Source organism: Suncus etruscus, chromosome 10, assembly GCF_024139225.1.
Source record: "Suncus etruscus isolate mSunEtr1 chromosome 10, mSunEtr1.pri.cur, whole genome shotgun sequence".
Classification (NCBI taxonomy): domain Eukaryota; kingdom Metazoa; phylum Chordata; class Mammalia; order Eulipotyphla; family Soricidae; genus Suncus; species Suncus etruscus.
This window is the reverse complement of record NC_064857.1, coordinates 1,605,732-1,748,876: the sequence shown is the minus strand read 5'-3', so window position 1 is coordinate 1,748,876 and position 143,145 is coordinate 1,605,732. Positions and strand designations below refer to the sequence as shown.

The 143,145-nt window shown below is 44.7% G+C and overlaps 4 protein-coding genes, 1 non-coding gene and 1 pseudogene across 5 annotated transcripts in view; 4 read left to right on the top strand and 2 right to left on the bottom strand.

The window, feature by feature from the left end:
- Positions 1–25,684: 25,684 nt before the first annotated feature.
- Positions 25,685–38,098, bottom strand: MRPL15 (mitochondrial ribosomal protein L15). The gene is made up of 5 exons (XM_049781929.1): positions 37,979–38,098; positions 35,858–36,012; positions 33,381–33,546; positions 28,524–28,647; positions 25,685–26,053 (listed from the first exon to the last, which is right to left on the bottom strand). The coding sequence occupies exons 1-5, from the start codon at positions 38,084–38,086 to the stop codon at positions 25,716–25,718; spliced, it is 891 nt and encodes a 296-aa protein (XP_049637886.1). The 5' UTR covers positions 38,087–38,098; the 3' UTR covers positions 25,685–25,715.
- A 3,481-nt stretch (positions 38,099–41,579) lies between these two features.
- LYPLA1 (lysophospholipase 1) lies at positions 41,580–69,378 on the top strand. The gene is made up of 9 exons (XM_049781931.1): positions 41,580–41,672; positions 42,800–42,831; positions 52,587–52,652; positions 55,776–55,823; positions 59,139–59,209; positions 62,865–62,938; positions 64,874–64,975; positions 66,909–67,085; positions 69,025–69,378. Exons 1-9 carry the CDS (start codon positions 41,619–41,621, stop codon positions 69,076–69,078), a joined length of 678 nt encoding a protein of 225 aa, XP_049637888.1. The 5' UTR covers positions 41,580–41,618; the 3' UTR covers positions 69,079–69,378.
- A 7,863-nt stretch (positions 69,379–77,241) lies between these two features.
- TCEA1 (transcription elongation factor A1) lies at positions 77,242–116,032 on the top strand. The gene is made up of 10 exons (XM_049781936.1): positions 77,242–77,314; positions 89,850–89,912; positions 98,652–98,757; positions 101,808–101,895; positions 104,594–104,739; positions 106,493–106,549; positions 108,928–109,082; positions 111,881–112,027; positions 113,118–113,189; positions 115,491–116,032. The coding sequence occupies exons 1-10, from the start codon at positions 77,252–77,254 to the stop codon at positions 115,497–115,499; spliced, it is 906 nt and encodes a 301-aa protein (XP_049637893.1). The 5' UTR covers positions 77,242–77,251; the 3' UTR covers positions 115,500–116,032.
- Positions 88,382–88,497, top strand: LOC126021355 (uncharacterized; annotated as a pseudogene).
- On the top strand, positions 97,689–97,819 carry LOC126021187 (small nucleolar RNA SNORA51). The gene has a single exon (XR_007499792.1). It is a non-coding gene; the product is annotated as a small nucleolar RNA SNORA51 (small nucleolar RNA).
- A 12,308-nt stretch (positions 116,033–128,340) lies between the features above and the next one.
- Positions 128,341–143,145, bottom strand: part of RGS20 (regulator of G protein signaling 20) — a 60,510-nt gene continuing 45,705 nt past the window's right edge. Inside the window, exons 3-5 of the mRNA XM_049782406.1 lie at positions 135,890–135,973; positions 134,041–134,275; positions 128,341–129,043 (exon numbers count right to left, since the gene is read on the bottom strand). Of these exons, the coding sequence (XP_049638363.1) occupies positions 128,855–129,043; positions 134,041–134,275; positions 135,890–135,973 (508 nt within the window). The 3' untranslated portion in view covers positions 128,341–128,854. The remainder of the gene's footprint in view (positions 129,044–134,040; positions 134,276–135,889; positions 135,974–143,145) is intronic.

Below are 143,145 nucleotides of genomic sequence, written 5' to 3'. Positions count from 1 at the left end.
CTAGGCCTCTTTCTTCCATTTCTCTTTTCAGGTCTAGTATATTCTCAGTGGTTGACCTATCCAGTGTTGACAATGCCATGTTGAGGTCTACCACAATTATTGTGTTGTTATTAATATTATTTTTCAGATTCATCAACAATTGTATTAAATATTTTGCTGGCCCCTCATTCGGTGCATATATGTTTAGGAGAGTGATTTCTTCCTGCTGTACATATCCCTTGATTAATACAAAATGTCCATCTTTGTCCCTTACAACTTTCCTGAGTATAAAGTTTGCATCATCTGATATTAGTATGGCCACTCCAGCTTTTTTTTATGGGTGTTGTTTGCTTAGATGATTTTCCTCCAGCCTTTTATTTTGAGTCTATGTTTGTTCTGACTATTCAGGTGCATTTCTTGTAGGCAGCAGAAGGTTGGATTGAGTTTTTTGATCCATTTAGCCACTCTGTGTCTCTTAACTGGTGTATTTAGTCCATTGACATTGAGAGAAAGAATTGTCCTGGGATTTAGTGCCATCTTTATATCAAAGTTTGGTGTGTCTGTTGGTCAGTCTTGTCTTAAAGTACGTCTTTCAGTTTTTCATTTAAAACTGGTTTTGAGTCTGTGAAGTTTCTGAGCTGTTGTTTGTCTGTGAAACCATGTATTGTTCCTTCAAACCTGAAAGTGAGTTTTGCTGGGTGCAGTAGTCTAGGCAAAGCATTTATTTCATTGAGTTTTGTCACTATATCCCACCACTGCCTTCTGGCCGTGTTTCAGGTGACAGGTCTGCAGTAAATCTCAAGGATGTTCCCTTGAATGTAATTTCTCTTTTTGATCTTGCTGCTTTCAGAATTCTGTCTCTATTTGTGGGATTCGTCATTTTGACTAGGATGTGTCTCGAGGTGTTTTTTCTGAGGTCTCTTTTAATTGGTACTCTTAAGGCATGCAGGATTTGATCTCATGTATTCTTTAGCACTAGTAGTTTCTCTTTAATGATGTTCCTGACTGTTGATACTTCCTGGAGATTTTCTTCCTGGGTCTCTGTGTCTCCAATGATTCTTAAGTTGTTTCTGTTGAGCTTATCATAGACTTCTATTTTCATCTGTTCCCATTTTTTGAGTAATTTTTCCATTGTTTGATCATTTGCTTTAAGGCTTTTTTTCCAATCTCTTCTGCTGTATGGAGTTGTTATTCATCTCATCTTCCAGTGTACTAGTTCTATCCTCAGCTGCTGTTAACCCGTGGGAAAACTCATCCATGTTTTTCTTCAATTCATCTACTGAGTTTTTCAGACATGTTATTTGACCTGAAGTTTCAGTTTGGAGTTTTCTCATTTCTATCTTCATATTCTCTTGATTCTTATTAGTGTTCTCTTCTATACTTCCTTTTTTTTTTTAGAGAAGGGAGAGGGGGAGAGAAGGGAGAGAGAGAAGAGAGTGGAAAGGGAGAGAGAGGAGAGAAGGGAGAGAGAAGAAAGAGGGGAGAGAGAGGAGGGGAGGGAGAGAGAAGAGAAGGGAGAGGGGGAGTGAAGGGAGAGAGAGAAGAGAGGGGAAAGAGAGAGGAGAGAAGGGAGGGAGAAGAAATAGGGAAGAGAGAGGAGGGGAGGGAGAGGGGGAGAGAATGGAGAGAGAGAAGAGAGGGGAAAGGGAGAGAGAGGAGAGAAGGGAGAGAGAAGAAAGAGTCTTCTATACTTTCTTTGAGTTCTTTGAGCATCTTCCATATTTTGACTCTAAACTCCTTATCTGAGAGACTGACTAGTTGGTTGGCCATATTCTGGTCATCTGAGTTGCTGTCTTCATTCTCTATGTCTGGCACTGGCCTGCATTGTTTCCCCATTGTCACACTTGTATAGTGGGTTTTTCTACATGTTGTGGTTGTATTCATTGGCTAAATGATTCTGGCTCCTCCCTCTCTGTGTGTATCAACTCACCTCCAGGGAAGGCTAACCGTGCGCAGATAAAGCCACACACAGGATGAAATCAGGCCAAGAATGCAGCACAGCACAGGAGACAATCAGAGATAGGTGTTTGCATCTGAGTTCCAACAGAGTTCAGCGGCTTCCCCCTTTCCGGGCATATCAACTCACCTCCAGGGAAGGCTAGCCATGTGCAGATGAAGCCACACACTGGATAAAATCAGGCTCTAGGGAAGGCTAGCCGTGTTCAGATGAAGCCACACACTAGATGAAATCAGGCCAAGAATGCAGCACAGCACAGGAGACAGTAAGAGATAGGTCCTGGCATCTGAGTTCCAGCAGAGGTCAGCGGCTCATCGTACTATGTTTTTATGCATATGAATGTGATCATCCTGTCCCTTTCCCTCTGACTCAAATTTCATTATACTTGCCCTCTACATCTACATGTAAGAAAATTTCATGACTTGGGTTTTTTGCTTAGTTGATTAGTTATATTATTGATTATTATTAATTATTAATTGATTGCAATTATAAAACATAAAATTAATTATATACTAATGATGGTTTCCTATGTATGTGATTCTAACCCCACATGCATCACCAGTGTGCCTACCTACCTCCCCCAAGGACCTCAGCACCACTCATTGCTTTTCAACTCTCTCCCCTACCCACTCCATTGTGTGGGTCTGTTCTGTTGTGTTTCCATTAGTCCTCTATTGCTACCTTGATGCGCATCTTTGAGCCCCAATTATAAGGGATTATTTTATATCTTTAACTTTCCTTTAGACCTCTCAGAATGATATCATCTGGTTCTATCCATGTTGTAATAAATGGCAAGATTTTGTTCTTTCTGAGAACTGCATAGTATTCTATCAGGTATATATACCCAACCCCTTGATCATTTCATCTATATAAAACCCAACTTTAAAGCTCCAAAGAAGGCTAATGTAGAGAATGGTCAGTAGCCAGAGCACCTATCTTGCAAGCCTAAGACCAGAAATTTGAACCCTAAAGGTGCCCACATGTGCAAAGTTTGAGCCCTAGGTTCTGCTAGCTGATCTGGATCACCATAGCCAGGAGAATGTAAATAGTGTGACAGACACACCCCAGTGAAGATAAGTGAAAGCACCACCCCCCAGGTGTGAACCCCAACAAGCCTATATCCAAGTCTGTGTGTCATCCCAGTCATCAACAACAGTAGCAGAAATCATGAGAGAGTGAAGAGAGGAAGGAGACTGTAGAAATTGGTGTACAGTAGGTTTTTTTCTTTTTTTTGGTAATAATATCTTTATTTAAACACAGTGATTACAAACATGACTATAGTTGGGTTTCAGTCACAAAAAGAACACCCCACCTTCACCAGTGCAACATTCCCACCATCAATGTCCCCCATCACCCTCCTCCCACACTCCCTGCTTGTATTCAGGACAGGCATTCTACTTCTCTCATTAATGAGTTCTTTTTTCTTTTCTTGGGAACCAAAAGCAGCCTGAGGTTATATGGATTTCTTCGCAAGAACCTCAACAAGTAGAAGGAAGGAATGGGGGAGAATGTCTCCCCTTTTAACAGCCCAGCTGAATAAAGCTTTCTGTTTCCCTATGACTACTAGCATGTGGAGAGGCCGGGGTGTGATTCCTATTATTGAGATATAATTCACATGCAGCAATCACCTAGGAACACTGGGTTGACCCCTACTCTGGACATCCTCACAAATATGTACAACCATGCCATGACTGGAGTTTAATACAATCATGCAACACTACATGTAAACACCAATTCTCTGCCCCCAAGCCCCCATAGTTGGCTTTCTGTCTCCATAAATGTTCCTGTTCAGGAGTCATGAACTGTACAGTATACTGGAGTCATGGTACATGTGTCTTCCTTGGATGCAACACAGAGCTTTCAAGGGTCACAGGATGTCATGGATATCTATCTTCCTTCACTCAGCATCATGCCTGAATGGTTCCATCATATAAACACACCAGTTATGTTTCTTCACTGATCAATTGACTTTTGGTTAGCTTTGTCTTTGGGCTCTTCTGCAAAACAAGCTGTAACATTTTATGGCACATTTATGTATAAACTTACACATTCCATATTCTGGAGTGTAGACCAACCATGTAGTGAATCGTGAATTTTTCTACCATACCATGTTGTGGGTTTTTTTTTTCACTTTTAAACTATTTAAAACACAAAAGGTTAAGAGTGGGATATAGTCTTTAATTTAAAAAAAATTTTTTTTGTTTTTAGGGCCACACCCATTTGATGCTCAGGGATTTCTCCTGGCTAAGCGCTCAGAAATTGCACCTGGCTTGAGGGGACCATATGGAACGCTGGGGGATCAAACCGCGGTCCTTTCCTTGGCTAGCACTTGCAAGGCAGACACCTTACCTCTAGTGCCACCTCGCTGACCCCGGGATATAGTCTTAATTCTCCTTTGATGTAACCATTGGCCAATCATAGATTACAGAAACTTACTTCTAAATTTCTTCTTAAAATGGAAATATTTTGGAGCCAGAGAGATAGCATGGAGGTAAGGTGTTTGCCTTTCATGCAGAAGGATGGTGGTTCAAATCCCGGCATACCATATGGTCCCCTGTGCCTGCCAGGGGCAATTTCTGAGCATAGAGCCAGAAGTAACCCCTGAGTGCTGCCGGGTGTGACCCAAAACCAAACAAAAAATGGAAATATTTTAATGTTTACATTTAAGTCTGAGATTCATTTTGAATTCATTTGTATATGATACAAGGATTCTGTTTCATTCTTTGAGGAGAATTGTTTTAGGGCGACACTCAACAGTGCTCAATGCTCATTGCTGGCTCCGTGCTCAGGTATTGTTCCTGGTGGGCTCAGAAAACCCTATGTGGTGTCAGAGATCAAATCCAGGTTGGCTGCAAGCAAGGCAAGTGCCTCTATCCTTGTGTCAGGGCTCCACCCCTGTTTCATTCTTTTTTCATGTGGATAGCCACTATTTCAGTATCATCTGTTGGAAAGATGATTTTTATTCCCAAAGAATTCAATGTCATATTTTACAAAACAAAAAATCACTTTTTCTGGCATCAACATTTCAGCAGAGGGCATAAACCTTCAGTTTGCTCACACTGCAAAATGACTAGGAATTGGTATTTTGTGTGGCCCTCCAACTCCAGACACAGTTAACAAATGTGAGAACTGTGCTTAACCTTGCCGAACCACCTAAGAACTGGAACCACTTCTGTTTGCTATAAATACCCTGTGCTGAGAAGCAAGCTGCTGGTTTCTATTGAAACTCAATCCCGGAGCTTCAATTTGTCTGGGAAGCCAGGGAACTGATTTTCCTGTTTTACCCATGACCTCTCCCAATAAATGCATTTATTAATTTCCATGAATTGTTGTGGCTGGTGGGAGGTGTGCGGCTGCCGCCAGTTGTACAGCTAGAGAATGCAAGCTGCCAACACACAGTCACAAAGGGAACTGAGTCACTCGTTCGACTTCATCTTGCCCATCTGGAGAATTTACACCACTCCAAACCAAACAGGACAGTGAGGATGTGAAAGGTTTGCTGGCTCCGTCCTATGCTGACCCAACACACCACTTGAGATTTGTGCCTTCGAGGTGGATTAACTCAAGCAGCCAACTTAGTTGGTGATAACACCCAAACGACAGACACTTCAGATATTGACATTTTCATACAAAGCCTCTGTCTATTGCAAGAGAAGAAAGAAGCTGTCTGCAAAGCACGCAGAATCATGCTCCAAGAAAGGGCTATGAGAAACTCAGACATAAGTTGCAAGCACTATACTAGAATTACTATTTTGGGTCTCTCCCATAATCATGGTGTGCCTGTGAGAGTAGAATACTTGCACCACCCAGAGAAACGGAACCATCACCTCACTCCTCAATGTAAAAATGTTTCCCAGCCCACCCAGGAGAGCCTGAGAGTCTCCAGGCATTCTCAATGGGTAGAAGCACTTCAGAATATTGCAGCATTGTTCACAACAGGCCAGACCTGGAAACAAGGGCACTTGACATTTGATCAGATAAAGACATGATCTAGATTCTAGATCTAACAATGGATGGAGAAAAGAAAGAAGTAAAGAGAGAGAGAGAGAGAGAGAGAGAAAGAAAGAAAGAAAGAAAGAAAGAAAGAAAGAAAGAAAGAAAGACAGAAAGAAAGAAAGAAAGAAAGAAAGAAAGAAAGAAAGAAAGAAAGAAAGAAAGAAAGTAAGAAAGAAAGAAAGAAAGAAAGAAAGAAAGAAAGAAAGAAAGAAAGAAGAAAGAAAGAAAGAAAGAAAGAGACGATCTAACTTGCCTGGAGCCTAGACTTGGTCTTGTGCCAGGAAACTTCAGGGGTCTGGTCTCTTTGTACTTAGGCCAAGGTTATTTCTTTCCATGTCCCTCATATTTTGGTGGGCCTATGCAAACAACAATTGCCACTCTAACACCACTTTTACTGTGCTCCTTTGACTCTAATCCTTAAAAAGAACTCACTTAAAATTTGAGGTTAACTTAAGCTAATATGCATGTATATGGAAATGTAAGAAAATACTATGCCTGTAATGTTTAAGGAGTTACGTAAGTTTTATGGCTTTAGATTGCCTTGTGTACTTTTAAGAAATATTATAATGTGTTACAATCTGGGTACTTGAGGGACAAAGTATTTGTACATGGATTCTGTCTTATTTATCTTAATGTTCTTTGGCTGAAATTTCAAAGTTAAGATATCAGCAAGGGGACTTCTGAGAATTATGTTATGGGTGATTGTCCTTCCACTGTAACTTTACCTTGTCCTCTTTCTTTGCACCCTTGTTCTCATAATAAAAAAAAAGAAAGAAAGAAAGAAGGAAAGAAGGAAGGAAGAAAGGAAGGAAGAAGAAAGAAAGAGAGAGAGAAAGAAAGAAAGAAAGAAAGAAAGAAAGAAAGAAAGAAAGAAAGAAAGAAAGAAAGAAAGAAAGAAAGAAAGAGAAAAGAAAGAAAGAAAAGAAAGAAAGAAAGAAAGAAAGAGAAAGAAGAGGAAGAAAGGAAGAGAGAAGAAAGAAAGAGAGAGAGAAAGAAAGAAAGAAGAAAGAAAGAAAGAGAAGAGAAAAAGAAAGAAAGAAAGAAAGACAGAAAGAAAGAAAGAAGAAACAAAGAAAAAAGAAAGAAAGAGAAAGAAAGAAAGAAGAAAGAAAGGAGAAGAAAAGAAAGAGAAAGAAAGAAAGGAAGAAAGAAAGAAGAAAAGAAAGAAGAAGAAAGAAAAAAGAAAGAAAGAAAGAAAGAAAGAAAGAAAAAAGAAAGAAGAAAGAAAGAAAGAAAGAAGAAGAAGAAGAAGAAGAAAAGAAAGAAGAAGAAAGGAAGAAAGAAAGAAAGAAAGAGAAGGAAAGAGAGAAAGAGAAGAAAGAAAGAAAGAAAAGAAAAGAAAGAAGAGAAGAGAAGAGAAGAGAAAAGAAAGAAAGAAAAAGAAAGAAAGAAAGAAAAGAAAGAGAAAGAAAGAAAGAAAGAAAGAAAGAAAGAAAGAAAGAAAGAAAGAAAGAGAGAGAAAGAGAGAGAAGAGGAAGGAAGAGGGCAGAGGGAGAAAAAAGGAAGAAGGAAAGAAGAAGATTTGGTTTCTAGCTCATATAGAAATTTAAGTATCTACAAATGTTTGTGGTGTGTAACTTTTCTAAGTGAATTACTGTTGTCTACTGCATCAAAGAAGGTTTTTCCTTTATGTGTAGCTGAATTGGGTTCAATGGTCTCCCTGAGTGCAGAGCCAGGAGTAAGCCCTGAACACCACTGAGTGTGTCTCCCCCCTAAAAGAAAGGAATAAAAATAAATCATTACTGTGAAAGTTTTTTTATTAACTCCAGCCCTGTTTTTTTTTTAACTTTTTATTGAGACCATTATGAATTACAAGTCCTTCATAGCTGGATTTGAGGCGTACAGTGACAGTGACTCAGGGCCATTCCCCGCAGCAGTGTTGACTTTCCTCCACCAAAGTGCAACAGTGGGCATCCTATACCTTCACCCTTAGCTCCCTGGCCTGCCAGTGGAGCAGGTCCATTTTAAGCTTAGAGTCTCTTAATTTTATTGTTGTTGACTAAATACATTTTGCTCTTTTCTTTCTCTCTACCAATGCGCCTGAAACCACTTGGCCCCTGGACCCTATCCTCTTTTTTTTTTTTCTTTTCTAAAATTGTAGGAAGACAGAAATACGAGGTAAAACAAACTAATTCATGTTCCAAGCTTCTTTGAATAAAGCTGGAGTCCCTATCCAGAAGATACAAATAAAAAATTTTTATAAAGAGGGGTGGCAGCAGTGTGTGTGTGTGTGTGTGTGTGTGTGTGTGTGTGTGTATGTGTTTTGCATAAGCACAGCAAATGTTGAGGAAATACCCTTGGCCTAAAAACTAGGGTGTCCCCACCATGAAGCATCCTGTCATAAGGTAGACTAGAGGCTCTAGGCATGCTAACTGTCAAACCTCAAGGTCTTCATGGGCCCAGAAAAATATCTCCTCAACCATGGTTGTCACAGTCAGGTTTATGTCCTTAGAAATCTCGGGTTTTGCACACACAACTATGTTGAAACCAGGCTGTCATGGAACATCTTCTGATCCCATCTCACTATAAGGTGGCGAGGCAGGGAAACCTGCCCTGAAAGCAAGTTACTGCTGTTTCCTCGTCATCAGGGTTGTCATAGGAACCCACTGTGGAGCAAGTTGGTGCCAGGGCAGCCTTAGGGCTCCCCAGGTGGAAGTTTGATTCCTGGTGCTAGTGCAGAAAACTGTGCTGCTTCCAAGGATGGGATCCAGGGTTCGGGGTTGGACAAATGTCTGGTCATCTGAGGCCTAAATGACAAATGTTCAGGGTGAAAGGCACCTCTGAACTATCAAATTTATGATTTTCTGGGGCCGGAGATATAGCGTGGAGGTAGGACACTTGCCTTGCATGCAGAAGGATGGTGGTTCAAATCCTATGGCATCCCATAGGGTTCCCCGATCTTGCCAGAAGCGATTTCTGAGCGTAGAGCCTAGAGTAACGTCTGAGCACTGCTGGGTATGACCCAAAAACCAAAAAAATAAAATTTATGATTTTCTGTCCTTATTAGACAAGAACTTTCTATAAGTAAGATTTCTCCATTTTGATGTGCCTATGAAAAAAGAAACAATGCCACGTGATACTACTGGTGCATCTGCGGGTAAAATGAACAAGTTAAACAAGCTCTATAACCTGGTTCTAACCTGAACTCAAGATTCCAAGAGAGACCTTTTTCTACAATTTTCTACTAAGCAGATCCAAAAAAGGGATGGGAAAAGCTACCTCTACCTATGGAAATATACACTAAGAATAATATCTATTAAGGAAATGCGTCTAAACAAATATACAAAAATATAGACATCCCCTTTAAGTCTTTTGAGATAGTATGTGGGAGAGCTAAAATCCAGAGAAGTTTCATCCTGTGCCGAGCTCTTGTGGACTCTGAGAAATGGTTCGCAGGAGTCAGGGATCAGGTGGTCTCCTTGAGAATCAGCAGGAACAGTGGCAGCAGCTTCTTCCTGCACCTCGACAAGGCATAAATCTAACCCCTATTTTTGCCCAAACTTTTAAATGGATGTTTTTATGACTGAAACCCAACTACAAACATGTTTGTAATCATGGTGCTTAAATATATTACTTTAAGAAAATAAATAAATTGATGCTTTGATAACTAACACCAAGCATGATATCACAGATACTAACTACAGCTCCCAAGAAACCAAATCTAACCTCTTCTACCTGTGGAGACACCAAACACACCCACCGCTCTTTCTTCTCTGCATTAGGTGCAGGACAAGGAGAGTCCAGTCAACCTGTTTCTCTGGGCTGTCCTGGCATTGTTTATGGAACTTGGGGCTTGGGGCTCAGAGCTCAGGTCTCTGCTCCCCTGTGTTGGCCTGGTCCCCGCCCTGTTGTCAAATAAAGACTTTATTTTGTCTCTGTCTCTACCTCTGTCACTGTCTTTTTGTCTCTGCTTCTCTCTCTCTCTCTCTCTCTCTCTCTCTCTCTCTCTCTTTGTGTACATGTGTGTCTCTATCTCTGACTCTCTGTCTTTCTGTGTCTGTCTCTCTCTCTCTCTCTCTCTCTGCAGCTGCACTCTGAAGAGTGCTTTTGTGGGCCACCAGGAATTTCCTCCCATAGAATATCAAAAAGTCTCTGTGGCTCCGAGGAGGTGATTTCACAGGACTCAAGTTCCCTGTGTATAATGAGCATTCTCAGTGTGGCCTCAGCACACACACAAACACACACACACACACACACACACACGCACACACACACACACACACACACACCATCTGGACTCTGAAGAACCAAGAGAGAAAGACTCAGAACCATGTGGACAGAATCAGCTCTTCTTTTTCTCTCTCTTTTCTTTTTTATTTTCCCCCCTATTTGTTTTATTTTGTTTGGGGCCCATATCAGACTATACACAGGGGTTATTCCTGGCTCTGTGCTCAGGGATTACTCCTAGTGGTGCTTGGAGGACCATATGAGGTGCCAGGGATGGGGTCAATGATAGGCAAAACAGGTGCCCTACCAACTGTACTATCTTTTCTGCCCCAGAATTGGCCTTTCTGAAAGTAAATGACCCTAGATTCTGATTCTAACATCATCCTGGGGATGAGTGAAGGCAACACTCAACCCCCAGACCATTTTGTAGGTGCCGCCTTCAGCCCTGTTGATTCTGTTCTGAATCCAGACAAGCATCACACGGATCAGAAACACACCAAATGCCCTGGGAGAGGCTGGAGGAGGGTCTTCAAGAGAGGGTCCCCGAGAGAGGGTCCCAGGCTGGGAGGCAAGGGTGACTTTTGACAGCAAAATCCTGCATTAGAGATGTCCCTGCTCTGCCTGCCTGGAGGTAGAGTTTTCTAATAACCTAAATACAGGAAGACCTTATTCCTGCATAGAAACCAGGATCTCGAACTACAGAGACCTGATAGCAACAACAGCATTGTGTGAAAAACTTTTAATGGGACCACAGAGAATGACTCAGAAATTGGACAACCTACTATGCCGGGAGCCCAGAACTGGTCTCATGCCAGAATACTTCAGGGGTAAGGGTTTTTCTTTCTATTTCCCCCATATTTTGTTGGGCCTATGGCAACAACAACTGCCACACACACACGTTTTTTACTTTATTTTGTTATCTCTTATCTTAAAAAAAGAAAGAAAAAAAGAAGAGCTTACTAAACTGCTATAGCTTTGAGTTCATTGGTGATACAATAATTTTCATAAATATACTTGCTACTGAACTTTTTCTATTTTTTCTTCCATTTTTTTAGTTTTTCTTTCTATTTTCTTTGTTTGTTTGCTTGTTTTGGGTCACCCAGCAACACTCAGAGGTTCCTCCTGGCTGTACACTCAGAAATCACTCCTGGCAGGCTCAGGGGACCATATGGAATTCCCGAATTAGAACCACCATCCTTCTATATGCAAGGCAAATGTCCTACCTCCATACTATCTCTCTGGCCCCTCTTTCTAATTTTTTAAATAACTTTGTTTTCTGTCATCTTGAAACAAATGTATTATGGTCAGCTATGTCAATTATATAATGCATTTTCTTTAAATAAATTTTTATAAAAAGCATAAAAGAAAACTTTGTGTAAGGAGGGCTGGAGTAATAGCACAGCAGTTGTTTGCCTTGCATGTGGCCAACTCGGGTTCCATCCCCAACACTCCATATGGTCCCCAAGCCTACCAGGAGTAAGTAATTTCTAAGTGCAGAACCAAAAGTAACCCCTGGGCACTGCCAGATGTGGCCCCAAAACAAACAAACAAAATTTTCTGTAGGGGCCAGAGCCATAGTTGGGAGGTCAGTGGCCCTGCACTCAGCTTACCTGGGTTTGATTCCCACACCACATATGGCCTGTTGAGCCCCTCCAGAACTGATTGTAAGTGCAGAGTACAGAGTACAGAGCCAGGAGAAAGACCTGGCTGGAGTAGCCCAAAGACAAAATGAGAGAGAGAGAGAGAGAGAGAGAGAGAGAGAGAGAGAGAGAGAGAGAGAGAGAGAAAGAATTTGTGTAGGGGGTTGGAGTGATAGTACAGCAGGTAGAGGTAGGGCATTTGTCTTGCATGCAGCTCACCAGGAGTGATTCCTGAGTGCAGAGCCAGTAATAACTACTGAGTGCTGCTGGGTATGGCCCAAACCATCAGAAAATGAGTTTGTGTCTGTTCTGCTATCCTGGCAGGAAGCATGCGATAGCACAGGAGTGGAAACCTGCCACCTGCCAGCAGGTGAGGCCAAACGTGCCCTCCTAGTTCTGATGCTCCTGGAAGTAAACCCCGGGGGGTGGGGGGGTCCGCTCACATGCTTAAGCTCATTCCCAGAAAGAAATGAGCCTCAGCAACTTGCGCACAACAAACTACCCTAGAACTGTCATGCGTGGGGGCTACTTTGGATTTTTTGATGGGAATGGAAGTGCTCAGGATTCATTTCTGGCTCAGTGCTCAGGACTCACTCCTGGTGGGTTAGGATACCATATAGGATGATAGGGATTAAACCCACATTGGCCTCATCAACGCAAGCGCTCTCTCCACTATATTGTGGCTCTAGCCCACATGTGAGGTTGAGCTGAGATCAGACAAAGGCCTGCTGACTACAAGAACTTTTCTTGCCCCTGACTCATCTAGAAGAATGAACATTTGGGAATATTAACCAGAAACATGATTTTTTTTTTTGGTTTTTGGTTTTTGGGTCACACCCAGCATCACTCAGGGGTTACTCCTGGCTCTATGCTCTATGCTCAGAAATCGCTCCTGGCAGACTTGGGGGACCATGTGGGATGCCTGGATTTGAACCACCGTCCTTCTGCCTGCAAGGCAAACACACTACCTCCATGCTACCTCTCCAGCCCCCAGAAACAAGATTTTTTTAACCAGAAATGAGAAACCTCTCTAAGTATAGAACATGTAATCTCCTTTCCGAGTCACCCTGGACCCTCCTGCAGATCTAGAGTACCCCTACCCAGTGCCGTTCCCTAGCACAGGATAATTAACCTCACTGGCCTTGGAACGTCATCCATAGGGAGGCCCTGTACATAGGTGATTAAATGGTTCTCTCTTCCTCCTGACTAGTCAGATGCTAATTTGATTTCACAGAAAGCCAGAGAAATTTTCCCACCCTTCAGGAAAAATTTCAGACCTCGGCCTGAAGGGTGTTGCCAAGTAACTCGGATCAGTCCTGAATTTCTGCTTTTGCAGAGTTAAGGCAACTGACAGTGACTTGTAGATCTGTACCACACACAGTCCCTTCATTTTGGACACTGAGAAAAAGACCATGAAGGCAGGCTAAAATGCATGCCACTATTGGGACAGAGGCAATAATACGGTAGGTAGGGTATTTGCCTTGCACACAGCCAATATGAGTTGGATCTCTGGTATCCCATGTGGTCCCTAAGCCAATCAAGCAATTCTGAGTGCAGAGCCAGTAGCAACACCCCTGAGCACAACCCTGTGTGGCAAAAAAAGAAGAAAGAAAAAAAAGAAAGGAAGGAAGAAAGGAAGAAGGAAGGAAGGAAGGAAGGAAGGAAGGAAGGAAGGAAGGAAGGAAGGAAGGAAGGAAGGAAGGAAGGAAGGAAGGACGGAAGGAAGGAAGGAAGGAAAGAAAGAAAGAAAGAAAGAAAGAAACAGAAAGAAAGAAAGAACAAAAAGAAAGTAAGAGAGAAGAAAGAAAGAAAGAAAGAAAGAAAGAAAGAAAGAAAGAAAGAAAGAAAGAAAGAAAGAAAGAAAAAGAAGAAAAGAAAGAAAGAAAAGAAAAGAAAAAAAGAATCAAACTGATTAACCTGTGGCCTGGGGACACAGGCCAGCAAGGAGAACTCAGTCACGGCTTTTGTGTTTTAAACCTGCCTTCTCCTGGCAATTAAACACACATTCCGATGGCCCAGCGCAAGCATATATGTAAGTTCCCCCTACTTTTTCCATCTCTAATCATCTCAACTTAGCTCAACTATTATATAGTAACTTGAAAACCAGAGCGACCCTGCTGGTTTTCCTTTGTGTTGTGATGGGGTGGAGAACACTGAAGTCACTCTCTGGTGGGGTCGCTGACTGAACTCATGGGAGTGACCCTGGACTCTCGCCAGGACACTCTCCCCGTTCTACCTGTGTGAATGAATAATCACAGAGAAGGCAGGAGGTGGTCCAGTTCACTGGCTCCAGAAGATTTATGCCACAAGATCCAAAAATATGTAAGATATTTTAACCCTGACTCCATCAGTCTCTTCCTCCTGCATTTTCCTGTGGTACAATTCCTATCGCCAAACCCTTGACTTGGCACTTCATTATCTCCAAAGGCCAAGGACTGTTCTCATTGGTGGTGGTGGTGATGGTTGTTGTGTGTATGTGTTGTTTGGAAACCACACTTGACAGTGCTCAGGATTAATTCTGGTTTTGTGCTCAGGGATCATTCCTGGTGGCATTCCGGGGAGCCTAAGCCATGCCAGTGATTAAACTGGACTCAGTTGTAAACTATCTTTGATTTTATCTACAAGCTAAGAACATATACCATAGGACCATAGGCCCAGGTGGCAAACAAATGCAATTTGGGGTACTTTTCATCACTCTGCATTTGTAGGCCAATTTGTCAGGCTTCTAAAGGTTAGAACTCCACACCAAGCTTAGAGCATGGCTACAAGTCAACCAGAACCCCCACCCCTTTTTTTTTTTTAACATGTCAGGCCATCAATAGCTATACCAAAATAAGGCCAGAGTGATAACATAGCAGGGAAGGCACTTGCCTTATGCCTGGCTTCCCTGGTTCTATTCCTGGCACTACTATATACCCTAAGCACCTTCAGGAGTGATCCCTGATGCAGAGCCAAGGACTAGCCCTTGAACACTGCTGGGTATGGCTCCCCATCCCCCAAGAAAAACCAAATAGACCCAACAATGGTACCAAAGAGCAGCCAGGCATATGCATTCTATTAAACGTGAGCAATTCTTTATTATTTTGTTCTGGATGGGACTGTGTCCATTTGGAGCCCTCGGGAAAGAACTCCACATTTCTGGCTTCTTCCTTTCACATACACCAGACTGAGAGGTGAATTTCCCAGCTAACCAGTAGCGAACAACAGAAAAGATTTCCTTTATTCCCAGGGACAGCGAGGCTTCACATGGCCAGGACCTTCTGTCCAAGGAACCATCTCCCCAAAGCTGGAGGCGGGCCAGGCCAGGAGCTTCCACGGCCTGAGAAAAGAAGTGGAGAGACCCACACCGACCGCACTCGGGCAGGCACCAGCTGTGATTCTCCTTTGTCTCCAGTTCAGCCTCACACTTCCCTACTGTCGCTGAAAGCCCCAAGTCTCAATTTATAGATTTCTTTGTTTGTTCTAAAGGAAAAAAGCAGGAAGTCCATTTTTCCCCAGTGACCTTGGCTGGTTGAATTTGATGGTGATGCTTAAGGGTTAAAAGTTCAGTATAATTTATTTACATCGTTGTAGCATGAGGAGCTCCTTGTGTTTTTTTTTCACATGTCTTGAGTGAATGTAAAATAGATCACAGCCACACACATCCATGGTTCGCAGTGGAAGTTTTGCCACTTGGAAAGCATTTCTTTGAATAAACCAAGAGTTAGAGCTCCACCCCAATATACAGTACAAAGAATCACTTAGCATTTTCAAATATTTATTTTCAATAAACAATTGCAGACCAAGTGTTGTTCTGAACCTTTCTAAAAGATTCTTCTAATGTTGGAGACAATATTCAACTATTTCTTCCCAATAGACATTTAGTAAGTTCAACTTATGCGGTGCACGTAATACTGTGTATGGCTCGCCTCCTCTTCCTTTAAAGCAGGGGTCCTCCAACTTTTTAAACAGGGGGCCAGTTCACTGTCCCTCAGACCATTGGAGGGTCTGACTAGTAAAAACAAAACTTATGAACCAATTCTTATGGACACTGCGTATATCTTATTTTTCAATGAAGAAACAAAACAGATACAAATACAATATGTGGCCCTCGGGCCATTTTCCAGTGGAGGGGCTGCGGGGGAAGACGACTTTACCCAAACAAACAAACAAACAAAACAAAACAAAACCAAAAAACCCATCAAACCTGCCTGAAGGATTCGCAAGTCAATTTAAATTCAAGAAATCTGAGGAAACAGCCCCGTCTAGTGTTCGGCCCCTGGTACTGCAGAGATACCTACCATAACCTTCTCAGGCCACAACAAATCTGACCACCTGACTTTCAAGGATCTCATTAAGATGAAGATTCTTATTTAAAAACCGGGGGGGGGGGGGCACCAATTGCACTGCTATCAAGATATCAGTTGAATTCCCATGTTGTTGCCGGCTCATGGAATTTTAATGTTTGATACCAAGCTTAGATCTAAACAGAATTACAAAATTGTGGTTCCATGTAAAGATCCTTGGTGCTAAAAATGTCTGTCAAATTGATGTTTATCCTCCTCTACAAGGGGTGATATATTCTTTTGGGGGGTCACATTCGGTGGCACTCAGGGTGGCACTCCTGGCTCTGCGTTCAGAAATTGCTTCTGGCAGCCTCAGGGGACCACAGAAAATGCAGGGACTCGAACTACCGGTCTCTCCTGGATCAGCTGGCGCAAGGCAAACGCCCTACCACTGCACTATCTCTCCAGTCCCAATATATTCATTTAAATAAATTAGTGATCCTTAGTTACTAATTTCCCATAGTAAAATTTTTGGGGGGAGAGGTGTTGAGTCACACCTGGAGTGCTCAGGGCTTACTCCTGGTTCTGTGCTCAGGGATCACTCCTGGTGGGCTTGAGGGACCAGATGGGATGCTGGGAATCCAATCTGGGTTGGCCACATGCAAGGCAAGCTCTCCAACTCGGTACCATTTCTGTCCCCAAAGTGAATTATTTTTCATGCTCACTCCTCACTTGAACATGCCCTGCTAGGAACATGCCCTGCCTCGCTCTTTCCCAGGGCCATGCTAGTCAAGCAGATGCGTGAGCTGAATGACAATGGACCAGCCTGCCAGTTTAAGGACACACATTTTCTAGGTGGGAGAACTCTAAGCAAGTGGGTACAAAATGACTTTTCTCTGTCCTCTAAGAAGTGCAGGGAGGGACAGGAGCGATAACACCGTGGGATACTGCATTTGTTTTGCACGTGGCCAACCTGGATCAACCCCATCATCCCATATGGTTCCTGGGCACCACCAGGAAAGACAAACAAACAAATAGGGAGGGGGCCCATAGTGATAGCACAGCCAGGAGCTTCTTTTGGTTTGGTTCTGTTCTTTCTTTCTGTTCTTTCCTTCCTTTTCTACTTCCTTTCTTTCCTTCCATCTTTATTCCTTTCTTTTTTCCTTCTTTTCTTTCCTTCTTAATTTTTTTTTTTTGATCATCAAACATATCCAATGAATTTGCCTTTCAGACTATTTCTGATCTCTTTTAAATTAACTGTGGTAACAATATGAATTAAGTTTGTGCCGCTAAGAGTGCAGGTTTGGGGTTGGGAGGGAAACTGGAGACACTGGTGGAAGGAAAGTGACACTTTGGTGGGGATTCATGTTGAAATGTTGAATTACGAACAACTTGATCAATCATGGGGTGACAAATTTTCAAATTTAATTAAAATAAAAATACATTAAAAGGGGCCAGGGAGATTGCATGGAGGTAGGGCATTTGCCTTGCATGCAGAAGGATGGTGGTTAGAATCCCAGCATCCCATATGGTCTCCCGAGCCTGCCAGGAACAATTTCTGAATGTAGAGCCAGGAGTAACCCTTGAGCGCTGCTGGGTGTGACTCCTCCTCCCCAAACCTCCCAAAATAAAATTAACTGTGGGATATGACTCAATTGATAAAAGTATAATCTTCATTTTGGGGTTCTGGTGGAAGGGGAGCTTGGGAGCCACCCCCAGTGGTGCTCAAGGTGCTCATATGGTACCAGGGTCTGAAGGTACAAGGCCCCGGGTTCAATCCCCAGAAAGTATGGCCCTCCCCGTGGCTCAAGAATCTCCAAATGTGGGGCCGGGCGGTGGCACTAAAGGTAAGGTGCCTGCCTTGCCTGCACTAGCCTTGGACGGACTGCGGTTCGATCCCCCGGTGTCCCATATGGTCCCCCAAGCCAGGAGCGACTTCTGAGCGCATAGCCAGGAGTAACCCCTGAGCGTTACCGGGTGTGGCCCAAAACCAAAAAAAAAAAAAAAAAAAAAGAATCTCCAAATGTAACCCCCATACAATAATGACGTATTATCCAAAGCACTAAGAGCATACACCAGGGCAGCCACTGCCCTAAACACGCTTGTCCACTTGAGGCCTCTGGGCCCTTCTTAACCTATGCACGCCCATGAATCTGGAAGGTTCGTTCTAATTTCAGACGACAATACCTCACACTGGGTATATTGCATGTCGACTTCATCACTGTTGATTATGCAGCCCCATGGATAGGCAGGAATGTGAATTAAGTCCCAAGATGAAAGCAGGAGATTCTAAGAAGTGTTTGCTTTTGGTCACAAGACGGCAGTCTGGCCTAACTTCCCGACTCCTTGGTCTGGTGGGGGAGTGAACATTTCTGGCCCCCAGAAGAAAGTATTGACGACTCTTGGGCGTCATTTGTTCCCAACATCTGTAGGTGCCTCCCTCTAGCTCATCAGAAGGTCAATATTTAACTTGTAGTGGCTACTGACAGCCAAGAAACATAATTCCTAGGCCCTTAGATAGAAGTTATGGCTCTGGTTATCTGAGAGGGGGCTTTAGTTTAAAAAAAAAAATAGGTTGGGGCCGGAGAGATAGCATGGAGGTAAGGCGTTTGCCTTTCATGCAGAAGGTTGGTGGTTCGAATCCAGGCATTCCATATGATCACCTGAGCCTGCCAGGAGCAATTTCTGAACATAGAGCCAGGAGTAACCCCTGAGCTCTGCCTGGTGTGACAGGAAAAAAAAAAAGCAAAACAAAAAACACCATTTTGGGGCCAGAGAGATAGCATGGAGGTAAGGCGTTTGCCTTTCATGCAGAAGGTCATTGGTTTGAATCCTGGCACCCCATATGTGCCTGCCAGGAGTGATTTCTGAGAGTAGAGCCAGGAGTAGCCCCTGAGCACTACCCAACCTCCCCCCAAATAGGTGGGGGCCAGAGAGATAGAATAGCGGTAGGATGTTTGCCTTGCACACAGCCGATCTAGGATGTACGGTGGTGGTGCGAATCCCGGCATTCCATATGGTCTACCAAGCCAGGAGTGATTTCTGAGCCCAGAGCCAGGAGTAACCCCTGAGCGTCACCGGGTATGGCCCAAAAACCAAAAAATAAAAATAAATTAAAAATTAAAATGGGGCCAGAGATATCGCATGGAGGTAAGGCAGTTGCCTTGCATGCAGGACAGTGGTTCAAATCTCGGCATCCCATATGGTCTCCCAAGCCAGGAGCAATTTCTGAGCGCAGACCCAGGAGTAACCCCTGAGTATCACCAGGTGTGTCCCCGCCCCCCCAAAAAATAGGATAGCAAAATGAGTCCTTAGCCAACACTGGGGCTGCTGGGATGCACTGTGGCCCACAGCTACACACACACACACACACACACACACACACACACACACACACACACAGTTTTGATAACCCCCCAAAACCATAGACCACAACAATGCTTTGACAGCAGGAACTGGGTTGGCATAAAAAGTAAAGAAACATCTGTTTGTCCAACACACACATACACATACACACACACACACACACACACACACACACACACAGAGTTTTGATAACCCCCCAAAACCATAGACCACAACAATGCTTTGACAGAAGGAACTGGGTTGGCATAAAAAGTAAAGAAACATCTGTTTGTCCAAATGCAGATACTAAACACCACCTTGGGAATTCACTTATCTCCAGCAAATGCAAGGAAATGAAATGATGGAGATTCTGACCAGGCAGGACCAGTAAGGGGCAAGCAGAGTGACAAGTTTGATTTGTTTGGGATCCACACCTGGTGGGGCCCAGGGATGGCTCCTGGTAGAGCTGGATCACATGTGGTACAGATGTGGGGGTGTCAAACCAAGGTCAGCCTAGTACAAGCCCCTTGCCTGCTGTCCTATGTCCCTGCCCAGTAGAATGACTCCTGAGCCTCTTCTAATGAAGCACAGAAGAGGGAGCAGGGGGACTCTGACAGAGAGCCAGGGGAACTGCAGGTCAGGAAAGCCTGAAAAAAGCAGACTGGCATGTGAATAACTCACCTATCCTGGCACCCAGGCTGGTATAGCAGCTGGCAGTGCCCAGCTCAAAGAAGAGGAGGCGCAGAGCCACACTTCACAAACCTGAGCTGTAGTCATCAGCAGGTACTCAGTGATGACCTCGCAGGACCATGCAGCACAGCACAGGTGACAACTGCCCAAAGCCACTCGCCTACAGGCAGACCTCGAAGGCCCATCTGGAGGGCAGTTGAGCTATCTGGGGCTTAAATATAGCTCTCCAAGTGTGGCCCCCCTAACAGAGGCCTAGCCCACCTCCTGCTAGTTTCCACCTACCTGCTGTATTTTTCCCTCTATAAGACACACCTTGTTACCCTTCCCCAACAACTTCCTGCCTATCTCACTTGGATGGTGAGACCCTCCCACACCTGGGAGGGGTCTGTGGTTGGTAATTTAGGGGCTGTCTGGGGGGAGGGAAAAGAGGTGACACAGCAAGGAGAGAGATCAGACATAGGATGGGTGCGGAACAGCATGAAAGAGGCTGCTGATGGGGGCCGGAGAGGTAGCATGGAGGTAAGCCTTGTGTGCATAAGGACAGTGGTTCGAATCCCAGCATCCCATCTGGTCCCCCAAGCCTGCCAGGAGCGATTTCTGAGCCTAGAGCCAGGAGTGACCCCCTGAGCGCTCCCAGGTGTGGCCCAAAAACCAAACCAAAACAAACAAAAAAGAAAGAAGCTGCTTAGCTTAGAGGCCATGTGAGAAAAGCACATGGCCATTAGGGCCTTGCAATAAAGCTGGATGTCTCCTGAAACTTCACCTGACTTCCTGTGGATCATTTCTTCACCATCACCCTGCACCTTCAAACCCGTGGTTGGTCCAAAGGGGCTGTAGGCGCTGGGCTGAGCCAAGAAAGGCCTCACCAACCGTGCACACCATTAGGCCTCTATATTTAATAATTAACAGAACATCTGATCATAAGACGCACATCGTTTTTAGATGGCCCCCTCCTCTGCACTTATGCTTCAACGTCAGGTAGCATTCGCTCCACAAGACATACTTTTGGAGGGAAAACAAGTATATCTTATGGTATGAAAATATGATAAGTAAAACCCCACCCCTCTTGCAGTGAGCAAGTGGGTCTCCTGCGCACTCCCGGGAGCACGGGGCCATCCAGACTCATCTCCTGTGCGGTCCTGAGAGTGCCTCCATCTTGACTCTTTCCAAATCTGTCCTGGAGATGCTTCCACAGACACTGAGTAGGTCTGCGTGCCCAAACCTCAGCAGTCCCCAGCACAAGGCAGCCACTGGCCTCAGCAGCGGTCCTCCCCACCGCCAGCCTCAAAGCCACCTGATCTGGGCACCATGGCCGTCATCTGACAGGTTACAGACCTGTCAGAGTCCCCAGGCCCATGAGATCACCTCAGCTCAGCTTCTGTCAGACACAGACTGAAGCTCCTCCCGGCACCCAACCCTCTCGACTTCAGAGGTCAAAGGCTGTCAGGCAATTACAACCTGTTTCTCAGTGCCACCTCATACAGCACCATCGATACTTTCAAGCACCTGCAATGGCAGATCGCCACTGTCTCCAAGCTCCATTCCATCATGGTCCCACCAGCCTAAAAGAGCAGCGGATCTAAAAAGGGGAGTGCCCCCCCCCTGTTGCATTAAATAATTAACGATGGGGCTGGATGGCAATGGATGGCGATGGATTTCTCTTTGCCATCCCAGGCCACGTGGCTCTGCAACCCCCATCCAGCCGGCGGGTCCCAGGCCCAGGTGAAAGGCGAAATCACTCACTCACAGGCAGGCATCAGGAAGCATCAGCTTTATTCATGCCCTATTCACCACATGTGTGGCCAATATCATAACCAATTAAGCATTCAGCCATTCTAGGCTACCCTGCATCTTAATTCCTTTCAGCCATCTTCCCTTTGGCCTCCATCCTGGTCAAAGACCAAAAGAGACAACGACCCAAAAGCCAGAGCGCGCAGCAGGGCAGACCCCTAATCCCCTGGCTCAAGGGTTTATCTACCTATTCCAAGACCCCTCCCAGGAATGGGCGGGGTCTTGCAGGTAAGGTCACACCTAATATTCAGTTCCCAAGACCCCTCCCAGAAATGGGCGGGTCTCAGATAGGTACACCTAAATCCAGGGTGGAGTTACACACCCCCACAAAAATCAATTAATTAATTAAAGCTACATCCGATACAGTGGTCTATCTCTCTAACCCTGCTAAGTGGCTTCACGGTGAAATGCCACAGAATCCAATGGTCTTATGTAACTAAATACGTCTCCTGCCACTCGACTAGAAGACTGCCTTTGTAAGGCAGACTGCATGGCCCTGTGGAACATGTCTATGTTGACGTTGAATGGGATGAGGAATTCTCCACACTGGTGCCATTCAGACCCAGGATACAGCTGCCCGTGACTAAGCCCAGACTCCCCACTTGGGCCCCGTGAGAACAGCCCACATCCCCACCATCTGCTTCCTGTTTTCCCTCTTCCGCTCCTCACTCGATCCTAGCTTCCTTTCACCTGTAGGCCACCAACAAGTCACAGATAAGAAAGTCTGCCGTTGGCCTGTCCCCTTCTCCATCTGTAAGCGCCATTCGGTAGCTTAGTCACCCTCAGAGGGAGGGGAGCGGGGGCCTCCGATATCCCAGACTCAGGCCTGTTGTCCTGTTACTAGGCATCCATGATTTCCTCCTGTCCTTCCTCCGAATCACGACTCTTCCTGTCAGGGTGACACCACCGGCTCTGCCAGGAGCACAACTGTTGACTCAGAAGGAAAACCACTGGCGTGAGTGTCTTGCAAGAATAGCATGCCTCAAGTGATGCCACAGAGAGCTTCTCACAAACACACTCGTTCTTTTGGGATCAGGTCCATACAGGGCAGGATATGCTGAAATTAAGGAAGCTCCTTTTTGTGTCACAAGGCTGATGCCAAAGTTCTCCTCATCCCAAAGCAACTGAGATTCAAGAGGTCACATGGCATAACTCCTACATTCTACTGTGTCCCTGTACTTTTTTTTTTTTGTTATTTTGGTCTTGGGCCACACCTGGCAGTCATCAGGAAAATGCCTTAACTGTTATACTATTGTGCCAACCTCATCAGTGATTTTTTAAAAAGAAAATGTATTCTACTTTGAATCTGGGTGATGTCACTCTTAATAAAACCACTTTTTGGTGTATTTTTCTTTGCAACCCAGTATAGCAGGTACGGTATTTGCCTTGCACACAATCAATCAACTCAGGTTCAATGCCAAGCATCCCATATGGCCCCCTGAGCACCGCCAGGAATTCTTGAGTGCAGAGTCAGGAGTAAACTCTAAGCACTAATGGGTGTGGCCCCGCAAAAAGGGGAGAAAAAGCAGGCACAGAAAACAGTAAAGGAATCTTCAGGGATGGTTTCCAGTTCTTGTTAGCATGCCCTTTCAGAAACATTTTGTTTACAATGATTGTGTCTTATAATTTATTGAACTCAGTAGGGGCTGGAGAGATAGCATGGAGGTAGTGCGTTTGCCTTGCATGCAGGAAGGTGGTTCGAATCCCGGCATCCCATAGTCTCCAGAGCCTGCTAGGAGTGATTTCTCAGCGTAATCCCTGAGCGCTGCTGGGTGTGACCCAAAAACCAAAAAAAAAAAAAAAAAAAAAAAAAAAGATTTACTGAATTCAGTCATCCAGAGTGGTAGATAATAATTACACACAAGTAATTCTATACTTTTTTCTTTTCTATATTTGTCTAAGTTAATTAACCTCAGGGTTGGGGCCTGAACAATAGTACAGCAGAGAGAACTGGCAATGCCCTACTCAGGTAACTACCCTCGAATACCACCTGATAAGACCCACAAGCAAAACACAAAAAAATTGACTTAAAATGGGGGGGGGGCTTTGGGGGCTGGAGCGATAACACAGTGGTAAGCCATTTGTCTTGCCAACACAGAATGAACCCCGGTTTGAATCCCAGCATCCCATGTGGTCCCCTGAGCCTGCCAGGAGTGACTTCTGAGTGCACAGCCAAAAAAAAAAAAAAAAAAAAAAAACCAGGGGCCATGCCATGGGCTAGAAAAGTCACAGAAAGCCCAGGATCCAGCCCCACAAATTTTGTTTTGTTTTGTTTTTCTTGTTTTGGGGCCACACCCGGCGGTGCTCAGGGGTTACTCCTGGCTGTCTGCTCAGAAATAGCTCCTGGCAGGCACGGAGGACCATATGGGACACTGGGATTCGAACCAACCACCTTAGGTCCTGAATCGGATGCTTGCAAGGCAAACACCGCTGTGCTATCTCTCCGGGCCCTTTTCTTTTTCTTTTTTTTTTTTTTTTTTGGCCCCCACAAAATTTTAATCATACTCAATTCTATCACTTGGGCTTCTGAAAAGTAAAAATATGCATCTTTTTTGTGGGTATTTGTGTCTGCCTTCTAAAACTCACAGGCAGGCAACTATCATCTAAGATGGTCCTGCTAGTCCTAAAGTTCTGGATACTAACAGATGGTTTAACACTATGCCAACTGATAGGAATTCTGGACAAAAACTGAAACAGTAGATAAACTGAGTGTCATGCCAGCAATATATGAAGCAGATATTTTGTGTTGTGCGTGTCTATAATTACAGGTGACATGGTTAACACTGCAATATTTTAAAATTTTTGGTTCGGACAACACCCAGGAGTATGCAGGGGGCTACTCCCAGGGGTGTTCAGAAAACATCTGGTCAAAGGGATTGAACCTGAACCTTTTACATGCAAGCCATGTGCTCCAGCCCTTTTGAACTACCTCCCCAGCACCAAATTTTAACTTTTATTTTTAAAAATAAATGTTCTGGAGATGTAGCTGGGAGACAAGAGAAATGAAAGAAGTCAAAGAAAAAGTCAGGATTTGGTTTTATTTCTGCTGTGGAAGAACTGTACACATAACTCTAGATTCAACTGCACAAAGGTAAATTAGGAATACATTTGGTTTAAATACAACACATCTTGAAACAATCAGAATAAACCACTCAATCTCTCGTATTGTTCACATTACCGATTGTTCTTGTGACATGTCATCAGAGTACAGTTTTTTTCCCAAGTCAATTAAATGACCAAAAGACAAAATTCCTCAGCTATCTATGAATAAGAATTTACCAGTTAGATTTAGAATGTTTCCCTTCTTTAGAAAACAAAATAGTAAATGGCTTGATCATTATTCCCTGCCCTGATAAGAACTTTGGAAATGAAAGCAAGAGGGGTTTGTTACTTTGCCACTGCCCTTTGCAGCTGCTCCCCAGTCTTCCTCCTGACACTCTAGCCCCACGTCCTTGCAATCACTCAGACTCGTTCCTTGGTGACACTGGCGGGAGAAAGCTGCACCCCAGCCACTAGCTAGGAGGCACCACCAGCTAGTCCGTTATCAAGTATTCAAACTCTGAAGGGGCAGGCCTCTATGCCAGTCTGTTCTACGTGCATGTTCACCCTGACTTGCAGAAGTGATAAGGCCTAGTTTTTAAAAATTGACTACAAATAGTCTCAAAGTTTTCATCTTCCTTGGACAGCCCAAGAAAGTTTGCATCTTTACTGTGAAACCCACCCAGATTCAGTTCGTCTAGGAAGTCCCTTACTTACTGCACTCTAATTTTGATTTCAGAAAAGTTGAAAAGGGAAAGGAAAAACCATTACAGAGAAAACCAATGACCAACACATCAGGAGAATGACAATGGAGACGCTATCAACGGGGCTCTCCCAGAAGGGGATTCATGAGCTGTAGTACTTGATGAGCTTCTCGTCTGTAGGTTTTAGGATTTTCTTATCTGCCATATTCACCACCCAGCCAGGAGCAAGACCGAAGAAAATCTGCCGGGGGTCCTTCCGCGTGCTAAGCATCTTGAAGAGTTCATCTTTTGTGATGTCGGGTAAAACATAACCATACTTCCTGGCGAGTTCGAGTCTTGCTTCGGGAAAGTTGGCAGGATCCGCCAGGTAGCCCCTATTCTTGGCATCGGTATAATATGGGACCAGGGTTTCGGGGGGCAGCATCCGTTTGGGAATGGGCTGTCCACGCAGGAAGAATGGCACAGGCTTGCACAGAATTTCTTTATAAATGAAAAAAGATTTTAAATAAAGAGATGTCACTTTGACTACACAATTCACGAGGAATACTTCAAAATCGAACTTAAATTGACCGACTTTCTTGTACGGCCAGTACAAGTAGTGGGGCATGTGCCCAAGATGAGTATCAGCAACTCACAGCTCCTGAGCACTGTTGGGCACAGTCTAGAGGTCCAGGCTCTGCCAGGTCAACCTTGGTGTTTCTCAGCACCACAGGACCAGGTGGCAGCCCACCCTTTGGCCCAGATGGCTGCACCCCACACCAGAAGTGGGTCTTGGAACCCCAGCCCAGCTGGAGACCTCCTCATCCTCTTCCCTCAAAGATCCTGTCATGGAATAGAGTTGTCTTAACAACCCTAACTCATAGCTTTCTTCCCTTATCCAAATGCCTCTTCTTCTTTCTTTCTTTTTTTTTTTTGGTTTTTGGTTTTGGGTCCCACCTGGCAGCGCTCAGAGGTTACTCCTGGCCCCACGCTCAGAAATTGCTCCTGGCAGGCTCGGGGGACCATATGGGATGCCGGGGATTCAAACCAATGACCTTCTGCATGAAAGGCAAATGCCTTACCTCCATGCTATCTCTCCGGTCCCTCTTCTTTTTTTCTTTTCTTTTTTTTTTTTTTACAATAAATTAAGACAGTTTAAAGAGACCCTGTAACTAAAAGGAGAGCGCCAATAATGGTATGTAAAAGTCGAATTTCAGGGCCATATTTCACTGGAGCAATAAACCAGTGAATAGGATTCTTGCCATGCACACAGCTGACCCAGGTCTGACCCCTGACATCCCTTATTAAGCCCTGAGCACCACCAGGTCTGGCCCCAAAACAAACAAAATAAAAAATAGAATTTCATGAATGAGTGGCCGGAGTGATAGCACAGTGGTAAGGCATTTGCCTTGCATGCGGCTGACCCAGGTCGGAACTGGGTTCGATCCCTGGCATCCCATATGCCCCCACCCCAAGCTAGAAGCGATTTCTGAGCACATAGCCAAGAGTAACCTCTGAGCATCACTGGGTGTGCCCAAAAAGCAAAAAAAAAAAAAAAAAAAAAATTCATGAATGAATGCAAAACCATGAAGCATTTATCTGGCATGATCTGAATGGACATGTTTAAGAATGATATTTTAGGGGCCAAAGAGAGAGTACAGCAGGTAAGGTACTTGCCTGGAACATGTTAAACCCAGGTTGAACCCTGGAACCCCACAAAGTCCTCTAAATCTTGGGAGTAAGTGTTGAGCACCAACAGGTGTGACTCAAACACCAGAACAACACAAGGAATGTTGCTTCTCAATGCACCTAGGACCATGTCTTGTGTGCATCAAGTCCAGGCTCAATCTCTGGCTTTGTACACAGCCAAGTACCACAGGGAGCTGCCAGAGCCAAGAGTAGCCACCAACAACCACCACCCCGAAAATGTGTCGGGCACAACCACGGCCCAAGAGGACACAGAGAAAATGCAGTGGGCAAGGCACTTGCCCTGCATGTGGCCAACCCAGGTTCATTCCTCGGCATTCGTTATGGCTGGTTCCCCCAAGCAACACTGGAAGTGGCTCCTGAGTACAGAGCCAGAAAAGAGTTCTGAGCCTCATGTGCCCCACCCACTCAGAAAAGTCTTTGTTTCGGAGGCCCGAAGCCAGCGCGCAGAGGTAGGGCATTTGCCTTGCACACAGCTGACCCAGGACAGACCAGGGTCCAATATCCGGCATCCCATGTAATTCTCCCAAGCCTGCCAGGAGCGACTTCTGAGCGCTGAGCATCACCGGGTGTGGCCCCCCAAAAGTCTTTGTTTTCAATCTAGAAAATAAAATAAAATACAGTAGCTTGGCAGAAAGAGTGTCCCCAGGGCAAGCATGGCTACACGGCTCAGCACCATCTGGTCTAGTCAGTCAGAGAGGTTCCCCCAGGATCACCTGATACAAAACAAAAACAGAATCTTAAAAGTAGGGGCCAGAGCAATAGGACAGCAGGTAGGGCCCTTGCCTTGAATGTGGCCACCTTGGTTTGAACCCAGCACCGTCTCCTTAGCACCGCCAGGAGTGATTCCTAGTGCAGAGAAAAGAGTAACCCCCAAGCACTGCTGGGAGTGACTCAAAGACCAAAAGAAAACATTTTTTTAAACTTAAAATTAACTTCCCCTTGTCGTCCATGAATAAATAAATGCCTGAGGAGGTCAGCCTCGATTCATTGCAGAAAACACTTCATTTCCCCAAATGGGTGTCCTAAAAGTCAAAGAGACTTCTAGATCTCCTAGTGAACTGATTTCTAAGCATGGCTCAAGCGTGAGATCCAAAGATCAGATTTGAAAATGCCTGACAGACAGGCTGGAGAAATGGACCAGAGAGATAGGAAAGCCTAGGGCAGAAAACGGAGGGGTCCAAACTGCACGCCCCAACACCAAAGAGCCTTGTGGGAATGTGGGCACAGCAGCTGGCAGACAAGGCACCCGGGAACAGCTTACCGAGGCTCCGAGGGTCGTAGAAGGCCGTGGTGACGACGCCCCCATTCTTCTCGATGGCAGCAATGGCGAGCTCCGAGGCCAGCTGCACCTCGATGTTGACCTTGGCCGTAAAGCTGTCAGCACCCTGGAGTAGTTCACAACCGTCCATGTTAGTTTTGGATGACATAAGAGTCACTTCACAGGGACAAGCTGCTCTCAAGGTGTCCCTGCCCACGGGAAGCCAAGGTCCAATTTCGGCCACCTCAGGCGCTGCTTCCCATGCTCGGTAAGCCAAGACATCTGTTTTCACATTGTCACATTCTCATACTGGCAGGCTCCCATATGGGTCCTCATTCCAAGTCGGACACTTAAGGATCATGGTGGCACTGTGACAGAATCACTACAAAGTCCATTCCAGACATGGTGGCACTATGGCATAGAGGAGCCAAGTCCACTGTCAATAACCCTGAACGAGGGTCCTGATGCAGATGTAGTGACAGCAAATGTTTTCATAATATGCGTCAGGGGTGGAGGGTGGGGAGGGGGCTGGAGGGATAGCATAGCAGTAGGGCATTTGCCTTGCACACAACTGACCCAGGACGGACAGTGGTTCGAATCCCGGCGTCCCATATGGTCACCCCGAGCCAGCCAGGAGCGATGTCTGAGCACAGAGCCAGGAGTAACTCGAGCACTGCCACCGGGTGTAACCCAAAAATAAAAATATATAAATAATATGCACCAGAAAAGGGATGAAAACTGACCTTCCTACGCCTCTTAAGCAAGAGGCCCCAAGAGAGCTGAAAAAGTGACCCATAGAAGAATCAAGAATCTGACCAAAGTATCTAAAATCTGGAGAGGTCTGTGACCTTGGGCATAAAAGGCAAAAAGGAGGGGCTGGAGCTGTTCAAGTGTTTGCCTTGCACGCAGTCAGTTCGGGTTTGATCCCAGCAGCCATAGGGTCCCAAGCTCTCTGGGAGTGACTCCTACGTGCAGAGCCAGAATAACACCTCAGTACTGCTTGGTGTGACTCTCCGAAAAAAACCAAAACTGCAAAAAAGGATAATGGAATGTCACCTTACTTAAGACTCCTGATTTTTCCTAATTTTTTCCTATTTTTCTGGCAAGTTAAACATGAAAATACATAAATTGCACTGAACCAGAAAAGGCAATTTGGGTTCACTTAGGGTAAGAGATGCTCAAATTCTACTCAATTTCTAAACAGGTTCTGATTATCCGTACTTTGGGGAGATAGAACAGTGCTTTGAACACTGGAGCAACAGTACAGCGAACAGAGAACTCGGCTTGCATGCAGCAAACCCAGATTCGATCCCAGCTACCCCTTACAGTTCCCAGAGCCCCACCAGAAATTAATTCCTGAGCGCAGAGCACCAGCAGGTGTGGCCTCCTCAAAAATGTTATTGCTGGGGCTAGATAGGTAGTACAGAAGGTAAGATGTACTTGCAGGTCCAGACCTGAGTTCGATCCCCGGCATCCCATAGGATTCTCTAAGTCCCACCATGAATGATTCCCGGTTGTATAGGCAGAAGTAAACCCTGAACACTGCCAAGTGTGGCCCAAAAACAAACCAAAGAAAAGTTACTCCTGTTTTCATGCAGTTAATATAAACTAGCTTTCCACTATTTTGATAATGGTGGGAAAGTTAACTTCTGAAAATCAATTGTAAGACATATTTTTCATCTATGATATTGGTCTGCACTTCGACAATCAAATCAATCTTAGTTGGTAAAGGGGTCAGAGCAATAGCACTGTGGGTAGGGCCTTCACTTGCGTTGCACACGGCCAACCCGAGCACCTCCAGGAATGAACAGAGCTAGGATAAAATAAGATCTTGCCATACTATCTGTGCTTCTTTAATTACTACTCCATGCACCAGCATTAGTTCCAGTAATACCAGTTCTTCCAAAGCAGGTATCTTTGTATTCTTTTTTTAATTTTGTTTTTTCTTTCCCTCACATGGCTAATTTCGAGAATGGATCAACCAAGTTACAGAATTATGAATAATATACAATCTCACTTCCACAACTGCTTTATGTGAATTTTCAAGATGCTGCTTGCTAGTTTAATAGACACAGCCTAAAGTCTGGTCCCATGTGCAGTGTAACAGCTGAGAAGGTTCCATGTCAATTTACATTTATTACATGATACATGCTCAATGGACTAAATGAGCATATTATGGAGGGTTTCTTTTCTGAGGGGTGGGAAGGTGTTTGGGGGTGGGCACACCTCAGTGCTCAGAGGAAACTCGCCCATCTGTAAGATGCTTCATCTTGGCAGTGCCCCAAAATTCTGAAGTGGAAGGACCCGAATCCAGGCCTCTACAGGGCCAGGCCTAACCCACTAGCCCCTGTCCTGGTTATGTTTTCCATATCACCTTTTCAAGACAATTGTCTCCAAAACCTTTTTTAAGTGGTTCACCTTTTTTTGTCATAAAAAGCTTTTTCCATAAACCTATGCTTCCCTCTAGTGGATGCTGGGTTACTTACATGGCAATGTTACTCCATAAGAAACAGCACGCACTTAACAATGCACAGCTTATTTATTTAAGACATTCCCAGACAATTCTTTTAGTTTGTTTGTTTTTGTGCCATATCCAGCAGCACTCAGGGTTACTCCCGGCTCTGCATTCAGAAATCACCCCTGGCAGGCTCAGAGGCCATAGAGGATGCGGGATTTGAACCACTATCTGTCCTGGATCAGCTGTGTGCAAGCAAATGCCCTATTGCTGTACTATCTCTCTCCACACACACACCCCAGCCAATTTTTATAATGTGAAAACCTCTTGGGGATGTACTCTTGAGAGATAGTACAATGGGTAGGGTCCTAGCCTTGCACACAGGCACCCTGGAGTTTCATCTCCAGCATTCCATGTGGTCCCCCAAATCTGCAAGGAGTGATCCCTGAGCATAGAGCCAGGAGTAAGTCCTGAAAATTGATGAGTGTGGCCCCCCAAACAAAATAACACTTTAATTAAAAATGAAATAAAACAGAAAACCTTTCTGCAATTAGAACTGGGTGAGACTCATTCCCTCCCTTAAATCCTGAGTCACTAATAGATACGAATAGAGTGAGTTAGACCAGTGGTCGGCAACCTGCGGCTCTCGAGCCACATGTGGCTCTTTACACGTTTAATGTGGCTCTTCTGTGTGCTGGGCGGCCGCTCCAGGAGTCAGGACTCTGCTCCTAGCCTCTGCCAGTGCGCGCCCTGTGTGGCTCTCACAATAAATTTCAAACGTGGTTTTGGCGAGATTTGGCTCAGTTGAATAAAAAGGTTGCCGACCACTGAGTTAGACAATGAGGGGAACTCAGGACCCAGGAAGAAATGGCAGATGCTGAGTCTCGGAAGGAGGGATAAGCTCAGCACTGCATGGCCCCATAAGCGCTTTGAAGGGTCCCTAGGTGTGGCCCAGACAAGAGGTCCCCGAGACGGCCACCATACTGGGCCAAGGCAGTGAGTGTCAGGCCACCCCCAAGAAAGTCTAGGCTGCCACAGGGCACCCTACAGAACACACATGTACAAAGAGGAAGCCCTGGGCAGACTGGCATTAGGGCTAAGACAGGATCTGACCCCACTGCTCTCCAGCTACTCGCACCCCCTAACAGTCTGAGCAGGAGGAATTGTGTGTAAGCCAGGGTCGGGCTCCCAAGCTACAAGCAGCTGTCCCCTTGGGATTTCTTGTGGGCTCTCGCAGGGAGGGGGTGGCACTGGGAGTCCCACCACCATCCACTGTCACCACTGGCACTTGCCGGGGACACAGGAATGACAGAATCAGAGCCTACACCAGTGTAAGGACACACAAACCCTGTACCCAGGGCAATGGGGGACCCTCACTGCTTCCTCCCAGAGCCCAACTGCGGCTGATTCTGCGGAGGCTACAGCTCTCCAGGCTTTGCCAATCTCTGAACGTCTGGCTCATGGCTGTGTAGAAGAGTTAATGGAAGGTGTGATGGGGAGGCTGCAGGAAGCACTCTACCAGAGAAGGGGTTGGGGTGGGTTCCACAAAAATCCCAATAGGGGGCCCGGAGAGATAGCACAGCGCGTTTGCCTTGCAAGCAGCCGATCCAGAACCAAAGGTGGTTGGTTCGAATCCCGGTGTCCCATATGGTCCCCCGTGCCTGCCAGGAGCTATTTCTGAGCAGACAGCTAGGAGTAACCCTTGAGCACCGCCAGGTGTGGCCCAAAAACCAAAAAAAAAAAAAAAAAAAATCCCAATAGGATATTTGTGCAGGAAACCAGAGGGAGTGAAGGTGCACACAAGGGCACAAAGGACCCTCCTCCTAGAAGATGGTAGGTTGGTTTCTCAAACCATACCATTAGGGTTATGAACACTGAGGAAGGAAACATATATGGGGTGGGGAGAGAGAGAGAGGGTGAAACACTCATATCATGGACATCAGAATTAGCCTTTAAGGTCACTGAATAAATAGGGGCTGGAAAGACGGCACAGCAGTGGGGCATTTGCCTTGCATAGGGCTGACCCAGGAGGGACCCTGTTCGATTCCCGGTGTCCCATGTGGTCCTCCAGATTGCCAGGGGCGATTTCTGAGTGCAGAGCCAGGAATGACCCCTGAGCACTGCTGGGGTGTGGCCCAGAGGTCAATGGGTCAATGAATCAATCAATCAATAAATAAAGTTAAAAAAAAAAAAGAATAATAAAAAGATGATGACTGAAAAAAATTCCTGGGGCAGGAAAGAAAGTAAAGGTTGAGATAGGTCGCCTTACACAGAGCTGATCCTGCTTTGATCCCACCACTAATAGGGTCCCCCAACCCTTGCCAAAAACAATCCCTGAACACAGCTGGGTATAACCCAAAGATTCCCGACCCCAGCTCCCAAAAAGGAATCATGTCCCTGCTTACCTCTTCTACTAGCTGGACACCATAATCCCTCTTGAAAGGCTGAATGGTCACGCCTCTCCCATTCACCAGCTGGGTTAAGTCAATAGGCTGAGTAGGATCAACACGACCCAGATCAATGAGATACTGGAGTCTATTGAGGCTCAGAGGCTGATACTGGCGTCTGAAGCTACAAGACAAAAAGTAAGGGTAGAGCTTAAAACTCAGACTTCTCTTTCCAAAAGGATGCAAGAGCTTTCCCTGCACTTTTCTCTATGGATTGAGATGATAGAAGTAAAGCTCTCCTGAGAACCACAAAGAGGTGGAACATTTCCTGACATGGGAGAATGAAACAAAAAGCAGTGCTCTTCTATTTTAGCAAAATATCCGGGCTGAGAAGGATAAATACAGAATGATATCACTTATATGTGGTATTTAAAGGAACTGCGTGAAGAAACGCAATGGTTTCAATGGGAGCTGTCTCGAACACCTTCGTCCCAGAGTTAGAAACTGAGTGGAGGAGGAGAAAAACAAATATGAAAGGATAGGGGTCAGGGACCAAGTGGCATCAGGTGCTTGCATGCAACTAACCTGAGTTTGATCCCTGGCATCCTGTATGGTCCCTCAAGCCTGCCAGGAGTGATTTCTGAGCACAGAGCCAGGAGTAATGCCTGAACAAGGCAGGATGTGCTCCCCAAAAACAACCCACAAGCAAGAGAGCCAGCATGGAGGGGGCTGGAGCTCTGGGGCAAACTGCTACATAGTGTAGGGAAAGAGAAAGAGAAACGAGGTACATCTGCCTGATGTTGCTTGTGCTATGGATTGTGCCTGGCTTGAGGGCCGGGCCCTCTGGAGCCCCCACTTGGCCCAAGGCTCTCAGCCAGTATCTTCCTGGTCCCACTGGCCCTCAATTGCCAGGCTTCTGGTCAGTTGCAGGGGGAACGTATCCTAGTCTACTGGCAGTTGGGGGGGGGGAGGCGACGGGGAAGGGTGGCTATCCTCACCCCTTAAAGATACACTAACTTTTTTTTGTTTGTTTGTTTTTGGGCCACACCCGGCAAGTGCTCAGGGATCACTCCTGGCTTTATGCTCAGAAATCGCTCCAGGCAGGCTTGGGGGACCATATGGGAAGGCCTTACCCCCATGCTATCTCTCTGGCCCCTACATTAACATTTATAAAGTAACAGACCTAAGGGAATGGCAGGCTGGTAGGCAAGGGGGGTAGTGTGGGATACATTTGGTGAACATTGGTGGAAAAAAATTTGACAATGGTGATAGAGATCGGCCCTGGTTCAATATATGTCTGAAACCCAACTATGAAGGCCTTTGGAAATCACAAAGGTTTCAATAAAATAAAATAAAATTTTTTTAAAAAATTTAAAAATGTCCTGGCTGGTTGGGTATGGGAATCAAGCTGTGAGGGGCTAGTCCTCCATGGGTGAGGCCTGAGTATCGCTTCCCCACTCCATCTCCAGCTTCAAAAATGACATGGGGCAGTCCCACAACAAAAAATTAAAATAAAAATAACCTTTTTCTTGGGGCCGGTGCAGTGATACAAGGGGTAAGGCGTCTCCCTTGCCGGCACTAGCCTAGGATGAACCGAGGTTGGATCCTTCAGTGACCCATATGTTCCCCCAAGCCAAGATCGATTTCTGAGCGCATAGCTAGGGGTAACCCCTGAGCGTCACCAGGTGTGGCCCAAAAAACCAACCTAATAAATAAATAACCTGCTTCTCCCAGCATAAACTTCAGATAAGTGAATCAATAAACATGTGTAAACTTTAACCCGCTACCCAAAATAGCTCACATAGTGGCTGAATAGCTAAATGGTCTCAGTTACCAAAGCAAATTTCTTTTCTATGTTATTTCTAAGTCTCTGAACAACCCTGAAGACCAGTGTCATCTCTGACAGGTATGCATGTAGGCAAGATTTCATTACCAAAAGGGGCACAGGTGTTTGCTTCAGAGTGAATAAAGCTGGAGATAGTTCAGGGCTTAAGGTGCTTGACTGGCACAAAACTGCCATGAATTCAATTTCCCCTAGTGACCCCAATAAGAGGCAGAACTACTACGGACCCTGCAACCCACAGGAGTGATGCCTTTGCCAGAGCCAGGAGGAAGCTTTTGAATACAGCCAGGAATAGACCAGAAACCAACCATAACTTTTTTTATTTAGCCACTGAGAAATTAGTTATTTATGACTGGGTTCCAGGCATACGATATTTCAACACCGATCCCTTCACCAGTGTCCACTTCCTTCCACCAGTGCCCCCACCCTCATTGGTCTCCCACTTACCAAGCTGCTTCTACAAGAGGCATTTTTAATGTTTTTGTACTGTGGCTTAGTCACTATTGCTAGGATTTCATACATCGCATCTTACCACGTTTCAGCACTGCCTTCTGGTTAGGTTGAATGCTTCCCTTCATCACAGACCTTACCCCTCACCCTGTCCTATCACTCAGCCTCAACTAGCACAAACAAAAAATTAAGCCCAACTTACCTATGGCCTTCATTGAATCCGTACTTGGGGATTCGGATGTAAAAAGGAGTTTGGCCGCCTTCAAAGCCAAGTCTGGGCCGGGTCCCTCTCTGCCGCTCTCCCTTATGGCCTCGGCCACATTTTCGACCTCGCCTCCGACCTCTGGGACGCCTTTCCTACAAAGATTGCACAATGTGCACACATGTATTTCTTTTTTAATAAAATTATTTAATTGAATCACCGTGAGATAGGTACAATGTTGTTCATGATTTTCAGTAATACAATGTCCCTTCACCAGTGCACATTTCCCACCCCCAATGTCTGGTTTCCCTCCTGCCCTCCAGTGCCTGCCTGTAGCAGACATGTTTTCTCTCTAATGTACTATGGTTTGCAATATTTATTGAAGACTATCATGGCTATCTCTTTACCTACTTCTAGCACCCAGTTCTTGTCCAGAGTGATCCCAACTATCATTGCCATAGTGGTCCCTTCTATGTCTTAATTGTATTTCCCTATTTGTGACAAGTAGTGTCAATACAAGTGACAAGTTGCTACAAGAGACAAGACTCCCTGTCTTGTCACTGGGAATTATCAAAATTCCCACAATTATTTTTTTTATATCCCACAAATGAGTGCGATCACTCTATATCTATTCCTCTACCTCTGAATCATCTCATGTCACTCAACCTAATACTCTCCACATACATCCATGTCTAAGCAAATTTCATGGCTTTGTTTTTCCTTAGAACTACTTAATGTGGGGCCGGGCGGTGGCGCTAAAGGTAAGGTGCCTGCCTTACCTGCGCTAGCCTAGGACGGACCGCGGTTCGATTCCCCGGCATCCCATATGGTCCCCCAAGCCAGGAGCGACTTCTGAGCGCATAGCCAGGAGTAACCCCTGAGCGTCACCGGGTGTGGCCCAAGAACTACTTAATGTTCCATTGTGAAGATGTACCAGTTTCTTTGTCCACTCATGTTTCCCAGCCCTTGGGTTATTTCCAAATTATGGCTATTGTGAATAGTGCTGTAATGAATATAGGAGTGAAGATTTTTTGCATTGGCAAACACATATTTTTCAAGTTTCAATTTGCCCCTCTGCCATCTATTTCCTGTTAAACCAGTCACTGCAATTAGCCAGCTTCAGCAAACACAATGATGTCCCAAACCTGATCCTAACCTAACCTGAACTAACTCTAAACTGCATCTTTGCCTAGGAAACGAACTCCAGGTTGCATCAAAAACAGCAAAGGAGGAAGATCTTGCACAAAATTGGAAAGGAAAAATTAATCCTAGATGTAAGCATCCTAGCTGTTTGCCCGACACTCAGTAACTTTTAGTTGAGCCCTATCATTGTCTCCTTTGTAGTATTTATCCCTTTATTTTTTGTTTTTGGGCCACACCCGGTGACGCTCAGGGGTTACTCCTGGCTATGAGCTCAGAAATCACCCCTGGCTTGGGGGACCATATAGGACGCCAGGGGACTGAACCATGGTCCAGCCTAGGTTAGCGCCTGCAAGGAAGAGGCCCTACCGCTTGCGCCACCACTTCGGCCCCCGTATTTATTCCTAACTTGGAGGAATTTTTCTTAATGTACTTCCTGTGACTTCACGAGCACCGTTTTTAGAATGCCAGTATGCCAACATTATAGCTTTCAGCTGTATTAAACGATCTGCAACAGTTATCTAATGAAACAGAGCAATTTTAATATTTCCTTTAAAAAACATATAGTGGCGAGGCTGGAGCGGTGGCGCAGGCAGTAGGGTGTTTGCATATACATATACATATGTTTAACATAATATATAACACATGTCCAGAGAGTTACATATAATCTATAATCATATATAGTATAATGTATATCCTATGCGTTACATAATGTATATTGTATAATATATATTATACAAATGGTGAAACATGGTATGCTGGGAACCCAACCATCTATTATATATAATTGTAGAATATAAAACATATAGACTACATATTATAACATGTATAAGACATACACATTATAAATGCAAATACATACTGCTGACCATGATTTATTATTAAAATCATAATTGATGATTGGTTAATTCTTTGATCAGTGATTCGTGGGCATCATTAATACACGTGCATGCACCCCATTAAATGTCTGCATCCAATTACCGGTTTCCTGGAGCCCGGGTTGGGCTTCAAGTTGGCGAGGCTCACGCGGGGCAGAGCCCGGAGCAGATCCAGGGCCCCCGAGCCCGACCCGCGCATGGATCCCGCCATGTTGCGCGCCCGCTGCCCCGCCAAGGGCGCTCACGTGACCTCGAAGGGCCGCTTTGCGGCAGAGGCCCCGCCCCCGGCGTGCTCCCGCGCCCGAACGGCCAATGGGGACCCGCTCGGCAGGGCGGCTTTACGGCAGAGGCTACGCCCCTGTCGTGCCACTGCCGTACCGGCCGCGGGTCGTGCTGGGAGCTCCCGGAACTTGGGCCTGGGACTTGACTTTGCAAAGTGCACGTTGATCTTAGTATTGGGGCCTGCTGGCCTAAATCTCAGGCATCCTGGGTTTAGGCGTCCAGGCTGCCTTCGCCTTTTTTATAAAATATAATAATATAATAATAATAAATATAAGATAACAGTACTAATGATATAATGATATATGATAACATACAATAAATACTATTAATAAATACTATAGCATAATGATGATATATGATATACTATCATAAGAAATGCTATTGATAATATATGATAGATATATAATAATATATAATATGATGCAATATAATAAATAATATTAATAATAAGTGATACAACACAATGGATCTCTCTCTCTCTCTCTCTCTCTCTCTCTCTCTCTCTCTCTCTCTCTCTTTCTCTCTCTTCCCCCCCCCAACTAAACAGAGGCAACATTCCACCTGCTGGGTACCAGAGGTACTCTCTTGAACATTAGGATTGTGGGTAGCACCATCTCATCATAGTCTCTTCTAGTGAGTTAGGATCTGGTAGAATTTCCGTAGGTATTAGTTGAATTTTGTGCTCCTTGGACAGGGTTAGTTTTGTGTGTGTGTATAGATACTGCAGAATGTACCAGTTCAGGCCCGTGCTTTGCTGTTTTTGGCAAAAGAGCCACATATTTTAGATAGAATATCATAATCTGCTTATGCATACTGAATTCAAACTGCTTTACCATAAAATGGAAATCTTTCTAAGCGCCTTTGGGCATTAGTGGATGAGCCTAGTTCCTCAAATATCACAAAGGTGGGGACTAGATAGATGGTAGCGGGTAGGGCATTTTCCTTGCACGTGTTAGACCCAAGTTCACTCTCTAGCATCCTATATAGTTCCCCAAGCACCTCCAAGAGTAATTCCTGAGTGCAGAGCCAGGCAAGCAGAGCCTGAGCACTCTGGGGTGTGACCCAAAGTCACAAAAATAAAACAAAACCCCAAAGGCCAAAAAATAAACAAAGGTGTGTCTCCTTATTCTCCTACAAAGCCAAGTATCTACCTTTTAGCCAAACTGAGAAGCCAGGTCATATAGGGATCTCTTCTTTTTATCATTCACGTTATTGAATCAAAGATATCAGAGTTAAATAATAGAGGTCAACCATTCAAATAGTGCAGGAAAGACTAACATGGCAGTTAAGGTTCTTGGGCCGGAATGATACCACAGTGATAGGGCGTTTGCCTAGCATGTCAAACCAGGGTTCGATTCCCAGCATCCCATATGGTCCTCTGAGCCTGCTAGGAGCCATTTCTGAGCACAGAGCCAGGAGTAACCACCCCTGAGTGCTGCTGGGTGTCTCACCCCCCAAAAAAAGAAACCCAGTTAAGGTGTTTGTTCTGTATGCCGCTGATCCTAATTCAACCCATGGCACAGGGCACAGGATCCCCAGAGCACTGTCAGGAGTGATTCCTGAGTGAAGAACCAGGAATACACCCTGAGCACTGTCTGGTGTGGTTCCAAAGCGGAAAACAAATTGTACACATAGCAAACACCCTTAAGTACTCAGTCAGTCTATACTTGTAAACTCCTATTGTGTTTTTCTTTAGATAATCGAAGCATCTTTTCCTTCATTCTTTTTCAACTCTAAAGCTGAAAACCCATTTTGCATACTTAATTTTAATATCTTAACTTTTGTGGATTTTTTTACATTTCATAACTTTCTTGGGGACATTCTTGTAATTTTTAAATAACTTATCGAATTTTCTGTCCTCATCTTTCAAGAATGCTTCCGTCTTGTTTCACTTGCTGGATTTCTATGGACTTCATCCTATATTTGGAAAAGAGAAATCAGCACAGGGGTGGTTAAGTTGCTTGCTGGGTTCAACCACCGGCATCACATCGTTTTCAGAGCACCTCCAGAGTCCAAAGGAACAATATCTAATCCCATTACTACTCCTCTTGGTTCAGGATCTGAAGAAGCATTTGGATGCTGGGATGATGAAAAAGGCGCCTTTCTTCCCCCTCCTAGAAGCCCCTGTCCACCCACCCTGGAACCCCACATTTTGTGGGCAGGAGTGATGGGGGAGGCATGTGTGTCGTTCACCAGAACTAAAGAGTTTGATCACCGTCACCATGTGCTTAGCAGCTGGAACAAAGGGAGTCAGTGGTTCTGGAGCTATTGATCCCCTGGCTATCGATCATGCGTAATTGATCCCTCCTACTCTGGAGCTATCGATTCCATTGGTATCAATCATTTGTGATCGATCCCACCTATTCTGGAGTTATCGGTTCCATGGCTATCAGTCATTTGTGATTGATCCCTTGGCTATCAATCATTTGTGACCATTCCCACTATTCTGGCGCTATAGATTCCTTGGCTACTAATCATTGGTGTTCAATCCCAGCTGTTGTGGAACTATTGATCTCATGGCTACCATCTGTGATCGATCCCACCTATTCTGGAGCTATCGATATCATGATTATCAATCATTTGTGATCAGTCCCATGGCTACCAATCATTCGTGATTGATCCCACCTGTTCTGTAGCTATCGATCCCATGGCTGTCAATCATTCGTGATCGATCCCATGGCTATCAATCATTTGTGATCGATCCCGACTGTTCTGCAGCTATTGATCCCATGGCTATCACTCGTGATCAATCCCAGCAGTTCATGAGGTATGGATCCCATGACTATCACTGGTGATTGATCCCACTTGTTCCGGAGCTGTGGATCCCACGGGTATCAGTCAATCATTCGTGATCGGTCCCACGGCTACCAATCATTGGTGATGGATCCCAGCTGTTCTGGAGCTATCTATTGCATGGCTACCAATCATTGGCGATCGATCCCAGCTGTTCTGGAGTTATGGATCCTATGGCTATCAGCATCCGTGATCGATCCCGGCTATCAGGAGTTATTGACTCCATTGATAGCAATCATCCGGGATCGATCCGAGCTCCCCGGGCCTGTCTCAGGAACTGCCTGGAGCCGACTCGGCCATAAGAACCAGCCGGAGACAGACAGACAGACAGACAGACTGACGGACAGACAGACAGACGAGCCAGCCAGCCAGCCGGCGACCTTCCCGCGGGTCGAGGCGGGCTCCTGGTCCCGGGCCCGGCGGGACCAGCGCGGTTCGGTCCCCGGGGCCAGGCCGGACCCAGCGGGCGCTGCCCAGGGACGGCGGGACCGGGCGCGGCGCTCCCCAGGGCCGGGGCGGGCGGGCCGGACGGGACCGGGCGGCGGGTGGAGCCTCGGGCGGGCGGGCCGGGGGCGGAGCGCGGAGCCCTGCGTGGCGCGTCCGGTTCGGAAGCCCGGCCCGACCCGACCCGACCCGACCCGGCCCGGCCCGACCCGACAGCCCGGAGCATGGCGGCGCCGCTCCCCGCCGTCGTGCCGGCCGCCCGCAAGGCCACGGCCGCGGTGAGTGGCGGCTCCGCCCGTCCGTCCGTCTGTCCGCTTGTCTGTCTGCCTGTCCGTCCGTCTGTCCGTCTGTCCTTCCGTCCGTCCGTCCGTCCGCCCGTCTGCCGCTCGGCTCGGCTCGGCGTCTCCAGCGACTCCCCGCGGCCCTTTCGGGGCTTTGCGGCCTCTCTCCCCCGCTCCCCTCTGGGCGCCCTGGGTCCCCCACAAAGTTGGAGCGGCCTTGCGCCCGCAGGAGGATCCGGAGTCTGGGGAGCCCGGGCTGCCTCGGTGCCTGGTTGTGTCCCTTCTGCGCTTTGGGTCGGGCAGCTGTATGTGCGTGTGTGCGACTTTGTGTTCGGGGGACGTGCGTGTGACTGTGACTTTGCGTAGTTGGGCTGTCTGTGTGGCCGTGTGGATCTGTGATTTTGCGTTTTGTTGTGTGTGTCTGTGGTTTTGTGTTTTGGGGGACCTGTGTGTCCCTGTGACTTTATGGATTTGAGGTGTGTATCTGTGATTTTGTGTGTTTGGGGTGGCTGTGTGTGGCTCTCATTTTCTGTATTTCGGGGGTGGCTATGTCTATGATTTTGTGTTTTGTTTGTGTGTGTGTCCCTGTGATTTTCTGTTTGGTTTGGGGTAACTGTGTGCCTGTGATTTTGTGTTTTGGGGGTGTATGTGTGTGTGTGTGTGTGTGCTTTTCTGTTTGGTATAGGGGTGTGCATGTTCATGATTTTGTGTTTCTTGTGGGGGTGTAACTGGGATTTTGTGTATAGTTTGTGTGCGGATGCTCTTTCCTTTTAAATTAGTAAATGTGGAACCCAAACTGCTGTGTGTGTGTGTGTGTGTGTGTGTGTGTGTCCACGTGCGTGCGATATCTTCCTTTTTAAATGAGGGGGTGTGGACCCCAAATTTCGTTCCCCGAGCTCATGGGGCCTGCGGGAGGAGGGTATGACTGGGCCCAACTGGACTGGATACCAGGCGCTGCAGCCCACCCAGCTCCTGCGCCTGTCTGCAGCCTCCCAACGGCCACCAAAAGGCTGTTTTGCAAGGCTGGCCTTTGCTCCAGCCAAGGTCGCAGGGTGTCACTATTTGGGGCCGTCTGTTGGGGCCACGCTGATAGATGAACCTGCCCTCTTCCTCTTCTCTTGCAGGTGATTTTCCTCCACGGACTGGGAGACACAGGGTAGGTACCTTATGGTCCAGGGGGCGTGTTGGCAGAGACCCTCGGACTGGTGTCCCCTCTCTGGGGATTGTGCAGTGCACAACCCATCATTCAATAGTGATGAAGGTGCCACACCTATGGCTCTAATAAAAGGTTGCTGTGATATTTTGGACAGCCCCTCGCGTAATATGAGATGACCTCTTCTTGGTGGGAAAGGACAAAGCCAGAAAAGTCCCTTCTTTTTTTTTTTTTTTTTTTTTGGTTTTTGGGCCACACCCGGTGATGCTCAGGGGTTACTCCTGGCTACACGCTCAGAAGTCGCTCCTGGCTTGGGGGACCATATGGGACACCAGGGGATCGAACCGCAGTCCACCCAAGGCTAGCGCAGGCAAGGCAGGCACCTTACCTCTAGCGTCACCGTGCCGGACCCGAAGTCCCTTCTTTAGCTTGAATTTATCATTTTGCTTCAGCTCTGTGTCTGAACCATAGGAAAGTGGCAAAACTTTTTGAGCGGCATTGAAATCCAGCGATGAATCTGTAGAAACGGTGCACACTTTTTATAACATCGCAGGTAGTTAAAATTTTAGGGTGCTCGGGGCCAGAGAGATAGCATGGAGATCAGGCATTTGCTTTGCATGCAGAAAGACGGTGGTTCGAATCCCAGCATCCCATAGAGTCCCCCGAGCCTGCCAGGAGTGATTTCTGAGCGTAGAGTCAGGAGGAACCCCTGAGTACTGCCTGTGTGACCCAAAACAAAATAAAGCAAAACAAAACAAAAATTGTAGGGTGCCAGCAGAAAAGGAACTTGCCTTGCATGAGACTGACCTTGTCTAGGCTGGGGCATCCCACATGGTCTTGCCACGACTCAGCCCTGAGCATGACCACGTGTGGCTTCCAAGCTTTCAGGCAAGCTTGAGAAGAAATAGCCCTTTTTGATTTATAATAATAATAATAATAATAGCAACGCGTTGCATACAGCTTTCTGCATGAGCTAACTTCTTTTAAAGAAAAGAAAAAAATTAATTGATTGAAGGGGTGGGGACAGCTCCAAGATTTATTGAGAGGCTACCATCAGTGTACTGATTGTAGGGCTTTTCAAAAATCAGGACTATTTTTTAAAATAATTCAAATCAATGATCATCTTTATGAAACTTAGATAAATGATGAACACGGTTATAAAATTTCAGAATAGGAGGAAAAATGAAGATAAAATTTTTATGGAGTAGCCAAGAAGCTAAGACTTCCTTACATGGCATCCTTTAGCTAGATTCATATTTTGGAGGGTGTCCCCACTGGGTACTGGGGGCTACTCCCAACCCCATGGTCAGGGATCTATCCAAGCCATGCCCGGGATCAACCGTGTGGTGCCAGGGTGGAACCTAGTCCTCAGGGCTGCAAAGCGTGTGCTCACCCTTCTGAGTTCTGAATCTCCCCAGCTCTTGTCAAATTAGTTCCTGAAAGTAAATCTTTTTTTTTTGTTTTTGTTTTTGTTTTTGTTTTTGTTTTTGGGCCACACCCGTTTGACGCTCAGGGGTTACTCCTGGCTATGTGCTCAGAAATCGCCCCTGGCTTGGGGGGACCCTATGGGACGCCGGGGGGTCGAACTGCGGTCCGTTCCTTGGCTAGCGCTTGTAAGGCAGACACCTTACCTCTAGCGCCACCTTCCCGGCCCCCATTTTTCCTTTTTTAAACTTCATTGGTTGATTGATTGATTGATTGATTGGTTTCTGGGCCACACCCAGAGGCACTCAGGGGTTACTCCTGCTCTGCACTCATAAATCGCTCTTGGCACGCTTGGGGACCATATGGCATGCTAGGGTTTGAACCGAGTTCCTTCTGGGTTGTCCACATGCAAGGCAAATGCCCTATCGCCGTGCTATCTCTCTGGCCCCTGAAAGTAAATCTTTTACTTTTAATGCTATACTCTTTCTGGTCCCAAAGATTTTCTGTTGTTTTTGTTTTGGGGTCACACCCCGCAAAGCTCAGAGCTCAGAGCTTCTGGCTCTGCACCCAGGAATCACTCCTGGCAGACTCAGGGCACCATAACGGATGGTGGGGAACAAACCCGGGTCAGCCGTCTGCAAGGCAAATGTCCTACCCACTGTGCAATCGCTCCAGCTATGGTTCTAAACATTTAATTTGTTTTGTTTTGCTTTGGATTTTGAGCCTGGTGGCAGTCAGGGGATACTCCTGGCTCTACTCTCTGAAATCTCTCTTGTCAGGCTCTAGGGACCATATAAGATGCCAGGAATCCAACCGAGGTTGGCCAACTCCTTAACCCCTGTGCTATCAGTCCGGCCCCAGTTTTTTTTTTATTTTGGGTGCTCAGGTTGCTCCTTACTCCTTACTCTGCCCTCAGTGATTATTCTTGGTGGGCTTAGGGGACCATATAGAATCCCATACAAGGCAAGCGCTGTCCCCGCTATACTAATGCTGCTGAAGCCCCTGAAATTATAATTTGCCTAATATCAAGGTATTGTGGATGCTCTTGATATTTTTAATATCTCTCTCTCTCTTTCTCTTATATTTTTTTTTAATTTTTTGCTTTTTGATCTGTGGAATCAAGCTTTAGGGGGTCCACAAAGAAACTTTTGCACCTAAACTTTTTTTAGGGCCCAAACTGACTGTTCAGACATGGGCCTTTTTCTCCCAGTCAGACAAAAATAACAAGTCTCAAGTGCCTCAGAGTCCAAAAGGTTCAGTTATGGAGCAGACCTCTGTGGAGGACGCTTATCTTGCATATGGCTGACCTGTTCTGGACACTCTGAATGATTCACTGGGCCTCTACAGCTATAGTTCCTCAGTGCAAAGCCTGGAATAAGCCCTGAGCACTGTCAGGTGTGGCCCTAAAGCAAAAGAATCAAGATAAGGAAGCTGTCTCGCCCAGCTGTGAGGTGTGCAGACCTTATTATATATATTACAACCCCCAACCCCAGCCCTGACCCCACCTAATCCTAGGTGGACCTTGAAACTCCTCCTCACTGGGGAGACTTGTCAGTTCCTGGTTCTGCTCCAACTGGGATCTAACCTGCCAGGACCTTGGAGCCATGTGTGACATCAGTGGCTTACCTTAGTCAGGTTCCCTGACTGAAGAGACCAGTGCCCCAAGGGAAATCCGATTATAGGCTGTTTGCAGACTCTATTTTTCCTCCACACCAAAATTCAGGACCCACCTGTAGGAGAAATGGCAGTTTTGTGAGTCCTATGGAGACCCAACACATGAGGAACATATGTTTGTCAGGATGGGAGTAGAGTGATCTTGTATGAGTGCCGGGATTGGCAGCTCTGCTGCTGCCAGGGCTTTTCTAGTCTCTTTCTTATTTATTTTTTGGTTTTTGAACCACACCCGGTGATGCTCAGGGGTTACTCCTGGCTATGTGCTCAGAAATCTTTCCTGGCATAGGGGACTATATGGGATACCTGGGGATCAAACTGCAGTTCATCCTAGGCGAGCGCCGGCAAGGCAGACGCCTTACCACTTACGCCACCGCTCTGGCCCGTTAAGTCTCTTTCTTGGCAGCTCCAGCTGGGGTACACTGGGAGGCAGCTTGGGTCCTGGGGTCTCTGTTCTTTTTAGATGCCAACTGAAGTGATGCTGGCTGGTTTGGGGGGTAGTATACTGTTCCTTGCCTCCCCAAGTAAAATTTTTGTTTGGTTTGTTTATTGAGCCATACTCAACAATTCTCATGGCTTATTCCTGGCTCTGTACTCAGAGATCACTTCCAGTGGGCTCAGGAGACCATATGGGTATTAGTGGTCAAACCTGGCAGGCCGGAGAGATAGCACAGCAGTAGGGCGTTTGTCTTAGTCGCAGAAGGATGGTATTTCGAATCCTGGCATCCCACATGGTCTCCTGAGCCTGCCAGGATCTATTTCTGAGCGAAGAGGAATCCCTGAGCGCTGCCGGGTGTGACCCCCCCCCAAAAAAAAAACCCAAACCTGGTTGGCCACATGCCAGGCAAGCCCCCCTTCCTTATTCACTATACTGTTACTCCCAATTCTTTTGGGTCATTTCCTATCATTCTTGCATTTCAGAGATGATGCCCATGGTACTAGATGTGCATTCATTGTGAGGATTGTAGTTTTGTTGTTGTTGTTGTTGTTGTTATTTTCATAAAGTTTGACCCACTCCTCAGCCTGTGGTGTTGCCAACTAGATTTTTTTCTAAGTATCTAGGAAATACAGTAACAAGACAGTCAATATAACAAATGTTTTATAACAAAGCTGGAGTGGCAGGGCAGTTGGGAGCTGTGGCCTAGGTTGGTTTCCATGGCACAGGTTGGTGCGGAGGCTGCTGAGAACCAGAGAGGAGGATGTGGCTTTGCCTCCTGTGCCTGAGTAGGCCCAGTGCCAGCTGGAGACGAGCCACACCTGGTGTGGAAAGACTGGAACCTTTTCTAGTCACTTAAAAATGGACTTTCCTAGCTCCGGCTTTACCTGGTTTGGATGTTTCGTTAAAATTTCCTTAATTTTCAGGTTGTTGTATATAATGAAATGCAACTCTTGAGCCAGAAATAATCATAAAGTACGTACATTTGCTTTGCATGAAGCTGACCTGGGTTGCCTCCCTGGCACCTCATATGGTCCCCCAAGCTGAGCCAGGAATAGCACTTGAGCAGAGTCATGTGTGGCCCAGAAAGAAGGTGTTTTTTGTTTGGTTGGTTGGTTTTGATTTTTAGGTCATATCCGGCGACACTCAGAGGCAAGTGTGATAGTACAGTGAGTAGGGCATTTGCCTTGATTATGGCCAACCTTGATTCAATCACCTGAACCCCAGATGGTTCCCCAAATCTACTTGGAGTGATTTCTGAGTGAAGAGCCAGGCATAAGCCCTAAGCACCCCTGGGTGTGGCCCAAAACCAAAACAGAAAAGACTAGCAGCACATCTTAGGACATAGCACATGGGATGTTGGGGATCTAACCCAGGTCTGTCTCAAGTAGGTCGTGTGCAAGGCAAATGCCCTATCGCTGTGCTCTCGTTCTGGCCCCTAATAATATGCTTTATCTAAGCACCATGATTACCAACATGTTAGTAGTTGGGTTTCAGTCATAAAAAAGAACACCCCGTTTCACCAGTGCAACCTTCTCACCTCCAGTGTCCCCCATATTCCTCCTCTCCCACTCCTGCCTGTATTCGAGACAGGCATTCTATTTCTTTCACTCATTAACATTGTTATGATAATTGTTAGTGTGATTATTTCTCTAAATAAACTCATGACTCTTTGTAATAAGCTTCATATGATGGACCGGTCCTTCTAGCCCACATCTCTATTGTCTCTGGATATTATTAACATACTGTCTTTTATTTTTCTTTAATCCCATAGATGAGTGAGACGATTCTGTGTCTATCTCTCTCCCTATGACTTATTTCATTCAGCATAATAGTTTCCTTTTTTTTTTTTTTTTTTTTTTGGTTTTTGGGCCACACCCGTTGACGCTCAGGGGTTACTCCTGGCTATGCGCTCAGAAGTTGCTCCTGGCTTGGGGGACCATATGGGAAACCGGGGGATCGAACCGCGGTCCGTCCAAGGCTAGCGCAGGCAAGGCAGGCACCTTACTTCTTGCGCCACCGCCCGGCCCCAGCATAATAGTTTCCATGTACATCCATGTATAGGAAAATTTCATGACTTCATTTCTCCAGATGACTGCCTAATATTCCATTGTGTATGTGTACCACAGTTTTTTTAGCCATTCATCTGTTGAAGGGCATCTTCATTGCTTCCAGAGTCTGTTTATTTTAAATAGCTCTGCCAGGAATATAGATGTGAGGAAGGGATTTTTGTATTTCGTTCTTGTTTTCGTAGGGTATAACCCTAGGAGTGGTATAGCTGGATCATATGGAAGCTCAATTTCCATTTTTTTGAGGAATCTCCATATTGTTTTCCATAAAGGCTGGACTAGAGGGCATTCCCACCAGCTGTGAATGAGAGTTCATTTCTCCCGCATCCACGCCAGCACTGGTTGTTCTTTTTCTGTTTTTTAAGTGTAACATTTGGTACTTGTAAAAGAACAAGCATAACAGTTAGTTATTCATGGTTAGTGTGTTTATATTAACACAGTATAAACACACTGGTTGTTCTTGTTCTTTGTGATGTGATGTGAGATGGTACCACATTGTTGTTTTGATTTGCATCTCCCTGATGATTAGTGACATGGAGCATCTTTTTCATGAGCCTTTGGTACCACTATCTTTAGTCTTTTCTTTGAACACTTTGTGAAGTGATTTAACATTATAGAGTCTGAGAGAGAAAGGCTGTAGTCACATTAGTCATCTATAGTAAGTCAGGATTTTATTATGAATAGTAATGTTTTGAGCCACATAATTGAATGTGTACTATTTTAAGCTTAAATAGCTAGAAACCTGTGTTTTGTGTTCATTTTCCTTAATGTGCATTCCCAAGCTGTAATTATCTAAAATGAAGCCTTGAATGTTTAAAGTGTAGTTAACCCTGGTGCTATTAGCGCAAATAGAAAACCTAATAAAAACACTCTTAAATGGAAACTGAAACGGAAGCAGAATAGGGTTGGCAGTGTGCCCATGGAAAGTGCTCCTTCAGATATAGCTGTGTGTGTCATCCTTTACAGGGGAGAGAATAGTTTCTGTTTTGGATGCTGCGTTGTGCTTTAGGTTTTTGAGTGTAGCACCGAGTGTGCTTAGTTTATGTTTGGTCTGAGTGTGTTTGATTCCAGGTATCATTGTGATGAGATACGTTGAAATGCAAGGATGTAATTTGAATAGCTAACTACATAGCATTGTGGAATATTGTTCCAATTTTACTGAAAATAGCAAATAGAAAGTGTGTTGCTTCTTTTTTGGTCACAACCAACAGTACTCACCAGGCTTTGCACTCAGGAATTACTCTTGGCGGTGTTCAGGGGTCTATGTGGGATGCCAAGGATCTAACCCTGGTCGGTTGCTGTGCAGGGCAACCCACTGTCTTGTTGCTCTGGCTCTTTGCTTTCCTTTCTGTGGTTTTGGAGTGCATCTGGCAGTGCTCTGTGGTACAGCTGGTTTGATGCTGGAGGGAGTTATTCCTGGGGGTGCTGGGCATCAAACCCGGGGCGTAATGGGCATCAAACCCGGGCCATGTGATCTAGGCCTCTTAACTGCTTCCTTCAGATGTGAGTTCTAAGTCAGATGGACTCAACCTCAGAATCTAGACTTAGGCATGAGCTTTTCTTCACATTAGATTTGGGAAGTTGTGTTTGGATAGAATTCAAAATTTGAATGTTTGGGGAAGTGGGCAGGGCATTTGACTTGAATGCAGCCAACCCAGGTATGATCCCCAGCGCCCCAAACGACCTCCAAACCAGGAGTAATTCCTGAGTACAGGGAAGTAAGCCCTGAGCATCATCTAGAGTAGTTAAAAACTCAGTCTGTGAGTCTTTTTCATTCAAGGTTTTTTGTTTTTGTTTGGTTTTAGGGCTACACCCAGTGATGCTCAGGGGTTATTCTTGGCTCTGTGCTCGGAGACTGCTCCTGGCTTGGGGGACCATATGGGAACCGGAGGATTGAACCCAGGTCCATCCTGGGTCAGCCGCATGCAAGGCAAATGCCCTACCACTACACCATCGCTTTGTCCCTCATGCTGGTTTTTCTCTCATTCTTTTCACTGTCTTTCGACAGTGACACTTCCACAGCAGCCCAGGCCAGGAGAACAGCATTACTCCAGCACTGTCACTGTCTGTCGCCTCTTTAACTGGAGATTGCAGTCCCATACAGACGCAACTGTGTAACTGAATGAGAAGGACCTTTTAACGTAGATTTCGTTTTTTTGTTTGTTTGTTTTGTTTTGTTTTTGGGTCACACCCGGCAGTGCTCAGGGCTCACTCCTGGCTCTATGCTCAGAAATTACTCCTGGCATGCTCGGGGGACCATATGGGATGCCGGGATTTGAACCACCGTGCTCTGCATGCAAGGCAAACGCCTTACCTCCATGCTATCTCTCCGGCCCCAATATAGATTTCTTTCTCATTTGTATTCAGTAAGAGTTTGATTTATCTACATGTGTTATATATCCAATGGATTGTATAAAAATTTTTTGCACAAAAGGGATCCCAAGTGAAAGAAATTGAAGTCCCCCAGGGCCTTTCCTGCTTGGCCACCTTCCCACCTCTCCTACGGGTCTCAGCTGCCAACCTGTCTCAGGCATCCCATCTCTCCCACCTGTCCCTCCTGTCCCCCTGTTGGCTTTCCTTCCTGATCTTGTCTCCTGGTTATATGTGTTGCCCTTGGCTGTCATGTCAACAATGTGAAGCAGTTGGCAGTATCAATCTGAGATAAGATTTATGGACCACACAGTTCATCTTCTTGAAGTAGACACTTCAGTTTATTCACAAGACTGTGTATTCGCAAGTTTTTTTTTTTTTTTTTTTTTTTGTGGTTTTTGTGGTTTTTGGGTCACACCCGGCTGTGCTCAGGGGTTTTCCTGGCTCTGTGCTCAGAAACTGCTCCTGGCAGGCACGGGGGACCATATGGGACGCCGGAATTCGAACCGATGACCTTCTGCATGAAAGGTAAACGCCTTACCTTCATGCCATCTCTCCGGCCCCTGTATTCGCAAGTTTCTAACTTAAAAAAAAACCAAGAAGACCTCCTTCCTTCCCCCAAGTCCCTTCATCATCACCAAACCCTCACCCCTGGCTTGCATCTAGGAAGCTAATGATCACTCACTTATCCTGAACTCTTTGTTGTGTGCTTGCTTATTTTGGTTGGAGGCCACACACTTTGGGCTAGTCCACTGAATGTGGTGTTGGCAGGAGTTTCTGTGGGACCCCGGCAGTGCTGGGTGGTGCTTGGGGTGGAGCTCAGGTCTAGCACATGAGCTCCAGCCCTCTGAACCTTCTTTTTTTTCTTTTTTTAGTTTTATTTGTTTTTTGGGTCTCACTTGGCAACACTCAGTGTTACTCCTGGCTCTGTGCTCAGAAATTGCTCCTGACAGGCTCGGGGGACCATATGGGATGCGAGGATTCGAACCACCATCCATCCTGGATTGGCTGTGTGCAAGGCAAACGCCTTATCACTGTGCTCTCTCCGGCCCCCACTTTGAATCTTCTAATGGTTCCTGTTGTTTGGGGTTCCATGTCCAACTTCTCATCCATGTGGAGTATATATCAATGTTTAATCCCTTCTCATTGTCAGTCAGACACCTTGATGTAGATGTATGCCACATTTTATTTACCTACCCCATGGTGGGCATGTGGATTGTTCCTTACTTACCACTGAGTATCTTGCGTAGAGGTTTAAGTTCCCTTGTCTGGAGCCTAGAAACAGAATTGCTAGCTCTTTTATTTTTTGTTTGGTTTTTGGTTTTTGGGTCACATCCGGTGTCGCTCAGGAGTTACTCCTGGCTATGTGCTCAGAAATCACCCCTGGCTTGGTGGGGGGGGACTATATGGGATGCCAGGGGATTGAACCATGATCTGTCCTAGGCTAGCGCTTACAAGGCAAACACCTTACCTCTAGTGCCACTGCTCTGGCCCAGAATTGCTAGCTCTTATGAAAACTTAATATTTAACCTTTTGAGTGCCTCCTAGATTTTTAGTTAGCTTTTGGGCCACACTGGTAATACTCAGGACTTATGGTATATATAAAGGATGATTCCTAGCAGTGTTAAAGGATCATCTGTAGTGCCAGGTCAGACACATGCAAGACAAGCACCTTAGCCCCTGTGCTCCATTGAACACGTTTATCCTGGAAGATATTTTGAAATGTCGCTGTCTTACTATGAGAAATAAAAAAATACCTTATAACAGTCAAATCATTTCTCACTCAGGCATGGCTGGGCAGAAGCCTTTGCAAGCATCCGAAGTGCCCACATCAAATATATCTGCCCACATGCGTAAGTATCTGCAATTTTTCAGACTTGGGATGTGGAATCTAGATGGAAATAATTAGAATGGGGGAAGACTGAAACCACAGTGGTAGGGCATTTACCTTGCCTCTGATCTAGGCTTGATTCTTGGCATCCCATTTGGTTTCCCTAGCCTACCAGGAGTGATTTCTGAGCACAGAGCCAGGAGTAATCCCTGAGTGCTGCTAAGTGGCACCAAAAAAAAAAAAGGAGAAGAGAGACAGAGACAGAGACAGAGAGAGAAAGGAAGAAGGAAGGAAGGAAGGAAGGAAGGAAGGAAGGAAGGAAGGGAGGGAGGGAGGGAGGGAGGGAGGGAGGGAGGGAGGGAAAGAAGGAGGGAGGGAGGGAGGAAGGAAGGAAGAAGGAATTAGGATGGTTTCATTTCCCCAGAAATGCATTTGATTATAAAGAAAGGTTAATAAGCTCTTTTAATCTATAATGGCATCTTGGTCATGTTCAATGTTTTTATTCTTTGTTGAGAAATTTAAAATAACATACTTTGATATTCAACTCAGATTCATGAAAAGTCTTTGTTCTGTTATTTCATTTTAATATTAATATTTTTGGAGGGCCACACCCATAAGTGCTTGGGGTTTACCTCTGGCTCTGCACTCTGCAACTCCTGGCAATGCTCAGGGATCTGTAGGATATGGGATGCTGGGGACCGAACCTGGATTGGCTGCAAGCAAGGCAAGCCCCCTTCCTGCTGTACTCTCACAGCTCCATTTCCAGAAGTCTTGGAAATAGGCAAATATCTGTGAAATTCTCAGGAGACACTCAATTGTCAGGTTTGTGAGAAGCCTTGAGCGTGTTGGGGATATACCAAGGCTTTGTGGAGAGGCAAAAGGATAGATCATAGAATGTGCTCAGTTTGGATTCTTTTCTTTAACTTGATTGATTGATTGATTGATTGATTGATTTTTGGACCACGCCCAGTGGCACTCAGAGGTTTCTCCTGGCTTTGCACTCAGAAATTGTCCCTGGCAGGCTGGGTCATATATGGGAAGCCAGGAACCAAACCAGGTCTCTCCCAGGTCAGCCACATGCAAGGCAAACGCCCTAATGCTGTGCTATCTCTCCAGTCCCAGAGTTTGGATTTTGATAGAGTTAGATTTCAAATTATGAGAGTATTTGTGGATGCCAACAAGAAGTCAGTAGACACAACCATACTCAACGACTCAGGAAGATGGTGGATTTCAGGCTAAAGAATGACTGAGGTCGGTGAGATTTGTATTCTTCCTACTATGGCCCCACCCCAGGAGTAGCAGTAGGGTCGACAAATATAAATCAGAGAGCAGAGTGCAGAGATGATTAATGTCTAGGTTAGATGACAAAACATCCTTTCCTTTGGACCCCAAATCCCGGGTTTGCCACACTTTTGTGAACTACCACTGAATACTCCCAGCTAAATTAAAATGTTCTTTCTCTGTTGGAGTCCTTGATTGTCTTGGACTTTCTGCTCCATTGTTAGTGGTAGTTTCACAGCTGAGGGAAGCCTAAATTCTCAAAGACACATACAAGGCTTCCTCTTCTCTGAAGTAGACTTGTGTGTTCTGAGAATCAGACTGCAGTGAAATGCCATAGTTGTATGGTTTTCCTGCTTTTTAGACCTAAGTCAATTCAAGTGATCCAGAAAATTTTTATTTACATGTCACACACTTCTTCCCATCTTGCTTAATCTGGTCCTACAGCCACCTCCAGTGGTCTTGGTGGCAGAGAAAGAGACAGACACAAGGAAACAAACAAATTCACGGGACCTGTCCAAGCATTAGGATCACATGAGCAGCCATGAGTTGACTCACAGTCTGGACTACAAGGGGCTGGAGTGATAGCCTGGTGGGGAAGGTGTTTGCTTTGTAGGCGGTTGACCTGGGTTCAATCCCTGGCACCCCATATGATTCCCTCGAGCCTGGCAGGAATAATTTCTGAGATCAGAGCCTGATGTAACCCCTGAGCACTGCTGAGTGTGCTCAAAAACCAACCAACCAACCAACCCACCAACCCTGGTGTAACCCCTGAGCACTGCTGGGTGTGCTCAAAAATCCAACCAACCATCCACAGTCTAGACTCTGATATTCTTTCCTCCACCCTAGTCCCTACATGTGAGCCATTATTTGAGTTAACAGGGACATTAAGAATAATTAGTGTTGGGGCCGGTGAGGTGGCGCTAGAGGTAAGGTGTCTGTCTGGCAAGCGCTAGACAAGGAAGGACTGTGGTTTGATCCCCCGGCATCCCATATGGTCCCCCCAAGCCAGGGGCGATTTCTGAGCGCTTAGCCAGGAGTAACCCCTGAGCATCAAATGGGTGTGGCTCAAAAAACAAACAAACAGAATAATTAATGAGCATAAGGCTGGGACATCCTGCATTACCAATCAGCAGGCTCCCTAAAAGTACAGAGCAAAGGTGACAGTTTCCTATTTTGGTTTTGCTAGTGTTGCCCTCTACATTAGTAGACACTAAAATGTTTTATTCTATACTTTCCTGGGCCCCTGTTTGCCACTTCCTTTTATCCCTCATTTAGTCTCTTCTTTCCTGCATGCAAATTTGCAGCACATTATACTCTTAAGATCTAAACTGTTTTACCCAGGAGAATATTCCTGGCTTTGGTTGGGTTTTTTTTGTTGTTCTTGTTGTTAGGGGATAGTTTCCTACATTGACACACTTCAGCTGAGCTGAATGGACACTTCGACGAAAGGTGGGTTTTCCTTCCTTCCTTAGGGACCTCTTAAACTAGCAGGCTGCTTGCTAAACACTAGAAAAAGAAATGTATGTAATCTGACGCAACCAGGATGGGTCTCTGTCATCCTATTGCTTGTGTCCCTCTCGACCATCTCCTGTTTTATACATTTCCTGTTGCTCTTGTGCCTAGCTTCCCTTCCCAAGACTGATTTGAAACTGTTACGTAGGAGTGTGGAGAAGAGAATGCCTACTTCTTTCCTGTTGCTAGTCAGTTTTCAGGATCCTTGTAAAGGACAGTTTATAGGTTCATTGAAAGCCGTCCAGTGTGAAAATTGTAGCATGCAGTTTTGGCCTCAAATGATCAGATATCTGTCTCTGATGGGGTTTTGCAATTTCCTTCAAATTTCATTCATCTTTTCTTTCCTATGTAGGCCAGTCATGCCTGTAACACTGAATATGAACATGGTCATGCCTTCTTGGTAAGTAGAAATTCATTCTGTTCTGAACTTTATCTTTAGTTTTTCTAATCAAAAGAAATTTTCTATGTAAGTCTGTAATAATCAATGTTTCTTCTAGAGTTATATAATTAACTTTAAATCCAACCACAATTTTTTGAGAGAAGGAGTTGTGTTGGACTACACTTCGGTGGTACTGGGGACTATTTCCGGCAATGTCCCTGGGAGTGACCGTTGGTAGTATTTTGAGGATTGTAGGTGGTTTCCGGGGTCTCAGCTGGGCTGGCTCAGCAGGCTGCAGGGCAAGTGCCTTAACCCCTGTCCCGTCTCTCTAGCTCTTCAATTTAACCTTCCAAAGAAAGTATTGAAGTTTATATCCTTCAGTTGGGGATGACCATCTGGATCTGCATAAATTGGTGGAGAACCCAGTGGGAGTGGGGCCTGGAAGCAGTGAAAAGGGTTGTGAGACCCAGTCAGCTTAGACCCAGGAGAACTTGCGTAGGGACCTAGAACTGGACTGCACTGCACCACCTGGTCAACTCTGCCTCGCCCTGCTGGGTATGTCTCCCAGAACCACTTCAAAAAGAAACATTATGGAGCCAGAGCGATAGATAGTACAGCAGGTAGGGTACTTGCTTTGCACATGGCCGACCCGCCCAGGTTTGATCATCGGCATCCCATATGGTCCCCTGAGCCCGCCAGGAGTGATTCCTGAACGCAGAGCCCGGAGTAACCCCTGAGCACCACCAGGTGTGGCCCCAAAACATAAACACAACAACAAGAAAGAAAACGTAGAGGGGCTACTCCCTTGAGTCCCATCACTGTTGACTTGGGGAATTCTGGTTTTTTTTTCTTGCCACTTTTTCTTTCTGTAGGAACTTAGGGTCTTTTTTTTTTTTCTTTTATTTACCTAGCCTTTGCTCGCCTTTTTTTTTTAAGCTTGATTGATTGATTGATTGATTGATTGGTTTTTGGGCCACACCCAGCATCACTCAGGGGTCACTCCTGGCTCTGCACTCAGAAATTGCCCCTGGCAGACTGGGGGACCCTATGGGATGCCGAGAATCGAACCGGGTCCTCCCAGTGTCAGCTGCATGTAAGGCAAACGCCTCACTGCTGTGCTATCTCTGGCCCCTTTTTGCTCACTTTTTATCCCTTGTTCTGCCAGCCCAAGCTATACTTGCTCCTCTGCCATGCCCCAGCCATGCTGGCCCTGCATTGTGCACAGCCTTCCAGCCGCCCACACCGCGGCCAGCCTCTCCTTGACTGTCCTCCTTGGGCTTCTCAGTGCTTGGCCAGACTGGGCGTCTGAGGAAGCTGCCCCACACCAGCAAAGCCTGTGTGTGCTCTTCTGTGAACCGTACCTGGTCTCAGTCCTTGGAGCTACAAGCTGTTTCCTGTCCAGCATTCCCTTCTACCAGCTGGAAGAGAGCTGGGGATGCACCTGCTGGTGCTTCTGAGCTTACGCTGGGCTCTCTGCTCAGAGATCACTCCTGAAGGACACGTTGGTGCCAGGATCCAACCCTTACTGACTTCCTGCAAGGAATATATTGTCACTGCAACTCCCAGCATCCTTTTGGCTGACCAGGGCCATGCCCTGCCCTGAAAATGATGACTTGGGCTCCTGGATTCCTTCCCTGCTGCCAGCTCTTGCCTCTGTTGCCCTCCTGGGTGCTTGCAGAACCCCAGGTCTATGGCCATTTCACAGTCCTGGAGAACTTGGGCCTCCTCCCAGTGTGTCTCCTGTCTGCCCTGGTGATACCTACGAGGGTCCTTTGCTTGATCTCTGAGTTTGTCTTGTCCCCATACGCTGTCCTTGAATGTATCCCTGGGTCCTTCCTGTTCTCTCTATGTGTTTCCACTCTCACCTGCCCTTTACATTATTTTTGGGGCCTGGTCACACCTGGCTGTGCTGGCAGGTTCAGAACACTTGGCCCCTGGAGCTGTTTCTCCAGTCCCTAAACTTGTATTTTTATTTATTGAAATTCCTTGGAGCCGGAGAGAGAGCATGGAGGTAAGGCGTTTGCCTTTCATGCAGAAGAACGATGGTTCGAATCCGGGCATCCCATATGGCCCCCTGAGCCTGCCAGGAGCGATTTTTGAGTGTAGATCCAGGAGGAACCCCTGAGCACTACTAGGTGTGACCCAAAAACCGAAATTCCTTGGCCACTTATACAAGTCCAGGCACTCTTTCCCCTTTGGTTCTTTCATCCTGCTACTCTGGCGGAATCCCCACACAGAACCCAAGTTTCTGTTTGATATTGCTGAAGATCACATGGAAAGTGCTAAAGCTGAAGGGAAGGAGAAAGGCCTAAAGGAAGGTTCCCAGGTCTCTGCAGTGCATGATGGGGACAGAAAATTCTTCCATTCCGTGGATTGACTTGGGATGCAGTAGAAGGGAAAACGAGTAACTGGAACTTTCTGGTAATGGCTTAGATGTCTGAGTCTGTGTTCTTCCTTGAGTGTACGGCGGATGGGGATGTTTCACCCCCAAGGTACTGAGGCATTATCATTGGTATCTCTGTCTAGCTGATGTGAAAGAAAGGTCAGATTCACACATTTCTTTTTTAATTTTTTGGGTTGTGGGCCACACCCGGTGACACGCAGGGGTTACTTCTGGCTCTGTGCTCAGAAATCATTCCTGGCTTGGGGGATCGAACTGCAGTCTATCCTAGGCTACCCTTTGCGCCACCACTCCGGCCCCAGATTCAGAGATCTTTTCATTGTTTGCCCTCGTTAGACATTTTCATTTTTGTCTTATAGGCCAGAGAATATTTCTGGTTAGCCCTTTGAACCCAGAAAACTATGAGCCTCATGGCAAATATAAAGTAGTTTATTGGTGGGGCAGGCACACTGCAGTGCTTTGTACTCTTATGGGGCAGCAAAAGTCCTTTCAACTCTGTCGGTTCCTCATTCTCTTGACCACAGAGAGTGAGAGACACAGGGACAGTCGGGCTGCAGGGCTGCCTGCCCAAACAGTCCCCAGCAAGGGCCCACTTGGCTTTTTATTTAGCAATCTATTTGCTCTCCCAGTTCCCATCTCTTATCCTACTATTTAGGAGTTAGGAATTGAGAACAAAACCTGGGATATTTTAGGGCTGTGGTCATCAATGGTCCACAAACAGTAGTGCCTTTAATGTGCAGTTTTGACGTTATGGGAACTTCCTGTTAGGACCTAGCAGGACACATGTACACATACATGTATGGGTTTGCAAGCCCCGTCGCCTTATTTTACCCAGATAACTCTCCCAACCTTGGGGTTTTTATTGGGAGGGAGTTGACTTCCCAGTTTGTTCTTTGAACTAAAAATTCTTTTTCGATTTTTGTCTTATCTTCCAGGTTTGATATTATCGGACTTTCACCTGATTCACAAGAGGATGAACCTGGAATTAAACAGGCAGCAGAAAATGGTAATTACAGGAAAGTTATACGATGATGAAACCCTTCTTTCTTTCTTTCTTTCTTTCTTTCTTTCTTTCTTTCTTTCTTTCTTTCTTTCTTTCTTTCTTTCTTTCTTTCTTTCTTTTCTTTCTTTCTTCTTTCTTCTTTCTTTCTTTCTTCTTTCTTTCTTTCTTTCTTTCTTTCTTCCTTCCTTTCTTTCTTCCTTCCTTTCTTTCTTCCTTCCGTCCTTCCTTCCTTCCTTCCTTCCTTCCTTCCGTCCTTCCTTCCTTCCTTCCTTCTTTCTTTCTTTCTTTCTTTCTTTCTTCTTTCTTTCTCTTTCTTTCTTTCTTCTTTCTTTATCTCTCTTTCTTTCTTTCTTTCTTTCTTTCTTTCTTTCTTTCTTTCTTTCTTTCTTTCTTCTTTCTTTCTTTCTTTCTTTCTTTCTTCTTTCTTTCTTTCTTTCTTTCTTTCTTTCTTTCTTTCTTTCTTTCTTTCTTTCTTTCTTTCTTTCTTTCTTCTTTCTTCCTTTCTTCCTTCTTCCTTCCTTCCTTCCTTCCTTCCTTCCTTCCTTCCTTCCTTCCTTCCTTCCTTCCTTCCTTCCTTCCTTCCTTCCTTCCTTTCTAGTCTCACATATTTATTGAAATGTCAATCTCAAGGAAATGACATTGTATATTCTTTTCTTTTTTTTAATAATTTTTATTTTGACCAAAGTGGATTACAAATCATTCAAAATAGTATTTCAGATACATAGTGACATTGAATCAGGGGCATTCCCACCACCAGTGTTGTTGTCCCTCTACTCCCGTTCCCAGCATGCATCCCATGTCGCCCCTTCTTTGCCACCCAGGCTGCTAGTACAAGTGGTCCCTTCTGTGTCTAGCCTGTTGTAGATTGGGTATCGATTCTGTTGTAACTGGCCTTGGATTTGGTGGATGAAACCCTTCTTAAATGCTTTTGGCTAATACAGAAATGGTATTGATGTGGATGAAAGAGGACTGAAGGTAGTAGAGTGCTTGCCTTGCACACAGTCAACTTGGGTTCAGTCGCTAGCACCCCACATAGGTCCCCTAAGCATACAACCAGGAATAAGCTTTGAGCACCTCAGGGTTGGCCCCAAAAGCAAGAATTAAAAAAAAAAATGTAGTGGGCCCGGAGAGATAGCACAGCGGCGTTTGCCTTGCAAGCAGCCGATCCAGCACCAAAGGTGGTTGGTTCGAATCCCGGTGTCCCATAGGGTCCCCCGTGCCTGCCAGGAGCTATTTTTGAGCAGACAGCCAGGAGTCACCCCTGAGCACTGCTGGGTGTGGCCCAAAAACCAAAAAAACAAAACAAAACAAAACAAAAATGTAGTTATCTGAGGTGGGAGCTGGTACTATTCTCTTTCCTGATCACTGTCTTCTTGGTGGCCATGATGTCCACGTGGGCTCAGCTGGTCTGAGCTGAGATAGCAGGAAAATGGACTTCTCAAACTCCATCTGTCAGTTCTAGAACTTTATTCTATGGGCAGCTAGAGAAGGTAGCAGAGTTTTGAACGTTGTCATCACTTACCTTCCATAAGGACACTTGAAATAAGAAAGACAGAATGATAATAGTGTTATGTATTGAGAATAACATTAGTGGTTCCCCGAGCCTGCTAGGAGTGACTTCTGAGTGCAGAGCCAGGAGTAACCCCCGAGCGCCCGCAGGTTGTGCCCGAAAACAAAAAACAACAACAACAACAAAACCGAACATGAGCTCAGATAGGCATCTGCAGAATCACTAAACCATATGCCTAGGTCCAGTAATAATGAATAAACATTAATTGGTCAGAAAAAATATTATTTCTAAATAAAGAAAATGATTTTTAATCTGAATATTTAAGGCTGTACACTGTTTCAATAAAATTTGGCTTTAATTTTTGGAATAATTAAGAAAATATAAAATTGGAAATGTAGTTTTCTTGGGGGCCCACACATGGCAGTGATCAGGGCTCACACCTGGCAGAACTCAAGTGTTGCAAGTCAGCCCCTGAAGAGATTGACTGATGGAGGATGAGATCTTTCCCCTCCAGCTTAGAGCACGCGTCTGCCGCCCTGTCCAGCCGATGGTTCTGAGGTGAAACGGCGTGTAAACAGCTCACAGACAGTCAGGCTTGTGGAAATGTTAGCTTTATTCAGTGGACAAGACTGAAGTCCAAAGCCTCAGCTTCAGTTCCAGCCAAAAGCCCCCCCCCCCCCCCCCCCCCCCCCCCCCCGCCTTCCACAGACCCTTGTTTTTATCCCCCAGGATCAGGTACCACCCAATGGTGGGATCAGATACCACCCAATGGTGGAAGCAGAATCAGGTGATCAGGTGCCACCCTAGGGCGGGGGCAGAATGCCAGGTCACACCCTAGGGTAGGGCACAATCACCAATTTGGGTAGGGTCAGTAACATAATAATCCCCTAAAATATTTATATACACAACGATTCCCCATTTGTTTAGGATAGGGTCAGTAACATAATAATCCCAAAAATATTTACATACACAACACTCAGGCAACCAGTTGTGGTGCCTGGATTGAACCAACAGTAGTGCGGGTCTGCCACGTCCAGTGCCACATCTTACCCGCTCTACTGCTTATCTGGCCTCAGAGATATATTTTTTTTTACTTTGCAGTTTCCAGCTTGTTTAGGGGTCACTGCTGGCACTTGGGGACCCAAGTGTGCCACTGGGAGAAGCCACATGCAGAGCCAGTGCCCTTTCTGCTGTCCTGTCTCTCTGGCTCTATTCCCAAGAATTTTGCCTTACCACATTTTATTTTATTGAAATGTTTTGGTCCACGCCCAACAGTGCTCAGAGTTTATACTCCTTTCTCTGTTTTCAGAGATCACTCATGGTGGACTCTGGGGGACCATACAGGCTGTGTGGAAATCACCCTAGCCATTGTACTATCACTCCAGCCCCTACTTAGGATTTTATTTTATGTATTTATTTGTAAAATATATTTATTTAAACATCGTGATTACAAATATGTTTGTAGTTGGGTTTCAATCATAAAAAGAACACCACCCCTCACCAGTGCAACATTCCCACCACCAATGCCCTCCAACTCCCTCCTCCCCCACCCCCTGCCTGTATTCGAGACAGACATTCTACTTCTCTCATTAACATAGTCATAGTTGTTGTTAGTGTTCTAACTGCACTCACCCATCCTTAAGGTGAGCTTCATATTGTGAGCCAGTCCTCCTGGCCCTCATCTCTGGGCATATTACATTATTTAGTTATTTATTTTGTTTTTTTTGAACCACACCTGGTGGTGCTCGGGGTTACTCCTAGCTCTGCACTTATAAATCACTCCTGGCAGGCTCAGGGGACCATGTGGAATGCCAGGGATCGAAACCAGATTCGTCCTGGGTCAGCTGCATGCAAGGCAAGCACCCTACCGCTGCACCACCACTCCAGCCCCCCTACTTAGAATTTTAAAATAACTTCAGGCTTGTAGTTTATTGAAAAGAGAAAGGAGAACAAGTGTACAGGATAAGAACTGACCACTGCAAAATATGAGTTTTATAATGATAATACTTTGTCATTCATATATTTAATGGAGTGTTTCAAGTTTTTCCTACATTTCCATCTTAGTAGATTTTTTGTTTCCATTTTATTTTAAATTGTGCCACTCAAGTTGCATTTGAAAGTGTTCACGATAGAACTTTGATGTTTCAGTGAAAGCTCTGATCGACCAAGAGGTGAAGAATGGCATTCCTCCTCACAGGATTGTGTTGGGAGGGTTTTCTCAGGTAAGTTCAAATTCAGGGGGTTGGTCCTCACCTTCATTTCATTGACCCAGAAGGCTGTGCTTTCTATGCTTTTTCTATGGACAAAAGTTTCATCTTAGAGGCTATTATGAGATTTTGTTTCTGTTTTGGGGGGCCATACCCAGCTGTGCTCAAGGGCTCTGTGAGCGATATGGGATGCCGAGGATCGAACCCGCGTCCGTCCTAGGTCAGCCACATACAAGGCAAACACCCTAGTGCTGTGTTACCACTCGGTCTTATTATGAGATCTTGATGGACTCCTTAATTTTTAAAGCTAAATGAAGTAGGAACAGACTAGAAATCATTAACAACTAATACTCTTTGGCTTTGTGCCTTTTTGCTCTTGGTGATTGCCTTCACCTTGAAGAATGTGTCTTGTAGATCAACCTATTAAGTAATCAGTTGGGACCTAGAGTGTAATTCCTGCTATGGTGGCACATCCCTCTCCCCCAAAGTGCTGATGATGGTAAGGGCAGCAACCTCTGATGATCCAGGGACTGCTCTATCTTTGTGCCTTTTTGGTTGTTTTGGGGCCACTCCTGGGAGTGTCAGGGTTTGCTCCTGGCTGTATTCTCAGTGGTCCCTCCTGGTGGGACCGAGGGGCTCCTAATGGGGTTCTGGGAATGGCACCCTGTTTGGTTGCTAGTACCCCAGCCATTGTTATTTCTCTGGCCCTCTTTATTTCTTTAGTGAATTATTTTGAGGGGGTTATTTTCGTTTTGTTTTCCCCCTGAAAGGCAGGGATTGGGGAACACAGAGAACACTCAGCCTCTGCAGCCCAGAGCCTGCTTGGTTCCTGAGCTGACATGCTGCCTTCCTGGTCATACCAAGAAGCAGACTAACAGTCATTGAGTTCCATGTTCCAGTCCCAGTTGAAAGCATTTGGCTTCCACCCCCAGACCTAAGATGTTTTCTGCTGGGAATGCAGTTGCTTGTGGCTGCGTGTTGAGTGCTCTGTCCCTCTTCAGTTTCTGCCCTGGGAAATGATTGAAGTACTGAAGGCTGAACTTGCATTAATTTATATCTTTTTTGTTTGTTTGTTTGTTTTGTTTTGTTTTGTTTTGTTTTGGGTCACACCCGGCAGCACTCATGGGTTACTCCTGGCTCCAAGCTCAGAAATCACTCCTGGCATGCTCGGGGGACCATATGGGACACCTGGATTCGAATAAACCACCTTTGGTCCTGGATTGGCTGCTTGCAAGGCAAACGCCGCTGTGCTATCTCTCCAGGCCCATAATTTATATCTTTTTTGTTTTTGTTTTGTTTTGTTTTGTTTTGTTTGGGGTCACACCCGGCAGCACTCAGGAGTTACTCCTGGCTCCAAGCTCAGAAATCACTCCTGGTATGCTCAGGGGACCATATGGGATGTGGGGATTTGAACCAATGACCTTCTGCATGAAAGGCAAATGCCTTACCTCCATGCTATCTCTCTGGCCCCGAATTTATATTTTAGGGGCCAGAGAGATAGCACAGTGGTAGGGTGTTTGCCTTGCACGTGGCTGACCTGGGAGGGACCTGTTTAAATTCCTGGCATCTCATATGGGCCCCCAGCCTACTAGGGGCTATTTCTGAGCGCAGAGCCAGGAGTAACCCCTGAGCACTGCCAGGTGTGGCTCAAAAACCAATCAATCAATAAAGTTAAAAAAAAATTTATGTCTTAGTCTTCGGAGAGCAGAAAGAGTTCAATCCATTTCAGATAATGACAGCAGTTTCTCACTGTACCACTGAACTAGCCACAAAGTTTTGTCTTCACTGATTGGAAAATCTTTATGTCTTCTTAGAGAATTGTGTCCCTGAGGGGAGGAAGTTGGTCATCCTTCTGGTTGACTGATCATCTGAGCCCAGTCTGGGCCTGGACAGTCAGTGTGTTGTGCTTCTTAGAGCTGAGATGCCTGACGTCTCTGTTTGCTTTTCCAGGGAGGAGCATTATCTCTTTACACGGCCCTGACCACACAGCAGAAGCTGGCAGGAGTCACAGCCCTCAGCTGCTGGCTGCCACTGCAGTCTTCGTTTCCAGAGGTACGCCAGCTGCTGCGGGGAGAGGGTGCTCTTCTGGTTGGCTCTGGGTTGGGAGCCACAGCCAGGACCAGGAATTCCCCTTGCTTGGGCTTCGGGAACCCTGTGGGATGTCGGGATCAAGTTTGGGTCAGGTGTGTCCAAGGCAAATGCCTTAATGACCGCACTATCCCTTCAGCCTCTAGATTTTGGGATTTATCTTGCACATCACTGTCCTTTCTGTTGAATGCAAGGAATGGTATAAAAGGAATATATTACTGTGTTACTAATACGATAGTGGCTGGATTAGATAACATTTTATTTTGTTTTTATTATTTATTTATTTTTGTTTTTGGGTGGGGCCACACCTGGCAGCACTCAGGAGGTACTTATAGTTCTGCACTCAGACATTGCTCCTGGCAGGCTCAGGGAACCATATGGGACACTGAGGATCAAACCCGAGTCTGTCTTGGTCGGCTATGTGCAAGGCAAACAGCCTACCACTGAGCTATTGCTCTGGCCCCTAGATAATATTTTGGTATATTTATAAAACATAGGCCTTTTTTCTTTTATTTTTTTGATTTTTGGTTCACACCCAGTGGCGCTCAGGGGTTACTCCTGGCACTGTGTTCAGAAATAGCTCCTGGCAGGCTCAGGGAGCCATATGGGATGCTGGGAATCGAACCAGAGTGTGCTCTGTGTTGGCTGCATGCAATACAAACACCCCACCACTGTGCTCTCGCTCCTGCCCCAACATTGGGCCTTTTATCATATCCTTCTTCCTCACATGTGTGCACCGTGAGCACATCGTGAGCGTCTCTACATGCCTCAGCTATCCTAGCTGGAGTGAAATGAGGGTACAGGTGGCCTCCTGAGGAGAGGGCCAGTCTGGACCCTGAGCTGCCTGGATAGACTCTGGGCCTCTCAACCCCCAAGAGGGACCAGTGTGTTTCCAGATGAATGAATGAAAACAGAGTATTGTATGCTATCAGCTATGCTTAGACCTGAGGAACAGGGTGACAATTTCTTTGTGCACAGAAAGTTGCTGTTACAAGGGAACTGAATAGGAACAGTGTCTTTACATAGCCCTAAACCTGGGTCTCATCAGTTAAAATTGGTTTCATTATGTTCTTTTCCTTAGTCGTTTTTTTCCAAGAAATCTTTTTGGTTTTGTTTTGGGGTTTCATCTTGGCTCTGTGCACAGGGATCACTCCTCATGTGCTCGGGGGACTCTATGGGATGCTGGGATCAAACCTAGGTTGGCTGCTTTAAGGTGAATCCCTGACCCACTACAGCATCTCTCCAACTCCCCCCAAAACTTTCTGTTGATATTAAGGGAGGGCTTATATTGTATTGTGAACAGGGGAGATGTGAACATTTTTGTTTCTGTTTCTGGGCACACCCGATGATGCTCAGAGCTTACTCCTGGCCCTACACTCAGGAATTACTCCTGGAGTGCTCAGGGCACCTTATGGGATGCCAGGGATCGGAACTGGGCTGACTGTGTGTGCAAGACAAGCACTCTGCTTCTGTACCACCTCACCAGCCCCAAATGGGGCAATTGTTCTATTTTCAGTGATCTTTAAATCTTGTCACTCTGGTATCTTGTACACAGTGATTTCTGCTTATTGGCAATCTTATGTAAGTCATGGGAAGAAATGATTCGTGTCAAGATACTCTGAAACTCAAGATACATTCTGCCTGAAGGAACTGATTGGCTCATTAGAAAACAAGATGAGACAGAGTTGCAGTTATATTTCTATTGTTTATATAGTTCGATAGTTTTGAGTAGTAAAGTGGGAAATGGAAGGATAGAAGATTCTATGATTGTGGCCTACTCTAGCCTATAATGTAACTGATGGTGTATTCCATTTACAATGCGAACTATTCTAATGCCTGGTTGAAACACAGTGCACATCTGAATAAATCATACTGGTTTTTGTTTTCTGTCTTGCAGGGTCCTATCAGTGGTGTCAATAGAGATATTTCTATTCTCCAATGCCATGGAGATAGTGACCCTTTGGTTCCCCTAAAGTTTGGCGCTCTGACGGTGGAAAAGCTAAAACAGTTGGTAAATCCAGCCAATGTGACCTTCAAAACTTACGAAGGCATGATGCATAGTTCGTGTCCTCAGGTAATTGTTTGGAAGCAGTGGTCATAAAGGAAAACATTGGCCATAAAGTTATTTATTTATTTATTTATTTATTTATTTATTTATAATATCTTTAAGCACCATGATTACAAACATAATTGTAGTTGGGTTTTAGTCATAAACAGATTACCCTCTTCACCAGTGCAACCTTCCCACCACCGATGCCCCCATTTCCCTCCTCCCCCACTCCTGCTTGTATTTGAGAGAGGCATTCTATGAGAAAGCTATTTTTAATTTTTCTTTTTGTTTTGGGGCTACACAGGCTGTGCTCAGCACTTACTCCTGGCTCTGCCCTTAGAGATTACTCCTCGCAGGACTCAGGGACCATCTTGGGTGCCAGGGATTGAGCTTGGGTTGGCTGTGTGTCAGGCAACCAGCAGGTAAGTCCAGCTTTACCTGCTGGACTATCTTGTTGGCTCTGAAAACTAAGTAAACATTTGGCTGCTTGAAGGATTAGTTTAAAGGACTAAATTTAAATCAGTAGATTCATGTTGAACCAAATGTTAGCAGGATTTGAATCAATTCACTCTTTTTAACAAAGTTAATTTAATACATGATTACAGTGATTTAATTAATTAAATTAGTTTAATCTAAGTGATTTCCTAGTACACGGAAGCATTGTATAGAAAACAGGGACAAATACACACTTCCTTTTATGAATAAACTAGATTATTTTTTATTAGAAAAGCATAGATAGCCAAGTAGTGAAGAAAAGAATGTGATATATGTTATAATAAAACTTTATTCATGTTCTTTAAATAAATGAGAAGAGTGAATTTTCTCTCTCAAGGCAGTAATATTTTGCCAAAAGTGCTAGACTTTTGTTTTGTTTTATTTTGGAGCTGTACCGAGCGATGGTCAGGGATTACTTCTGGCTCTGTAAAAGGCAGGAGCTAAATGTAGCAGTGTCCTAGGCAGGACTCAGAGCAGTTAAGGAGAAATAGCTTGGAAGAATCCAGATAGCCATGGGCCATTCAGGACCTAAGATGTTTGAGAAAATAAAAGTCAACGTTAGGGGCCGGGCGGTGGCGCTAAAGGTAAGGTGCCTGCCTTGCCTGCGCTATCCTTGGACGGACCGCGGTTCGATCTCCCGGTGTCCCATATGGTCCCCCAAACCAGGAGTAACCCCTGAGCGTTACTGGGTGTGGCCCAAAATCCAAAAAAAAAAAAAAAAAAGTCAACGTTAGCTCATTGTGCAAAGGAGGGAAAGAAAGAAGTAGTGACCACAGATTTAAACTTTTTTGAGGGTTCAAGAATTTAGTAAAGGGGAAAAGTTTTTGGGCCACCAAGATTGAGTAGGGATCACTTCTGGCTAGGTTAAGGGGGGACTTTGTGGGGTTCTGGGAATCAAAGCTGGGTTGGCCTCTTCCAAGGCAAGTGCCCTACCAGCTGTACTATTGCTCTGGGCCCTAAAATAGTTCTGAAGGTTGTCCCCATTTTGGCTGCTGAAGTAAGTAACACCCTATAGTAAGTACTTCAGGCTTCCTCCTGACTCTGCATTTAGGGATGGGATTTGAAGGACCATAGGAGCGCTGAGAAGCAAACCTGAGTCAACCATGTGCAAAGCAAGTGTCCTGCCACACGTACAGTCTCTCCAGATCAGCAGAAAGTGAGGCCAGGCAAGCACCTGTCTCCCTGTACTAATGGTCCAACCCAGTAGTAGCATTTCTCAGTGCCTACCATCTTTTCCTCCATATCATTTTGTTCTAGTAAAGCACTGACTGTTTCCACAATATAGTTAAGAGAGAGCAGCTATTGTATACAGGAAGCTAGAGTGCAGTTTTGCTCCATGAAGATGTTCTAGAACATCTGGAGAAGTGGCATCGCTCCTGCCACTTCTTGGTGTTTTGTGCATTGAGAGGAGTTGACGGCGTTCTGGGAGGGAATTAATTTTTCTTTTGTGGAATTGTTTCTCAAATAGGAAATGATGGATATCAAACAGTTCATCGATAAACTCCTACCTCCTGTGGACTAACTTCACACAGAGGCCTTGTGTGGATGTACATCGGCGGCGTCACAGACTCCACACCTGTCCTGTAGCCCATCCCGAAACTTGTCACGTTTGCAGTGTTAAAAATGTTTCACAAACACACATGAATGGTAGAGACGCAACCATATCTCTTTGTGGGAAATGTGTGACCTGCTGAGTCAAAATACCTGTTCAAAGGCAGGTATTCACATACTCTCCCCCTGAATTTACTAGTGTTATAAAAGCAGCAGCTAGCTTCCTTTTCCCAGCTGTCATTCAGCAATGTAATAAAGAGAGTATAATTCAGATTTTTGTATTAGGTTGTTTGTCAAGGATGAGCCATATAAGAACTTGTTTCACTCTAAAGGAGTAGTTGTGATCAGAACAATTTAGACTTGCTGTGACATACTCAACAAATTTAACCCCAAATTACTTCGTCACTATGCAGTATCTGTATTTCACTATATGTCTTCATGAACACTTAGTGATTGTGACTCATAATGAGGATGAGGTGGGATCATCTATCCTGGTGTCACTTTTCCTGACAGGACAGTCTTCTCAGTGTCAATCAAGAGGAGCAATTTATTGGGCCCGATGTTTGGGGACCATTCATTTGTTCCTCCAAGTATCATTTCTCTTTGCTCTTTCTTTTGTTCTATAGAAAGTTATTCCTTTGTTTCTTGCCAGTTAAAACAGACCAAATATTGCCACCTTGCCATAGATAATCTGCTGGAAATATATACTACAAGTTGGTATTTGCAGTTAAAGACCTGCTGGTATTTAAGATGTATTTGTACTTAAAAAACAAAACAAAACAAAACAAAACAAAAAAAACAGACGTCAAACCTCCTACACTAAGCTGTCCAGAGTTAGACGTAGAGAAAGTTTTAGAGTAGAATTTTCATTCCAGTAACAACTGTGGTTTTGCTTTTCGGTCAAGTGAAGGAATAATTTGGATTTAATCAAGCCTGTTCTGGAGTATTTAAAAACATCTTAAAAACTTGGTTCCGGAGTGATAGCACAGCATTAGGGCGTTTGCCTTGCATGTGGCCACCCTAGGATGAACCTGGGTTTGATCCTGGCATCCCATATTGTCCCCTGAGCCTGTCAGAAGTAACCCCTGAGCACCGTCTGGTGTGGCCCCCCAAAAAACAAAACAAAAACAAAAATCTTACAGACTTATAATTTCTAGGGACTGGAGCCATGGTGCAGCAGTAGGGCATTTGCCTTGCACGTGATGACCCAGGATGAACCTGGTTTTGATCCTTGGCATCCCATATGGTTCCCCAAGCCAGGAGTAACCCCTGAGTGTCACCAGGTGTGCCCCCCCCCAAAAGAAACTATCATTTCTAAAATTTGCTTTCCTTATAGTGGAGTTCTAGCATACTTACTATGTATATATGTTTGAAACCAACAATACAAAATAAAGTCTTAGAAAAATTTGCTTTGGGCACAGAAATGATAGCACAGTGGAATGAAAGTACAGCCACAATTATTTTATGTTGAAGTTATTTTTTTCTTTACCCCTCCATGTTGAAGTTATTTTTAATGGACTCCTGTTCACCCAGGTTCTATCCTTAGCATTCCGCATGTTCTCCCAAGCCCACCAGGAGAAGCCCCTGATAGCTGCCAAGTATGTTCCCCAAACTAGCAAACAAAAACCAACAAAATTTGCTTTCCTTGTATCTGAAATGGGCTATTTGAAATTTTGGAAGTGTTTTGTTTTGAGGGGACATACTGGCAGTACCAAAAGGATGTTTCTGGCCAGTGCTGGGGGCCCATATAGTGCTGAGGACTGAATCCAGGCCCCTTTCACACAAAGCCAACACATCAGCCCTTTGAGCTCTTTTACTAGCCTATGAATTATACACTTTAGCTGTGACTTACTGTTTTTTTTGTGAAAACATAAATACTGCAAATATTCAATGTTTTAAATAGTTGGGAGATTTCCGGTCACTGGTAAGATTACTTTAAAGAAAATCTATGGGTATAAAGGTTCATCAAACTCAGTATATATGACATAATTGCTATACAGTTAATATGTTATAGAAATATATGGATGGTATTTCTGAACTGCGAATTTTTCTGCTGTATTCCAACCAACTAAAATAAATGTTAGGGATGCATGTTTATAAATGGGTGCTAAGTGATCCTGGAAATAATGTAATAGTGAACTGCATAGAATTATATGAATTAAGCCATATGTTTTATCTGAATTTCAGACTTTAAACAATCATTTTCTGAGTCATTTTGCTTTTATTTAGGAGGTTAGAAACTTTTTCCGTTCAACAAATCAGCAAGATCTAATTTATGGCAAGAAATATTCCGTTGAAATGCTATAGTGTAGAAAAAGCCTTTTCATAGTTTCTATCAATGTGAAATAAAACTTAGTTCTGATTTTCTGTGACTGAACATTATGTTGAATTGCCTTGCAATAACAGTAATAGAAAAAGAGAAATGATGGTGCTTCCGAAGAAAATGGTAACCACGGTCTCTTCCTAAGTCATCCAATTCAGGATGATACCTCAGGGCCTTCTCAGATGGATGGGGGCAGATTCATCTTTCTGGTGAAACCACAGCAGCCCATCGTCACCCCCTACCCTACACCCTCTGACAAATATGGTCGAACTCCACAACTTACACTTACCAAACTGCCAAGCCAGTAAATTTGTTTCATATCTATAGATCCTGGGCCTTGTGGCCATGTGACAACTCAAAATTTCATAGCAGTGTCAGCCTAGTATTATCACAGGAAATCTGGTGGGAAGGTTACATAGCTCAATGAGCCTAAACAACAGCACAGCAGGCTCGACTGGCATGAACCACAACTCAGCCAATCCTTAGACAGTGTTTGCCTTTGTGTTGAAACATGAAATAAATTTGTGCCTGCAGGGGGCAGGCTAGGGTAGTAGGTAGGAAATTGGGTACTCTGGTGGAGAAGTGCACAGATATGGGATTGGTGTTTGAACAATTAATGCCTGAAATAAATATATTATGAACAATTTGTTAAATTACAATTTTTTTAAATGTCTTGGGGCCAGAGTAATAGTACATGCAAGATGGACATGTCTTGTGTGTTGGTGACCAACATGGGTTTGGTCCTAGGTACCATATATGGTTCTGCAAACTCAGCCAGAAGTGATCTCAGCACTGCCAGGTATGAGCCACCATCAAAAAATTTATTTGTTGTTTTTTAGGTCACAAATGGCAATGCTCAGGGATTACTCTTGGTCTGTACTGAGGAATCATTCCTGGAGGTGCTCTGGGGACCATGTGGGATGTCGGGGATCAAACCCAGGTTGGATGCGTGTGAGGCAAACACCTTACCTGCTGTGCTATTGCTCTGGTCCCTCCCCACCAATTTAAATAAAATTCTTAGACTGAGAAAATGGCGTAATGGGCTGAGTATATAGTATTTGCATGCATGAAAGGAACTGCAGAGTTTTAAAACTTAGTTCAAACTCTGGCACCATTTGGCCACCCCCCGGATATTGAGAAGGAACCTCCATGCACTGAGCTGGGAATAACCGTTGAGCACTTCTCTTATTGTAAGTCTTTGGGGTTCTTTTTTTGTGTTTGTTTTTGCTTTTATGTCACACCCGGCAGCACTCAGGGGTTACTCCTGGCTTTATGCTCAGAAATTGCTCCTGGCAGGCTCGGGGGACCATATGGGATGCCTGGATTTGAACCATGGTTCTTTTGCATGCAAGGCAAAAACGCACTACCTCCACGCTATCTCTCTAGCTCCAATAAATAAAGTTTAAAAAAAAAAGCATGAGGCCAGTGGTCACACAGACTCATAAACTGTCCACTTAGGACATTTATTGTTCAGGAATAATCCATCAGAGGAAAAAGGTTGGATAACAAATTCCTATTTCATGCTACTAAAGCCTAAGGGGATTTTTTTTTTTTTTTTTTTTTTTTGTATTTTGTAAAGGGATGTGAGGAAAGAGGAAGGTAAGGTAAAAATCTCTGAAAATTGTCTTCCTCTGAGAGTGGCTACGGATAAAAGACTATACAGGACTCAGGCCTGAGGGCATTCCCTGAGATGGTTTACATGAAGAGCCCTCGAATCTTTTATCTGTACCTTCCTCTGGACTATCAGATTTCTTTTTTTTTTTTTTTTTTTTTCAGTTTTTGGGTCACACCCGGCAGTGCTCAGGGGTTCCTCCTGGCTGTCTGCTCAGAAATAGCTCCTGGCAGGCTCAGGGGACCCTATGGGACACCGGGATTCGAACCAACCACCTTTGGTCCTGTATCGGCTGCTTGCAAGGCAAACGCCGCTGTGCTATCTCTCCGGGCCCATTGTTTTTTTTTTTTTTTTTTTGGACTATCAGATTTCTAGCTAAACTTGTTTGCTTTTTGAATGTCTTCTTATCCAACACAATGACTGGGTAAAGAAGCTACAGTAAAAAAAAAAAAAAAAAAGCTATAGTACATATGTACATACATAAATATATATATAATGGAATACTAAAGAGACAACAGTCTATCTACACAACACAATGGAATACTAAAAAAAAACTACTGTACATCTACAAAATAGAATGCTATTCAGCTGTAAGAATAAAATGAAATCGAGGCCAGAGAGATAGCACAGCAGTGGAGCATTTGCCTTGCACACGGCCAATCAGGGACCAATCCCCGGCATCTCATAAGGTCCCCTGAGTCTGCCAGGAGCAATTTCTGAGTGCAGAGCCAGGAGTGGCTTCTGAGTGCCACCGGGTGTGCCCCCCCCCCACTGCAGACGCCTTTCGTCCCCAAGCAAAACCTTAGTGGGGTCAGAAAACCTTCATGGGAAAGAATCGGGTACACGAGCGGACGAATATGAAATAATTGAGACCACATAAAATGCATTGTATGGGGACCCACGTGTCTATGAGACGAGAGACAAACTTTACTTTTCAGCTGATGACATTTTAAACACAACTCTGGTATGCAAGGTGTCTTTAGGGAAACAACGGGCAGAGGATAGCCAGGAGGGACAACACAATGGCACCGGACCCTAGAATCTACATATCTGTCAACTACCCAATAAGGTGAAAGGATCCCTGTTAGTGAGGTAAGAGGAATCCTTAGCTGGAGATGTTTTGGGGTTAGCAAAAAACAGGTTTTTTCAAGAAACAGGAGGAGAGAGATAGGTTCTGCAAGAAATGCTTTTGCAGTCCCCAGAAAATGGATTTTGGGGGGGGTACAGAAATTATTGTTTACCATCATGGAGCTAGACCCAGAAAAACAAGCTGCTGGCACCAGGCTACACTCGGTCTAAGAGTTACAAATAAACTAGCCAGCGGGGAGCTTTTGGCAGGCTTTCTTTGGTACTGAAATTTCTTTATGACTGCAGGATAGCTAAGTCCGAATTTCTGTAGTATAGCAGAAACGAATTAAAGGGAAATGTTAAGTCACTGCCATGTAAGACGTATGACAGAAATATCGCCAGTGATCCACGCAGGGGTTTGACTTCTCCAACGGGCCTTCTGGCAGAGATATTTCTTGGGAGGAAAATTAGGCACTGCACCAAGAAAGCCAAAAGGCACCCCTGGAGTGTGCCTCCCTTGATAATGGAGACATGCATGTTGCATGCCTCTACACACACACCCCCAATAGAAATCATGTAATTTATTGCTGTGTGCATGGATCTGTGAAGTAGAGAGGAAAAACGGACAGAATGATCTCTCATATGTGGGTTATAAAGAAGCATTTTAGGGAACTAATAAATGGCCAAATGCAACAGAGCCTGAGAACTGGTCTACAAAACTGATTTTACTTGGAGGAGACAAGGAGAGCCCTGAGACAGTGGTGGAGGGAAACAGTGCGCTCTGATGAAGGGTGAAAACCCTACCATGACCAGTATTAGAAATCTGGTTGCCTCAATGGAAAGCCTCTCCACCAGTGTAATGGTGGCTGCAAACAGGCTCAGTGACCCTGAGGACGAGATGCACAGCAACTCCATACAGTAGAAGAGATTGGAAGAGAACCTTAAAGAAAATGATCAATGAATAAACTCAAAAAATGTGAACAGATAAAAATAGAAGTCTTTGATAAACTCAACAGAAACAACATAGGAATCATTGAAGTCCCAGAGACGCAGGAAGAGAATAAGAAGAAGAGTTGAAGGAAGAGTGAGAAGAGAAAGAGGAGGAAGTAGAGGGAAAAGGGGAAGAAGAGTAAGAAGAATAAGGTGAAGAGTAAGAAGAAGAGGAAGGAGAAAAAGAAGAGGAAGAGGAGTAAAAAGAAAGGGAAGAAGAGAAAGGAGGAGGAAGAAAAAGAAGAGTAGGAAGAAGCAAAGAAGAAAAGTGGAGGAGGAGGCGGCGAGGGATGTGGTTCAATTTGTAGAGCAGACGACCTATATATGTCGATGCCTAGATCTGATCCCAGATGATCTCATGTTCATACTCTAGTATTCTCACAACTTGTATGAATTTTTGTATATCTGTATGTATAAAATATGTGATATACTTATGCATGCTCACATCCAATAAAGCAACTAAAAATATGGGCAGGAGTAGAGAAAAAGGGAGGGGGCATTGGTGGTGGGAATGTTGCACTGGTGAAGGGGGCTGTTCTGTTTATGACTGAAACCCAACTACAATCAAGCTTGTAATCATGGTGCTTAAATAAAGATCGTATTAAAAAAAAAAAAAAGAAATCTGGTTGCTTTTAAAGTCAAAGCTGTGTGGCCCAAATCCTCCCCACGAAGTTAAAAAAAAAAAAGAAGAAAGAGACTTTAGAACTGTATCTTAGCAATATAGCACATTCTCGCATCGGAAGCCCCGAGTTCTAACCTTGATACTGGAGAACATAAAATAAAAAAAAAATAAAATAAAATAAAAAGAAATGAAAAGGCACATTGGCAGATGTTCAAAAATAATGACCGTAGTGAATGAGTAACCAATTCCTGGTTACGTATGGTTGAAGAATTGAAGGTGCGAATTGAAGAACTGCCGGCGGAGAGATAGGACAGCTGGAGGGGCATTTGCCCTGGACACCCTCCATGTGGGTTCAATGTCTGGCACTCGTTAGGGTCCCCTGGGCACCACCAGGAATAATGCACCCTGGTCCTTTCTGAAGGTACGTTGGCAATGACCCTACGGATGGGCGAGTGGACGTGCTGCATCAGTGGCCATGACCTGGATGTCCATCCAAGGACTGTGCTATCTCTAGAGCGCTATTTATTATTATCATTATTATTTATTCAGCCATAAAGTGAGATGAAAGAGTGATGCGTTTTCAGGCCCCAGAACGTAAAGCTGCCAGTGATGTGGGCTTCATTCATTCATGCGCCGAGAACCAGAAAGTGCTGCTCTGGGTTGGGCGGCGGTCCAGCTGAGGCCTTGCGCTGCAGGCGTGGGTGGGTTGGAGCACTAACGTCCGGGGGGATCCTCCGTGAGCGCAGGTCCACGAAAATAGCGAGTGAGCACTCTCAGGGGGAGCCCTAGGACAGAAAAGAAAATGGACTAAAGTCACAAAGAAAGACCCGGAGGCGTCGGCCCGAATGCTGGGGCAGCAGCAGGCAGGGAGGCGCCGAGGCTGCGTTGGCGTCGCGAGATCTGCGCGCGGGCGACAATCCTGGGACACGCATGCGCGGACGGGGTCGGGGTGCTCCGCGATATCTGCGATCGGCTGGCTAAATGTGTGCCCCGGGGACACGCATGCGCGCGCGGGACTCGGCGGCGTCTGGGCCGCGCCTGCGCCGTGGGTGTTCGGCGGGTTCCGCCGGGTCTTCGCTACGCGGACGGCGCGGGTGCGCGCATGCGCGGTCGGGATTCGGCGTTCCCCGCCAAGGCCGCGCTCGCGCTCGGCGGACGACCGCCGTGGATGCGCCGGCGCATGCGCGCGCGGGATTCGTCGGTCCCCGCAGCCTCCGCGGCCTTCCGACTGCGTCCGGGTCGCGCAGGCGCGGTCGGTATCCGGCGGCTCGGCGTTCGGCGAGCCGCGCCTGGGGCGCGCGACGCGCGTGCGCGGTGGGGGGGTCTGGCGCCGTCGAGCGCAGGCGCAGGGCGCGGGAAGCCGCCGAGTCCGCGCTCCGCGCTCGAGCGGCCGCGCCTGGGTGGGCGGAGCCTCGCGTCGCCGCCGCGGGCCTGCGGTGGGTCCGGGAGGAGAGGAGAGGGGAGGGGAGCGCGGGGTGACGGCGCGGGCGGGCGGGCGGCGAGCGTCTGGCTGCGTCCCCGGCGGCGCCATGGACGACGAGGTGGTGCGCATCGCCAAGAAGATGGACAAGATGGTGCAGAAGAAGAACGCGGTGAGCGGGGCGCCGGCCTGGGCTGGGGCTCCGGCCGCTCGGAGCGGCGCCCGGGGGGCCGCGGGAGTCTGTGGCTCTGGGCCCTTCGCTCCCCCGCGCTGCGGCCCGGCCCGGCCTTCGCCCCGCAGCGCGCTCCTCGCCCCGGCCCGAGCGGGGCCGCGGGAGGCAGCGGACGGAGCCCGCGGGAGGCCGCGGACGGAGCCCGCGGGAGGCAGCGGCCTCCGCGCCACTCGCTCGCTCGCTGCCCGGCTCCGTCCGTCCGTCCGGGCTCGCCTTCGCTGCGGCTCTCGGGCTCGCGCTCGCTCCCTCGGTCCCGGCGCGGCCGAAGGGCTTCGGCTTGCGAGGGAGGCCGCGGGACGGCCCCTGGGCCCGACCCTCTGCACCCCGCCGGCCCCGCGACTTCCCCGGGACCCTCCGCTTCTTCTTCTTCTTCTTCTTCTTGTCGCTGCCCCGCAGCCAATCGCACGGGACGGGCAAGCACTGCGACCCCGTCCGCGCCACGCCACGCCACGCCGCGCCACGCCCGAGCGCGTCTGCAGCCGAGCGCGCGCACGGGCTTGGAAGGAAGCGAGAGGGTCTGTGCCGGGCCGGCCGGCCGGGTGACGCTCAGGGCTGAACGGCCAGTCCCCGCTCAAGGACCACTCGCTCCGGCCGGGGCCGATAGGGCGGGCGCCAGGCGTCCGAACCAGCCGGGCCCAGCCTGCTCTCGTGTTCCCTTGTGCTTTCACTGCTCTGCTCCATACGCCTGCATCCTGGACCTCCCTCTCCCTATGTCCTTCAGACATACAACCCGTTGGCCCAGCTACGTTTTGATTTGCATGCCATGAACAAGGACCTTCAATACGAGCTATCCGACCCTTCATTCAATTCACCGCATTTTTTGAGAATAACTTGTTCCACTAAAACTCACATTTCAGTACGAATACCAATTATGCGACTATCGATCTGTCCCAGGCATTCCCTTAAGTACTAAATCTGCCATAGTCCTTGGACAGTTTTCCACGTATTATTCCCCATTCACAAAAGACACTACGTTCTTTTTAACTAAGTGTATTAGGAAGCTAGAATTCTTCTAAGCCAAATAAAAAGAATGCTACATAAACGTTTGTTTCTCTGCAAAGCCAGGACCATTTTCTTAAATTTCATGCAGGGGTCTCAAACTCGTGGCCCACGGGCTGTTCGCAGCCCTCCATACATTTTGTGGCCCACGGCCAGCCTTCAAATATCGCAGTATCTGTGATTATTCGCTTACCGAATAATCGCCATAAAAATCGCATTAAACATTCGCATACCCTGAGCAGTTCCTTTCGGGGTATGCAAATGTTTAATGCGATTTTTATGGCAAATATTCGGTAAGCGAATAATCGTGAATACTTTGCACCTAGCGCAGACGTCACTTCCGCTGCTCCTGCCCGCTGTCCCTTGCGTTATCGGAGGCCTAACAGGGAGAAGAGAGAGAAGGGAGAGAAGTTAACGACAGAATTAGATTTTGTCATACCTTCATCATGGCTTCATCAAAGCCTGCAGTGAAGAGAAAGATTGATGACGAGCACAATTTCAGGAAAAGTGGGAGACGCAGTATTTCTTTGTTGAGCACAGGGGCATCCCCAATGTCAGTGCACAAGGAATACACCTTGAAACGCAATTATTCAACTAAACATGCTGAGGAATGTGCAGAATATCAAGAAAATGAGAGAGAGCCAAGCGGGTGGCCAGTCTTAAAGCATGTCTAATGAGGCAACAAGATTTCTTCAAGAAAGCAACCAAAGAGAATGTTGAATCAGTTGAAGCTAGTTACATGGTTAGTGAGATGATTGCTAAGGCAGGGAAACCATTCACAGAAGGAGACTTTGTTAAAAAAAAAAAATGCATGTTACAGGCTGCAAGTATTATCTGTCCAGAAAAGAAAGGTCAGTTTAGCAAAAATCAGCCTTTCTGCCAACACTGTTGGGAGAGCACATTTCTGACATGTCAAGTGACATTTATCATCAACTGTGTGAGAAAGCCAAATGTTGTGATGCATACTCAGTTGCTCTTGATGAGGGCACAGATAGAACAGACACTGCACAGCTCACAATTGATGTCCGTGGTGTTGATTGCAATTTTGAATTGCCAGAGGAGCTGCTCACAATAATTCCAATGCATTGCCAGACCACCGCTAATGGGATATTTCGGCATCTGTGTGATGCCATTGAGAATGCAGGTTTGCCATGGAAGAGGTTTGTTGGAATAATAACCGATGGAGTGCCATCCATGACAGGGAGGAAAAATGGACTGGTGGCACTTGTTCAAAAAAAAAACTTGAAGAGGAGGGTGTAGAGAAGGTCATTGCTCTTCACTGCATTATCCATCAGCAGGCCCTTTGCAGTGAATGTCTGCCGTGTGACAATGTGATGTCTGTTGTTGTGAAATGCATCAACCAAATCAGATCCAGGGGCTTAAAGCACAGGAGGTTCCGTGCTTTTTTAGAGGAAATGGAGATGTGCTTTATTTCACCGAGGTATGTTGGCTCAGCAGGGGAAATGTTCTGAAAAGATTTTTTGAGTTGAGAGAAGAAGTGAAAGCCTTCATGGAGAAGGATGGGAATGCTGTTTCTGAGTTGAGTGATCACAAATGGCTCATGGACTTAGCTTTTCTTGTTGGCATCACACATAAGCTGAATGTACTAAACAAGATGTTACAAGGCTGGGGCAGCTTATCAGTGCTGCCTATGACAACGTGGGAGCATTCTCCACAAAACTTGCGCTTTGGAAATCCCAGCTCTCTCAGACAAACCTTTGCCATTTCCCAGCATGCAGGGAACTTATGGATGCAGGCATACCATTCAGTGGTGAGAAACATGTTGATGCTATTTTTAAGCTAGAGAAGGAATTTGATCACAGATTTGCAGACTTCAAAAAGCACAGAGCCACTTTCCAAATTTGTGTGGACCCCTTTTCCTTTGATGTGCAAGATGCCCCTCCTATGCTTCAAATGGAGCTCATTGACCTGCAATGCAACTCTGATCTCAAAGCCAAGTTCAGGGAGATTAGTGGAAAAGCAGACATGCATGGGCAATTTTTGAGAGAATTGCCCCCCAGCTTCCCTGAGCTTTCCCGAATGTTCAAGCGCACCATGTGTCTTTTGGGAGCACATTTGTGTGAAAAGTTATTCTCCACATTGAACTTCAATAAGTCAAAGTACAGGTGTAGACTTAATGATGATCATCTTCAAGCCATACGGAGGGTCTCAACTGCTTCCTCTCTAAAGCCAAATGTGGTTCAGATTTGTGAGAAGAAGCGCTGTCAAGGCTCTGGCAGCAAGGAATAGGCAAAAGATGCCATATTCAGAAGAACTGTTCATGATTTCACTCAATGTTCTATTCATGTTCAGAAGAAATAATTAAAACTGTTAATAATGACGTTTGAGGACTTTTTTGTGAAATCCCTTATGCGGCCCTGCCTCAACCCGACTTTGCCTCCTGCGGCCCCAGGTAAATTGAGTTTGAGACCCCTGTTCTAGAACACCCATTCATCTGTTCTGAACCTTACATAAGTATCATTAATTGATTGAAAGACTAGAGCATATTTGCTGTTTGGGGCAAATGACTTTCCTAAGTATGCAGTCTTACTAGAGTGGTATGGAATATTGACCCGTGTTTTAAAGAGGATCAGCAGTTTTACAAAAACAACAGACTGCTATGTTAGATTTTTTGTTTTGTTTTGTTTTGTTTTGTTTTATTTTTGGGTTACATCCAGCGGCGCTCATGGGTTGCTCCTGGCTCTGCGTTCAGAAATCACTCCTGGCAGGCTCTGGGACCATATGGGTTGCCAGGATTCAAACAGCTGGCCATTCTGGATCCGCTACGTGCACAGCAAATGTCCTTCCACTGTGATATCTCTCTGGCCCTTGTGTTAGATTTTTGGCTTTTATATTGCCATCCTGATTTGATGTAAACAAGTCTGACCCTTAACACAGGCTGAAATCCTAGCTCTTCAGATTTTAGCCATGTCATTTTAGGCTTGTTCTTTCACATCACTAACATCTTTCTTCAAAATTTATCAGTAAGTAAAGATTAGGTAATCAAAAAGATCTAGATTGTAAAGGATCTGATCCTGGAATGGTGTAAGAACTTTCAAGTTTGTGGACTCTATGAGTAGTATTCAGGTTTTCTTTTTTCATTAAAGGCCCAGGCAAACTAGAACTAAATTGCAAAAATTTTGTTTTGGTTTTGGTTTTGGTTTTTGGGCCACACTCAGTGACACTCGGGTTACTCCTGCAAGGAGAATATTGAAATAAATGTCAAAACTTCCTGGGGCTGGAGCAGTAGCCAGTAGCAGAGTTAGCTTCAATCCCCGGCATGCTTAGGATCCTCCAAACCCCACCAGGAGTAAGGCCCGAGCACAGTCAGGTTGGTCTAAAAGCAACAACAACAACAACAACAAAACTTCATGGGAGCTAGGATATAAGAAGTTAATTTTTAATATCATAGTGTCTGGGTTGGACAAAAATCTTTTTTATTCAAGGCTAGATAACCACATGTATGAAAGCTTTATTGAAGACAGATGACAAAATTTACCCTTTAAAGTATGCAGTTACATGATTTTCAGTATATCCACTTTCTTTTACTTTTACCACAAATATTAGAACATTTTTATTATCGTGAAAAGAAACCTGTACTTGTTGAATAGCCACCATGTCCATAACTTCGTGCCCAGCAAACCATCTTTGGATTTGCCTCCTAGGGACAGTTTATAAAATAGAATTCAGTGATTTGTAGTCTTTTGTGACCTGCTGCTTTCACGAGTGTTGAAGAGGCTTCCCTGTGAGAGAATGTGTCATTTCTTCGATCCTTTTTCTTCCTTTCTTCGTTTCTTTTTGGGCCACAGCCAGCAGCACTTAGGGGTTACTCCTGGCTCTGCGCTCAGAAATTACCCCTGGCCAGCTCAAGGGATCATTTGGGGGATGCTGGGGATCAGACTTGGCTCGGACACAGGCAAGGCAAACGCTCTACCAATGGTGTTATCACTCTGGCCCCACTTTTTTTTTTTTTACTTGTCTTTTTTTGGGGTCCACAACCGGCTGCATTCAGGGGTTAGTCCTGGCTCTGCGCTCAGAAATCGCTGCTGGCTGGCTAAGGGGACCATATGGGATGCTGGGGGTCGAACCCGGGTCTGTCCCGGATCTGCTACTTGAAAAGCAAACACTGTACCCCTGTGCTATCGCTCTGCCCCCCACCCCTCCCTTGTTCCCTTTCTGAGCACACACACGCCCAGTGATGCTCAGAGCTTACTCCGGACTCTGAGCTCAGGGATGAGAGACCTTCTGGGACACCGGATTGAACTTGGCAAGACCAGCATCTGTTGCTGTGCTATTGCTCTATCCTCTGTCCAGAATGCTCTGAAGGAACTATCGGACTGGTTTTCAAAGTGTCTGCACTGTTTTGTATTGACTTGATGTTCCTTATTGAGATGTCTTCATCACAGTCTTGTCATTCTGTGCTTGTGCAGCTTCTGACTCTAGAGCGCACTCAGAGATCATCCATCACTCCTGCGGTGTTCCAGGGGACCACAGGAGATGCAGTGATTGTACCAGGGTCGTCATGGGCACGACGAGCTCTTTACCCACTGCTCCATCTCTGGTGCCTCTTGACATTCTCTGTTTCAAAAAGCTGAAAGCCCATCGTGAAGCCCCTTGTGGATTTGCTAGTGTGCTTCTCTGAGCAGTGAGCACTGTTTCTTTGATTCTTGACCACTTGTAGGAACATGCCTACTCTTATCCTTTGCCCTTTTTGGGACTACTGGTATTGTCATTAGAATCTATCTTTAGGATTTGCATATTATTGCTTTCCTTTCTCTGGGTCCTCCCTCTTCAATGCTTTGAAGAATGTCTTTCAAAGCACCAATTTTAAATTTTGTTTTGGTGCTACTATACTTCTTCGTATCATAAGACGCACACACACACACACCCCCACATGGGGGAAAATGTCTGTCTTATGGAGCAAATGCCACCCGGATCCGAAGCCTGAGTGCAGGGGGGAGAGTGTATACTGACCGTCGGACATCCGTAGTATTACGCCCTCTTTATTGCGTAGACATACCACATAGTAGGAGCAATCGGGTCAACGCACTTTTACTGTCACATAAGTAGAGTTTTTGTTTAAGACTGTTTGATCGCTGTTGTGACTTATTTTATATTAACGAAAAACTTTATTTATTTATTTATTTATTTTGGTTTTTGGGTCACACCCGGCAGTGCTCAGGGGTTATTCCTGGCTCCAGGCTCAGAAATTGCTCCTGGCAGGCACGGGGGACCATATGGGACGCCGGGATTCGAACTGATGACCTCCTGCATGAAAGGCAAACGCCTTACCTCCATGCTATCTTTCCGGCCCTTTATTTTTATTTTGACCAAAGTGGCTTACATATCTTTCACGGTAATATTTTAGGTACATATTAACATTAAGTCAGGGGCATTCCCATCACCAAAGTTGTCCTCCCTCTCCCGCCTTCCCATCTTGCATCCCATATCCCCCTCCCTCACCCACTGGGCTAATCCTATAAGTGGTCTCTGTGTCTAGCTTACTATTTAGTTATCATACAACTGTTTGGTCTTGGTACTCTCCATTATTTCCCCCTCTATGAAAAACTATTTAATTTTTTTTTTAATTTTTTGATGTAAAAATAGTTAGGTAACTGTATTAAAGTAGCTGTGCACCTGCATATTGTAAACATTTCGGCCTCATAGGCTGTTTGTTATCTCCTAACGGTGTCTCGCGTTGCACCATTTGCTTTAGAATATTTTTTTTCTTGTTTTCCTTGTCTAAAAACTGTACATCTTATGGTCAGGTGTGTCTTATAGAGCAAAAAGTACGGTATATCCATTGTGGCTTGGGGATCACTTCTAACTGTCCACATGGTTATGTGGTGACAGATTCAGATGCAGGGACCTCACATTCAGGTTTGTACTCCCCTTTTAAACCATCTCTCTGACTTTGATGAAATAAAAAATTTTAAGTATGCTTTTGATGTACAAAAACTATAAATGAGTTAATAAGTAAAAGTATACTTAGTAATGTATGGTGTTGCGATATAATGTATCTGGTTATAACTCTGGAGTTTTTGTTTTGTTTTGGGGCCACACTCTGCAGTGAAGTGGTTACTCCTGGCCCTGAGCTCAGAAATTACTCCTGGATCAGGTGCATGCTGCAAGGCAAAACACCCTATCCACTATAGTAGTGTTTCCTCTTCCTTCCTTCCTTCCTTCCTTCCTTCCTTCCTTCCTTCCTTCCTTCCTTCCTTCCTTCCTTCCTTCCTTCCTTCCTTCCTTCCTTCCTTCCTCCCTCCCTCCCTCCCTCCCTCACCCCCAGCAGCATTCAGGGTTACTCCTGGCTCTGCACTCAGAAATTGCTCCTATCGGCTCTGGGGGCCATTAGGGATGCTGGTATTCAACCACAGTTCGTACTGGATTGGCTGTGCTAGTGTTTTCTTTAAAGTGTTTGAGTTGATTGGATTTACATGCCTTACTTTGAAGTGACTTTTTTGCTGTTTGAGAATTGTCGTGGTAGAAATAGTTCATCACTTTTTTTTATCACTTACCAGTGATGTTAAGGTCTTTTGTCTTTTTGGGGTGGGGTCACACCCCAGCAGTGTTCAGGGGGGTTACTCCTGGCTCTATGCTCAGAAATCGCTCCTGGCAGGCTCAGGGCACCATATGGGATGCCTGGATTCGAACCACGGTCCTTCTGCATGCAAGGCAAATGCCCTGCCTCCATGCTTTCTCTCCGGCCCCCCGTGTAAGGGTTTTTCATACAAACATTTGTACATTCAAATGTTTTGTACTTCATTCAAAAGGTTACTGACAGTTGGTGTCTTATGCTAACCCATGAGGGAGTTGGAGAGTTGAAACTTGAAAGTTTCTTTATTCCCTACAGAGCCTTAACTTAAATTACAAATAAAATTTCCACATATTTTTTCTCTTTTTATTCCCTATACTGTTGTGATCATTGGGGTGGGTGATTGCAATGCCTGTGCACTTCATTGTGCCCAGATATTATGTATATAATTTAGGAAATGATAGGGCATTGATTTGAATGTAAAACTTAAGTGAGGCAGGTGTAAAATGAGATTCTATGTATTCTTGAGGATATAGGAGCTCTGTACCAGCTTGAATGCAGATTTGGATAATTTGTGAAAGTACTTATTGCCATTGACATAGAGGGTTAGGGCTGGCCATGTAATCAAGTAGCCTCGGAGTTGTTTATTTTCCAACAAGTACTGTGAACTCAATTTGACACTGGAAGTTACCGTGGACTTTCTTTCTCTTGCATCATTGTCTGCAATAGATGCTGCAATCAAACTGACATCGCCTTGAGAGGCTGGTGATGGCTGAGAAAGGGGGAATGGAGTTGCCTGTTGGGTCATGCTTTTAACCTGCGGAGGCCACTGAGAGATAAGAGGATTCAGGAAAGTTCTGAGTGGCTGTCATCGCTGTGACCCTGAGCATCTCAACTCATTTTTCTTTACGGAGTTTCCGATTGAGATTGAATTTGATGACTCAAATATTTGTATTCATTTTAGATTCCCTGAAGTCAGAATTTCTCTGTTTTGTTTCCTTGCTTTATCCTCGGCACAAAGAACTTGGCCTTGAGTTGTTGTCCAGAGGCAATAGAACGTGATTTGACAGGACAGTGGCACTTTTCCTAGTTAGTAATCATGTGACCTGACACAAGTTTCTAAATTTATCTAGACTGAGTTTCTACATCTGTAAAATGGGATTATAAGATTATCTGCTTCTACAAAGATTATTAGGAAAATGAAAGGATATAAAAGAATAACATAGTTATAACATAGCTTGACAGGTAGTAATTAAAGGTTTTGTCACCGATTTCATGTATTTTTTTTTCCTACTTCTAATTTTTTCCTGGTCACACTTCTTAGAGTTTACTTTTGGTTCTATACTGAGGGATCACTTTTAGGTGGTTCTCAGGGGACTGACTATATGTGGTGCTGGGGATCTAACCCCGATTGAGTACAAGGCAGCTATCTTCCCTGCTGTAATCTCTTGTTCCTGATTTCTTTTCCCTAGGTATTTTATTTGATTTTTTTGTTTGTTTGTTTGGTTGGTTTTTGAGCCACACCCACAGCCACTCAGGGTTTATTCCTGGCTCTGTGCTCAGAAATCGCTCTTGGCAAGTGTGGGGAACCATCTGGGATACCGGGAATGGATGGATCCTGGGTCCATTCTGGGTCTGCAGTGTGTGCAAGGCAAACACCCTGTCATTGTGCTGCTATGTATCGTTCTGGCCCCACCTGGTTACAAATTTGTTCTTAATTGAATTTCAATCATAGAATATACACCACCTTTCGTCAGTGCACTTTTTCCACCACCAATGCACCCGTGTCCCTAGTTTCCCTCCCACCCACCCCCGCCCTGTTTCTAGGACAGACATTTTGCAGGTGCTCTCTCTCTCTCTCTCTCTCTCTCTCTCTCTCTCTCTCTCTCTCTCTCTCTCTCTCCCCTTTCTTCCCCTCTCTCCCCCTCTCTTTCTCTCTTTCTCTCTCCTTTCCCTCTCTCTTCTTTTTGACACTGGTTTGCACTATTGTTAATAAAGGGGGTACCATAACATGCCTCTTACCTCCTTTCAGCACCTAGTGCTTGTCCAAAGTAATAAGGTCCAAGTATCATTTCTTTCTTTTTTTTTTTTTTTGCTTTTTTGCTTTTTGGGTCACACCCGGCACCACTCAGGGGTTACTCCTGGCTCCATGCTCAGAAATCGCCCCTGGCAGGCACAGGGGACCATATGGGATGCCGGGACCTTCTGCATGAAAGGCAAACGCCTTACCTCCATGCTATCTCTCCGGCCCCCAAGCTTCCTGCCGTGTCCTCCTGGCCCTCATCTCTGTTGTCTCTGGTTATTATTGCCATTCTGTCTTTTACTTTTCTTATAGTTCATAAATGGGTGAGATTATTCAGTATCCCTCTCTCCCTCTGCCTCATTTCTCTCAGCATAATAATGTCCATAATTATCCCATGTTTAAGCCAATTTTGACTCCCATTTTCCGTTACATATTATTCCAGTGTATAAAATACCATAGTTTTTTTAGCCTCTCATTTGTTTTTCACTTGGTTGTTTCCATATTCAGCAATTGTAAATAGTGCTGTGATGAACATAGGATTGCAGAGGACTTTTCTTCATGGTATTTGGGGTTCTAGGGTATATTCCTAGGAGTGGAATTGCTGACTCACATGGAAACTCAATTTCTAGATTATTGAGGAATAGTCACACTGTTTTCAAAAAGGCTGGACTAGTTGGCATTCCCACCAGCAGTGAATGAGAGTCCCACATCCACACCGGCACTGTGGAACCTGATTTTTGTTTTTAAGAACTATGTTCATTGATCATTAGTTCTCTTTTGTTTGGGGGCCATACCTGGTGGTGTTCAGGGCTGACTCCTTGCTCTGTTCTCAGGGATCACTCTTGAAGGACTCCAGGAACCATATGGAGTATCTAGCCAGGGGTGCACAGTAAGCACCATAATCCCTGTACTAGTTCTCCAGCCATGTTTTCACACCCCTGCCCCTTCCCAGTCCATCATACATAGGAATGGAGAAAGCACCTTCAGCACAAATTTCCCCTCAGACTAGACATACCCAAATCACCGAGATGGGAACATAATTTTGTTTTAGTGCAAACGTGGAAAAGATCCTAGCTTTGTTTCATAAATAGTATTCAATGTTTTCTTCATTCCATAGCCTCTCTGAGAGTAGTTTTAGCAAAGAGTAAGTGTGATGAAATGAATGCAAATCTATTGCCGCTACTTAGAAAAAAACTTAAAACCATATGCCACATTGCCAACGTCTTTGAAAAAACCTTATCATTCGTGTTTTGCACACGTCTGGGCCGAGTGCTTGCTTACTCCTGGCTCTGTGCTCAAGGATCACTTCTGATGGGACTCGGGGAACTGTATGTGGTGCCAGGGATGGAACCTTTTGTCCATCCGTGTACATTGTGCTCTGGCTACCACCCTATACAATTTTAACATCAGAAAAGACTTCTGAGTTTTGAGGTTAAAATTTATTATTATTATCGCTTCTCGGCCTTTTGGCTAAGATCAAGTGTAGTAAAATTTATTATTATAACCTTTTTCATGATTTTCCTTCAATTTAAGTACCGTATTTGCCGCCGTATAAGACGACCCCCTAATTTTGCAGTTAAAACCTAGGTTTAGGCCTCTATTCGCTATATCAGACAGAACGTTCCTGTGCTGCAACTGTATGTCCCACAGTGAGCCAATCCCAACAAGCAAAGGTCCAAAGGTTCTACTGTGATAGACTTCCTCTCTGACTCTGGCCACTCTGAGCAGGCTTTTAACAGTGTAGATTCGGGTCCAGAACATTGTCTAATTTGCATGCATAAAAGCCTGCTTGGATTGGCTGAGTCAGGGAGGCGGTCCGAGCAGCCTGGCAGTGGTTGGTGCAGGATCGAGTTGGAAAATTCGTTTTGTGGCCATATTCAGACAATTTTCGTTTAGCGGCATAGTGAAATATTTTTCGGGATATACTCGGTGTATAAGACGACCCCCGATTTTCGGTTGACTTTTTTTGTTTGTTTCAAAAGTCGCCTTATATGCCGGAAAATACGGTATTTATGAATACCTGGTTAAAATACTTCTGAAGTCAGAAAGTTAATATGGTTTTATATGTGGCAGCCAAATGTAATGTTAATTTAAATTTTAAATTTTTGTTTTAGTTAAAGTCAACTTTCTTTTCTTCTCTTCCTTCTTCCCTCCCTCCCCCCTCTCTCTTTCTCTGCCTTTTTTGAGGGACATACCTAGAACTGCTCAGGGCTTAATCTTTGCTCTACATTCTGGGATTGCTCCTAGTGAAACTTGGGAGACTGTATGTGATGCTGAGAATTGAGCCAGGAAATGCAAGAATAGGTGGAATATGATAATTTAGTTGAATATTGTTTGGAGTATCTGCCACAAGCTGTAGGTGGTGCTATTGCTTTTCCCTTTAAAATGTACATTATAGTTCTTCTGTAAAGAATTATTTTGATCCCTCTTTATCATCTACATGGGCATCTTTATATCTAGATGGAAAATGAATGGTTTATGAGCTTAATGTAAATATTTTGGGCCTATTAATAGTGGTGCTTTGGGGCTCTCTGAAACTTGGAAAACGTTATACCATCACCTATACCACTTTTCATTGTGACTCAGGAAACATCTAAACAAATTAGCATTTAAAATAAACCTTTCACGAACTAAGAATTAGTATAGGTCATAACCCAGTGAGTAGTTTTCATGGTCCTACGATAAGTTGCATTTCCTTCTGGAAAGAACTGTTTCTAAAGTGTGGATAGCTATGTGTTTATGTACTTGCAAGTACAAGTTTTGCCAGTGCTCATTCCTGTATGTCTTTGTATCTCTACCATTGCTCTTAACATAAATAAGTTAACCATTGTGAGTAGTCAACAGAAAAGTATAAATTTAAATCTTAGGCTTGATTTTCTAATTTAGGAAATTCAATAAGAAATTATTTTGTTTTCTAGGCTGGGGCACTGGATTTGTTGAAGGAGCTTAAGAATATTCCCATGACCCTGGAATTATTGCAGGTATGTGCTTATATAGACATTTTTTGAATAAGTAATTGTCAAAAGTATTAAATTATCTTCGATATCAATAGAATATTTGTGTTTTGTTCTATGATGTGAACCATTATTGGCTTTCTTTTGTTTTTGTGCCATACCTAGTGATGGTCAGGGATTATACTTGATTCTGCACTCAGGAATTACTCCTGGCACTCCGCAGGGACTGTGTGGTGCTAAGGATAGAATTTGAGACAACCTCATGTAAGGCAAATGCTTTCTTTACCTGCTGTGCTGTCACCCTGGCCCCTGCCCTTCCCCCCCCCCCCCCCCCAGATAGTGAGCTATATCAACACTCTTGAGGTTGCTTTTCTGGAACAGGGATATCTTCCTTGATAAATCAATACTGAACCTTCAAGGTTGGCAGTGGGAATAAAACCTCACTGTGAAGGGAGGTCTGGACTTTGCATACTTTTATCTAATTGTGACTCTTGGTTCACTTGATCTAACCTAACCAGTTTGCTATTCTTACACCGCTTACCTTTCTTCCTGGATAACTTATCTGTCCCTGTAATACTGGCTCCCAAATACTATTTTTTTTTTTGACCACACTGAAGGTACTCAGGAGTTACTCCTGGCTCTGTGCTCAGAAATCACTCCTGGCAGTCTCTGGGGACCATATGGAATGCTGGGGATTGGATCCAGGTCCATCTTGGGCCGTCTGCATGCAAAGCAAACAGATGCCCTACTGCTGTGCTATTTTCTTTTGCTCCACCCCCATATCTTTTTTTATCCTATTTTCCCGAGTCTTTTACACAAATGACTTTTAAATTAAATCCTAATTATTTCTAAAACACTTTTTTTGATTGTGCAAGATTATGCTCAGGGTTTACTCCTGGCTTGGTGTTTGGGGACTATATGTGATGCTAGGGTTCAAACTTGGCTTGACTGTGTTGAAGGCAAGTGTCTTATCTGTTGTACTATTTATCCAGACCCTGAAATACTTTAAAATCAAACAAAATAAAACATTTGGTTTTCCCAGCCACAGTTCAAGTGCCATCAGCTGCTGTAGTAAGCAGCTGTCATGATAAACAACAGAGAACATACTCATCTCTGCAGAAAGCTATTTTCCACTTTTGACAGCACTGATCAAAGATAAACTCAGCTACCTACCAGACATTTATTTCCCTTTGTTTCATGGGAAATCACACCCTGTTTTTAGCCTCCTTTCTTTCTCACACAAATCTGGTCATGTATGCATCCTCCTGAGCTGCCTTTCCTAAAAGACTATTCTCAAGATTGCATGTATCTGGCCTGTCCTTCCTATCCCTGAACTTAGTATGGACACTACTATTCTATCAGCTGCGAAACCCTTCTTAACCCTCTCTTCACATTCTAGGAACATATTCATATTTTAAGACTCAGTTTAGTGGGTCAAGAGGCAGGACAGTGGATTAGGTGTTTTCCATTCCAGCAGTACGTATTCCGCCTGCTCCCTATTTCCAGGTGTGATCCTGAGCACAAAGCCAGGAGTAAGCCATCAGGACTGCTGGTGTTGCCAAAAAAGTCAGCTTGATGTTTCTACCAGTCCTACTTAGGACAAATTAATGCCAAAAAAGATTTCTACCTGGGCAGTTATAGCTCTCTGTTTGTGTCTGCAGAAGTTTTTTTCTCTTTAACTTTCCCCCAATATCTGAAAATAGAATACTGTTACCACTGCTTCATATGTAAAGCATTGCAGCGGTCCTGTACCAAAAATAACCTGACAAGTGGTATCAAATAGAGTAGTGCAAAACCTTTACTCAGTGAGGGGGAAATGTTCAACTGTACTCATCTTTTTAATGCCACCCTAATGGAAACTTAAATGTGTTGTTTTGTTTTTTGTTTTGTTTTTTGGTTTTTTTGGTTTTTGGGTCACACCTGGCAGCGCTCAGTGGCTTATTCCTGGCTCTATGCTCAGAAATTGTCCCTGGCAGGCACAGGGGACCATATGGGGTGCCGGGATTCGAACTACCGTCCTTCTGCACGAAAGGCAAAACACCTTACCTCCATGCTATCTCTCCGGCCCGAAACTTAAATGTTTATATAGATACACTTTCCAAAGAATAAAGCATAATAAGCAAAACTATGCTAAAATATTTTGACCCCATCCTTATAACCATGCCCACAATCATTTCTGTACATTCAAATATTGAGATTACTGTGTTGTTTTTGCCTTTTTCTTTTAACATTTGGGTCATACTTATGGTGCTCAGGACTTACTCCTGCCTTTGCACTCAGGGATCACTCAAATGCACTTGGGGATCATACAGGGGGCTGGAGGGGATCCAACCCAGGTTAGCTATGTGTAAGGTAAACATACCTGCCTGCTATTGCTCCAGCTCCTTGACAAAATTTTCTTCAGATAAGCCTGCTAGGATAAGGTCATGCCTATGTGGTGAGTAACTTCATTGTAGTCAGAGTTTTTCTAGTGTTGATTTGCTAGAAAAGCTGCTGATTCTTGGTCATGAGCTACACACACATACATATACACACACAGTTGTGATGCTCACACACTTGACCACAGTGCTTACTGAGGATTTGCACTCGGGCTGGCATATTGCTCAGTCAAGGTGCTTATGCACACAGTTCCCTCTGGGCCTCACTGTGTTGCTTGCATCTTCTTGCTGGAGACTTGCGCTTCTGGCTGTGCTGCTTGCTGGGGTGGGTGGGAGGGTGTCACACATTCTGATATTGTGCCAAGCTTCCTAGATAGCAGAGCCATTGGTACTTGGTACTTGTGACCCAAGGATCAAACCTAATTGTGCACCTTTTACCACTGAGGTGGGTTCCTATCATACGTTTGGAATTAAGAATTGCGTTTTCTCATTTGTGGGATATAAAAATAGAGTATTGAAATAATACCCAAAGACAATAGAGAGTGCTGGGAGAACTAGTTCATACCCAAAGACAATAGAGAGGGCTGGGAGAACTAGTCCATGATAGGACACTTGCAACAAAGAGGTGTGTGAGTGTGTGTGAGGATTAGGGTTAGGCTCAAATTTTTTTCTTTAAATTCCAGGAGACAGCCAGCTTTATTTCACTGTCCCTACCGCCATGTACACCTCCTCTCATGGCCTCCTACTAAGCCTTTTCCTAGCAGCTACTTCTCTACTCCTTCTGGCTCTCTTGGCCTCTGTTTCCCGTTCAGCTGCTTTTTCCAGGCTTCCTAACTGGCTTCCAGGCTGACCAACTCCCTTTGGTGATGTTCCTGCTGCTGGTTCTTTGATGATACTCAAGTGATAATGCTGAATCTGATGCTGAATCGCTGGTGATGATGCCTCTTATACACTTCTCTCTCTAACTCTCCTTCTTATCCCCCTCTCCGTGGGGTGCAGTTAGGGCCGATTAGGGGCTTCTATGACAGTGATAGCTGGTAATGATCATGCTGGACAAGAACTGGGTGCTGAAAGGTGGTAAAGTGATATCCAGGATATCCCTTCAGGAATAATACTGCAAACCACCAGTGCCTACAAGGAAAAACAGGAGGAATGAAAGGAGGGAGGCAAAGGAAAAACTGGAGACATTGTTGGGGAGAAAGTATGCACTGGTGAAGGGTTGCGTATTGGAACATTGTATAAATAGAATTCAGCCATCACTTTTATAACTATCTCAACAGCCAATTAAAAATTATTATTTAAAAGAAATGTGTTTTATGAACCCAAGTGATAGCACAGAGGATTGTGTTTATGCTCAAGCAGGGTTTGATCCCCAACACCACATCACTCCCAAATTCACCAGGAGTGATATCTAAGCACGGAAACACTGCTGGATGTGTCCCACTCCATAAACTCCTTCAAAAGAATTGTTTATTTTTATTATCTTGTTTTTGGCCCCAGCTCTTGGTGCTCAGGGCTTACTCCTGGTTATTGGTTCAGGATCACTTTTGGCAAGACTTTGAGGACTAAAACCAGTGATACTAGACTCTACTTGGCCAAAAAGGCAACACTGTAGCCCCGTGCTCACTCATGGGCCAGCAGTGTCATTTATCTCAGTACTCAGTCCTGCTCTGCCCTCATGGATTAGGATTAGGTAAAGCTGGCAAATCACTCCATGTTCTTTCCACCTTTCCAAAGCAATGCCCAAGTGTTTGCCAGCTGTTCTAAGTAGAACAGTTAACTAACTCTGGGCAATTTCTCTTATCTGGAATTCCTTTTTTGGTGAGGGGTGGGCCACACCTGATGGCACTCGGATCACTCCTGATTCTAAGCTCAGTCGTCATCCTGGCCTGTTCCAGGGATTACATGGGATGCCCATGGATCGAACCTGGGTTGGCCATGTACAAGGTAAACATCCTATCCACTGTGCCTGCGCTGGCCCCAAAGAATATGCCACTCGAATTTCTTGATTTGTAGTTCATTTCAAAAACTTTCATGTTATTTTGAAATGCCATGTATTCTTTCATGAAGTCTTTTTCCTGACTGGGAGATAGTGCAAGTACTCTAGCTTGGCATATGGAAGACGGGCTCAATTCCTGCAAGAAGTGTTCTCCGAACTGCCAGGAACCACCCCCAAGCACCTTGCCAGGAGTAGCTTGAACACTACTGTGTGTGTGGTCCAAAACAAAGCAAAAAATTAACAACAAAACCCCCACACAAAATCCTTTACTAATTCCTAACATAACTTGAAAGCACAAAACACTATTGATTTTTGTAAATTAGAATGTACCAGTGTCAGGGCTTTTTTGTCTTTGATTTTGGGGAGGGCATACTTGTCGCTTAGGGATCGTTCCCAGTAGGGCTCAGGGGGCCATATGGGATGCTGGGAATGGAATCTACATTGTTGGTGCACAAACAATGCACCAAGTGCCCACCGTGCTGTGTTCTGCTTTGTCTCCCGACTCTGATTTTGCTCTTGGGGCTACACCCATCGATTCTTAGAGATCCCTCCTGGTGAGGTGTGGGGACCTGTGAGCTTATAGTATTAAGGAAAATGTGGAGTCTAGGTCATTTTTAGACAAATACAGACTAAAACTAAATAAAATAAATTTGTCATCTTTTCTTTGTCTGCTTTACTTTACAGTTCCAAAAATATATCCTAAAAAGAGAAGAAAAAATACCTCACTTATTAAAAATTTTTTTTTAACCTCAGGAGTCCCATTTCTTATTCTTTTTATTTTATTTTATTTTTTGTTTTTGGGCCACACCTGCTGATGCTCAGGGCTCACTCCTGGACACACACTCAGAAATCGTCCTGGCTTGGGGGACCATATGGGACGCTGGGGGATTGAACCGCAGTTCGTCCTAGATTAGCGCATGCAAGGCAAACGCCCTACCATTTGCACCACTGCTCTGGTCCTCACATTTTTTATTACTGACCAGAAAATTTCTTATAATTTTTTTTCTCTTTAAACACCATGGTTACAAGATCATTCATACTACATTTTTTTCCCCACAGATCAAGTTGCTCATGATTGAATTACAGTCATACATTGTATAACAACCTTCACCAGTGCTCATTTCCTTCTACCAATGTCAAGTTTCCTCTCACCCTTCCTGATGCCCTCAACTTTACCACCCACTCTCCCCTGCCTGCCTCTGGGGCAGGCAGAAAATTTCTTATATTAACATATTATTGGTGCCTGTCTTTTTCTATTTTAATTTGTTTTAATAAAACAAGGGGGAATGAAACCCAACTACAATCATGCTTGTAATCATGGTGCTTAAATAAAGATTTTATTAAAAAGAAAAGGAAATGGGGCCTGGAGAGATAGCATGGAGGTAAGGCGTTTGCCTTGCATGCAGAAGGATGCAATGGATCGAATCCTGGCATCCCATATGGTCCCCCGAGTCTGCCAGGAGTGATTTCTGAGTGTAGAGCCAGGAGTAACTCCTGAGCACTGCTGGGTGTGACCCAAAAACCAAAAAAAAAAAAAAAAGAAAAGGAAATGAGTTTTTTTTTTTGGGGGGGGGGGGGCATACCCAGCAGTACTTAGGGATTACTCCTGATTTTATTCTTATGAATTACTGCTGCCAGGCTCCTGACCATATGGGATGCCATAGATCAAAACTGGGGGGTGACTGCATGCAAGGCAGGTGTCCTACCCACTGTACTATCATATCACTTTAGCCCTAGAAAATCAGATTCTTTAGTTTTCTTTCTTTTGTTTGGTTTTTTTTTTGGGGGGGGGCACTCAGGAGTTACTCCTGGCTCTATACTCAGAAATCACTCCTGGCAGGCTCAGGGGACCATATGGGACCATATGGGATGCTGAGAATCGAACCCAGGTCTGTACTGGGTCGGCCACATGCAAGGCAATCGCCCTACTGCTGTGCTATAACTCTTTAGTTTTCCAAGTATCCTCTGCATTACTCTGAAGCACCAGTCTTTGCCAAGCTGTTTCAGTACCGAATTTCATATCTTTATTAGTAACTCAGATGTTTTCTTCTATACCTTTATAAAAGTGGATTCTTGCCTCGAAAACTTCTCTTATTAGTATAAAACCATGTGAGTGTTTTAGAGTTGTGCAATCGCCTTTATTTATTTATTTATTTATTTGTTTATTTTTGGGGTTTGGGTCACATCTGGCAGTGCTCAGGACTTACTCCTGGCTCTTTGCTTAGAAATCACCCCCGGCAGGCTCCGGGGTCCATATGGGACTCGAACCACCATCCTTCTGCATGCAAGGCAAATGCCCGGCCGCTGTGTTTTCTCCGGCCCCAAATTGCCTTTATTTTTATGCTGTGAAATCTGAATCGTTCTTGTTCAGCTTTCCAAGAGATTATATGTATTATTTATCTTGCATATATCTCAGTGGTTACATAAAAGTTCAGTCTTGAGTATGTCCCTTTCTTGAGAAGTTAATAATTTATTAGGAATTCTTAGGTATCCATTTGCTTCTCTGCCTTAAAGTTTACTGCAGGAGTTTCCTTTTATTTTCTTTTGTTACTTTATTCTCCCAGACTAAGAATATTTTGAACAATTGTTACTAACAACTTGAACTTACTAAATAAATTATAATCCATAAAGAAACTGCCAGAGGGCCTGGAGAGATAGCACAGCGGCGTTTGCCTTGCAAGCAGCCGATCCAGGACCAAAGGTGGTTGGTTCGAATCTCAGTGTCCCATAGGGTCCCCCCGTGCCTGCCAGGAGCTATTTCTGAGCAGACAGCCAGGAGTAACCGCTGAGCACTGCCGGGTGTGGCCCAAAAACCAAAAAAAAAAAAAAAAAAAAAAAAAAAGAAACTGCCAAAGCTTTCATGTTCTCTGAGCTCATTTTGAAAATCACTGCTGGAAATAGTCCCGACTTAGGGGTTGATGTGGGTCAGAGTTTCGGCCCTATAATTAGTGAATCGAGGGTGCCAGGCAGGTTTCCTCCCTCCCTCCCTCCGTCCCTCTCTCCCTTCCTTCTTTCCTTAAAGGACTGGCAGAAGGTGAATGAGTGTGGATACTTACAGCATTATCCTAGGCTCATAGTATTACTCTTAGTAAATTATTTGTATTCTGATGCCCATTTTAATTTTAATTTATTGGGGATTAAGTTCTGGTTATAAAAACAATTCTCAGAGACAAAATAGAGGGGGGACTGAAGGGTCCAGCTCCCGACATGAAGCTCACCACAGGGATCATTTAGTGCAGTCACAGAAATAATTACACTGAGAACTATCATAACAAAATGGGACTGAATGAGGGAAGTAGAAAGCCTGTCTAGAGTACAGGCTGGTGTGGGGTGGGGAGAAAGGACACTGGGGATATTGGTCATGGGAATGTTGCGCTGATGAAGGATTTATATATATATATATATCAAAAAAAAAAGAAATGATAAGGCCTCCCAATTCTTATCACAGGCTGTGTTCTTTATACTGACTATAGAAAGAGGAGGTACAGTAAATTCACCCCATATACACCTCAACACAGGCCCTTTGCCTGGTCTGTATTGTGAATTGGGGGGCAAAAATATACTATTTAAACTTTTATAGGTGATTATATTTGTCTTGAAATTCTCTTTGTAATTTGTAATGCTTTCTGATCTAATATTCTGCAGGATATGTATAGAAATAAAAAGAGCATATACACATACACATAATTTCTATTATGCCATTGTGGAAAGGGTGGTTTATTTTACCAGCTTACTTTGATGGCATGTTAGTTCTTGCAGTGATTTGAAGGTGCCTTTTCTTAAGACTTTCGTATATTAATAGCTGTGTCCATTGGAGGCCTCTGCATGGAGAAACTAGTTAGGATAACCAGAAAGCAGAGGCAAAGCTTTCTGCTCTGCAAGCCTACTTCTGACAGTTGAGTTCCTGAGATACTTATTGTACAAACAGGTGGTTTCCTTGACTCGATGCTATAGATGGGTCCAAATATGATGTTTTAAAATGGTCTTTTATTTTCTTTGTCCAGTTCTATGGTCAGTTTCTTGACATTTATTTCTCAACTCAATTTTGATCTTCATTTTAAGAAATACAAGATGCTTTTGGATTGTTTTGTTTTATCTTTACTAAATAAATAGAAACATAGAAGATGAGATTTTTTTAGAATGATTCAGTTGGCATGTTCCCAAGAAAAAAATTTAATCCAACATTGTCACCATATTCTTTGATGGAAAATAAAACTCTCTGGTTAATCCAAAAAAAAAAAACACTAAGATTTTCATATATTATCATAAGAATTTACATGAAGGTTCCTTTCTGCCTTAAAATGGAAACAGGAATCTGGGAAAGGGATAATGAAATGCTAAATTGTCTGAGGAAAATTGTTTTCACAGAATTTTGTTATTTCTTTATAGTCCACGAGAATTGGAATGTCAGTAAATGCCATTCGCAAGCAGAGTACAGATGAAGAAGTGACATCTTTAGCAAAGTCCCTCATCAAGTCCTGGAAGAAGTTATTAGGTATGATGGACCTTTCTTTAGTATGTATTTATGATGTTCTGTTTTATTAAAATATTTAGTGCTTGTACTTTTTTTTTTCTTTTGACTGTAGATGAGTTTAAATCAGTGCCTTATTAGTAAGGGAGGCATATTAGTTTGACCTTCTTGAGGGTATTCATCTTTTTTGACTTTAAATACTTGGAATTATAGTTTCTCCCTAAGATTTTTCCTCAAGGGGAAGGTTGTCTTATTTGAAAAAATTTTTTCTTACTTGAAGACTTACAGGAGGGGCTAGAGAGATAGCATTTTGGCTAGGGTGCTTACCTTGCAAATAGCTGGCCCAGGCTTGAGTCCTGGCATCTCATGGTCTCCCCAGCTCCACCAGGAGTAATTCCTGAATGCAGAACTGGGTACTCTTAGCACCTACCCTGAGCATTGTCAGGTATGGACTCAAAACAAAAACCAAAAATGGAAAGACAAAGAAAAGACAGGAGTAATAAAAATAACTTGCTTTTATTTTATTTTTTTTCCTGTTTTGTGCAGGGTACCTTCACCTGGTGGCGCTCAGGGTCTGCTCCTGACTGTTCATACTTTTGTTAGCAGGGACAAAATCAGGGTTGGCCAGATACAAGCTGGCCCCTAATTTTAATTTTGGGGAATTATTTCGTCATTCTTTTTTTGCAACACATGGGTATGTACTTTCTATAAAATCATGTTTTCTGGGCCATTTGTAAATGCTTTGAGATTCATCTCTTGCCCTTTACTGCATAACTGTATTGCTTATTTTGGTTGAAATTTGGGCCATGCCCAGTTGCGCTAGTCTGTTTAGAACTCAATCTTTGTGGGGCTTGGGGGACCATTGGTGGATTAATTAAAACAGGCAGGGTCTGCTGTGCGTAAGGTCTTAACTCTAACCCCAGTATGATCCCTCAAGTTGTTTCCACATGTAATTATAATATAAAAATCATACCAGTGGTATTGTCCTTTCATTAAGACTACAAGTTTTTTTATTTATCAATTACCCTAGTGAGAGCCCTCCTTTCCAGAGCTTAGAGTTACACATATCATCTCCTAGTTTAGATATTAATTTGCATTTCTCTTTTGTTTCTTTTATGATAGTGTTTTTTTTTAACATATAACATCTTTAAGCACCGTAATTACAAGCATGATTGTAGTTGGGTTTCAGTCATAAAGAGAATGATGTTATTTTGAAGACTTCTAGCTAGCTCCCTTCATCAGAGTATACACTATATATAATTTATTGTTTCTGTCTCTGCTAGGCCTGTGGGACTTACTTTTAAGAATCTGAAACCTACCTTCCTCCTTATTCAGACCTCTTTTCTTATCCTCCAGTTAGAGCAGTGCTTCTCAATTATTTACTGTCATGTCCCCCTAGGAAGAAAACATTTTTTGCGCCCCCCTTGCAACTGTAATTAATATCTTTATTAAAAAATACTTTAGGGGCTGGAGAGATTGCACAGCACTGTTTGCCTTGCAAGCAGCCGATTCAGGACCTAAGGTGGTTGGTTCGAATCCCAGCGTCCCATATGGTCCCTGTGCCTGCCAGGAGCTATTTCTGAGCAGATAGCCAGGAGTAACCCCCTGAGCACCGCTGGGTGTGGCCCAAAAGCCAAAAAAAAAAAAAACAAAACTTTAACCTGCAAAACTTTAAAAATATCTAAACTAATTGAGCTGATTTTTTAATCAGAGGTGATGTCTGAATTAATGGCTATAATGAGCATGTTTTGCAATGCATAGCTTTTCGAAGCGGGGTTTGAAGCAGGACACAGTGACTCTCAGCTCCAGAGACATACAGAGACATAAACATGGGGCTTAGCTTGTTATGACAGTGTTTACCGAGGTCAAACGCGTCCCCCTTTAAGGAGCCTTGCGCCCCCCCCCCCTCGGGGGGTCACGCCCCACTATTTGAGAACTACTGAGTTAGAGAGAATGTGTGTGGTTGTTAGATTTTTTTTTCTCAGACTTCTCCTTTTCTAATAACCTAAGGTATAGGTGTGTGTGTTTTGTCTGGGATGGAGTCTGGTACCTCACATGGAAGGGCAAGTGCAGTTCAGGTCCAAATTCATGGGTTTTGAACAAAGCACCCTTAATAGTGATGGTTGCAAGCCTGTGATTTTTTTTTTTTGAACACTTTACTTTCTCAGTATTTATAATTCATATTCTGCTGTAAGCAACAACCTTCCTTTTATCTCCCAGTTATTCATTAGTTACCTATTATGCACATGTGTATTAGTCTAAATTTTATTGTCGGGTCAACTTGGAGTATTCTATAGTGCCAGGAAATTGAACCCAAGGATTCCACATGCGGCACTTAAGCCCTTTGAACCATTTCCCAGACCCCTTACTTCATTTTTTATGTAATTTCGGATGTAAAGTTTATTAAAATTAACTAGAAATTTGCTTGAGAAAACTGTATTTTTGTGTTCAGTTAGCTTTAAGGCTGCCCTTGGTGATGCTCACTTTGAGCCACAGTTCTTCCCCTCCCTCTCTTCTTCCCTTTGTCCTTCTATATTTTATTAGTGTATGGAGTTTATTGGGAATGTTGAAAATAAATGATGAAAAAACCTAAGCACATGTGCTAATAAAATAGGTTGTATAAACTTCGTTTTCTTGTTAGAATTTGAGGATTATTTTTCAAAACAAAACCAGTTTTATACAGTGTTCCATCACCTGAATATCTGTATTCTCCTACTATTGTCTCGGCCCTTCCCATCCAACCCTGCTCCTGCCCTGCCCTTGCTCATTGACCAGTTCTATAGGATTTATTTTATTGTTTTTGTTTGTTTTTGTTTTTGTGCCACACCGAGCTGTGCTGAGGGCTTACTCCTGACTCTGCACTCAGGATTACTCCTGATGGGTCTCAGGGACCATATTTGATGGTCAGGATTGAACCCGGGTCAGCTGCATGCACGGCAAGCTCACTGTCATGGTACTGTCATGGTACTGTCACGGCACTGGTTTTATATTTTTATTGCTGAGTATATAGTTTATAACATACATATGTATTTTTATATTTGTGCTGTATGCTTAAGTTTTTCATGAATTTGTAGATGGACCATCAACTGATAAAGACAGTGAAGAAAAGAAAAAAGAAACTGCAATAACGTCACAGAATAGCCCTGAAGCAAGAGAAGAAAGGTACTTTTGCTTTGGAAATTAATTTATGTTGAAAATTGTATTTTGGGGCTGGAGCATTAGCACAGCAGTAGGGCGTTTGCCTTGCACGAGGCTGATTCAGCTGCATTCGATCCCCAGCGTCCCATATGATTCCCTGAGCCAGGAGCGATTTCTGAGCGCAGAGCCAGGGATAACCCCTGAGCGTCACTGGGTGTGGTCCAAAAACCAAAAATAAAATAAAGAAGATTGTATTTTGAACATTGTTTTTTGGGCCACACCCGGCGGTGCTCAGGGGTTACTCCTGGCTGTCTGCTCAGAAATAGCTCCTGGCAGGCACGGGGGACCATGTGGGACAACGGGATTCGAACCAACCACCTTTGGTCCTGGATCGGCTGCTTGCAAGGCAAACACCTCTGTGCTCTTTCTCCGGGCCCGTATTTTGAACATTGTGTCCTTCAACGTTTTTATTTACTTTAGGTACTTGGCAGTTTAATTGATTTGTTTTTGTTTTTTTTGGGGGGTGGGGGTCATACCTGGTATTGGTGCTCAAGATTTACTCCTGGTTCTGTGCTCAGAATTTATTCCTGGTGGGGATTATGACCCTGTGTGGTGCTGAGGATCAAACCCAGGTTAATTACATCAAAGCAATATCTTTTTTTGGGGGGGGGGGTCACACCCGGCAGCACTCAGGGGTTCCTCCTGGCTCCATGCTCAGAAATCACTCCTGGCAGGCTCGGGGGACCATATGGGATGCCAGGATTCGAACAATGACCTTCTGCATGAAAGGCAAACGCCTTACCTCCATGCTATCTCTCTGGCTCCATCAAAGCAATATCTTACCAGCTGTATTATTTCTCTCGCATTGTGACAAGTTATTGGTGGGACCTAGGAAATTTTTTGTTAAAAAACTCTTCCAGTGATTCTGTTACACTCAGTTATTTTTCAGTATTTTCACAGATTTTATAATACCTTGTTTTTAGTATTACCACCATATCATACAATCATATTTTATGTATTACTACCCAACTTGATGATGAGGAATTAATTTATGGTAGGATTAGCACCAATTAATAATTTTAATTGAAAATTTTGGAGTCTTAGAAAATTTTAAGAATAGCACAGTGGGCCAGATAGCACAGAGGTAGGGCATTTGCCTTGCATGCAGCCAACTGGTAATGGATCCAGGTTCTATCCCCGCCATCCCCTATGGACCCCTCCCCCCAGTCTGCCAGGGGCGATTTCTGAGTGTAGAGGCAGGAGTAACTCTGAACTCTGCTGGGTGTGACCCAAAACCAAAAAAAAAAAAAAAAAAAAGCAAAAGAATAGCATAGCGGGGCGGTGGGGGCACTTGCCTCACACACGGCCAACACAGGTTCGATCCCTGGCACCCCACGTGGACCCTCAAACACTGCCAGGAGTAATTTCTGAATACAGAGCCAGGAATAAAGCCTGAGCATGGCCCCGATTTGATTCTGAGCATTTCATGTGGCTCTCGAACTTTGCCAGGGGTGATCCCTGAACACAGACTCGGGTATAAGCATAAGTACTACTGGGAGTGTCCCTCAAATCATATTCTTGATAAGAATAATAGAGGGTGGTAGGAGAGTGCAGAGGGGAGGCTGTGGGTTTTGCCATTGCACTGAAATGCCCCCAGCGCCGCCATCTCCTCCCACCCCCCAGCACTGCTGAGCTCAGGCACTGAATTGTTAGACTGAAGTTTCCTGAACAAATCCGAATTAAAAAATCCCGAGTGTAGACAAGCCTGGAATGAGGCAGAAATTGGAGGCTTCTAAAGGAAATGACTAGATGGCAAGCAGAATGGTTATTTTCCCCATGATCTGGCTGAGCTTGGACGTGTGCTGTGCTTGGGAGAGAACACGGGAGGATCAGTCAGATCTGTGGAGGGTGAATGAGCTGGATTTGTGGGAAGGTCTGTGATCAGCAGCATCTTGGGTGAATGAAAGTTGGTTGTTACCAATCACAGAAGTACTTCGGTAAGACTAGAAGAAATGGGGCCGGAGAGATAGCATGGACGTAAGGCATTTGCCTTGCATGCAGAAGGACGGTGGTTCAAATCCTGGCATCCCATATGGTCCCCCGAGCCTGCCAGGAGCAATTTCTGAGCATAGAGCCAGGATTAACCGCTGAGCGCTGCCGGGTATGACCCAAACCCTCCCCCCCCCCCCCAAAAAAAAAGGCTATAAGAAATGAATCAGAAGCAGTGAAGTGATAAACTGAGCTATCAAGTTGTTAAGCTTCTGATAGTCTATTTCTGGGGAGAAAGTGAGACTATATTACAACAGCTCACATGGTTTTTATTTTGAAAGACATGCTTTAAATAGAAACCATGAACCATGCTGGCTTTCTAATTGGTTAGGGCTTTTCAAACATTTCTTCCTTCTGTTTTTATTTTAGAACTGTTATATTCTGGGATATTATCTTTTTTGCCTTTTTCTTTTTTCTTCTTTTTTTTTGGGAGGGGGGCCACACCTGGTGACACTCGGGTTACTCCTGGCTCTGCGCTCAGAAATCGCTCCTGGCTTCCAGGACCATATGGGACAGCAGGGGATCGAACCGTGATCCATTCTGGATCAACCATGTGCAAGGCAAACGCCCTACTGCTTGTAGAAAGGAATATGACTGTTACTTTAAGTATCTTCCTGATTTCTTTTTGGTGTGTGTGTGTGCCTCTCTGTGTTTGCATGCATTTGTCTTTTAGTAGCTCCAGTGGCAACATAAGCAGCAGAAAGGATGAGACGAATGCTCGAGACTCTTACGTTTCACCCTTTCCTCGGGCACCAAGCACCTCTGATTCTGTTCGGTTAAAGTGTCGGGAGATGCTCGCCGCGGCTCTCCGAACAGGAGGTAAGTGCCAGTGCCTCTTATTTTATTGAGCCCCTTGACCACTGCTCTTCTTCCCGGTCCCCGTATTTCTGTTGCGCTTCGCAGTGGGGTTTATTGACTGCTGCCTATTGCTGCTTAGCTGCGCATTGTTTGCGATAATCCCAAAGCAGGGCCCAGTAGGCAGACTGGACCCTCTACCTCTTACTAAGCATTTCTTGACAGCATTTACCTTGAAGCCTAGATCAGTGCATTCAGCAGATTTCCAATAAAATGAGTCTTGAATTACTTGGCTCCTCACTTGATGTGTGAAGGTCATATATATTCAAGTCTATAAATATATGCAGTAGCATGATCTGTAAGAATAGCAGTGCAGCTAACATAAGCAGGCACTGACTGTGGAAAGGTAGTACTAGGAGATTCATCTCACGCCAAGGGACTTCAGTCTTTTGATGTGTAAGATCATCTGTTCAATGAGGAAGACCTGTGCATGCCTTTTGTTGTTTGATACTTGGGGTGGGGGTGGGGTCTTGTGTCCATACCCGGCAGTACGCGGATATTACTCCTGATGATGCTCAGGGACTGTATGAAATGCAAGTCAAACCTGGGTCAGGCATGTGCATGGCAAATGCCTTAATCACTGTACTTCCTCTCCAGCCCCTGAAAGTCTCCCTTCTCCCCCCTTTTACACCACTCCCTGTAGTGCTCAGGGCTACTCCTAGCTCTGTGCTCAGGAATGACTCCTTGTGGACTGTATTTGGGGACCATATGCCATATAAGTCGCCAGGGATTGAATCTGAGTTTGCTGCATGCAAGGCAAGCGCCCTACCTGCTGTACTGTTGTTCTGGCTAGACCTCCGTATAGTTATTATCTCTGATTTGATTTGTAAACATTAATGACATTGTTTTATCTTATTAAAATTAGTATGGTATATATAAGTTTTGTAATCATAATTTCATTTTCTGCTTTATTCTTTGGGAGAGATATCTTGATTTATATTTGGGAGTTCATAGACAGTGTAGTTATCTTCTTATGCAAATTCATCTCTTTCTATTATACCGAACTTAAGTTAGTATAACTTCTTACTTTCCCCCCTTTTTCTTTTTTTTTTTTTTTTTTTTTTTTTTTTTTTTGGTTTTTTGGGCCACACCCGGCGGTGCTCAGGGGTTACTCCTGGCTGTCTGCTCAGAAATAGCTCCTGGCAGGTACAGGGGACCATATGGGACACCGGGATTCGAACCAACCTCCTTTGGTCCTGGATCGGCAGCTTGCAAGGCAAACGCCGCTGTGCTATCTCTCCGGGCCCTCCCCCCTTTTTCTTCTTACTTTCTCCTTTGATTTTCTTACAGTACTTTTATATAGTTTTTCTTTTTTCTTCCTAGTTTCTTTTTTATTTTCTCTATCTCTTTGAATATTTACATAGGAGTCTTCTGGATGTCTTTGTAATATGATTGGCAAATGATGTCTCAGGAGATAAGATACTTCTTTCTATAGCTTTCTTTCCTCTGCTACAGCAACCAATATTTATGAAATTATGAAGTGAGTTGCCTGCTAGATCAACTACTTCACACTCCTGAGGGCTCATATACAGATACACATTAGGTGGCTCCAAAGGAGAAATCTCATGGATGAGGAAACCAGATTTCAGTGAAGTGAAACAGAAAGGTTCCATTGCACAAACCAAATGGGATTGAAGAACTAGGAATGCATTTTATTTATGACATTGAAAATTTTTATTGTCATTTATTCTTGATCACTCTTTGTGCCCATCTTTAGATGAATACATTGCTATTGGAGCTGATGACGACGAATTAGGATCTCAGATTGAGGAAGATATCCTTTATGTATATGTTCATTATTTTAAGAAATCTGTGAAGTTCTAATTTTTCTTACTGTATATAATTAACATTATACCTTTTTAAGTTTCTGTCTTAATTGTAGAGTTCTGATGGGAAAGAAGAGGGACATGCATGTCATTTTCTTCTTTTGTTCTGGGGCTACCGCTGGTGGTTCTCAGAGGTTACTCCTGTCTGCACTCAGGAATCACTCCTGGCAGTTCCCAGGGGACCATATTGGAAACTGGAGATCGAACCTGTGATGCAAGCACTGTACCTGCTATCCCGTCTCAGGCCTCGATTACTAATTTCCTATAATATATGTAGATTGTATTTTTTTTTCTTATGTTGCAAATCGAGAGTACAGTGTTTCTATTAAAAGTTGTTTCAGGGGCCAGAGTGGTAGCACAGTGGTAGGGCGTTTGCTTTGCACGCAGCTGACACAGGATAGACTCGAGTTTGACCCCTGGCATCCCATATGGTCCCCTGAGCCTGTCAGGAGCGATTTCTGAGTGTAGAGCCAGGAGTAATCCCTGAGTGCTGCCAGGTGTGTGGCCTAAAAAACAAAACAAAGTAAAAAGTAAAAAGTTGTTTCAGAGGTGGAAAACATAATAATAAATGTGGAATAGGGCTTTATGTCTGGGAAGAGATTCAGCAGCGTTTCCACAACTCAAAGAGCACATTTTCTGGAGGCAAGGGAGAGGCTGATTAATCTTAAACACTATGTAAAAGATCGGGCTGACAGTGTGACAGTGTGATTGTCCTGCATGACAGTTGTAGAAAGGGCCCTGTAGGCTCAATCTTTGCTCTGGCCTGTCAGACCTGCTTAGCTAACTTGCCTCACTGGGATGGGAATGGAGCCATCATGAATAGTATGCAAGAGGTTCCTAAGAAAACTAGTCTTTTGGGGGCCGGAGGTATGAAGGTAAGGCATCTGCCTTCCGTGTAGAAGGTCCATTCTTCGGATCCCAGCATCCCATATGGTCCCCTGAACCTGCAAGAGTGATTTATGAGTATAGAGCCAGGAGTAACCCCTGAGCGCAGCCCAGTGTGACCCAAAAACCAACCCCCCCCCCAAAAAAAAAAAAAAGGAAAGGAAAGAAAAAAGAAAACTACAGTCTCTGAGACTTCAGGATCCTTGAGGGAATTTAGATTTGAGAACATAAAAGCCAATGTTAAGTTCAAGCTCATAAAAGCCAGTGTTAAGTTCAAGCTCTTGTTGAATGTTCTTATTTGGGCCAAGGAGAAAACTTACTAACTTTGAACTGTTACAAATCTTTCACAGTTGTATTTCAGGCACAATTAGGGCCATTCCCACCACCAGTGTTGATCTCCTTCCACCCTAGTTCCAGTCCCCTGGACTGCAAGTGTAACAAATCCATTTTATGTATAGTTTGTTACAGTTTTGGTCTCTTGATTCTATTGTCCTTAACTTTGGTTTGGGATTTAGATCTGACATTTTTTATTTCCACTCAGTGCTCCTGAGACCCTTGACCCCTGGGTCCCACCCACTTTTTCTTTTCTCAGTTTGTAGGAAGACATAGAAATATAGGGTAGAACATGATTCGTGTTCTGTGGTTTTGTAAAAAGCTTATCTAGAAATAAAATATAAGTTATAGAAATAAAATATAAATAAAATTAAAAGAATAAAAGGGGGCCCAGATGTGTTTTTTTGTTTTTGTTTTTGTTTTTTTGCATAGACAGGATTTACTGGAGAAATTAGAAAGGAAATTTCCTTGGCCTAAGAGATACAGGATATCTCTACCTTTGAAGCATATTGTCATAGGATTGACTACAGGCTCTGGACACGTTAGTTGTCAAATCCTAAGCTCTTTCTTTTTGTTCCCAAGAAAAGTTCTGCTTAGTCACGGTTGTCAAAAGTCAGTCTTCTGTAATTGGAGGTCTTGGTTTTTGCACAGATCCCAGGACTGAGCATCTTCTGATTTCATCTCACCATTAGCTGATGACGTAGGGCAACCTGCCCTTAGATGAATTGTTTCCTCATTGTCAGGGTGTCATATGAATCTACCTGGAGTATGTTGGCTTCAGAGTGGCATTAGGGCCTCCCCTGGGGGGATTTTGATTCTTGTTGCTGGGAACTGCGAACTCTAAGGTTGGGTCCTGGGGTTCAGGGTTGAACTGGAAATCTTTTAAAACCTGATTAATGTGTGTATTGCAGTCATGAAATGTTTTGGAAGGAGCCTTGCTCAAAGATAGCCTACAGTAAGAATCCCTGTAACTGATAGAAACAGGAGATATAGTGCCTTGTTCATCTAAATTGGAAGTAGTCTGGGGGAACCCCTTAGACATGTTGGGCATTCTTAGTTGGGGAAATGATCTTTTTGTTTTAACCATTTTTCCTTAATGACCTTGTACCTATATATCAAGAAATAAGGAATACAGATATGAAGTATAAAAATAGAGTACGAAGTAGGATATCCAATCTTAAGGATGCCAAGAACCCAAATTTAAGGAAAAATGTATTGTGTGGGAATATTCCTCCTGACTTATTTGCTAGAATGACAGCAGAGGTGAGTATATTGGAACGTAATATGTCCATCCTATGATTTGTCAAGTGTATAGTTCAATAAAGTAGTAAAGTGCTTGATGTTCTCTTAAAAAGAAGTTTTTAATATCTAGTAGATATGATATATAGTATAGATTGGAGAAATATTGAAGGCAGTTTACTCTTGAAAATCAATGCTGACTTTTTTCAGGAACCATAATTTGGCTTTGCTTAAAGTCATTGCCTAAAAAAACTGAAGTGATTTTTTTTTATTTGTTGTGGATTTTTATAAAACTGACGAGTTGTATCTCTTACTTGCAAAGACTTTGTAATCTCTGAGTTTTCATGGTTGAATCCGATACAACCAATTCCATGGTTCCTTAAGCTTTATAGAGTAGTGATGTGAAATGAAATTTTTTTTTTGTTTTTGTTTTTGGGCCACACCCGGCGGTGCTCAGGGGGTTACTCCTGGCTGTCTGCTCAGAAATAGCTCCTGGCAGGCACGGGGGATCATATGGGACACCGGGATTCGAACCAACCACCTTTGGTCCTGGGTCGGCTGCTTGCAAGGCAAACACTGCTGTGCTATCTCTCCGGGCCCTGTGAAATGAAGTTTATAGCTCTATATGTAGATAGAACTTGTTTTGTTCATTTATTTCTGGGGTACATTTGGCAATGGTCACGGGTAATTTTTGGATCATTCCTAGAGGGATTGGGGATTCCTAGAGGGATTGGGGACCTTACGGGAGGCTGGGGATTGGACCTGGGTCAGCCGCATGTAAGGCAAACACCCTACCTACTGTATTTCTCTGCTTCTTTAAATAAAACCTTTCGGGGCCGGAGAGATAGCATGGAGGTAAGGCGTTTGCCTTTCATGCAGAAGGTCATCGATTCGAATCCTGATGTCCCATATCCCCGTGCCTGCCAGCAGCAATTTCTGAGCATGGAGCCAGGAGTAACCCCTGAGCACTGCCAGATGTGACCCCCCCTCCAAAAAAATAAATAAAACCTTTCATAGATAACAGTTTCAAGGTCTCCACAATCATACTATTTTATTAAACATCCAAGAGAATTAATTTGACTTTCTATATCATTACTAAAAATTATTATTATTATTATTATTTTTTTTTTTTTTTTTTTGGTGTTTGTTTTTTGGATCGGTCACACCCGGCAGCACTCGGGTTGTTATTCCTGGTTCTATGCTCAGAAATCGCTCCAGGCAGGCTTGGGGGACCATATGGGATGCCGGGATTCGAACCACTATCCTTCTACATGCAAGGCAAACGCCCTACGTCCATGATATCTCTCCAGCCCCCAATAAAAATTATTATTATTATTATTATTATTATATTTTTGGTTTTTGGGCCACACCCGGCGGTGCTCAGGGGTTACTCCTGGCTGTCTGCTCAGAAATAGCTCATGGCAGGCACGGGGGACCATATGGGACACCAGGATTCGAACCAACCACCTTTGGTCCTGGATCGGCCGCTTGCAAGGCAAACGCCGCTGTGCTATCTCTCCGGGCCCAATAAAAATTATTTTAACTTTTAAAGTTACTATTAAAATAATTGATCATTCACAAAAGTAGAGGACATAGTGTTATAAAAATCTCATTTAACATATAAAAATTAGATATTTTAAGAATTTTTTTTTTACATTTTTTCCTTTTTTTTTTGTTTTGGTTTTTTGGTTTTTTAGATCATACCTGGCAGCGCTCAGGGATTACTCCTGGCTCTATGCTCAGAAATCACTCCTGGCAGGCTTGGGGGACCATATGGGATGCTGGGATTTGAACCACTACCCTTCTGCATGCAAGGCAAACGCCCTACTTCCATGATATCTCTCCAGTCCCCAATAAAAATTATTTTAACTTTTTAAAGTTACTATTAAAATAATTGATCACTCACAAAGTAGAGGACATAGCGTTATAAAATCTAATTTAACATATAAAAATTAGATATTTCGGAATACGGGGCCGGGCGGTGGCGCTGGAGGTAAGGTGCCTGCCTTGCCTGCGCTAGCCTAGGACGGACCGCAGTTCGATCCCCCGGTGTCCCATATGGTCCCCCAAGAAGCCAGGAGCAACTTCTGAGCGCATAGCCAGGAGTAACCCCTGAGCGTCACAGGGTGTGACCCAAAAACCAAAAAAAAAAAAAAAAAAATTAGATATTTCAAGAATTTTTTTGTACCTTTTTTCCTTCCTTCCTTCCTTTTTTTTTTTTTTTTTTTTTTTTTTTTGTTTTTGGGTCATACCTGGCAGCACTCAGGGATTACTCCTGGCTCTATGCTCAGAAATCACTCCTGGCAGGCAGGTTTGGGGGACCATATGGGACGCTGGGATTTGAACCACTGTCCTTCTGCATGCAAGGCAAATGCCCTACCTCCATGCTATGTCTCTGGCCCTTCCCCCCTTTTTTTTTACTTTTCCTCTGAATTGTTTTCAAGCAATCCCAGACATTGTATCCCTAAACCTGGGCATATTTGGCAGATATTTCTTACAATTATTTTAACCACATCCAACAAAGCTAGCATTTCCTCTAAACTGCCCAATACCTATCTGCTATTTTCCTGATTGTACACCTACTTTGTATCAAGAGCTATCTCTTAACAAAGTATCTGGAATTCAGTTGCTTAAGATTTTGTCTTGGTTTTGTTTTGTTTTGGGGACCACCTCAGCAAATACCTTCAAGTACCATGGAGAGAAAAATTCACTTTCATTCTGAACGTTTTAAAAGTTGATTTTATTTCTGTTACGGTGCTAAGTGAGCGTGAAGTCAGGACATACTAGGAGATGCCATTAACTGCATGTCACTACCTCAATAGGAAATGGCTAGTGATGAGCTCAAGGAGATGCGGAAAAACCTGACCAAAGAGGCCATCAGAGAGCATCAGATGGCCAAGACAGGAGGGACGCAAACGGACTTATTCACCTGTGGCAAGTGTAAGAAGAAGAACTGCACCTACACGCAGGTGTGTACTTGTCTCCTCGTGGTCACAGGAATGCTGCTTCTAACTCCTTTTTAAGGACAAGTAGCAGAGATGACATTTTTCAAGAGAGATGAACTCTTAGTGTTTGTTACTAGAAACAGATTTCAGTCATTTAAAAAAATAAGTTGGTAGAGTTTTTCTTTTTTTTTGGATTTTTGGGCCACACCAAATTTTTTTTTTTTTTAATTTTTAAAGAAAATTTGATTTTTACAACAGCACTCATCTGACAGAGAAAATTCACATTTTTTTGGTTGGAGGTGAGGTTGGCTTTCCAGGATGCTCAGCAGGACCAGCACAAGGTCTCTGGGATGTGGTGCTGCATCCTTGTGTGGTGCTGGGAACCTGGGTAGAGGGTGCATGCACGTTTGGTGTGTATTATTTTCCGGGCCCCACGTTAATATAATTTTTTAAATTATTACCTTGTTTAAAAACCGTGACTAACAAAGTTGCTCATAATATAGTTGTGGCATGTCACATTTCAAAAGCAATCCTGCCACCATTGTCCTTGGATTTCCCCCTAAGCTTCCCAACCCTTCCTTTACAGACACAAAATAATTTACTTTATATTGCTCGTTTATAACTAAGTTTTAATGGAATTACGGAAAAATTAAGCACAAGAAAATTTGTGAATATTACTACATCTCACAATGGGGCCAGTAAGTCCTTGTCTGAATGTCTATTAGTTGTCTGTTGGCTAGTAGGTCATTCAGTGTTAATGGTTTTGTTTGTTGATTGTAGATGACATTTATGCTACTTTGACATCTAATTTGGTGCTTTCCTACTGGAGTGTCAGCTTTTAAAAATTGACAAGTATTCTCAGCACCAGGAATTCCAAGTTCTGTGTCTAACATGGCAGCAGCTGTGGGACATATCTGTCAAAATTGATAGCCATTATATTTGTAAAAATTGCTTAATATGTAACTTCATGATTTCCCACCCTGGGATAAATTAACCATGAAAGATTAACAAGGAAGGACTTAGAAAATGGTTTGGAAATGTGTGTCCTTAATGTACAATGCACATATTTTGTTTGAACAAGAGTCTGAATGTTTTTCCCTTGATTTTACCACAGGTTCAAACTCGTAGTGCTGATGAGCCAATGACTACATTTGTTGTCTGTAACGAATGTGGAAATCGATGGAAGGTATGTGTGTGTCCTTTTGGACTTGTCTTTTAGTCTGTGTAAAGGAGTGAATATTTCGGTTCCTTTGCTATATCCACTCAGACACCTACCTAGGTAGCCACATAAATAACCACATACTTTCTTGTACTCGTGGAGTCTGGAGTAATACTTGTTATGAATATGCTGTGATTCAGTGAAACGTAATAAACATTTTCTCGGATACGAGCAAGGAATTCTCAAGTGTTCCTTAACCCAGTCAGTGTCTCCGAGACTGTCAGCCCATCCTCAGTGAGGGCGGTAGCCTTTCTTATTTCAAAGATGCCTGTCAGTGCAGGCCTTTATTCTGCAGGGATACATCCTATTCATTAGTATTCGAATAAGTGCTGATAGAGACTGATAGCAGTAAGATTTCTGCCTGTGTATTCAGGCCTGCTGTTCCTGTGCATATCGCACAAGTTAGAAGCATGCCAGCCAGAATCAAGTCACCAACTCTTAAGGGGGAGGAAGGAAGCATTTAATTTATTTTTGGGGTTGTTTTTGGCGATAACCAATGATACTCAGAAATTACTCCTGACGCTGCACCTAACGCTGTTCTCCCGGTGTACTCAGTGACCAAATGGGATGGCTGAGTTTGAACCCGGGTCAGGTCGGCTGTTTACAAGGCAAATGCCCTATCTGCTGTGCCATTGCTCCAGCCCCAAGAGGAGCATTTCAAAGGCACACTCTCTTCAGCTATAAATGAGTTTTCCCACTCATTCCCCATTATATTGAAATACATGTGCAATTAGACATTTAGGATGAATAAATCATATTCTTGATAATAATTCAGATAGTAATCTGGTCATGTTTTGCTTTTCAGTGATAAACATGATCTTATACATTTTAGTTCCAGACAAATATGAAATGAAGTAGGAAAGAGGATGCAATGCATACTTAAGTCAAGGACAACCTGGTAACTTAGTTTGTTAGTCAGAAGAGGTGTCCACAGTGCAGTTTGAAGCAGGCCTCAGTATTCCAGAAATACTCTCCACTTGAAATCTGAGCGACAGATTCCTGCTCAAGGATTCTGCAGCCAAAAGGATTCTTCTCTCTCTCTCTTTTTTTTTTTTTCCTTCGTTTGTTTGTTTTGGGGCCATACCTGGCGGCGCTCAGGAGTTACTCCTGGCTCTTTGGTCAGAAAAAGCTCCTAGCAGGCATGGTGGGATATGGGATACTGGGGAATTGAACCCGGGTCTGTCCCAGGTCAGCCGCATGCAAGGCACAGCCCTACCGTTGTGCTATTACTTCGTTCCCCCAAAAGGAACTTTCTTAGAGTTTCAATCACAATTCAAAAATCTACTAACAAGTTGTTAGGTTTTGGGGGATGGTCCACACCCAACTGTGCTTGGGAGCTTTTCCCCTGGGTGCTTGAAGGACTCTGGTGCTGTGTTGGAGCTGAGGGTGATTGCTCTCACGGTAAGGGCACCACCCTACTGTGCTCTAGACTCAGATTTTTTTTTTAAAGAATAACCCTTACAGACTTCTCATTTTAGTGCTTATTTAAGTCCTTACCTTCCTGAAAATTAGAAGTGAATTAAGACTGTGTGTGTGGGGTTATAATTTTCTCTACAAATTTGCCGTGCATGGAACTTCGACTGTAGACACTTTAGTCTGGGAGGATACCATAATCAAGAAGGTTGTCATAAATTGCACCTATGGTTTCTCTCCATTGCCAGATTTTTGGACATCGATCTATGTGAGAAATCTTTTTTGTTTTATTGCCTTCTTTGTTTTGGAGCCACATGCAGCAGTGCTGAGAGGTTACTTCTGATTCGTACCCAGGAATTACTCCCAGTTGTGCTTGCGGGACCATGTAGTAAGCTGAGGATCCAAACTGGGTGGACTCTTGCAAGCCAAGCACAGTATTATCTCTTCGGTCCTTGGGATATTGTCTTTTCTTTTTTAGTTCTGTTGAGAATGTCTGACTTTCCTAGGTAACTTTTGTGTTTATTCTGCATGATATTTGGTTTCTATTATGGGCATATTGAAGTTTTTATGTAAACTGGCCTGGCATAAGTTCTGACATAGTTTCTACTCAGTTTTAAAAAATTGAATTAGGGCCAGAATTACAGCAGTAGGGTGACCCAAAACCCCTTTTCCCCACAAGGGGAAGTCAGCCCACGTAGGTAGGTATATTTTCCTCTGAAAGCACAGCATCTTTTTCTAAATTGCTTCTTTGTAGCGATGATGTAAGTTAAATGCTTGTTAAATGGGGCTGGGCTTACCCATTTGTTTGTATTAAAGTTTCTCACCAAAAAACTGTTTGTTTTTTTCTTTTGACAGTTCTGTTGAGTTGGAAGAATTGGCAAAATTTCTGGACCATTAAAAATGGATTTTATAATTAGCTTTAAAGCTAAGTGATGCAACTAACTTCCTGCGAATCAGATTTTTTAAGTAATGTACATCTTTTGGGTTAGTTTTTGTTTTTGACAACACCCTTTCTTAAATGCCTTTGTAGTGTCAGACCAATAGAAAACCTGTATAACTGTATGGCCTCTGTTTCAGAACATTCTTTTCCTTTTTTCATAAGTAAGTTGATACTAAACTTTTATCAGTTAAAGTTCGTCCATTTCTTTTCACCTTCTTTTCCTTCTTGAAGGAAACACCATAGCATTTTTTACTATCTGAGGCATACATAGCAGAAATGTTATTTTTCTCAGCTAATACATAAGTGGATAAATGGAAACCATTTTCCCCATTTGGCATGTACCGCAATAGTGAAGGATGAGAAGGTAATGTAATTTAAAATTTTATCAAATGTGTGCCCCATTAATACCAGTTTATCTAAATGTATATAATATTTGACCTAGAATATGATCTTAATTTTATGCTCATAAGTCTGGATAAGTTAGATATTTTACATTTGTAACTGTGATCATTACTTCTTGTACTTTCTTGTACATGTTTACTACTTGCTCTTGATAGATTCTACTTTTGGCAACAAGACATTGTTGAAATCAGTTTAGTTTTGCTTATTTACTTGTTTATAGTCTGTTTTAGTTTTGCAGAACATGTTGTAAGCTGATGGGGTTCCATAAATCTTAGCAGCAGCACAGAGTAAAAGCTTCCAATGGTTTCCCCCTCATGAATATAAGGTGGGAATAAAATGTTAGCAAGTTAGCATAGCATAGTTGTTATTATCACTTTATCCCTTGCAATGGATTTGGAAACCTATACTGACCAAGGATTAAGTTTAGGACTACTTTAATAGCCCATGATATCATTAAAATTGCCATTCTCTATGGAGATTGAGATTATGAGAGGAAATATTTTTGCCCATTGTTTTGTTGGTCGACTTTTTTCTATACCGTGGAGGAGGTTGTTGAAAAAGTAGAAATTATGGCCTGTAGCACACTTGAGTTGACGTAGAAGTTGAGGCTCACTACTGTTTGAGAGGCCTCTTTGGTTCGAATGAAGGGGTATGGTTTTCATCTAGGTTCCTTAGGCTGCGCTTGATCTAGTGCTAGTCTTAAAAGTTAGACAGTCCACATTATCATGCTCAGTCTTTACTTTGTAGCACACCTACAGAAAGACATTGGTGTAAGCCTTACATGTTTCATCTCTCCCTTTTCCACTTCATTTTTATTGCATACCAGATGATGTAATACAGAAGATCCCTGTTCAGAGTTGGCTATTTTGTCTCTGCTCTGTTGGGTCATGTGTGTAACCTTTATTTTCGTCCTTTCAAAGTAGAAGTAAAATTTGAAAAGAACAAATTTAAGAATGAAGTAAAAATTAGTCCCACTTTCAAATTAAGTGATTCATTTTACAATTTGTAATTCAATAAAGTTCCTTGTTATTAAACTTAGAACTTTTTGTTATTTTATTTGGACATTGAAGTTGGCTTTACCTTTATTAAAAGAAAGGTTTATGTCCGAAAAATGGTCTTCCGAAAGGATATATGCACACCTTTATTCATCGCAGCACTCAGTACAACAGCTAAGACTTGGAATCAACCTAGGTGTCCAACGATAAGTGGATCGTGAAGGTGTGGTACTTCTACACAATGGAAATATACATAGCTGTAAGGAAAAATGCAGTCATGCAAGTCGCAGCAATATGGATGGAACTAGAAGATATATTCAGTGAAGTAAGTCAGGAGAAGAATATCACTTACATGTGGTATTTAGAATTAGTATTTGAAGAAACACAGTGGTCTAAATGGTAATTCTCGAACACCGTTGGCTACAGAGTGTAGTGAGAAGCAAAGAAACCGAGTCTGAGAGGAGAGCACAAAATCTCATGATCTTTTTACACTTCAACGAGACCTGCAGCAACGGCTACAGCTGTTGGGCTGAGCAAGCGTCCAAATAGCTGGTCTTTATAGATGTCTATAATAATGTTATACTGTTTCTATTTATAAAAACAAGTGCAGATGCATTTGGAAGCCATGGTCTCCCACTAAAGTGCTCACTATGAGAATGTGTTCCTGTCTTAATTTTAATATGTCTGTAATAACTGTAATCTTTGTTCACAATGTTTCTTGGAGATACAGTTTTGCATGACAGTGCTGTGTTAGACTCCAGATACAGTGTTTATTATGGTAATGTCTTGAGAAATACTTGATTCATTTTCTTTATGATTATGCCTACTAATCTGACCTGTTTATGTCCTCAGATAACACTGAAATAGGCAGCTGCATTCCATAGACCAGTGGTCCTCAAACTATGGCCCGCAGGCCACCTATTGTATTTGTATCTGTTTTGTTTCTTCATTGCAAAATAAGATCTATGCAGTGTGCATAAGAATTCGTTCCTAAGTTTTGTTTTTACTAGAGTCAGACCCTCCAATGTGAGGGACAGTGAACTGGCCCCCTGTTTAAAAAGTTTGAGGACCCCTGCTAGACTCTAGCTGCAGTGCTCACTCATTGAGTATATTTTTGCAGTTAACTTGCAATTCAAGCTAATTTACTATTATATCATAATGCCCAGTTTATATCATAATGTCAGTTTGCTTTCAGGAAAGGAGCCTGGATGCTCGAGACCCATTAGGTAGCACTTCTTGGTGTAGACTCCTTTTACAGTCCTCTCTACCATATTATTTAGTATTCTAGACTTGAGAACTATGATTGCTTTAATAATGTACTATGCACAGTCTAACTCAGGAAGCCACTTTTCAGCAAAGTTTACCCTCACCGATGATGATTTTCCTAGAAACTGGAAAACCTTTCCATCTGACCTACCACCCGAGTCAGGCTATGCATGTGTGCAAGTTTGTGTTTGGTGGCCACTTCTTTTTTTTTTTTTTTTTTTGGTTTTTGGGCCACACCCGGCGGTGCTCAGGGGTTACTCCTGGCTGTCTGCTCAGAAATAGCTCCTGGCAGGCACGGGGGACCCTATGGGACACCGGGATTCGAACCAACCACCTTTGGTCCTGGATCGGCTGCTTGCAAGGCAAACGCCGCTGTGCTCTCTCTCCGTGGTGGCCACTTCTATGTCTAATTTTCATCTGGATCATACATAGTGCCTGTCTGTGTTGTATATAGTCCTTCCCCTGTTATGTACAACCCTCTCCCAGCCTTGATTTGTTATTTTTCCATACTTAACCATTTTTACCCTCAGTTCTTAAGACCTCAGGAACTAGAATATTCCCCCAGCCCCACCCCAACCTGCTCCCAGCCGGCTCCCAAAGTGAAATGATAATCTTCTGGCCTGCTTTGCCTTGGCCTGGGAAGAAGCTGCCGCTCCCGATAATTTACTCAGACCCTTTTCTCCCACCCCCAACTGTTGCTCGCTACTGGATTCGGCTTTTGAGAGACCCTCAGCTCAAGGGCATTTCCTGGTCCATGACTGCTGTGAGCCTTTTTTTGAGATCCCACAAGACCACGTGGCAGGCTGAAGATGTGCTCCGGATTTTACCCCACTAGACTATTTCAAAAGACTTAAAGGGAACGTGTATATTTACTTAAGTATAATCTTGCCGTATATTTCCTTATGTAGATGTAGTTTTCCCCACCCCTTTTTTGGATTTGTTTAGTAGGAAATTTTAGTAGCTAAGTTTCACTTAGGTTCTGAGTTCGTGTTGGAACCAGATTATAGGGATTGTTTAGCTTGGTATGTTTGCCCACAATGCACCAGTGTTATCCTGTGGCATTGTCCCTTTTTGCATAGGTACATTAAAATGGGGAAAGAAAGTTCTTATCTAATAGGGATAAGGATCCATCCATTTGATAGTGCAGGGGCACTTTCCACCCTGAACATTTGTCTGGGAGACTTGACTTGGGCTCAGTTGATGGGACATCAACCATCCAACCCTGGACCCAACCTTTGAACTAGCTCGGTTTCCTGCACCAGCAGCAGGAATCAAACTTCTACCAGGAAAGGTCCTCATGCTGCTCTGGCAACAACTTGCTCCACGGTAGGTTCCTATGACAGCCTGATGAGTTGGAAACAGCAACAACTTGCTTTCAGAGTGGGTTTCCCAGCCTCGCCACCTTATGGTGAGATGAAACCAGAAGACGCTTTGTGACACCCTGACTTAGGATCTGTACAAAAACCAAGATCTCTTAATTACTGAAGCCTGACTGCAACAGCTGTGATTGAGGAAAACTTTTTGGAAACATGAAGAGACTTTGGAGTTTGACAACTTAGTGGTCTCTGGCTGGATGCTTTGTGAGTAGAGACACCCTGTTTTTAAGCCAGAGGTTTATATTTTCCCCAACTTTTGCTGTGCTTATGCAAAAAAGCTGCTACCTTTTTTAATCTTTTAGATAGGGACTCTGCCTTTTTCATAGAACCTTGGGGTGCAAAATACTCTGTTTTGCCTTATATTTCTGCATTTTCTATAAAATTAAGAAAGGGGTGGGAGAAAGGATGGGCACTAGGGGCCAAATGGTGTCATGTGCATTGGTGGAGATTAAAAAAAGAAATGATAGAACTAAATATCCAAGCCCAAGTCAACAACAATGTAATCAAGAGACCCAAACTTGAAAACTAAACTTTAAAAGGGTCTATTATACTAGTAGGCCAGGGGCCAAAAGGTGGTGGTATAGGGAGTCCCTTGGTGGAGGGAGGTTCTCACTGGTGATGGGATTGGCTCTGATACATTGTATGTCTGAAACCTAGCTTTGAAGGTCTTTGTAAATGATAATAAATTCAATAAAATTAAAGTTTCTGTCTATGAAGTACTAGGTTGGTGTGAGTGTGTGTGTGTGTGTGTGTGTGTGTGTGTGAGAGAGAGAGAGAGAGAGAGAGAGAGAGAAAGAAAGAAAGAAAGAAAGAAAGAGAGAGAGAGAGAGAAAGAAAGAGAAAGAAAGAAAGAAAGAAAGAAAGAAAGAAAGAAAGAAGAAAGAAAGAAAGAAGAAAGAAAGAAAGAAAGAAAGAAGAAAGAAAAAGAAAATACCTGGCTCTGCACTCAGAAATCACATATGGGATGCTGGGGATTGGACCTAGAGTCTGATGTGTGTAAGGAAAACACTCTACCTATTGTACTTTGCACTCCAGCCCCATTACTAAGTTGTTTTTAAGGAAATGAAGCTTATCAGGTTAACAAAACTGCACACAGAGGAGGAAAGCAGTAAAGCATAGCTACTGTCTTTCTATAGCCCTTGGCTGGGAGAGGCAAGTAGTAACTACGCACAGAATGTTACCAGGGTAGTATGTGATATTTGTTTCTGGAGTGACTGCTTAAGCAGCTTGTGGAGGAGTTAAGTAAATAATAGTGGGATGTAGTCTGGAATAGTAGTGAGAAAGCAGGACATAATCACCTTGGTTTTCTTGTTCACCTGAGAGATGATGGTAAGCATTGGTCTAAGTTTTGCTATGAAATTTGAAGTATTTCCGGATGCTCAAACATCAAAATCTGTATTTTTAAAATAAATGAGTGTTTAGATATTAAAGAGGACCAAAAAACAAGTCATGTTCACAGTTTTGTGTGTTTGGGGATCAGGGTGGTCATTGGGAGTCTCCCTGGCTCCTGCTTGGACCACGTGGTGCCCGGGGCTGACCTTGTTCTCGAGTGCAAAGCCTGTGATCCAGCTCTGATTCCCTACCCCCTACTTGGAACTATTGGGGGGAGGCTGTGAGGATAGGGAGGTGCACGCCCGACAGTGCTCAGGGGTTACTCCTGGCTCTGAGGAGTCACCATGGCAGGCTCAGAAGACCAAGCAGGGAATTGGGGGATCAAGCTGTGTGCAAGGCAGATGGGCTGCCACTGGACTACCGAAACTATTTTGAAATGGTACGTGGTGGTGGTTATTACTACTGAAAGTGCAGTTGGGAGTTGAGTTCCATTTCCTTCTAAAAAGAAAAACTACAATGTGACAGATTTTTACTCAATTAATTCTCTGCACTCTTCACCCAAACAAACACAGATTTTGGTTTAGGAAATTAGGCATTCAAGAAGATTATCTGACTGGAAATGGGTGTGAACAGTCGTCTCGTAGGCCTAACTTTTTGTAGGTTTCAAATATAGGCAGAGTAATGCCACTTCACGCAAGTCAGAACAGGCGAGTTTTGGGGTAGTTTGGAAAAAACTTAAGAAGCTTAAGGAAATGGAAGGGAGTCCAAATAAAGTACTGGAGACTTCTTGCTTTTCCAGGAGCCTGAGGAGCTAACTATGAGGTAATAAGCATTCATTTTTATGGAAAACTCAAGGTTCTCTTCAGTGCCGTATTTTCCGGCCCATAAACGAAAAGAAGTCGACCAAAAGTCGGGGGTCGTCTTATAAGCCGAGTATATCCCGAAAAACGTTTCGATGTGCCGCTCAAGGAAAATCTTCTGGATATTGCCACGAAACGAATTTTCCAACTCGATCCTGCACCCATCACTGCCAGGCTGCTCGGACCCTCCGCCTCTCTGACTCAGCCAGTCCAAGCAGGCCCTTGATGCATGCAAATGAGACAATGTTCTGCACCAATCACTGCCAGGCTGCGCAGACCGCCTCTCTCACTCAGCCAATCCAAGCAGGCTTTTACGCATGCAAATTAGACGATGATCTGCACCAATCGCTGCCAGGCTGCTCGGACCGCCTCCCTGACTCAGCCAATCCAAGCAGGCTTTTGATGCACGCCAATGAGACAATGTTCTGGACCCGAATCTACACTGTCAAAAGCCTGCTCTGAGTGGCCAGAGTCAGAGAGGAAGTCGATTCCAGTAGAACCTCGGCACCTGTGCTTGTTGGGATTGGCTCGCTGTGGGACAGACAGTCGCAGCACAGGAACGTTCTGTGCGGCCAAAGCTGCTGCATCAGGACACGTGCACAGTCACTGCATGGACTGTAGTAGAGCATCTCCAGCGAGCTAAAAGGCACCGTCATAGAACATTCTGTGTGTAGCTGAAGCTCCAGTACTGTCTGACCACACATACAGAGGCATCAAAGGTGACCGGAGCGGGTGGACTAGACATGGCTGATAGAAAAGAACCCGTTATGGATCCAGCAATAAGAAGGAACTTTGAAGCCGGTTTCAAGCTGAAAGTTGTCGACTTTGCCGAGGAACACAAGAAGTGCTGCGGCAAGACAATACGGAGTAACAGAAAAGATGGTCCGAGACTGTATAATTAGGGGTCGTCTTATACGCTGGAAAATACAGTACCTAGAACGATGTCACATAAGTGCTTGTGAAATTGACTGGTTGTAAGGGTGTCAGGGCAGCAGTTTTCTGACCTGGACAGAAGCTGAGATGACATGATGCAGTGTGTGTTTCTCAGGTTCAGGGCCTGAGGTAGGAAATAGGTCAAAGAGGTTTTAATGACTTTAGTATGTCTAGTGACTTACCTTTGTGGTGTGTGTAGCTCTCGGGAGCTACTCCTGATTCAGTGCTTGGAGGCAGTAGTGATGGTGGTGGTGCCAGACGCCTGATCAAACCTGGATCTTCCACATGCAAAGCATGTGTTGAACTTTTGGAGCTCACTTGTCATAGACTCCTCAGTACAGGAAGAACTGTAATAGAATAGTGTGTTGAGAGAATGCTCTCTCTCTCTTCCTATTTAAAAAAATTTTGGGCAGGAATGGTTTGGGCCCACACCTGGCAATGCTCAGGGGACCTGAGTGGTTCCAAGAAGTGAAGCCAGGCTTCTAACTGACACAGCTGCATGCAAAGCAAGGGCCTCACCTGCACTCGCCATGGCCCCTTGGGAGCTCTGCTTTGGTATTTTAATTCTGAGAAGTGAGTGATTAATTGATTTTGTTTCCTCCCTAATCGACAAGTGTGCTCTTGTACTTGTTTATTCACTTGGTGGGTGGAAAAATGAAAGCACAGATGACTATTGCAGCTTGCTCTGGATTTCTCCCCTGGTAGTACAAAAAGACAGCTATTTTTGGTGCTGTTTTTTCCTTAATGGCCATGACAGCAAGATGCAAACAACTTTTTCTATATGAGATGCTCTACGGTCTAGCTCAAGTAGCTCAAACGCTTCATAATTGGATGCCTGACTTTAGAATAAAAACTCTTTTATTTACTCCTAGATGTGGTTTATATAAGATGCATCCCATTTTTAAAAACTGATAGTCTATAGTGCATTCTCAGAAGGAAAAACTGGGAACGCTGGAATGAAGTGGCACAGTTTTAAGAATTTTTATCCTCGGCACCACTTCCCAAACATCTTTTCCGATTTGCAGGTGGACCCCTCCCACTCAGGTGGTCCCGGTGAGTCTGTCCTGTCTCACTTGTATCTGGGATCACTCTGGAAAAAAAGGGGAGGCACTGTTTTTTATTGGCGCGATTAAACTCTTGGAAACTGTGTCTGCTTCTCCTGAAACTATTTTGCCAACGGTTTTCACAGATGTGTGTGAGGAAGCTGAGAGAAGTTGAGAAAGTCTTGCTAATTAATGTCTGCAGTTGTGTGGAAGCTAAAAGTACCCAGACGTTCTACTTATGAAAGCCACTTATTCCTTTGGTTTTAAACTAGAAGTTTGAGATCTTTGTCACAAGCAACAGAAAGCAACAAAACCCTAAACTGCTTTGGGTAAATATTTGAACTGGTAAATGCATAATGGTTTATTATATGGTTCCAATTAACATTGGAGTAGGTGTTCTTAATATGTGGTTTCTAATATTTCCAGTTTATTGCAGAGCATAAATGAGTTGGAAGGAGAACCAAAGTCTCAGGTTAATTCGCATTGGCTGATTTATGTTAATTATGAGAACCTTTTGATAAAACCTTCATAAAACCAAATACTTGTTAATTCCCTGTAAAAATTGAGAATGTTATTGCACACCTGGGGTGCTCAGAAGCATTGCACATGGATGAGATCACAGCATGTTTTTCTTTTTTTTTTTTAATTTCACAAATTTTCTTTTAATGTGGTTTTCCCAAATTCTATTACCATGTGGTTGTACCAAGCAGTTTTAAGTAAATTATTTACTTAAATTACTTACCTGCCAAGGAGGTTGGGAAACTGATGATAAGGGTAGATGGATGTTACAGAGGTGAGGAGATTCAAGTGTTAATATGTATGTTTATATTTCGGGGATATATGCACTAATGTATTTAGTTTTCTCCTGTTGTATGCATTACCTTTTCATTAAAAAGTGCATATGAAAATATTTGAAAGACACATTCACACATGCACATGGGACATTCTGCAAGATAGACCACATGCACAGCATGTTTTTTTGAGGTTCAGTTACAAACATGAGTTTCCTACATGTTATTGTAGGAACATTTTCCGAGTTTTCAGGAGTCCTGCATGCAGAGAGGATTGAATGAGCAGCTTCCTGACTAGCTTGTGCAAACAGCTTTTAGGTCCCATTGTGTCTCAGGACAAAGTATGAATCAGTTTGGCTGTAGCCCAAGTGGCAGAACACCCACTGCTGGGCAGCAGCCTTGTGCCTGGTCCCTGGTGCCAAATATTTGCCTCCCCACACTGGACTACCCTCACATACGCAGACATGCAGAGAGACATATCTAGATACAGACATACATAGACACACAGATGCTCTCAATCACACATCCTGATATTTGTACAGGTCATAGCAAATTTCATACAATTGAATATTCAGTATTTCTTTTTTCTCAGATAAACCAAGAATCTCACACATACAAAGCATGAGTTTTATTACTGAATCACTTTCCAGCCCCTCAGTATTTTTTTTGTTGATTTTTGTGCTATACTCAACAGTGCTCAGGGCTTGGTTATTCCTGGCTTTGAGCTCAGGAGTTAGTCCAGGCAGGATTTGGGGCATCCTCTGAGATTCCAGGGATGGAACTTGGATTGGCACAAGGAAGGCACTACCTTACCCGCTGTACTACCATTGCTCCTGTCCCATGGGAAATAGATCTGATGGGCTGTGACACAGAGAGATCAGTTTACCTTTTGACATGATGCATAGAGTTGAGAAGTAATGGAGGCCAGAAGAGGTGAAGGACTTTCAGTCAGTGTAAGTAAAAGGTAAAAACTGGCTGGATCGTGTTGTTTGGCATGCAGGGGGGCCAGGTTTGACTTTTCAGCACTGCATGAGCCCTCCCATAGCCAGGAGTGATCCCCAAGCACTATGCTGGGAATAGTCCTGAGCCCAAACCCCAAAGGAGGGTTTGGTGATCACATTTGAGGGGAGGAAGTGATTCAAGAACTTGAATGGGCATTTGTGGGCACGGTGCTGGGCTGAAGGAGAGGTGGGGCCCAGGTCTGCACCAAAGGCCCAGGAACAGTAGTAGAAGTGAAACGCAGGCACGAGCTTCGGTCAACTGTGCGACAGACAAACGGACTTGCACCACTGGCAGAGATTTCAAAGCGGAAGCGGAAATGCAGACCCGATTCTCATTGTGTAGCAGCAAGTTTATTGGTGGTTGAACAAGTAGAAGGGAAAGGAAGCGTTGGCAGCACGAAGGAAAGAGCTGAAGCCTAAGCCTTAGGAACCCTGGCACTTAGTAGTCATGACAATTAACGCAGTAAATGCTACATTTTTTACATGGATGTGTGTTTGGAGGGGGATGTAGACTTTCTGGGGATCTAACCCAGAGCCTCGTGCACGCGGCCAACTCATGTGCCTGACCCCTGCAGGGATTTTTCTCTTGGCTTCCTTCATCTCCAGCCCCTCTCTTAGGCTCAGCACCATTTTCCACAGTTACGAGGCTGGAGGTGCCAGGAAGTGAAGAGGGAAAAGATGAGTAAAGAAGTAGGGCATGCAGAGAAGAGATTTGGGGTGGCAGTGGTGCCTGCTAGCGTTGTCAGGGAGCTGACCAGTCTGATGAGATCCAGAGACATTGGGGCACTGTACTGGGAGCGGGGAGGTGGTGGCCGATACAGCTAGAAGAAAGGACCTTGGGAAAGCCAGAGGTGAGCTGGGGAATCCCAGAATGCAGCTATGTGAAGGGGGCCTGCAGCCTGAGCAGGCTGCCATCCAGGGAGCTCAGTTCTTGGTCTGAGCCTCACCGCAGTGGTCCCCGGGGCTCTCAACACTTCTTTCTGATCATTCACACCCTCTGCCCTACATCTTGCTCTGCACACAGTCTTGCTCTCTGCTTGGGTGCACAAGGCAGAGAAGGTGCTTTGGAAGCTCATTTCCCTCATGGCACCAGCCACCACGTTGCTCACGGTGCTTGAACTCTCGGTCACGCTTGCAGATGGCTCAGCTGTGGGCCTGCACGGTCCTGCCATCAACTTCCTTGTCCTCTGCTGTAACATCTCACAGTCGCCACATCCTCAGCTGTCTGGACTCAAGCGTGAAGGACACTGCCCTCTTGGCCCGCCACTTTGCACTGTGCTGCCTTCTCCACCCAAGCACGTCTGAGCCTCGGGTCTTCCTTGCACGGCTTCTTGATGCTGCACTGGGTTGGCACTACCCTGGGTGGCACAGCTGTCTTGGGGCCTGCCCTGGACTTCTGGGACTAGGGGGCAGAACTCAGCTTAGGCACAGGGTGTGCTCTGCAGGCAGCCGCATCTATAAGGGAATGAGGCCCAGTAAGGAGCCCCTCTGGATACTGGCCCATCCATGTAGTCTGTGCATGGCGTTGGGCCAAGGGCTAGTTTAGTGGGAGTGAGGGTGAGGGCATATCTTGGGGCACAAAGAGAGCCCTGAATCTTTGACTGAAGGGCCAGCTCTAGATACATGGTTCTAGGGATCCTGCAAAGGCCTTTCTAACTACCGCGATTCCTCCAGCCCAGGCTCTGCTGCTTTTGCAGATGGTAGCAGTTTTCTCATCCATATAGTGCTAACGTAACTAATTTTTCACCCAGCAGCTATGAACGTTTCTCCTCGTTGCCTGGATAAAAATAACAGGATCTAAAAACTATCATCTGAGAACTAAAATGTTAAGCCCCTCCCTTACTTCTGCCATATATTTTCTAAGTATTTGAAAGTGACCATCCTCTCAAAAAGATTGAGCTATAAAAAGAAAAAAAACTCTTGTGCTTTCTTTTAGAGTGAAAATGCCCGTAATATTTTTTTAAAGAATTAAAATAGAAATCGTGCTTCTTCGCATGTTTTAAGTAAACACGAAGTGGTGAATGCAAACTTATTTTCTAGGCTGACTAGGAAAATAAAATGGGAATCTATTTATTTTGGGGGGGGGGGCACACCCAGTGGTGCTCAGGGGTTACTCCTGGCTATCTGCTCAGAAATAGCTCTCGGCAGGCACGGGGGCGGGACGACCATAGGATGCCGGGATTCGAACCAACCACCTTAGGTCCTGGATCGGCTGCTTGCAAGGCAAACACCGCTGTGCTATCTCTCCAGCCCCTATTTATTAATTCATTGGTTTTTGGGCTATGCCCGGCAGTGCTCAGGGCTGACTACTGGCCTTACACTCAGAAATCACTCCTGGCAGGCTTGGGGAACTATATGGGATGCTGAAGAATGAACAACCCAGGTTGGCCGCTCTGGCCCCTAAAATGGGGATTTTTGGGGGGTGGATCATACCCAGCAGCGCTCAGGGGTTACCCCTGGCTCTACACTCAGAAATTGCTCCACAGACTCGGGGGACCATATGGGATGCTGGGATTCAAACCACCATCCTCCTGCATGAAAGGCAAACACCTTACCTCCATGTTATCTTTCCGGCCCCAAAATGGGAATTTTTAATGAACTCCCTCCCCCTCCCCCGGGCCAAACCCAAAAGAACTCAGGGTTGATGCATGGCTCTGCACTCAGGAGTCATTTCTGGAGCTGCCCAAGGGACCATATGGAATGTCAGAGATCGAAGCTAGGTCAACTGGTCGAGGCAAGCACCCTACCCACTGTTTTGTTGCTCTGGCCCCAACACCGTTTTTAAGCACTGCTGCTTCTCTTGCCAAACATTTGCTACTGATCCATTTACATGGACAGCAGTACTTAACACTCTCATGTCTAATCCTACACCTATATGTATGCAAACCTATATTCTAGGCCACTGGCAGGTGGTTTCACAAGTAGAGGTCACATCATAAAATGGGCCTAGTGCTGGCAGTGATCAAGGAAAAGTTCAGGACAAACTTGCCGAGAAACCTCTGGCTGTCCCTGGGAGGATAATGACCAGGCACTAGACGGACGCAAGACTAGACTTGTCCCGTGTGCTCTGTAAGTAGATGTGGCCAGGACAGTTGCACTTGAGGACACACAGCTCTGCAAATTCTCTAGGCCAGCCAGAAGCCCACCACCCCCATTACCTTTGTCCAAAGCCACTGCAGAAGGAAGCCTCTGCTCTAGAAATTTCCTGAGTCCATCTCCCCACAGTGAGCCCCCCAGATGCTGCCTCGATGGCTTGACCACGGATGAAGAGGCCGCTGTCCTAGGCCTCCACCGCCTTCTCGGATAAGGCCCGGAGCAGGTCCTTGTAGAGCGCTGAGCTCGTGAAGCGGGGGTACGAGTCTCTGTGCATCAGCGTGTAGATCTGGAGCTGGGCGTCGTCGAAGACGTGCTGGGAAGGGGCCAGCATGTCTCTGTTGATGACCTCCCTCACGCGGGAGTCCAGGCTGACCTGTGCACGGGACAAACGTGTACTGTGAGGCTCGGTTGGCTCGAGTTGGGGGGCCACGAAACTCTGTGCCCGGGGTTAGCCCTTGGCGGTGGCGCTCAGAGGCCTTTATGGTGCCAGGTGTGTGTGGTGTGAAGGTGTGAGGGGTGTGTGTGGTGTGAGGGTGTGTGTGTGTGTGTGCAAGTTAAACTCTCCAGACTATTATTTCCTATTTTGTTTGTTATTTTGGGCCAGTGTCACACCTGATGACACTCAGGGGTTACTCCTGGCTGTGCTCAGAAATTGCTCCTGGCTTGGGGGACCATATGGGACGCTGGGGAATTGAACCGAGGTCCGTCCTGGGTCAGCCGTGAGCAAGACAAATACCCTATCCCTGCACCACCGCTCTGACCCCTATTGTTTCCTTTTTTCAAATAAAGGTGGCTTTTGAAAATTTTTTTCTTTTACATTTGAGGGAGCCCCACCTGGCAGTGCTAGGATTTTGATCATTCTGGCCACAGCTGTACAACAGACAGGTGTCTAACCTCTGTACTATCACTCTGGCCCTCTCTTTTAATCCCACATTAAAGGACTGGAGAGGGTACAGTGGGGAAAGCTTTTTGCCATGTATGCAGCTGACCCAGCATCACGAGGGTCCCCTGAACCCCACGAGGAATGATCCCTGAGCACAGAGCCAAGAGTAAGTCCTGAGCATCACTCTGTGTGACCCAAAAAACAAAATCCTCAAAACCAAACAAGTTCTTCTCAAAATCTAGGTTGCAGAATGAAAAATTGAGAACGTGTGCATGTTTGTGTGTGACAAAATACAAAATAAAATTAAAAACCAATGAAAAGGTTCACAAACCAGTGGATATGTAGCACTGCTGGATGTGACCCCAAAACAAAATACAAAATAAAATTAAAAACCAATGAAATGGGGCCCAGAGAGATAGCACAGCGGCGTTTGCCTTGCAAGCAGCCGATCCAGGACCAAAGGCGGTTGGTTCAAATCCCAGTGTCCCATATGGTCCCCCATGCCTGCCAGGAGCTATTTCTGAGCAGACAGCCAGGAGTAACCCCTGAGCACCACCGGGTGTGGCCCAAAAACCAAAAAACAAAACAAAACAAAAAAACAATGAAAAGGTTCACAAACCAGTGGATATGTAGCACTGCTGGATGTGACCCCAAAACAAAATACAAAATAAAATTAAAAACCAACGAAAGGGTTCACTAACCAGTATCGGAAGCTGCCATGAGGTTGGCAAGACTGTGGGCCTTACCCACAGAGACGACTTCTGTAGGTGTGGAAGGTAGGGGCTGAGCACTCAGTTCTCACAAGTTCTAAGGTCCTTGTGGTATCACCCCGCTTCAGAAAGCACACCCTGGAGAGAGAGGGCTTTTGCCTTGGCTCAGCTCTGCCAACTTCCTCACATGAGCAGTCTTTTCGTTTGTTTTGTTTTAGAGCCATACCCAACAATACCTAGGGGTAACTCCTGGCTCCGCACTCAAGGATCACTCCTGGGCAGTGCTTGGGGGGACCTGGTGGGATGCCTGGGATCCAACCTGGGTCGGCTACAAGCACAGCAAGCGCCCTCCCTGCTGTCCTCTTGCTCCAGTCCTAGGGAGCCTCTTCCAGGTTATCTCCTGGGACAGAGATAATTATCTCCGAAGAGACATTAATTACAGGCCTCTGGGTTGGATAGCAGTGCGGCTGCTGGAGGGAACAATTCCACAGTAATTCTGGGCAATTCCTAGCTTGGCCTTTCTCAAGCCCCGGGTCTGAGGCCCAGCACGCATGCCCTGGTGAGCTCCAGAAATGAGGTCTGATGCGCCTGGTAGGATTTCCTGAGCCTGTTTAAGCACCTGGAATTCATCTGGCTAACATCAGCACTTTCTGCCGCCCTTGGCCTCCGTGCAGCCTTCCTTGCCCAAGTGGCTGGTGCATGTAGCTATCCCACATGGCTGCTGTGGAAGAGAAACTGGGCCTGACCTTTCACTGCTCACATCCCTCCCGGGATCTGCCTTTGCTTGGCCTCCTCAGTGGTGCCTTCCTGGCCACCCTGTGCCAGGCGGCTCCTCGCGGTGAGGGCCGAGGATGCGGGGCTGTGTGTGGCATCGTGCTCACACCTCAACGCCACTATGTTTCCATGGTCTTCCTTTCCTCTCTCTTCTATGGAGGTCCCTTTATCTTGTCTTTGTTTAGTTTTGTTGTTTGTTTGTTTTTCTTTGTTTTGTTTTTTTGGATCACACCCAGCGGCGCTCAGGGCTTACTCCTGGCTCTGTGCTCAGAAGTCACTCCTGGCAGGCTCCGGGGACCATATGGGATGCTGGGATTTGAACCAGTTTCTGTCCTGTGTTGGCCCATGCAAGGCAAAAGCTCTACCTCCGGCTATCGCTTCGGCCCCCAACATTATTTTCTCTCTTTCTTACAAACTTTTCCTGAATCAGCATTTGAATTTAAGTGTGCCTCAAATGTCTATGCCTTTTTTTATTTTTATTTTTTGGTTTTGAAGTCACACTCCTGAGGTCCCTTAGCCCATACAGTCCCGTATAGTCCCATACAGACCCAGGGCACCACAAACCAGTTCCCAGCATTTTCCAGATATCTTTTTATCAGGGGATGGGTAGGTTGAGGCTACACCAGTGATATATAGGGCGTGCTCTTGGCTCAGTGCTCAGAGATCACTCCATGTAGGGCTCAGGGTGGTGGAGATGAACCTAGGTTAGCTGTGTGCAAGGCAAGAACCCCCACCCCTCCTGTCTCTGGCCTCAGGCAAATGGGGATGGAGTTGCTGTTCCCTTCCTTCTCGTTTCCTTCCCTCTCTCTCCAACATCAGCCATCATCCCTGCTCTGCCTGAGTCTGTGTGGATGGCACCACCACTCCCTGCTGTGCCCAGCAGCTGCCTTATTGTGTGTCTTTCCCTAGCTACTGCTGGAAAGACCCCAGTACAGGCCCCGGCCTGCAGCTCCCACAATGTTTTGGCCAGCCAGGCTCCCAGGGCCAGGCCAGAACTCACAGGCCGAAGTGAACACAAGCGCCCCTTGGATCCTGATTCTCACAATGGCACCCACCACGTCTCCCAAGTCCACCCAAGAATGCACAGAATTGGGCTAGAGAGATAGCACAAGCGGTAGTGCCTTTGCTTTGCACGTGCCAATTCAGGACGGAAGGTGGTTCGAATCCCAGCATCCCATATGGTCTCCCATGCCTGCCAGGAGTGATTTCTGAGCGCGGAGCGACACCCTAGAGCCACCAGGTGTGATGAGAGAGAGAGAGAGAGAGAGAGAGAGAGAGAGAGACAGAGACAGAGACAGAGACAGAGAGAGACAGAGAGGGAGAGAGAGAGGGAGAGAGAGAGAGAGAGAGAGAGAGAAGGAGAGAGAGAGAGAGAGAGAGAGAGAGAGAGAGAGAGAGAGAGAGAGAGAGAGAGAGAGAGAGAGAATGCACAGAATTTGGGCTTTAAAGAGAAGGGAGCCCAAGTGGGATATGACCCACTTCAGAGGTCATGACGCCTCTTGCTGTTCCTTCAGGCCTTGCTCTGGATGCTGCCTGCATTCCTTGATCTCCATGGAGGACAGAGTTGGCTGTCCACTGACACCATGGCGTGACACACAGCATCCTTCGCACAGCAGGACTCGCCAGAAATGGACCGGGTCTGCTCCTCAGAGGGCCTCACAGCTTGCACAGCGCCTGCAGGGCCTCTCGCCCCGACCCAGCCTCTCACAGCTCACATGGCCTTTTCCCTCTCAGCCCTCAACCCCCGCAGGGCCTCAGCTCCTCAAGCCTCTCCCAGTCCCTCACAGCTCTCATAGTTCTTCACAGTCCCTCACGGTTCGCCTAGTGCTTCGCGACCCCTTCCGCCCACAGTCCTTCCTGCTGTGGGCCGTGAAGGAGATGAAGGCAACACAGAAAGCGCTGGGACTGTCTAGGGAGTGAGCAGCCTCAACCATGGCATTACTCACCATTTCACAAGAGGAACTTCCCTCTACTGCTCTGCATGCGTGTATGTTATGTATATGTGCATGAGGATGTGTGTGAGTGTACTTGTGTGACTGTGAGTGTTCATACGTATGAGAATGTCAGCATTTGTGTCTCCTCCTAGATGTGATGGTCATTATATAAGATCTAGAAGATGAAAGCCGGCTGGGCTGGAGAGAGAGGGCAGAGATAAGCAGGGCATTTGGCTGACCCTGGTTCAGTCCCTGGCACCACAGGAGGTTCTCTGAGCCCTCCCAGGAGCGATCCCTGAGTACAGAGCCAGGAATAAGCCCTGCGCACCTCGAGAGGTCCCAAAAGCAAAACAAGCAAAGAAAACCAAAAAAAAAAAAAAACCAAAACAACAACAAAAAAACCGCAAAAAATAATAATCATTCTTATTATTAGAACACTATCAGTAAAATACTGTTCTCAACAAAGATTTGATCTTTTTTTTTTTTTTTTTTTTTTGTTTTTTTTGGGTCACACCTGACGGTGCTCAGGGGCTACTCCTGGCTGTCTGCTCAGAAATAGCTCCTGGCAGGCACGGGGGACCATATGGGACACCGGGATTTGAACCAACCACCTTAGGTCCTGGATCGGCTGCTTGCAAGGCAAACACCACTGCGCTATCTCTCCGGGCCCGATTTGATCTTCTTTTAAGTAACAGGAAAATACCTCAGAGAATCTGATGGACGATATGGGGACTTTTTCTAGAAACCTTTTTCTGAACTTGTTTTGACCAACTTTTTTGTTTGGTATTTGAGCCACACCCGGTGGTGCTCAGGGGTTACCTGGCAGGCTCAGGGGAACATGTGGGATGCCGGGGATCGAGCCCAAGTCCATCCCAGGTTAGCAGCATGCAAGGCAAATGCCCAACCACTGTGCTATGGCTCCAGCCCCAGTTTTTACCAATATTAGGTGTTCCTTGGCGCTCGGTGCTGACCCCTGTCCAAGGAATGAACTGTTCGGAATGAGCTACAGGGTCCCCTGTTCCTTCCAGAGGCCAGCACTGGGGGAGGGAGTGACCCTCATGGGTGCTACCTCTTTAGGCGAGAGGATCGAGATGTAGTCGTCGTAGATGGTCCTCGCCTTCTCTTCAACGGTGCTCCCGTTGGCCTCCTGTTTCAGCTCCTCGCAGGCCATCCAGAAGAGCATGTTTTCCTCGCTGAATTCCGTGCGCAGGAATTCCCGGAAAGCATTCCGGCCAGCCGGCGTGACCATCAGCTGGTCAAAGGACTGGCCCCAGGCCCGCACTTCCTCCAGCGTTGGGCTCGAGCTAGGAGAGATGGAAAGGAAGGGCTGACACAGGACTCTGGCCTTGGAAGTCACCTGGATTTCCCCACGGGAGCATGAACTTGCACCTTTGGGCGTTTCAGGAAGGAAAGCATGCCTGTTGCCTGAGCCTTCATCAAAACCAAAGGCTCGCTGGACATGGCCAAATCTGCAACAGCTGCTGAGTGGAGCGAGGAATGGCCATCTGTGTAGACGGGATTCCGACTCCGTTATTAGAGTTTCTCTACAACTCGGATGGAAGGGGAAAGGGCAGTGCTCAGCAGGGTCAGGGAAACAGGCCTCACGAGCGATGGTCTCACTCAGATGTGGGTAGTGAGGACACAGAGTGGATGGACTGGCAGCGCCAACACCCACCAAGCCACCATGCTGCCAACAGAGAAGCAAGTCAGCCAAGGGAGGCAGGGAAAGACGGGAGAGAAGGGGTATGTCGAGCCTGCTTGGAGTGAGCACAGAACCAGAGGGAGCTTTGAGCATAGTCAGGAAAAGTCCTTAAGCATAGGCTCAGGAGTGCCCCGAGTATGAAACCAGAAGTGATCTTAGAGTACAGAGCCAGGAGTAAGCTCTGAGCAGAGCCAAGTGTGGCCCTACGCACACACACACACGCACACACGCACACACGCACACGCACACGCACACACACGCACACGCACACACACACACATTGATACTATGATGGTCATTTTCTTATTTTTTATCATTTTTTTTGTGGTGGTGGTGCTCAGAAATCGCTCCTGGCAGGCTCAAGAGCATAAGAGATGCCGGGCATTGAACCCGGGTCTTCCCAAGTTGACCGCATACAAGGCAAATGCCCTACTGCTGTGCTATTGCTCCATCCCCATGTGGTAAATCTAAAAACAAATACTTACGCTTTGGTGTGAAGGTACAATAATACTGGGTTAAGGTGCTTGACTCGTATGTGGCCAATGCTGGATTTATTCCTAGCATCCCATAGGGTCTCCTGAGCCCACCAGGAGTGATTTCTGGGCACAAAGCCAGGAGGAAATCCTGATCACAGCCAGTTGTGGCCCACCCACCACCCCTAATACTTGAAAATAAAAAGTGCTCTATTAAAAAAGTGGTATATTAACTAAAATAAAAACGTATAGCTAAGGAGAATTTAAGACCTTTCAAAACTGTCCTGAAAACCAAAGGCATGTTCCATTCTTTTTATGACTGAAAGCCAACTCAAAGCAAGTTTGTAACCATGGTGCTTAAATAAAGATATTATTAAAAATATATATTTCATGTTCTGGTTTTGGGTCACCCCTGGTGGTCACATCTGGCCACATCACTTTTGTGACCTAGAGACCATCCATAGCAATAGGGAGCTAAGCTGCGTTGGTCATATGCAAGGCACATTTCTGACATATTCTATTATATCTGACCTTTTCTTTTTCTAAGCATACCTCATAAAAGTAAAATAACTGTGTACACTTTTCTAAGGAATCAATTTGTGTTTGTGACCTCCATTAAGTTCATCGTGGAATGTATTTCTCTTCCCACTGAGTCAATTAGGAGTCTGCAGGGTGAGAATGTAATGTCACAGATGCAAACACACAGAGTTTCTCATCCCGGGAGGTGATCAGGGAGGTCTCACCTTTCTTCACAGGCTGGCTTCTCTTCTACGCTGACCTGGGACGCTCTGCTGGGTGTCTGCTCCGCCGGGTTCCTCACAGTGAGACTGTAGGGAAAAGAATTTACAGGTCACCTGAGGTCCTTCTGTAGGAAGACAGGGTTTTTCCATTTTAGCTTCTTTAACTTAAATTTGAATGAATTTTTCTCTGTGGGCCACAGCCAGCAGTGTTCAGAGCTTGCTCCTGACTCTGGACGCAGAAACCACTCCTGGCAGGTCTTAGGGGACCACATGAGAAGCTGGGGATCAATCTCTGGTCAGCTACATGCAAGACAATCACTTTAAGTGCTGTTGTGTACTTCCACTCTGAATATTAAGTATTTTGGGGAGGGGGAAAGTAATCTTATGGAGGAGGGGTCACACCGGCTGTGCTCAGGGTGTATATATTTTATTTTATTTTATTGGCCACACCCAGAGGTGCTCAGGGTTTACTCCTGGCTCTGCATTCAGAAATCACTCATGGCAGGCTCCAGGGACCACATGGGATGTTGGGAATCGAACCTCGGCCCCCATATTAGTCATTTTTTATTATAACACTTAACCCTAACCCTAACCCTATGAAATGATAGCTCATTGTGGTTTAGATGGGCATTTCACTCATGACACTGATCACATTTTCATGTATTTATTAGTAACTTGTACATCTTTGAAGGCATATGTGTCCAGATCCTTGCCTAATTAATCATATTGATCTTTTATTTTTTAAATTTATTTTATTATTTTAATATAATAATATAATATTTTTTCTGGTGGTGCTTAGGTTTATTCCTGGCTGTGCACTCGGAAATTCCTTCTGGCAGGCTTGGGGGGCCATATGGAATCCCCGGAATCTAACCCGGGCTCATCCTGAGTCAGCAGCATGGAAGGCAAAAGCCCTACTGCTGTGCTATCACTCTGCTCCCTTTTTATTTTTAGTTTTTGGTTGTTGGGTCACACCCGGCAGCACTCAGGGGTTCCTCCTGCCTCTATGCTCAGAAATCATCCCTGGCAGGCTCGGGGGACCCTATGGGATGCTGGGATTCGAACCACCGACCTTCTGCATGCAAGGCAAATAAATGCCTTACCTCCATGCTATCTCTCCGGCCTCATATCTTTTTATTTTTTTAATTGTAAATTTTTTTTATATTTTGAAGGCTATTACTTTCAATGTTAATTTATTTTGTGGCTACTAAATTGTTCACCTAAGGTTTGTTTTTTCTTCTTCAATTTTTTTTTGGTAGGGGCAGCATAGGGCCACAGCCAATCATGCTCAGGGCTTACTCCTGACTCTGTACAGGAATCACTTTATTTTATTTTATTTATTTGGGGGGGCACACCCAATGACGCTCAGGGATTACTCCTGGCTCTGCACTCAGAAATTGCTCCTGCCTTGGGGGACCTTATGGGATTCAGGGGATGGAACCTCCATCCCTCCTGGGTTGCAAGGCAAATGCCACTACCACTGCGCTATCGCTCCAGCCCCAGTTTGCATTATTCTTTTTTTGTTTGATTTTTGTTTTTTTTTGGGGGGGGGCACACCAGTTTGATGCTCAGGGGTTACTCCTGGCTAAGCGCTCAGAAATCGCCCCTGGCTTGGGAGGACCCTATGGGACGCGGGGGATCGAACTGCGGTCCTTCCTTGGCTAGCACTTGCAAGGCAGACACCTTACCTCTAGCACCACCTCTTCGGCTTCATGTTTAGACTTTTATGAAGAAAATATTGTAGGTAAAAATAAAATAAAAAATAAAAGGAAAATATAAAAGCCCATGGCAAAATCAAACATAGAAGCTCACTCCAACCTCTCTTTTAACTTCTTTTTTTTGTTTGTTTGTTTTTTCAGGCCACACCTGTTTGATGCTCAGGGCTTACTCCTGGTTAAGCACTCAGGAATTGCCCCTGGCTTGGGGGAACCCTATGGGATGCGGGGGATTGAACCGCGGTCCTTCCTTGGCTAGCACTGGCAAGGCAGACACCTGACCTCTAGCGCCGCCTCTCCGGCCCCAGTTTGCATTATTCTTATTATTGTTATTGTACTTTTATTCTACTCCTTTTATTATCTGTCTCCATAACAATGTTTACAGCAAATCTCTAATAAATGTCTGTGTGGATAGCTTTGATGTCCTTTAAATGCTAGTCAAAAGAAATGCGAGCACTCTTGCTGCTTTCTTTTTTTGGTTTTTGGGTCACACCCGGTAACGCTCAGGGGTTACTTCTGGCTATGCGCTCAGAAGTCGCTCCTGGCTTGGGGGACCATATGGGACACCGGGGGATCGAACCGCGGTCCGTCCAAGGCTAGCGCAGGCAAGGCAGGCACCTTACATTTAGCGCCACCGCCCGGCCCCTCTTGCTGCTTTCTTGATTAAAAAAAAAAAAGCTTCAGTAAACAATAGTTTCTTAAAACATAAATAAACTCTGGAGGTGCCTGAATGGCATTTCTCACTATAGGTGCATTAACTCTGCATCATCACATCTAAGGTTCCTTTCGTAAGCCGAAAACATTCCCTCACAGGGTGTCTGAGAAAATCCAAAAGAGAAGAAAGGATGAATCCAGCCAACATTCTTAAGAAAACTTTTGTATTGTGAACTAAAGAATGCAACACTTTGACAATTTTCCCATATCTTCTTTTAATGTATTGTTAAAATATGAACATATGGGATCCAGAGTGGAAGCACAGAGGTAGGGCATTTGCCTTTCACGCAGCTAACCCAGGACAGACACAGATTCAGTCCCTGGCCACCATATGGTCCCCCGAGCCAGGAGTGATTTCTGAGCGCAGAGGCAGGAATGACCCTTGAGTGCCACTGTGTGTGCCCCCAAACCAAAAAAATACAAATGAACATATATTGTGCTTATTTTTTAACTAGGAAATACCAATGGAAGTCACAAACATGCTTGACATGTTTCTGAAGAACTATTTAGGAAGAAGCGGAGCCATGGTGAGATACAATTAGATAAAGTTTGAGTGATCAATGAGTGCTCCAATCTTCTAGAAAGGTACACAGCTTATTTTCAGGAAATCAAAAATGCCAGAAGATCCTATAGCAGAAAACATGTCGTGTTGACCTTTCTTAAAAGCTGACTCTTAGCATGCAGTCAGCACAGGTTTGATCCCCAGCAACTCAGACAGTCCACTGAGCTCTTCCAGGAGTTATTCCTTAGTCAGGAGGAAGCTCTGAGGACAATTGGGGATGGCCCCAAAACCTCAAAACAACAACAGCAAAAAGAAATAGAAAGGTGGCTCTGTTATCTGTTATACTATGTATTATAAATAAGTCTTTTTTTGTTTGTTTGTTTTTTCGGGTCACACCCGGCGGTGCTCAGGGGTTACTCCTGGCTGTTTGCTCAGAAATAGCTCCTGGCAGGCTCAGGGGACCATATGGGACACCGGGATTCGAACCAACTACCTTTGGTCCTGGATCGGCTGCTTGCAAGGCAAACGCCACTGTGCTATCTCTCCGAGCCCTATAAATAAGTCTTAAAGCTTTTGGAGGGAAACAGTAATCAAGGAAATCAAATACAGCACCTTTGAAGTTAGCTGTGTAACTTTTTCCCATCCAATCCCCATTGCTATCAGAGAAAACTACATCCTGACTTTATAGTTTTTGGGGATCACATAAAAAAAGGCAGTCATCCTACAGTCAGGGACATACCAAAGCACAAACACAGACACAAAGCTTTAAGCTTGGGCAACTCTCCAAAACTTGAACTATTCTAGTATTAACTGCTTTGTTTTTGGGAGCGGGCAACACACCTAGTGGTGCACAGGGATGACTCCTGGCTCTGTGCTCAGAGATGGATCCTGGCTCTGGGGGACCACAAGGTATGCTGGGAATCGAACCTACCTTTGTCCTGGGTCAGTCATGTGCAAGGCAAATACCCTAACACTGTGTTACCACTCCTGCCCCAATATATTAACTGCTTTGTCCGTTGCAAGTATTTGCCCACAAATGATTTATCTCTCCATTTTATTTCTGGTATCTATCTTTTGTTAAACAATTCTGAAGAATTTCACTGAAATCTTATTTATACATCCTGCAACCAACTAATGGATTGGTGAAAGCCTGTGGTTTTTTGTAGACGTCACATTTGTGCCACAGATACTATGTTGTTTTTTGTTGTTGTTGTTGTTGTTTTTTGTTTTTTGGGCCATACCCTGTGACGCTCAGGGGTTACTCCTGGCTATGCGCTTAGAAGTTGCTCCTGGCTTCTTGGGGGACCATATGGGACGCCGGGGGATCGAACCGCGGTCCGTCCTAGGCTAGCGCAGGCAAGGCAGGCACCTTACCTCCAGCGCCACCGCCCGGCCCCAGATACTATGTTTTTATTTTGCCTTTGCTTTAGTATTTTGGGGGTCTCTTCAGTTCAACGTGAGGATGGAGGGGAAACTCTGCATATCAAGTAGTGAATCTGCTGGTTGCAGATTCCTCTGGCCAGGCGGTGCTCAGGAGGGACCCTTGGGCAGTGCTGGGGATTGGGGCTTGTGGGGCCAGGCTGGGGTATCTGACCTATCTCCCCCGCCCCCTTCAGCATGATTTAGGGCATTTTATGACCCAACGAGAAATGCTGTACATGTTGGCAATCATCCCCTTTTCTCATATCAAATGAGTAGTTTTGTCCTGATGGATTCACCTAACTTGGACATTTCCTGCCGGTTCCCTCCACCCCACCTGCTACTTTCAGGGTCTGTTTATCTTAGCTATATCAACATGTAATTCCTCATCATAATGTCCATTGTATGAGACCATCTCACTTGCTATTTCACTTCATGGGCGCCTGGTTCTAGATTGGGCCATTTACAAAACATGCTGCTGTGAGTAAGTAGTCATGAAGTCGAGAGTAGAGGTGTATGTGTGTGTGTGTGTGTGTGTGTGTGTGTGTGTGTGTGTGTGTGTGTTTTAGTTGAGTGTTTTAATTTCTCTTGTTCAACAGGTTTATATTCAAATGTATTCAAACTCATGAAACCTCTTTCTTTTTTTTAAGATTTTTGTCATTTCTTTTAAAGAGTAATTCTTTTTTTAAATATATTTTTATTTAAGTAACAGGATCATAGTTGGGTTACAGTCATAACTAGAATACCCCCCCTTCACCCCTCCCCCTTCCCATTCCCTGCCTGTATTCGATAAAGAGTAATTCTTTTCAATACCAAGCTCTAAAGATTATTTATTTATTTATTTTTGATTTTTGGGTCACACCCAGTGACGCTCAGGGGTTATTCCTGGCTTTGCACTCAGAAATCACTCCTGGCTTGGGGGACCATATGGGACTTTGAGAATCAAACCCAGGTTGATCATTGGTCGATCCTGCATCAGCCATGTGCAAAGCAAACGCCTATGGCTGTGCTATCACTCTGGCTCCAAGATCTAAAGATTTTATCTACTGCTTTCTAGTCACACTTAGGCCTTTATGCCATCTGGATTTGTTCTTATTTTTTTCTTTGTCTTTTTTGGGCAATTGGTGGGTGGGAGAGTATTATAAGATGCAATTTAGATCTATAAAACCACTTAAAAATTTTTTTTTGCAGGGCACAGCCCGGCTATGGTAAGGGCTTACTCCTGGCTCTGTGCTCAGGGAACATTCCAGGCAGTTCTCAAGGGAACACAGGTGGTACCAGGAATGGAAGCTGGGTTGGCTACATGGAAGGTAATATCCTCTGGTCCTCTAAATCCATTTTTATAATTTGGATTCCAAGAGTATAAACAAGTTTCCTGTCTTGCCTGGGGTTCATCTCATGGGTTTTCATGGATTCAAACTTTAATTTTGTTTGTTTGTTTGTTTTTGGCCACACCATCAGTGCTCAAGGCTTACTTTGACTTTACACTCAGGAATCACTTCTTGGCAGGTCAGAATGCTGATTTCGAACCTGGGTCCATCTGGTGCAAGGAAAGGCCCCTCTGTACTATCTTTCCATTCCCTGGGATTCAAACTTTAAAATGAGAAGCCAAGTTGATCATAGGCAAATTTGAGGGACCTGGTCTCCCTGCTGCCCAGTAATCTGCTAACTGTGGGAGAGTTCTTTGTGGAATACCCTTGTCTCAGACTCATAAAAATCTCTAACACTGGGGTGGAGGAGTGGCGCAGTGGTAGGGCATTTGCTTTGCACACAAGTGACCTAGGATGGACCTCGGTTCGATCCCCAGCATCCCACATGGTCCCCCAAGCCAGTAGTGATTTCTGAGCACATAGCCAGGAGTAATGCCTGAGTGTCACCGAGTGTGGTCCAAAAACCAAAGAAGAAAAAAAAAAAAGAAAAAAAGAAAAACAAATTTCTAACACCTTCCAATAAATGAAAAATATATTTGTACTTCTGAATTAAATATAAATATCATTCATTTTGTTTAAAAATGATCTTTTAATTTTTTCTAAGTGCATGTTAATTGGTTTGTCATCATTTTGAATTAAATTATTAATGTGGACTTCTATTTTTAGCACAAAATTAAATCTCTATAACTGTCTTTTCTAACTATCTTTGAATGTTGTATTCATCACTATCCTTTATTTTTCACTTGTTTTCTGTGACTAGTTTCTGAATTTGCCCCCCCCCTTTCCTGAGTATATCCTTTCTCTTTTGGGGTAGTGGTGGTGTGTATGGTGGAGGGGAGGACATACCCAGTGGTGCTCAGGGCTTATTCCTGACTGTGCTCAAGAATCAGTCCTGGAGGGCTTGCAGGACCTCACAGAGTGCTGGGAGCCAGAGCCCGGGTTGGCCTCATTTGAGAAGCAAGTACTCTATGCGGTGTACTATCTCTCTGGCACCTCCTTTGTTCTTTTAATCCATCTTTATTTTAAAATAAAAAATATTTTTTAAACTTTTTTTATTGATTGATTGGCTTTTGGGCCACACCCAAAATATGACATCACAACCCTGCACGTCATGATGTCCACTGTGACTTCATTGTTTAGGCACATCATCATTGGATTTTGTGACGTCACAATCATGAATTATGGCCTTGTCATGGTGCACATCTTTTTCTTTTTTTCTTTTTTTGGTTTTTGGGTCACACCCGGCAGCGCTCAGGGGTTCCTCCTGGCTCTACGCTCAGAAATCGCTCCTGGCAGGCACGGGGGATCATATGGGATGCCAGGATTCGAACCACTGTCCTTCTGCATGAAAGGCAAATGCCGTACCTCCATGCTATCTTCCCGGCCCCATGGTGTACAACTTAGTTCTGTTGTGACACACAGTCATCAATTTTCATCTCATGCATTATGATGTCACAATGGTGAGCGCCATTATGTCCA

What these genes read in the sequence shown, in the direction of transcription:
- TCEA1 (XM_049781936.1), top strand. Translation starts at nt 77,252, where the DNA reads ATGGACGACGAGGTGGTGCGCATCGCCAAGAAGATGGACAAGATGGTG. An exon ending in TGACCCTGGAATTATTGCAG is followed by an intron (nt 89,913 to 98,651) that starts GTATGTGCTTAT and finishes ATTTCTTTATAG; the next exon opens with TCCACGAGAATTGGAATGTC. An exon ending in AGAACTGCACCTACACGCAG is followed by an intron (nt 112,028 to 113,117) that starts GTGTGTACTTGT and finishes ATTTTACCACAG; the next exon opens with GTTCAAACTCGTAGTGCTGA.
- MRPL15 (XM_049781929.1), bottom strand. Translation starts at nt 38,086, where the DNA reads ATGGCGGGATCCATGCGCGGGTCGGGCTCGGGGGCCCTGGATCTGCTC. An exon ending in ACCCGGGCTCCAGGAAACCG is followed by an intron (nt 36,013 to 37,978) that starts GTAATTGGATGC and finishes CAATCTTTGTAG; the next exon opens with GAAAGGCGTCCCAGAGGTCG. An exon ending in GTGTCCAGCTAGTAGAAGAG is followed by an intron (nt 28,648 to 33,380) that starts GTAAGCAGGGAC and finishes GAACTACTCCAG; the next exon opens with GGTGCTGACAGCTTTACGGC.
- LYPLA1 (XM_049781931.1), top strand. Translation starts at nt 41,619, where the DNA reads ATGGCGGCGCCGCTCCCCGCCGTCGTGCCGGCCGCCCGCAAGGCCACG. An exon ending in CCCGCAAGGCCACGGCCGCG is followed by an intron (nt 41,673 to 42,799) that starts GTGAGTGGCGGC and finishes CTTCTCTTGCAG; the next exon opens with GTGATTTTCCTCCACGGACT. An exon ending in TAAACAGGCAGCAGAAAATG is followed by an intron (nt 59,210 to 62,864) that starts GTAATTACAGGA and finishes TTGATGTTTCAG; the next exon opens with TGAAAGCTCTGATCGACCAA.